This window comes from Phoenix dactylifera, chromosome 1, assembly GCF_009389715.1.
Source record: "Phoenix dactylifera cultivar Barhee BC4 chromosome 1, palm_55x_up_171113_PBpolish2nd_filt_p, whole genome shotgun sequence".
Classification (NCBI taxonomy): Eukaryota; Viridiplantae; Streptophyta; class Magnoliopsida; order Arecales; family Arecaceae; genus Phoenix; species Phoenix dactylifera.
Genome location: NC_052392.1, coordinates 20,220,487 through 20,341,164, shown reverse-complemented (window position 1 = coordinate 20,341,164; position 120,678 = coordinate 20,220,487). Strand labels below are relative to the sequence as shown.

At 40.3% G+C, this 120,678-nt stretch overlaps 6 protein-coding genes across 16 annotated transcripts; 2 read left to right on the top strand and 4 right to left on the bottom strand.

Moving 5' to 3' along the window:
• Positions 1-3,140: 3,140 nt before the first annotated feature.
• Positions 3,141-4,490, bottom strand: LOC103701593. The gene has a single exon (XM_008783715.4). The coding sequence runs from the start codon at positions 3,910-3,912 to the stop codon at positions 3,403-3,405; it is 510 nt and encodes a 169-aa protein (XP_008781937.1). The 5' UTR covers positions 3,913-4,490; the 3' UTR covers positions 3,141-3,402.
• A 3,951-nt stretch (positions 4,491-8,441) lies between these two features.
• Positions 8,442-46,474, bottom strand: LOC103701594 (AP-1 complex subunit gamma-2-like). Of its 2 annotated transcripts, XM_008783716.3 has the most exons (19): positions 46,154-46,474; positions 42,541-42,843; positions 42,254-42,395; positions 40,190-40,363; positions 37,749-37,928; positions 31,118-31,272; positions 27,584-27,674; positions 25,743-25,906; positions 21,815-21,869; positions 19,835-19,957; positions 19,650-19,745; positions 16,784-16,911; positions 16,045-16,149; positions 15,656-15,939; positions 14,572-14,682; positions 14,400-14,480; positions 14,147-14,322; positions 10,884-10,988; positions 8,442-8,887 (listed from the first exon to the last, which is right to left on the bottom strand). In XM_008783716.3, the coding sequence occupies exons 1-19, from the start codon at positions 46,183-46,185 to the stop codon at positions 8,792-8,794; spliced, it is 2,601 nt and encodes an 866-aa protein (XP_008781938.1). In that variant the 5' UTR covers positions 46,186-46,474; the 3' UTR covers positions 8,442-8,791. The 2 variants fall into 2 exon arrangements, with proteins under 2 accessions (XP_008781938.1, XP_017696961.1); XM_017841472.3 differs by lacking the exons at positions 42,541-42,843; positions 46,154-46,474 and having other exon boundaries at positions 41,784-42,315.
• A 2,907-nt stretch (positions 46,475-49,381) lies between these two features.
• On the top strand, positions 49,382-54,045 carry LOC103701628. Of its 6 annotated transcripts, none has more exons than XM_039129232.1 (7): positions 49,382-49,486; positions 49,594-49,800; positions 49,904-50,068; positions 52,459-52,527; positions 52,916-52,979; positions 53,271-53,301; positions 53,384-54,045. In XM_039129232.1, exons 1-7 carry the CDS (start codon positions 49,420-49,422, stop codon positions 53,903-53,905), a joined length of 1,125 nt encoding a protein of 374 aa, XP_038985160.1. In that variant the 5' UTR covers positions 49,382-49,419; the 3' UTR covers positions 53,906-54,045. The 6 variants fall into 6 exon arrangements, with proteins under 6 accessions (XP_038985160.1, XP_017696971.2, XP_038985163.1 ...); XM_017841482.3 differs by having other exon boundaries at positions 52,327-52,527; XM_039129235.1 differs by lacking the exon at positions 52,916-52,979 and having other exon boundaries at positions 53,207-53,301.
• LOC103701627 lies at positions 52,187-61,539 on the bottom strand. Of its 2 annotated transcripts, XM_026802438.2 has the most exons (8): positions 60,898-61,539; positions 60,721-60,801; positions 60,453-60,629; positions 59,219-59,389; positions 56,512-56,721; positions 56,220-56,308; positions 54,703-55,412; positions 52,187-52,598 (listed from the first exon to the last, which is right to left on the bottom strand). In XM_026802438.2, the coding sequence occupies exons 1-7, from the start codon at positions 60,986-60,988 to the stop codon at positions 54,729-54,731; spliced, it is 1,503 nt and encodes a 500-aa protein (XP_026658239.1). In that variant the 5' UTR covers positions 60,989-61,539; the 3' UTR covers positions 52,187-52,598; positions 54,703-54,728. The 2 variants fall into 2 exon arrangements, with proteins under 2 accessions (XP_026658239.1, XP_008781987.1); XM_008783765.2 differs by lacking the exon at positions 52,187-52,598 and having other exon boundaries at positions 54,550-55,412.
• A 28,066-nt stretch (positions 61,540-89,605) lies between these two features.
• On the bottom strand, positions 89,606-98,490 carry LOC103701630 (probable alpha,alpha-trehalose-phosphate synthase [UDP-forming] 9). Of its 4 annotated transcripts, none has more exons than XR_603191.4 (5): positions 98,238-98,490; positions 91,522-93,554; positions 91,151-91,424; positions 90,464-91,046; positions 89,606-90,168 (listed from the first exon to the last, which is right to left on the bottom strand). XR_603191.4 is itself a non-coding variant. In XM_008783769.4 (4 exons), the coding sequence occupies exons 2-4, from the start codon at positions 93,504-93,506 to the stop codon at positions 90,714-90,716; spliced, it is 2,592 nt and encodes an 863-aa protein (XP_008781991.1). In that variant the 5' UTR covers positions 93,507-93,554; positions 98,238-98,490; the 3' UTR covers positions 90,348-90,713. The 4 variants fall into 4 exon arrangements, 2 of the variants coding, with proteins under 2 accessions (XP_008781991.1, XP_008781992.1); XR_005512986.1 differs by lacking the exon at positions 89,606-90,168 and adding an exon at positions 90,180-90,243; XM_008783769.4 differs by lacking the exon at positions 89,606-90,168 and having other exon boundaries at positions 90,348-91,046.
• A 16,109-nt stretch (positions 98,491-114,599) lies between these two features.
• Positions 114,600-119,649, top strand: LOC103701631. The gene is made up of 4 exons (XM_008783771.4): positions 114,600-115,030; positions 115,257-115,337; positions 115,935-116,074; positions 119,057-119,649. The coding sequence occupies exons 1-4, from the start codon at positions 114,713-114,715 to the stop codon at positions 119,310-119,312; spliced, it is 795 nt and encodes a 264-aa protein (XP_008781993.1). The 5' UTR covers positions 114,600-114,712; the 3' UTR covers positions 119,313-119,649.
• The last annotated feature ends 1,029 nt before the right edge of the window (positions 119,650-120,678 follow it).

Genomic DNA, 120,678 nt, shown 5'->3' with positions numbered 1-120,678 from the left:
GGAAGGTATTTTTCTTTTAATTTTTCTTTCATTTCTACCCAATCGGTAATAGCAGGTTGATGTCTCCTGGCTAACAGTTGTTCGGTGTTTTGCCAAAACAACTTAGCTCGACCAAGAAGTTTCATTCTAGCGAATCGGACCTTTTTTTCCTCCGACAGATTGTACCACTCAAAGAAGTGATCCATTTCGTGTAGCCAATCGGAGAAGACCTTCGGATCAAGACGACCATCAAAAGTGGGGGCTTCAATCCTAATGCCTCGCATTACATCTTCATCAGGGTCACGAGGCTCTCTAGGTTCTACGGTATGTCGGTGACCTCTATCAACATGAGGAATGGGACCAGGTCCTCTAGGGCGAGGGAAGGCATAATGGTGACCTGGAATAGACCTATTATCAAGGTTCCCTTGTCGAACCGAACCTTGTTGTTCTAGGATTTGTTCTAGGGTGTCGTCCTCATCAAGACCCGGTAAATGGGGAGTACTAACTTTTTGGGATTCAGTAACCCGTTGAAGTGAAGCTTCTATTGAGTCAAGTCGGGCATTTACCTGGGTGGACATTGTGGTTAGGTCATGAATTTGGGCATTGTTTGCTTGGACTTGAGCATTAGTATCGTGGATGGCTTTTAAAAGAGCTTCGATTTTGGAATCCATGTCTAGGTGAGACTCAGAATGAGATGCGACACGACCACTACGTAGATGCATAAAATGAATGACAAAATGTATGAGCCGACCAACTATAAAGGTTCCTAAGTAGACCTAATGCATGAAATGAATTCACAATTGCAAAGTAGATGCTCAATATAAACTAAAACTACTCCCTAGCAAATAGTTATTGCAAACTGAAAATTAATATAAGACGCAGGCTAATAAGTAGCTGCAAACAAGTAGTACCAAGTTCTCGGACTATGCAAGGTGTCACGGAGCCACATATGTCTCTCCGATTTGATCTAGCTCCACAGTTAATATTAAGGAAATGTGACTACTAGGGTTTCTGGTTGTCTTGTGGATGTATGTGTTGGAATATATGGAACTTAATCACCAAGCACAAAATTTGATAATTAATGCCAACTTAAATGAACAAATTTAACCTGCGGGGGGGGGGGGGGGGGGGGGGACAGAGTTGACCCAAACCGGATTGAGGCCTGTGCTTGCCGAAGATGTTCAAGCTGAGATGATGCTGGGAAGATGGTCACGGCGTTGCGGGGTCCGGTGGTGGTGGTCGGAGCAACTGTTGGCAGGGACGGTTGGAGCGGTCTGCGGTGAAGGCTGTCAGAGCTGACAGTGGTGGTGCAGCAGTCGACGGCGGCGACGGCAACGCGGCGGCGCGGCGGTGAGAGCAACCCGGCGGCGCGGCGGTGCGGCAGTAACTAGCAGCGGCAAGCGGCGGTACGGAGGAGGCGTGAGCGGCGCGCGGCGCGGTGGTGCAAGCAGCGGAGATGGCAGCGGCGGTGGGACAAGGGCGGTGGCGCAGAGAGCAGTGGAAGGCCGCGGGAAATGTTGGTGGTGGGACGGTGTGGGAGCTGGTGTGGGGCGGAGGGAGGCGGTGATCGGAGACGAAGAAGAAGATCGGGAGAATAAAGAAGAGGAGGAAAAGAGAAATAAAACCGCGGCACGTGCGTGACTTACGTGTCACGTGCAGCGCTTTTTTTTTATTATTTTTTTTTTTGATAACCCAAATGGACTCGGGTTATCGGGTTAACAGACCCAACCCGTTAAGATAGTCCGATCCGCAATATTGAAATTTGAATTTTGAAAAATCTTTTTTTTTTTGAATTGGTTCGGGCTAAATGGTTATGGGTTAACGGGTCTAGATCTTACCCGTACTGTGGATCGTCTTCCACCTTCGACCGTTTGTCCGCTTCCGCCGGATCTCGCCTGATTTTGCGGCGGTGGATGCGGGGAGACGTTGCGCCGGTGGAGCGGGGTGCTGGTGCGGCAGTGAACGGGGCGGCGACGTCCTTCACTTGGATCCGGCCACGATCGGTGGCAGCAAGATGCTGCCGAGACCTCCGGGAAGCACGGCGGCGACCGAAGGCGAATCGGCGGCGATCGAAGGTGAATCGGCGGCGCGGCGAAATGGTGGCGGTGGATGATGCTTGCACAGTGACAGGAGGCCGACTTATTTGCCTCCCGGGCTGCCTTGGGGGTTTCCGGCGATCGAGCCTTCCTTCTCTGCGTGAGATCCGACAGAGGAGGACGGGCAAGAAAGGGAGAGAGCGTCGGAGGCAGCGGCGGAGGGAAATGAAGGCGGCGACGGCGTCTTGCGAAGGAGCTCTGTGGATTGACGCCGGGTAGCAGTCGACCGACGGGAGGGTTTTATTTCTTTTTTCTTCACAGCGGGTGAGGCGATGAATAGGGAAGAGAATAAGGAAGAAAGGGAGTGACCCTTCTTCTTCGGGGTGCGTGCCGTGCGACGACCTTCCGTGCGTTCCGGCGTTTGCGGTGCAAATGATCTAGCAAAATACAGGTGAGGAAAAGGCTGAAAAGGAATCGGCGGGGGTCCGTCCATAAACTGGATCCTTCGACTTCAGCAACAGAGGCAAAGTCAGCCCTGCTCTGATACCAAAGCTGATGCAGGACGGATGTAAAAGATGGTAGGCAGCGTGAAAGAGGAGAAGAAGAGGGGAAGAAGAAGAAAGAGGAGAGGAGGAGGAAGAAGAAGAAGGCTAATTTTTCTGGAATTCATTCATTAAAAAATTAAGCAAATGCATGCCCTATATATGTAGGGCCACCAAATAACAAATAAGTCCCTATGAAGAAAACAATTCGAAAGAGGCCCTCAAAAGATAATATGCAAACTAATCCTACCCACATAAAATAAATAATAAAAATGACATCAATCAATCCAGCCACAACGAAAGTGGCTGGACCGTCTTCCTGCGACAACCATGATCCTGCAAAATAATCAGTCCAGTACTCGTGTCCGCACCATTAATAATATAAATATGAATAAAAATATTAATTGAATGCTTAAATTTTATCTATTTTAGAAGAGATATTAATATATAAAAAAATTGGAACAAATATTAGTCAATCCACTTCTGCTCCTGTTTAAAAGTTAGAATGATGGTTATATATGTTATATTAAAAGAAATTGACCACATTTTGAGAAAATCAGGATGTTAAGATTTAGAGAGAATGAAAAAAAAAAAAAGCCATCTGCCCTTGCTTCCATTTATTATATTTCCGCATTCAAGTATCATACACGTCGTATACAGCAAATTTCCCCAACCCAGCCAACGCACGCTCGGCATCAAAGAAAAGTGACAGCATTTTTTAATATCTATTATAATATTTTTTTAAAGGAACAAACCGAAGCAATGAAAGAATCCAGCCACCTGCACCCGTCAAATCCTCCCATCCCGTCGCCTCTCGAAACTCCTCCGGCGCACTCTCTCTGACCTCAACGACCGGCCGGGGCGGCGGAGAAGACCGGAGAGGCACGCCGGCCGGCGAGGTCCACGGATGACTTGGAGGGCGCCGGTGGGTCGGAGAAGTCGCGGTAGCCGGTGTAGTCTCCATCCGGGCTGCCGCCGGGGCCCTCGTCGAAGTTGAGGGCGTAGCTCAAGGGGTCGTACTGGAACCTCGACGGCCCCATCCGCACGACGCCGCCACCACCGTGTCTGGCGTTCCGATTGAACCGCCGGATGAAGGTCTTCCACCGGGGCCCGGCCGCGAGCTCCGACCACTCCCGCACCTTCATCACGGCTCTCCACCACCCGCCCTCCGCCGACGGCCTCCGCTCGTCGCCCCTCTCCGACGCCCGTATCCGCTGCCACCGCTCGACGGAAGACGGTGCCGACGAAGAGCGCCCGCCGGACCAGGGGATCCAGAAGCAGCAGCATCTCCGCGCGAAAACGGCATCGGCCGTCGACGCCTCATCATGCGGCACTGAGTGGATCTTCGCCTCCATCGCTCCAGTTGGAATTGGGGGAAGAAGACGGACCAAGAGAATTCCTGGAAAGAAACCCGAAACCCTAACCCTAACTCCGGCGCTAAATCTTCTCCCTTTGGTGGTCGTCCTCCTCCTCCTCCTCCTCTCTCTCTCTCTCTCTGTCTCCCCCCTTGAGAGAACGAGGAGAGAGGAGAGAGAAACGGAAGAAATGGGGAAGAACGGGGTAGTGGGACCAGAGAACGTTGGAGATGGGACCCATCTGGCCGTCCGTTCCCTAATCAAATCAATCACTTCTGCTTTTAGTTAGAGCAGAAGAGTGAAAGATACGGGGGGCAAAAAGAACATGAAAAAAAAAAATCAGAATCTCACCTGGTAATGGAAGAACGAAAGAAATCATTACGGCCGAGATGGGAGGAGCTTCACACAAACCCGACTATTGACTGGTGAAATATCTCCGGTTCTTACGTGAACCGGAATGAGAAAGGATCTGAACTCCCTACAATTACTCAATGCTAAAGGCCGGTGCCCTATTAGAGGAATTATTAGATGGATCACGCTAAAATAAAACCTCGCATAAAAAAAATAATGAAGTGTTTTTAAATCTATGGTGATCGAAAATATTTGAAAAATTTGGACCCAAGCGCGAGCCCAGCTTAAACCCAATTAGGCCTGTCCAAATTACCTGTTTAGGCCAAAATTGAGCTGTCCGAACCAAACAAAAAACAAGCTTTTGAATGACCCCCAAAATAATTAGTTATAATTTAATATTTAACTGTCAAATTAAAGCTAATGTATAAAATAAATAAAACATCCAACTAATCAAACATACTCTCAAGCCCATTAGCCCAAAAAACCCATTGGAGACTTAGAGTATTGAGCAGGCCTATTTTGGAATGAGCCTAGATAATTGAACCGGGCTAGGTTCGGGCTTGGGCCGGGCAAATGATCTATCCGAGGCCTGTTCCACAAAAAATGGGCTCTATAATTAAACTGAACCAGCCTGAAATTTTTCGGGCCTAGCCCGTATCCCGGCCCGAAGTCAGGCCAGCCAAAACCCATTTTCAGCCCTAGCTATGTCAGGAAAATTTCAATAGTGCAGCATTAAATTAAGTACGTCCTCCAAGTCTCATCTATCACCACAATAACAAAACACACTGTGAGTCCTGTAAAGTAGTTCGAGCCGAGAGAATTTTACATGTCCAAATAGAAGATTTGCTCCATGGAACTTAAACTTAGGACAGTCAAATCCGGTGCAAAAGACAGTTTCGATTGCACAGCAATGAGATTCAGCTAACGAGCAAAACTTAGATAGGCAAAGTGTTGGGAGTGTTGTGGCTTGTGCATCTGATTGGGTTGGACAGAAACAGAGAGTCCCAAACCAAATTATATGAGGAACCAGCTCAAAAATGATCCGAGGAACCAGCTCAAATTGGAAACAGGTTGGAGACAGTTTAAATTGGAAACAGGTTGGGGACAGTTTAGGGACTTTGATGGGGCCAGGTCTAGACATATTTATCTGCCCCCAGAGAGCGGGGTCTGCCGTTCAGGTGTGATTTTTAAATATTTAATAGCAAGATTTGTTCAATTTTTGTAGCCTTAAATACAGGCTGGTCTGATTGAGCTGAGAAGAGAGCTTTTCTATTAAAAATTAGAAGCTGGGACGACTGGTTTAATTCCAGCGTCCATTGAGTTCGTTTCTGAAAATCGGTTTGGGAAGGTATTCAAGTTGATCCTTCTATAGGATTAGCTTTCGTCAACTTTGGTGTGCAAGTCGTATACCTTCTGCAGAGGCGTCAAAAGTTATTACTGGGGCGGAGTATTTTTCTTAAATTTTATAAGTAACTTGTAGATAGATAATCAGCTCTTTTTTTAATTTATTTATTTATTTATTTTTAGTGGGTTCATCATACAATGCGTGTATGAATACACCCAATAAAATCAGAAAAGACAAGTTTACGGAGTACCCAAAACAACTCCACCCAGTCGGCAGCTCCGTTGGCCTCTCTAAATACATGCTTGGCCTGAAAGGCTCCCCATTCCTTGTCATCATCCGGATGTTCCGGAGCAAAGGGTGGTCCGAGCTTATATCCTTCGGACTTCCTTCAATGCAACTGATCACCGTGACCGAATCGCCCTCCAAGATGACCGAACTAGCCTGCAACACCCGCCTCGCATGTCGTAGGCCCGCCCAGGCAGCCCTCAACTCCACCCTAAAGATCAAAGTGTCGAATAGTTGGCAGCCGTCCGCTGCTACCATCCTGGAGTACGAATCTCGTATGACAAAATTCGTACCTCCCCTCGTGCCGCCATGCAAAACAAACCTGTCAAAGTTGACCTTGAGGAAGCTCGAGGATGGGATGGCAGCTTTCTACAGTTCCTTTCAAGCAATCTATAAGGGCAAAAGCCAATCTTGTACAGATTTAGGTTTGGGAGGGTTGATGTTGTTGTTTCTTTCTTTTAACTCCAGCAGGATTCCAAACACCTTCACATATCCGCGCAAGAAAGGAAATGCAGCAGGTTAGTGGATAAACAGTACAAAGGAAAGAATGCTTCGGGGTGCTAGCCAGTTGCAAAGAAAATCCTCGAGCTTACGAGATGATAGCATGTTAACACGTGATTCAAACAGCGTACCTTTAGGTGGCGTTTGGTAGGGGGATAAGTGGAGGATTATGCTCTCGAATAGGGGGTTATCCAGCCAAAGGACATGACATGGACTTAAGTGAAAAAGGTCATTCATTCGGATAATTATACTCCGGCGAAACAGAGAGAGTAGAATTATTTAATGGAGTAAGAGGACCTTATCCCTCTTATTTTGCCCCTATTCACCCTTCACATATACCAAAAAATGAAGGTTATTCTATCCTTGCAATAAAATCTAAATAATCGTTAAAACTAATGCACCTGCAATTTCTCCACTTATCTCTCTAACCAAATACCAAAAAGTAGCTTACTCCGTGGAGTATACCATCCACGGTAAAGGGGATAACCCTCTAAAAGTTGTTCCTTCTACCAAAAACAACCTTAAGTATTATTGGTAGAAATTGCCTTCCTCGATATTCCACTTGTTCCATTAGTCTCAAAAGTTCATTCTAACGTATAGCCTCTATACCTCATATTTGCACATCTTTCCCTTGATTGAAAGCCTATATTTTGTTCTATTCTCCCTTCTTTTCGGCTATGAATTAGTTTATGCCCCGTGTAGGTTTACTATTGCTAGTCTCATTAAAAGCATAAATCATGACAAAAATATATATTCGGCCCATGCATGCGCACTCATTCAATGGCTATGTTGACCGAGTCTCCATATAACCATCATAGTTTCTTATACGTGCAAAAATTAGAGATGTAATTTGAATTGGGCTCAACACCAACCTGGCAGCCCAACCTCCATGTTACGTAGGGTTGAGTTGAGCTTTTATATGGGCCTGGACTCAAAAATCCAACCGAGCCTCAATTAGGTTTGGACGAGGGTTGACCTTTAATCCAACCTGAAATCCGACCCTAACCTAACTCAAATTCAACCTAACTCAACTCAACCCAATCCGACAAACCTAACTCATTCCCATATATAAATAATAAATAATTCATATTTGTATTTCATATAGGTTACTTACATGTTTAAATATTGTATCTTTAATCTAATTAAATTATGTGTCATTGTATTATTAAAATTTATGAATATTTAAAATCTCAAGTTAACAAATATTAATTCAAAATATCCCATACTTTTTATCTTAAATTTTCTATTCAACCTAATTTAACTCAGTTAGCATTAGCACAACCCAACTCAACCTGACTCCACCCATCTAACACAACGAACCTAACCCAACCCAAATTTAGCTTATAAAAGATTTGGGTTGATCCCAACTCGAGACCAGATTGCGTCGGATTGGAAATGAGGGATTGGGTTAGAGTTTACAATCAACCAGACCCAACCCAACCACTCAAGTAGTCTGATGATGAATCTAACAAGTCCTCACAAGATTCGGCCAAACAATTTGAGATAATTAATGAACAGAATTTTCCAAAAATTTTGTATTAAAGTAGGAGGATCTCGTGCCGGCTTAATATTCACCTCCTTAATGACCCTCTCCTAAACAGAACGAACAAAAACAAAAACTCGATAGAAGCGACAACATAAGCCCCACGAAAATGCTATTTTGCGGGAAAACCGTCGACACCTAACACTTCACGGAAATGGAACAATAAGCTTTCCCCGTCCAATATCGTCGCGCCAATCACGGGACCACCGTGATTGCAAGACAAGAAGTCCAAACTCGGTGGGTTCGCAGTTTTGCCTCGTACAAAGTTCTATACATACCGTTGATTTATAGAGTTAAAGAGATGGATCGATCTGGTCTCACAATTAACAAGAACATGCACAAGTATGCGCGACACGTGATTGAGACTGAACGCAGTGGATTTCTTTCTCTCTCTCTCTTTTTGATTATAAGTCAGTTACACAGCAGTAAAGATAATTTGACTCACCGCGCCCAAATCTCTCATAGAGAAAAGGACTTACGGCGCCTAAATTTCTGAGAGAAAAGGAGGTGAAAAAATTCAGGTACATATCCAAGTATAAATTGAACATTTCATCCGTACAACCACTTCTTCCCTCCCCAGGAAAATGAATCAGAATCAGTTCTGCGACCCTATAAAGGAACCGCAAGGTGTACACTAACCGGAATCGTAGTTCGTACCAGAACTTGCCAATGCTGTATTAATGCCAATTTCTATACATTATATGTGAACAATCAAAAATGCCTGGATTGTCTAAAGATACTCTAAAGCAAGAAAAAAAAAATGGAAAAAAAGAAGAAGAAAACCCTCCATGAAATAGAAAATAAAAGAAAAAAATCTAGCACAACTCTTAGGCACCAAACGGCAGGCTCATAAGTCATAAACCAGGAGGAAAATTGTTGATCTGTCCTTGTTCCGTCTTATCCTCGTTGTTCACTCTGTAGACCATCCTTATACGCATGGCAAGGGGTTTCTGAAACAGCAGAAAATGCACCAATAACTCTCAAGTGACTGTTGCTTATTACATATATATGAAGGCAAAAACTAAACAAGGATATATTCAGGTTAACAGTCGAGTAATAACAAAAAATGCTTTGCGAACAAAATTCTATCTAAAATGTTCCAGGTAATAACTGTTATAGCAGAAGAGACAAACGTAATAAGTTGAGATAAATTTTGAAGAGGTCCAACCGTCCAACACAATAGTCTACAGTGACTTGTAAACCCAAAACAAGCGCCTTACAGAAATATCCACCATGAATTAATTATATTGTAGTAAAGTGCTCAAAAGGTTTTTTTTTTGCAACTTCATCGCAAGGTGCAAAATGAAAATGTTTTGATAGTTAAATTACTCAAAGCAGAGTCCCACTGCTCCCTGAATTCCTAGCCAATCCGCTGCTTGATGCCTTAACAAAATGCTGAACTAAAGCAGTACGATGCCTCTACAATGACGCTGGCATCCAGGATAAGCCACACCTGCTGCACAGCCAGCAGATTGGCTGGCCGAAAGGACTCTGCCCATGAATGAGTTAAAAATTGATTTATCTCTTTCTATGACAGCTAAAGGAGTGGATTGTACTTTCTTTATAGTTTAATCTGCAGTGTTCACCTCCCCTCTACCAAAAACTGAAAAAAGCCTAGGCTGCCTCTTGAGCACGGTGTGGAGTCAGCCCACATTTATTAGAATCCAGTTACCCATCATGTACCAGTTAACTGTGTAACGCAACAAGCTGCATCACCTTTACCCCAATATTGACAAGGTTAATTCATCTGCTTACCTGATAGCCTCCTAATCTGCAAGAAATTCAGGAGCTTTGCTATCAACACCACCTAGATTCCAGGATACTCAAACAGCATAGCTAACAAAGCCCTAACCATCACTCCCCTGCTACTACCGTCAGTCCAGTAAAGTCACCATCAGAATTGCTTTTGTATGTGTAGGGGTTCCAACCAAATCCAGATCAACACTGATATCGATACATGAATGCATGTACACGAACACTAATGGATGCATCCACCCACATCCACATGCACAAAAGCCCACATTCATGCACACTATGGTTGTGAATAAGGCCTCAGCAGCCAGTCCAGCTCTGATCAGTACTTGGTGCCCTGATGTAGTCCATGCTCTCAAATTCCTATAATTCCTTAGCTATCAGATATCACCATGTACTCAAGTGCCAAGAGTTGGACAGAATTTTGCATTGTTCATATCCATAATTGAAAATAATACCATCTTTTAATGAATTCACTTCTGAGAGCAGACAAAATGGCCTCCCGGCAATTTCCAACAGCCAGGCAATGCTTCAATTCATCAAGTAATAAAAAGTGAATATACAGGCGTTCCATCTATTTTGAATGACAGAGGAATACATAAATGTACAGATCTCCAGCAATCCCACATATTAAGCATGCACAGCAGATAAATGCTGCACCACAAGGCATCCAGTTCTCCAAAATTACCGATAATCTAATAGTGTTGGTGAAGTCAACTTGACAATAATATCACACATTTCATATATAATCACTTGATTTTAAACTTGACTGATGCATTTAACTACAAACTCACGTGAAATTTTAAGTTTGAATAAACTTAACAATTCACAAACTTTGGGATTTTGATTTTATTCCATTTACAATAGAATGGGGAAAAGACATTTATTAGCATATGGAGAATTTGTTTAATTATTAACGTTCTCAAGTTTGTTATTCCTTGAATTTTTCTACATGTAGCTCACATCTCTTCTTTCCTATTTTTCTCTAGGTCCAATTACCAAATCATCTGATGCCCCTTCCCTTGTCCTTATTATGGTCCTAATGCTGACTTTGAAGCTAAACTTGACTGTTTAAGGATGATCAAGCATATAAATAAACTGTATATGTAAGCAAACAAAAATGTTGGAATATCCTGGAGATAACAGTGTCCCAACAAACATATGAAAGATGTATGGAAATTTCAACTTATATACCTGCCCCTGCTGGCTATTAGTGACACTAAGCGTTTGCATAATTGTCCCATTGCCACTGGCTGGAAGAGTACTGCTGCTAGCTGGGTCTAAATGCAACTGGATGAACTGTGAAAAACAGATATTTTAAGCATCATAAGTGAAATGTGTTATTCTCTCCAAGTAAAACTTGTAAACTACAATAGAAAAAAATTGAGAACTTGAATATCTTATCCTACAGGCCCATCCACATCCAAGAATCTGTTAGCACATTTTTTGTTGGGAGCTTAAACAAAAAAGTCCAACTGGAACTTAAATTAATATCCATGAAAGAAATGCAATTTATATACATTAATAACACACCATTCACAGGCATATACAAAAGTAACAAAACATATGACCAAATGTTGTTAGTTCTGTTGGGTAATGCATGACAATCACAGAATTCAAATGGTCATCCATATTCATACGAAAACATGAAAACATAGCTAAATCTTCAGGAACATTATGCAATTGGTAATCCTCAATGCATTTTAAAACTGCAGCTTCAGATGTTAGTACCAATAACTTTTTATATTCCACAAAGGGCATTACTTGCTATACAATAATCTACTGCAATCATCATCATCATCACCCAACCCTTTTCCTGTCAAATAGTAGTTGACTATAGAACGGAACTCAAAATTTAAAACGCTCTATGGAAGGATTCAGCAGATATTACAACTGGATATCAACCTGACATTAGCCCTCTAAAACTGATGCTGAAATCATGGGAAGGCATATATGGGCAAGAGGGGAACTGCCAGGAAATCTATATGGCCAGTTGGCGAGCAAAGAAATTTCCATTTCACAGTTTAACCTCATTCAAACAAGAAGCAACCATATACTGGTCCCATTATTCATAAAGATCTTCTGTTACACGTAAAGATGAGGGCAACAATAAGGTTGAGGACCTTGAGGTCATTCAAATACTTGAACAGTATCTGCACATGATCATGATGGAAATAAAGAACTAACGACTTAGGAAGCAAGCATAACCAAGCACCCTTGGCCTCAAACAATATAGACACCAAAGAGGGTTACATGAGATTTTTTACAGTTATTCTGCTTGCACCACAACACCATATGGAATGCATGGATAAATTCAAAAAAATTTATAGATGAAGTTAACCTTGTATTATTTATGTTTGACTTTAAACTCAAAATGAATATGAAGATATACAAAGTGATAACTAGGATCTTCTTAAAACAGTTTTATATAGTGATGTATATCTATTTCATGTAAAGTTTGCAATCTCAATACCAGGCCACATACTAATACCATGTTGGTATAGTGTTGGTACACCCGGTATGGGTTGTTTCGGTGTGCCGACACTCAATATGTCCCCCGTACTGAGTACTGCTTTGGTATCGATACAGCGTCAATATACCCGATACAGGGTGGTACACAATGATACTACAAACCTTTATTTCATATATATGTTTGCCTGTCCGTCTACCATATATGACTGAGAAACCTGAATTGATGCTTCCAACTGAGATGAGAAAAGAAGCCAAAGAAAAGGCAAAGTAGGAGGGATGGAGGTTGCTCATCTCCCCATCCAAATATTTACTACCTTATAAGCAGATTACATGTCCTTCACATGAAGGTAACTCAAGACTCCAACTAACCCACCAACATAACATTCCAATAGCATATACCTTCCATATATGGGATATGTCACAGATATCATGGTTATGCATCCACAAACCCTTTAGTGGTTATTAACCAGTTAATCAGAGATCGTATGAAGGTGGTGCCAATTAAAACTTGAAGGATTAATGACATTATAATTTATAAACATAATAACAATCAAAAGCATGAGAAAGAAGATAGGCATAACAAGCCCATATAGGTGATTTTCGCCTACATGTAGTGTGAACTATACACCTCTCTGTGCATCCCACTAACAGAACCATGTAGAACTCACTATAATTGGGAACATGTGCAGTTCATGATTGTAGATGAATATGCATATATTTATCATAGATCAAAATCAAAAATTCACTATTACAACGACCATATCATCGATCATCCCTCTATCCAAGTTCAGCCATTGGGCAGGCATGGGAGAACAACAAAGTGAAAATTTCTGCCCTATGTCAATATGGAATAAAGATGAAGGCTTGATCGTATTCATCATAGTGATCTCAATTCAACAAAAGGTAGGGAAAAACAGAATCAAATAATACTTGCCCATAATTTGAATATCTCATAGATCAAGGCGATGGATGATCGTAGCAAAAGGTTAAGGTTATGATTTTTCAACATCAAGGAAGCCATTTTTTATGGTCAAAGTGACAAGGAAACTGCCTCAGCATCTCATAATCCAAATGATTAACCTTGTCTTAGAAATTAGAACAGTTATCTGGAGAATGGAGAAAGAAAGAGACACCCTCTGGTTGTGCAACATTAGTCTTTACTTGTCCATCAGTCTTCAACCAATGCTGTCCCTATAAAGAAAATTACTTGCTAAACAAAAAACATAATAAGATTATCAATCCATTAAAGTAAGTTGCATGCTTCTAATAAGTAGACAAGACTTTTCACGACATGTTTGGAATAAAGTACTTGCATCAAGGTTCTTTCACAAAGTATATGACCAATAATTCTCTAGAAGGGTTTCAAGAACAGTAATTCTCTAGATGGGTTTCAGGAACGGTAATCCTCTAGATGGGTTTCCCTAGGCTTGGACAGCATGTACTTGCATCAAGATTCTTTCACAAAGTATATGACCAGTAATTCTTTAGAACCGCATAGATTGTAAGAAGAAAAAGAAGAAGAAGAAGAAGCCTCCCAGACAAACTTGACATAACAAGCACAACATGAATAACCATTACCTGCTTGCCTTATACAAGGAAAGAAATCAGCACATAGAAAACAGTAACCTACATGTGCACTGGGGTTACCACATATGTCAGAATAAGCAAACAACAGTAGTTGCACATGAGGAACTAATTTGATTTTTTTTTTCCATAATAGTGCTATTGTAACACAATTTGCATTCTTCAGCCTACCATCCATGGAGTATCATGTATACTAACGGCATAGAAACTCCACAGTACAGTAGATAACTTGTTTTTATAGCAAAAACCAGTTAAGTATATAATATGCCTAAAATATAACTAGCATATCATCTCATGACAAGATATAGCTTTTTTTTTGTGGGGGGTGGGTGGGGGTGGGGCGCTAATAAGAAACTAATGATGCTTTGGGAAAAAGGTTCAGCTAGTACACATTACAATACCTTTGGAACAGCTGCTTGAAAAATGAAATCTGTGTAAGTATTAGATGACAAATTTGTAAATGTAGCCTGGATCACTGTATCTTGTGGTTTTCCAGGCTGCTTTGTGAAGCTGAATGAAATCTTCAAGGTGCTACTCTCAAAAGCTGTGATAGATGGATAAATTGGATCCTTGTCACCTGTTTATAGCAAAATAATGTAACTATACTGTTTATTACTCTGCCATGTTAAAAACATTAGCACCAAAAGACCTTACCTGGAAGAGATGAATTTGATGGTAAGCCATCCAAAAAATCCATTACTGAAGCAGGAGCAGTTTCAAGCTCTCCTGCATTCCCTACAATAATGTCCAGGAATGATATTTGAGAATTTAAGAATAAGATGTAGATCAAAGAGACAACAATCTCCTCAGTACAACTAGTAGTTACCTTGGTTGGAGGAAATAATGTTAGGTACTGATACATCAGTTGGTGCAGAAGGTGATCCAATTGATAAAAGATCCATCAGAATATCTGTACCTGCACCCCCCCCTGATGGAGCTACACCGTGACATACAACAGAAAACAAGCATATTGATATGGCTCCAATTTGATAATATTCCAATTATCAAGATCAAATTCAAAAGTTAGCAGACAACGATTAAAGAGCACAAGATTCTACATGTATAGGTGAAATAATGACATGCAGTTTAAATTGACATATACAACAGCAGTTTGTTCTTTCTACCTCTGTTTATAGATACTATAGATGAAATATTGACCTCAAGTTTAAAATTTCAAGAAATATGTGTGTATAATGTTATTTTAAACTGCAGGTCATTACTTCACCTCTATTATCTCTAAACAAAAGGAGAAAGAACAAACTGCTGTCTGGCTTCATCATAGGTTACCATGCAGGACCAACATGGAAGAAAAATCTTTAGGCAAAGATTTTCAAAAGCCACTATTGTAAACATCCATTTCATGATGATGGATTTATAAACCTTCACTCTGAAGACTTTTTTATCGTATCATCAAATAACAATTACTTCCATGCCTCCAATAGCAACTTAGCAAGCAAGGGTCATTCATCTCCATCATCACTCAATCCATAAGATACTGTCATTTCAACACAATCTTGATAATAAAATGAAAGCTTCTTTACCACTTCCTTCATTAGGTAATTCAGACAATGAGGACAAAAATAAGATTGGCTTTAAAGGGTGTTCTCTGTGTCCTAGAAGTTCATCCTTGGGGTAGAGGCAGTTCTGCACAAGTGACAGTATCAAAACCCTGGTCCAAGCCCATGTTCAGCTTCTCAAATCACTCATGTAGCTATTTAGCATTCAAACTAGAATTCCAGAATATAGCGGAAACTTTAGCCTAGACATTAATTACTACGCATCACAATGCAACATAGGTGTAATAGAAGAACAGTTGAGTAAATGCACAGAGAAAAATCAAATGACCACATACATCAGTTAAATCAATTGGCAGGAAAAAAGATTATCAAAAAGGAAAAAAGTAATAAAACCTGATGATGATGGACTCATCAAATCACCACCCAACAGGTCATGCAGAAAATCAGTAGTAGATGAAGTAGAAGCTGGCACATCATCTGAACTTAAATCAAGTAGATCCACCAGGGGAGCTGGTGGTGGTTTGGCTACACCGTTTGGAAGCTTCAGTGAGGCCCCTGGAGATCCAGAGGTTGGTCGGCTAGATTTATCTGCTGAAAGGGTTGCTTGTGAAGAGCCCACTCTCTTTCCAATAAAAGCTGACTCATCCAGAACAGGCATCCTTTCAACTAAAGAAGATCTACATATGCCCATGACACTCAAAAGTAAATATTATAAACCCAAACACAACTTTCAAGAATTATAGTTATTCTAAACTGACAGCAACTATGAACCAGTTACTCACTTAATATTCCGATGTCTTTGGATGATCGAGTTGAATTCAATTGATCTTTGCTGTAACTCTAGTTCAACATTTCCTTTATGCTGCATAACTATCTCTCTTATCCTCCTGATCAGATAAAAACAGTAATGAATCAACAGCAACAACGACGATGACGATGATGATATTATGTAAGCACAGCATATAAAAGTAGAAAATATCCTGATTCAAGCAAAAAACTAATGTTCAGATAAAGAAGATAAATCATAACCATAACATTCCAACCTTTTACCACCTACTTGGTGTGCATTATTTCCCAAAAAGCAGCATAAGCGAATTATTTTTTAGAACAACACTAAGACATGTCAAGACTGGAAAAAATTCGGATAAGCCAACAAAGAAGATTCGCCAACCTAAAATGACGCAGATCTTAGATTTAAAACTAATTGCAGCCCTAGCACATATGCATCCATATTCATAAACATATATACAAATTAGAAGGTTGAAAAAGAAGAAGCAAAAGACAAGAATAACTGCGTTGAAGTTTTTGTTATGAAACACCCTATCAAGGACAATGCAAGTTTAGATGTGAACAGTAATTAACATGTAGCTTTCAGAACATTCTGTTAAACTAATCAGATACATTAGAATGGTGCTAATTAAAGACGATCAAGTGCACAGAAATGCAGGTCAAACTTATGAAAGTGAAACTGATAAAAAGCACCAAAGCAATTTTATGTAATTAAACAAGTTAAAAACATACTCCGAGGTGGGAGGAAAACGTGAGGAGAGCTTCAAAAGAGCAACCAAGGACATTGCTCGAGTTGTGATGTCTGAAGAATTACATTTTAAGGCAACCTCTACAGCATCCACAGCATCAGATTCTGTTACCTGCAACAGAGATTTCTGCCTGTCATGCAAGTGTCAGCACTTAACAGAGCAAAGGCATGTCTCAAAAGGGATATAACATTCAACCGCTTTTAGGAGTGCAAGATGTCATAAGTAGAATATTTAAATGATCATGATATCTCAGCACGGAAAGACTGAAGATGATGACAGGAAAAATTCTGATTAATAGGTTTGAAATTATGGACACAAACTAGAACCAAGAAGAGAACAAAAAGGAGACCATGTCCAAGAATAATGTGTCTGAGTTTAACGTGGGATAGAATAAAATCATGAGAGAAAGTATCGAATGGAGCGCATTAGAACTTCAAAACTAACTTAGCTAATATAACATCAGAATGTTCCACAGTCTTGGAGAAAATAAAGGTAAGCAAAAAGAAAAAAGACTTTGTCTGAAAGGTAAGGTCCAAACCATTAAGAAAAAGGCTATAGCATCAAAGACTTTGAAAGAACATTATAAGAGAAAAAAAGTAATAGCAAGGATGCAAAAAAGCATGTCAAATCACATATTCATCTTGTTATGGTCGATATATGGATTGGCTCAGAAACAAGTTAAACAATAACAATCAAATATTAGCTAAATGCAGGAGAGAGAAGATATAAATAAACTCAGATGCATGAATATGATGATAAGTACACATACATCTACATAAAAGCATACGTGCGTGCCTATATGCATTTATGCATGCATATAAGGTTCTTATTAAGCCTCTCAATTGTAAGGCACAAATTCATAACCTTATTCCACATCCTAATACAAATCTCCATCAAGCATAACTGAAAAGAGCCAACCAACACAAAGACGACCAATAAAACAGACAATCATTCCCCAAGTGCATTAGAATGATAATATTTTAGAAAAAGATGGTGATATTGAAAAAAAGTCAATATTTTTCTTAGAGAACCAAACTATTAGATGATAATGTCATTCTAAAAAAAATTAAATCAGTAAATGTAAGAGCAGGGATTAAACCCAAATTATATTTCAATAACAATATTAGAGAATAAGCAGCCAGATCAATCAGCCCAACATATATCTAAAAGATCAAAAGGTAATTGATCAGGCCAGAAAATTTTTCTACATCTCATGTACCACTTTGTGCTCTCCATGAAAGTTTTAAGTTATCCTTGATTCCACGTTCATCCTTCTTCAAATTGAGATGATTTGACATATCTTGTTATATCAGTGAATGCAATTCAGGGCAAACGGGTTCAAAATCCCTAGTGAATGAATTATGCATCCTTTAGGTTTAAGGACATACATGTAAACAACATCAATTTGTTTTCACTCATGATGTTGAGTATTCTATGGTATTAGACTGATACTGGTTGATACAATGATGTCAAAAATCAAAATATATAAATCTTGAAAAATATGATAGCGATGACTCCATGATACAACATGTGGTATGTAATGCTGTACAAGTAATACAACAGTGAACTTAATGGGGGATGGTGACTAAACGAGATGCTGTGATTCTTAAAAATTTTAAGGAGTCAACAAATTTGGATGGAGATAGTCAAACTGTTTGGCTGCGAATCCAACCTGTAGACAAAATCTAGATTTCGCAAGTTTTAAGATCACAACAACAACAACCAAGGTTTAAAATCCCAAGAAAAGGGGCCATGGAATGGGGCATGCTGCCCTCCCGTCCTGTCCCAACACTTCCAATGGGGGATGTCCCAGGGCATGCCAATTGGGATGCTGAAATCCTGGTGGAGTGTCTTGCGAGATGCCAGGAATGGGTATCATTCCAAGGGTTGGGACGGACGATTTGAAACCGCGACAACAATAAAAACAATGATGCAATATGATGTGACAAATTCAATTGATTGATTGAGAAAGAAGGGGAAAAAAGAAAACAAATTAATGTGAATTAGTGAAGATGGAACCTAACAAATCAAGCAGATTAAAGAATGAAAAAAGGTCTATAAGTAAGCAAAGTTGAACAGAATTGTTCACAAGGCTCGCTTTTTTAATTTGGACAAAACGCTAATTAATATTAGATCTCATGGAGATAAAGGGGCAATACTACATGGAAAATCCTAATTAAAGGATAATTCCTTGTTATTCATAGAAATACCCTTGATTCTCCAAATCATTTAGCAAAGTGAGTCGATTTGACAAAATATTTGAACTCAAAAATCAATTTTACATTTGCTCACTTCCATGAGAAGATCAACAAACTAAAAGCGCTTCTTCCCGCTATTGTGATCATCACAGCATCAAAACTTAGATCAAGACAGGGACTATGTTTTCTAATAATTGACTTGGCACAGGTACATATAATCACCATTCCAACAATGCATCAAATTTAAGACATGGCAGATTTTTTAAGTTAGGTTGCAAATTGAAAGGTTAAAACAATATGTTAGGACTAACAAAAAATTAGTTTATATTTCCAAAAAAATTACTTGAACTTTCAAAAGACAGCCTAGGTTAACAATGCATACCTTAAAAATCACACACAAACACACACATATCCCTTTGAAGCTGCCAGTTTAACTTGTAACACCAGCATAGCCAAATAATGGTTCTAGAACACAAAGCATTATTGACAGCCTTACTTTTAACAATATTATGTCTTTTCTTATTAGAAAATGTATTATGTTAAATTAATATAAGAAAAGCTAGGTTAGAAAATAAATCTAATAGTGTAAGAGCACACTCACTGTCATTGGTAGGTTAGAAAATAAATCTAATAGTGTAAGAGTGCACTCACTGTCATTGGTTCCTCCATTTCCAGCACTCCAACATTATTGACCAGCATCTCGCCATATTCACCAATGCACCATACTGTTACTCGCACTAAAGTCTCCTGCACAATGAAGTTAGGCGACTAGTAAGCAAGGCAAACACAACATAGCAAGTACCCTTAGCATCAGCACTGAAAGTAGCCTTTTGTACCTGTTCGTTTGAAGTTTGGAATGCCTTGTATAATGACCTTACAGAGTATCCTTGAAGGTCAGGTGCATTGCTTATCATGACTATTAGGGCATGCCACACATCATCTTTTACATAGTTCCCAGCCTGAAAAAAAGTAATCAGACATATTATATTTTATAAAAACGGAAAAGAGAAGAGAGTTAGGATCTCCAGAATTAGATGAACTAGTCGCTAAATGAGATCTTAAGATCTTTTGACATTTATCAACTAAGTAACCAGTGGTGGCAGCACGTACTAGCAGAATTCCATTGGTGAGTAAATGATGCCAGAGTGGCCAACAATGAAACAGAAATTCCTGAATACAAGTTGTAGACATTTAAAAAGTTGCACCTGTGGAGAAACTTACATACCAAACTTGATGATGGATATAGGGTTGTCAAATTAATGCCCCAAAATTGTGACTGCAATTCCGCATGCATTAGCAGCAAGCGTCCTTAGCAATATGGGAGAATCCGTAAAGTAGAACACATGAATCCGTAATTGCAAATACACAAACTTCTAGGATAGGTACACTTAGTTGCACGAGACATGAGCTAAGAAACATGACCGATAAGGCCATCTCAAGGATCCTACATCTACAAGGAATAATAACCACTGAGAACAGAATGTAATTCCAGGGATCTATGTTATCCAGTCAGGGCTGGAACCATATTCAAAATCAATATTCATATACAAGTCAAGAAATCAATTTTTGTTAATAAAGAACTGTAAATTCAGATGCGACAAAAACAACAGGGAAGAAGAAAGTAGGTAAACTCCATAAATGGTAACTTGCAATAAAGGTGTTTAGTTTCAAAAATGTATCCACAAATATAGAACCAAGATATGCCGTACCGGACCAAACCGAGTGGTACGGGATGTACCATACCATACCGGTACGGATGGCATACCGACACTCGGTACGCCAAAAAAATTCGTACTATGCTGTACTGACACTATGTTAATGTGGCACCGGTACGGGGTCCAGTACCAAGACGGCGAACTTTGTATGGAACAATCTACTGCCCATGAGTTTGGGATGCATCTTTTGTCATCTGAAAACGGATAATAGTGCTCCATCTACTGGCATGTTTTTTAGACAATTGACAATGAATGCTATAATTAGTGCAGCTAGTAAGTGGTGAGATCCACTAAGTAAACAAAAAATAACAATATATTAGTTGCACCCTGCAATATGACACGGCTAATATTTCATAGCATAACAATTCAAATTAGCAACAAAGACATTGCTTGATAATTCAAAGCAACCACCTCCTCTCAAATGCATAAAAAAGAGTTAATTGTGCGTTAATATTTCATTATGTTATTACTTTCGGGTCAATCTGTTTACTACATTGAAAATCTATATAACTGCATATATGCAACATCTTGCATGGATGAATGCATGGGTTATGAAGTCCCAAATCTTAAGCAGGTTATTGACAACAACTGAATGAAGATTAGGCTTGCTTGCCATCAACAACAAGCATTTGCATGTATAGCTTGGTTTAAGGGCAAACTCAAGCTGGTAGAAAACATAATTCTACCTGTGCCATTCTTTAGTAATCATATGAACATGCCAAGGATGAAAGCAAAAATTTTAGTGTTGGCACAAAGTATGCTGACTCAAATGGCACGGCATGTGATAGTGGCCGTAACAATTAAAAACCAACACAGTTGAGCAAATACTTGGTACTGAGGCAAAGCGATATTTTGGCTTAGATGAAAACCATGTAACCATATGACACATGCCATTTTGGTTTCAAAATTTCGAGACCAGCAAAGATCATATGAAGATGTGGAAACAGTTAGTGTACTTCTTTCGGAATAATGCAGTAGGAAGAACCATCAAACTATGTATTATTTGCAATAATTTTAATGCAATAAATAAGAAATCAATAATCAGTATGTCAATATCTTGTGTCTTTAAAACATGAAACACCCTCCAGCTACTCAACCTACCAGAGATAAAACCTTGAACATCTGATCAATATACCATAGCTTCTCTTGAGAAAACCTGGCAAAAAAAAAAACAAAAAAGACAGTATTTTTAATTTGTAGTAACCAGCTTTACTTTATAAGCTGTTCGCAAATATATACAGACATAGGTCAGCATTGCAGTGGAACAATTATGCCAACTGTCATTCTCATCCAGTAAGCATAATCACGAGCTTTCTCCATGCGCAAAATATGTAAACAGCAACCACACAAAGATTTCACCAAAAGAAGTCTTATCATTGCATAGCAGAACATAAGAGAGAATGTGCAGTTGGTCCTTGATCAGAAGAATTTCAATTCACTAAAAGTTGCTGAAGTGTTAACAATGTAAACTTAGCCTTTGTTCCCTTTGATATATGCCAATATCAAGTTTCAGATGAAAAGGAAACTGTTCTAAAGATTTATTGGAAGCAAAAATACTTCAGATGCTTCTGCATTGCATAGCATTAAGCCTTCTTTATACTGCAAAAATATATTTAATTTACAACAGTTGTAACTGTAGAAACTCACTTGACTGGGTCATAAGTTGCATACTTTAATTACACACAATCTATAATATTGAAAATATCACGTTTACTATATATAATGGAAACTCTAGGAGTTCTACATGAAAGCTGGCCTCCAGGAGTGAAGCCCCTAGAATCCCAGGTAACAATTACATGGAAGAAAGGAAAAAAAGAAAGTACTCTTGCAGGCTCACATCATTATGAGAAGTACAAAATAACTTAACTCTCCCGTTACTCTTGCCTAGCATGTCCCCTGCAGCACTCCATTTTTTTAATAAAACACAAGCAGAGCATGTGCAGAGTACTAGAATTTTAGTGGCTTGTGAAAATTTGTTAGATGGTCCAGTCAGCCATTATACCACAGATGTTTTTATCGCTGAATATTTGATTACAGAATCCTCCACAGCAAGAAGGATTCAAGACCCACCAGAACGATATGGTACCTTCAGTTTCATACCATTCTGACAGGAAACTGAGATCTAAGACACGAGACACCTACGGGGCACCAGTTCTCTTGAACTGGGATGACTCGGTCCATCCCATGCAGGTGTCAGGAATCAGGATGAACCAAGATTGCATTTTTTTTTAAATTTTTCTTCTTATTGTTCTTGGTTGTTTCAATATGTCCTGGTGCATACTGTCCCATCCCAGTACCATATCGCCCCAAAACCAAAACGTGACAAGGCCTGATACTGTGATTTAACACCCTTGCTCCATAAGATCAGAGAAATGCACAAGTTCAACTTCTGGCTTTATTGCCAATATTGCTATAGTGAATTATTTGTGTTGGTGCATTTACAATATTCTGGTAACTTGTGATAATGAATTCATCTGTATCTGTTGTATATTCCTATGTAACAGCATTCCATTGACATACAATAAGTGTATCATTCTTGTGCATCCTCAGTATTTGGCCTTCTTACCACTGTGATTATTGATACACAATTGCACATACTCACACATTAACTTGGTTTTCTAAAGAGTGATTGCTAGAAGATTTCAAGCATCCCCTTTGAGGATGATAACTAAGTCATTCACAGTTTGCAGTGCATATTGAGAGGATGAGGCTTGCCATGCCCATCAGAGTGATCATAATTAAACTCTAAAAATTTCCCTTCAAAAACTGTTCTTTAGCAGTAGATATAAAGGAGCAAATAGTAAAATAAGTGAAAAGGAAAAAAACAAAAAGGAAGCCATTTAGATATGTTAAATAAATATATATTGTAAGAAGACAAGATGTGCAGAAACCTTCACATTGACCCTCATCAAAGCTTTGGTCTAGGTCCATGTTTCAGATCAAAACAAAAAAGAAGAAAAGTCTAGATTTATATATTTCTGGGCTCATGGTTGAAATTCAACAAAACAGAACAAACTGCTGGTTACTGATGCGAAATCAGCTAATAATCAATCAAAATCATAGAAAATTAAGAAAAAATAGAAGGGCAAAAAAGGAAAGGCGAATGAATTTTCATTATCACTAAGCATGCCTTTACCTTGTGCTTTCCTCCATTTAAACACTGCAAGGCTCAAAAACTGAACCCCAAAGGTAGTATTCACCCTCGCTTCAGCAAACAAACATGATAAAATGAATGGAAAGGTTTAGGAGCTTCCAGCTAAAAGGGGGAAAGATGGCTGGATGGGTCATTGGCTAGCTGGTTACTTCTTTTCTTCCTTCTCTTTCCTTTTTCTTCTTTTTTTTCCATCTCTCTTTCATCATTTCCAATATTTTCCAATCCACCTAGTTTTGCTGCACTACTTTTTCTTTATTGCGGCCTTCTTAGGTGCATCATAAGGTTGGGAATATCCATATCAAGGTCTGCCGTACCGCCATGTACGGTCTGTTACGGGGCATACCATATTGTACAAATACGAAACACCCCTTCAAGTCGGTACAAATCCCGTACCGCCTCAAACCAAGGCATACCGCCCCGTGCCGAGGCAATCGACCTGTATCAAGGCATACCAAGATACGTACCAGTCCGTACTGAGGCATACCTAAATGAAAATTATAAAAATGGGTAAAAAAGCTATTTTAGCATAGAGGTATACTGTACCGAACCGAACTAAAGCGATAAGGTACCAATGCAGTACCCGATACTGAGATTGCATACCTTGATCCATATGCTTCTTCTTCTTCTTCGATCCTAACATGGGACCGACATATGGCTGCTAAGTTAGATGGGCAAAAAGAACTAAACCTTCTGATGCATAACATAGCTTATCCTCTAAAAGAAAATAAAATAGGGCAAAGATTAGAAAACGACAAATTGCTATCATGGTATTCATGTCTCTTCCACATCCAAAGGAAGAAAGGTATTAGAAAATTTGACTTTCCAATTTTATCCTACTCAATTATCCCTTACGTCTAGTCAGCATAGACTCTAGCAGTTCTGATGAAAGTTGCGGATTTAGTCAGTTGATGTGAGAATGTTAGTCACAGATCCTCAACAACAAGATCTGAATGTCCTCGCCTTTTGCTTGCTCATTATGGAACTAAAGAAAGATGTTAGTTTTTGAAGAAATGTGATCAAGGCTCTCAAACCCAGCCAATTTCTACATCGAATTCATAAATTCCAATCCACATCAATAGACAAGCCCGACACCGGCATTCAGAACTGTTCCAACATGGATCTCAATCTATATGGCGTGTGATTTTCCCAAAAGATGGTTGCATTAAATTTATCCATGTATAGACATCAAAAAGTGCCTTTTTGCTTCTCAAAGTGGAATGAACAAATATTCCCTCTGCAAAAATCTGTTACTTGCATATACGCCCCTTGAAGAATCAGAAGTTTGCATACATGTCCCTCCAGAATCTGAAACTTGCATATATGCCCCAGGATTAGATGGCATCTCCTGCCATAACTATATTAACCTACTATTCTATTTTTGGAGGATTTTGGCATATAAACTCTACAAAAGGTGCTTAATTGTTTATTTGTCCAATAAAAAAAAGAAGTGCATGTAAACTATTAACAGAATTTCAAAATGCCTCTTAAAATTTTCAAACATTTTATATTAAAGGATAAAACAGTAAATGTCAATTTTAGTCACCTTTTAAGTTTTAACTTGCTCTAAAACTCTGAATGATGAAAGTTAATGTAACAGGGTAGGGAGAGTACACAAGCAAATTTTAAAAATTAGGAAAAGGACATGTGCTATTTTGACTTTTTGAAGGTTAGATCTGCAAAACAGGAATTTCCAAGCCATACAAATAAAATCTATCACTATTTTAGCCAATAAAATGAATCAGAAAAAATTAAATCACTTGTCCTAAAAGAAATTGTCAGTAGCTGCATTTACATGACATACTTACATCGTATAAGAAACATTTTGATTGATATTTAACTACACATAAGTTGAAATTAGCGAACATTTTCACTTACTTCTCAACAATTGAGCAAATTTTGGCAGTCAGATCTCCCTTGAATTCTTGATCACTTACTTCTAGGTAATCAATAAGTTCTTTTGTCAAAGACTTCACATTGGTGTCATTGACTAAGAGAAAAACAAGTTCAAGGGCTCTTTTCCGGATGGAGGCATCAGAATCCTGAAAATTACATATGCATATCCATAAGCCTTTATTGCAAGTACAGCAGAGGTGACGAATATCAAGAGGCAGGAAAACATAGTCACCACTAAAGGCAAATACCGACAATAAGCATAGCCGAAGAGCTTTGGCAGAAGCAAATGGAAGCATAATTTTTTTTTCGGAACGAAAAAAAAACAGAGCATAACTATACCACATTGATGGCTTTCAACTACCACATGATTAAAGAATTTATCATTTCTTTAACTTGATAAGTATACTCCCACTTTGCATGGTGTACTTCTTTAGTTTCTCTCCCTCTTAGAAATTGAAAATTAGATTAATAAAAAAATTTGCATTTACAAAAATTCAATATTAAAAAATTCGAGTATGTATAGAATAACAGAAAGATTATAGCGAGGAAAACAATGGGAGAAGCAGTTTAGCACTTTAAGCATGAAGCGGGACTCATGGCTATTTTCGATGAGGCTTTAAACCATTATGCCTGGACATCTATGCTTATCACAAAATAGCAATTTGTTGGCAATGACATCATTAATGACACATCTTTGAGAATTGAGGCATTGGGAAGTGAGCTTCTTCCTCACAAATCCCCTTAAACCCTTCTCAAGGTTGCATTACATGGCCAGGCCTAATTTTATAGATGAGAAAACCAACATTTTTACATCAATCACTCGTCGTGTTCCTTTTGTAGTGTTTCATGTGTCCACCTATCGCACCAGCATAACCTCTCATATTTTTCGCCTACGCAAGTTATCAACTGCATTAATATGTGTTAACAAATTGTCCTGTGCATCCAGAAGTGGCTAAATAGTCAATAAGCATGGACATGTTAAGCTACCTCAAGCAGCAACTTTTTTCTTGTTTGAGCTACGGTCACAAAGTGACCCTTCTAGTCACTCTTACATGGTCATCTCATGCAGTTGGATTCTTATTAAGAACCAAAATGCATAATGTTAGAAACCTTTTTCTCACAAGCTTCAAAAACTCATCCACAAGTGCAGATGCAGGCAACAAAGCACAGCACTCAACTCCTGAAATTACAGCTTAAAAATAAATGAATTTAATATGTCTCAGATATATCATTTAAGTAATAAATTGTAACAATGCTAAAATATCATATTAGCCAACTTTATGTCTGCCTCTTAAACACACTACTATATGTACAAGCAAATCTAAAACTACAGTTTGAACACTATGTTCTCTATTAGAAAATTATAAGATAGCCTTGCATTGAGTTTACTTTTCATTTAGTACATAAAGTTAGGAAACTATTATATCGAGGATCGAACTCTCATGGATTGATATATTTACTTTTATTCTCTTTTAATATAAAATATACGAAAAGAATAAAAAATAAATGAATCCTGTATCTTCATAGTATAAATAAAACCTCCCATGGGTCTAGTTTAAAACAAGATCTAAAAAGGTGCAGCTGGCAGTATGAATTTAAAAATGAAGAAAAAGGACAAGAAGGCATCTCTCAATATCATTTCAATTTGAACTGGAAAAAAGTGTAGTAAAATCAAAGAAAGCAAGAAATCGTATTCAAATTATTCAATATCCCTGTAGGCAGACATTTCAGCAGGTGAAAATACCACTTATATATACTTATTATTCTCTACTATGCACAGTACATCTTCCCTTCTTACTAACAAAAACATGAAAATACAGTACCTTGACGCACTCCAGAATCGTTGTTCTGTGCCTTTGCACTGCTTGAAAATCAACTGTAACAGCCTTCATGAGCATATGAAGGGCAACATATCTGACAAAAAAAAATAAGACTAAATAAAAAAATGCCAAATTATTCAGAATAGAGATTCTGTTCTGAAACTTTTTCATTTCATTAGTGCAAGGACCATATAGAGATATAAATCCAACGACAATCATGTCCATAAAGGATCAGGCATACATACAGAGAGAAAGAGAGGCATAGAGAGAAAGAGAGGCATAGAGAGAGAGAGAGAGAGATTGCATTGAGATGTTGATAGGAAACTTAAGATTACCAGAATAGAAAGAACAAGAACACTGCTTATCAGAAATCATGACTTTTGAGACATGCAAAATCTGATATGCGATGATGATACCATACAAATCAGCACTGATAATCGAAAAACAACAAAAGAGTGACATACCAATCATTCATTATTTTAATATACATAAGCATAAATAAATAGACTTATATTAACTATTTGATATTAGATATATGCAGTCCTTCGTCGGGTAAACATACGGACATGCAGAAAGGGAGAGGTACTGTGCGCACGCGAGAGAGAGAGAGAGAGAGCACTAAAGAAACAATAGGAAGCTCAATATTAACCCAATGGTAAAGCAAGTGTTGCCCAATGGAAAGAATAAATAGTTAAAGGGTATTTTAAAATCTAAGATGCAATGACATGGAAATCAGCATTAATCATCTGAAAACTAAATCTTTTACATATTCAAATAAATATTAACATAGTACAAAGCCTTGTTCCAAATCTCCAACTTCTTGATATTAGTCCTTCGCCACTGTTATCTATACGAGACCAGGACTTAAATATGAATCTGAAAGGACATCCTTTGGGTTGTACATGAACTATGACATGGATGTCCAAAGTAATACAAGTAATTTTTCCTCACTTTAACATGTAATAATGTCACTCATTATTTTCTTCAAAAGAATATTTCCAATTAATTAATTCCTAATTCAACCACTCATCCACCTGGACATCTAAATCTTGCCTCATGCCATGAAGGTCCACTTTAATGCCTAAAATTTGTTCATGCGGTAAAATTAGTCATAGGGAAGTATTAAATATTGTCCGACCATTCTCTATTTAAATCTCCATAGAATTTGATGATAGCGTAACAACCCAAAGGTCCATCTCTACATCATCCCTCAATTTAGCAGTACTTCAGACATCTCAATCTACCTCTGCATCTTTCTGGAAGACAGAAACGATGTAAACAGAGTGGCCTTCTGAGATCTCATCATCAAATTGAAGCATATCCTCAGCCCTATCCTTATTCGCGCTAAAGACACACTCCCATGTAAACATGAATTACTTTTACGCCTACTCCTCGTAATTCCAATATTATGTGCATCACTTTCCTAGTCTTGTTCATTAACAGTGTATCATGAAGAAATAATCCAATTGTATGTGCATCATTTATAGTCACATCATGAATAGCACTTGCACCAACTTACCACTTCATGATTAGCAGTAACTGACGCATACATGTACATGATCCATTGGACTACTAGCTTTAAAATTAAACAAGGATCTGCATTCCCTTTACTAGGCTTAGATTTATAAGGCATTTGTTTGTAACCAAAGCCAGCACCTCCTAGAGGAAAAACCTGCGCCTACTTCAACTGAACTAAACTCTAGTTCTCCCTGTACTTTTCTAATCCTCAAACTAGACCAAATGTCCCCTCATCGCTATCTTCTGAAAATTTCTTTTTTTACTCTCAATGGTACTCAGCAAATGCATTATACTTGTGAGTTGCATTTCCAATTCATGCGTGCAACTTATCAGGTGTTGATAATTCTTTATCCTTCTGTCCTTTCTTTGGTAACAAAAGAATGCATATAGCCTTTCTGATGCATCCACGTAATGTAATGAAATAAAACCTCGATGAACTTGTTCATCGCCTCTTTTCATCTTCATTTCTTTTGTCTTTATTTCTTTCTCTGGCATATCATATCACTGACATTAAATATTGGTTTTTGAAGTTTAGCTTTGAGTATATTTCCAATCATTTAATGAATCTCATACATCATGATCATCATCGCTGAAGCCCCAAGGTTGAGATTGGGCAATTGGTCCCTACTTCCTCAGAAATGTGGACCATAAAATGCTCCAATGTTATGTTCCTCTTGTAGTTACCATGGAGTAAATCCAGTCCTTTCCCACTAATTATTATCTTTGGTAAGCATTATATAGGATCCATACTAGTAATATGTACTTTAGTACTATCATATAGTATTATAATATAAAAGATAATAAATTTGAATATGTAATCAAAATGTATTCCAACTAATGTTTTAAGTCTTGGTACCGGGACCCATATCATTACCTTAATAGTATCGTATTATACAATAGACCCCCTAATCAACACACAGCATATTTTTGAAGTCAGCATAGCACCTGTCCCATATAACCATACAAAGGCGTACCGAGCCCCCATAATGTACCAATACCATAGCAGGTCAGTAGTGTTCACCTCATACTGCTTAGTTCCATTAGGTAATTAAAACCATGATTTTAGCTGATTTTTTAACAAGGATAGACTGAGACTTCTTCAGAAAACAGTTCAGTCATTTTGGTAACAAATTAGATAATGTCATGGATCTGGAAGATTCTATATGTTTTCCTCTTTAACAAGGGTATTTAGGATGGGCAAAATCACGGCTGAAAAAAGGAAATTACTGTGTAGCCAATAGTTTTCCGAATAGGTAAGATCCATCGCAAGTTCTTCCACACAATACACAAATGACAGACCATTAAAAGATTAAATACTCATTAAACGAAACATCTGGAGGAATAGTGATTGTGGGTGGAGGGGAGATTGTAGGTTATGTTTTATGGTGCATGTGCCAAACCTGTTTTGCAGAATTGCAGATTGGTCAGCCTAGTTCATGAAACTATTATCCATATCATATAGCTAAAAGGTTGTAATTATGGCATAGGCCCTCTTTGTAAAACAAAATAAAAAGGGATTACTGCAAGATTACATAAGTATATAGGTCTCTCTAAAAGTCCTCTCCAGACTAAAGTTAACCTTTGAGAAATTTTGCCTACTTACAATACTATGGAATTTGCTTTAAAGTTGTTCTCAAGCTGTATGATGGTGCTTAAGTGGATCTAAAATCTCCATATATCAGATAAGACTTGTTTGTTCAGATTAAGCAGTCCAAACAGAAGCTCTAAAAGCAAGGTCATTGCATATCATCCTTCATAATGATAATATACCAAGCCTACACTAAATTGCATATAGCATTGATTCTTTTTTTTCACTTTACAAAGAAAATGCATGAATGAAAAAAGATCCTGTACACGAACTTCAGAATTAACTAACGCTAATAATCCAGTCTGCCACACATTGCAGCATATATGACTACATTTCAGCAAAAAGAATAAGCAAAATATTTTGTCAATGATAATTATAAAATGGAGATTTCTCACAATCAGTCCTTGGAAATTACTGAAAAAAATAATAACCTGATATTGTTGTCACGATTTGACAAGAATCTTCCCAAAATATTGATAGCAAGCACACGAAGACCACTACTAGCTTCAATACCCATGATAGTTTCAACACATTCATACAGAATAGCATTTCCAGCATTTTTGTTTGACTCAGTTTTTGTCGCAACCTACAAAAAATATATATATATATATATAGCCAGTAAAGAGCTGCTTAGACTAAATATTCCTGAACAGTTGTTTAAAAACAAAAAAAATCCATCACTTCTTTAAAAGAAACATTTGCTCCTTCTCAAATTTGAGGCCTAATCAGAATACATACGAACTCCAAGGAGCATAAAGCAATTATAATAGCATCAAGAAGCAGCAAGCAAACATTTGATTCAACAAAGTGCAGATGTAGGTGAAAGCACAGGGTCCAGATGGCAGTGGCTTAATGTGCCCTTCAAGATACAAGCATGGCCAGTAGCATGAGGTCAAAACCTTATGGGGAAGTTTCTTGTCTCATGGTCTAGTACTGCATCAACCAACAGGCTCCTTGCTACCTACAAGTACAAAAGGAGATCTATAATAAAGATTATATTTGAAGGCATCGAGGATGTATAGTTCATTGACTGGGTGACTGCTAAAGTTTTTTATATGTAATCATAGTCCCCTCAACATATTTGAAATTGTTGAAATCATGAATCCTTCCATGATTAGTGGGATCAGATTTGATCTGATTCAATCTCAGTTTAAAACAGAATCTGTTGAAGAGATAATTTTCAGATTTGATCGGTTGTGATTGCTCATTTTTAGCTGGTTTAAATTTATTTGTTTCTATCTTTTATTCCTTTAATTTAGCTTGTAGTTTCCAAGAATAAAGGGATCTGTTTTATGATCAGATTCTATAAATATTTGTATTATCAAAAAGGACTAATAGAACAAGTATTCTGACCTTTATTCATCCGATTGTAGTGTTTCTATCGTCTCCTCCCCGGTTTCATGGTATCAGAGCCGAGGGTTGTTTGAGACGGAAGAATGGCTAAAACAGCCATGACCGGTGCGCGCAGGGATGAGGAGTCCGGAGGCTCTACGGAGACTTCTGGACCCAACCCTACAAGCGCACCCACTACAACCACCGTCAATATGCCGTCTGCAAACATCTCAGAAAACTCGTCTCTACAAATCACCACAACCCGTCTCAATAACACCAATTTTCTCCAATGGTTCCGTTCCGCTTTGATGGTTATCCGAGGACGTGGACGGCTTGGCTACATTACGGAGCAACAAAACAACCAGCTGAAGGAGATGCAGCCTAAGCAACCTGGGATGCTCAAAAATTCATGGTAATGGCATGGATTGGTAATTCTATGGAGGAGAACATTAAAGAATCCTATCTATACTATACTACAGCCAAGGAGCTTTGGGATGCCCTAACTATGACATTCTCTGATCTTGAGAATTCGGCTCAATTGTTTGAGCTTCGGAATAGAGCACGTGATTTACAACAAGAAGAACAAGATGTTACCCAGTATTACAATGCTCTTACAAGGTTGTGGAAGGAAATTGATTTGTTTGTTCAAATTGATTGGGAAACTCCTGAAGATGTTGAGAAATACAGAAAACAAATCGAGAAGGAGAGGATTTATGACTTCTTGGCTGGGTTGAATCCGGAGTTAGATGAGGTACGAGGTTGCCTGCTTGGTATAAAGCCCCCATCATTGATTGCTGAGATCTTTGCTGAAGTTCGTAGGGAGGCCAGCCGAAAACGAGTCATGCTCGGGGGATCAAAGAACCTGCTGACTGAAACTTCAGCACTTGCTGCTCGTGGACAGGAGACATTTCAACCGAATAGGAGAAGCAATGTTTGGTGTGATTATTGTAAGAAACCAAATCATACCAAAGACAAGTGCTGGAAACTACATGGACGGCCTGCAAGGCAGGATAACCGAGAAGACAACAGACAGGGGTATCGAGAGCACACAAGACCGAATCCTCGAGACACTGCTAGCTATCAGAGTTCAGCCGAGGGTTCACTGCCTAGACCTCCTGTTGAAAACATGCAACTTTCCCTTACCAAGGATCAATTAGAGCAGTTGTACAAACTGCTCACTCTTGCCCCTGCAGTAGCCACTTCTTCGGGTTCTTCACTTGCTCAACGAGGTAATTTTATTTCAGCATGTAAGAGCAGCAAAACTGAACCTTGGATTATTGACTCAGGGGCCACGGATCACATGACTGGGTGTGAAAGATTGTTTTGTTCCTATTCACCAAGTTCAGAAAATTTCAAAGTAAAAATTGCAGATGGATCTCTTTCAACTATTGCCGGAGTTGGGACTATTAAGATTAGTCTATCTATTGATCTGCACTCTGTTTTACATGTCCCTAATTTAACTTGCAATCTTCTTTCCATTAGTAAATTGACTAGAGATTTAAAGTGTCGTGTTCATTTTACTGAGTCTGTGTGCATTTTTCAGGACCTGATTTCGGGGAAGAGGATTGGCAATGCTAAAGAACGTGAGGGACTATACTATTTCGAAGAAGAAGCCATCTTGAATAAACAAGCTCAAACCACGAGTTGTGAGTCTATTCCTAGAGAAAACAAATAATGTTACGGCATCGTAGACTAGATCATCCAAATTTTTCGTATTTAAAGAATTTGTTTCCAACTTTGTTTCGTAATACAGATTTATTTCCGTGTGACATTTGTCAAATTGCTAAACATTCACGTTCTTCATTTCCATCTCATAACTATAAGGCATCTTCTCCTTTTTCCTTGATTCATAGTGACATTTGGGGTCCATCTAAGATTAAACACGCAACGGAAAAAAAGGTGGTTTGTAACATTTACTGATGATCATACAAGGTTATGTTGGGTTTATCTTTTAAAAGAAAAGTCAGAAGCTGAGAATGTTTCTAAAAACTTTCACTCCATGATAAAAACCCAATATGATACGAGAATAAAAATCCTTCGAACAGACAATGGGCGTGAGTATTTTAATCTTATCTTAGAGAAATTTCTTCTAGAACATGGGATTATTTATCAAAGTTTATGTATTATAACCACAACAAAATGGGATTGCCGAAAGAAAAAATTGCCACCTTCTTGAAATAGCTAGAGCCCTTATGTTTACAAGCGAAGTTCCAAAATATTTTTGGGGGATGTAGTACTTACTGCTTGTTACCTAATAAACAGGATGCCAACTAGAGTTCATAATTACAAAACTCCTCTAAATGTCTTCCTAAACACTTACCCAAAAAATAGAGCAGTCGTGTCATTACCTTTAAAAGTGTTTGGATGTACTTCATTTACTCACATTCATGATCATGAAAAAACCAAATTAGATCCTAAAGCTAGAAAGTGTATTTTCTTAGGCTATTCACCTACTCAGAAGGGCTACAAGTGTTACTCTCCAGAAACTCATAAGTATTATACCTCAAAGGTTGTCATATTTTTCGAAAATCAACCTTTTTTTCACAAAATTCCCCTCAGAGGGAGCATCATAGTGATGGGAAGTTTTGGGAAACAACCGCCTCCTCTCCTCTTCTCCCCATTGCTAAATTCGAGTCTAGAACTCTAGTTACTCCTACTCAACCTTCAACAAATTAGGAAAGTTCAATGATAGGGAGAGATGAGCAACTCCAAGCACCACCAGAGCTCCGTGTTTATTCAAAGAGGAAGAATCCTCAGATAGTAGAACACCTCACGGACAAACTACAAAGTCATGAATCTAAACCGATATCAAGTAATGATAATCACTCTACTCCACACTTTGATTCTACTAGTAATGATTTGGATGTTCCTAAAGCTCTTAGAAAAGGTGTTCGGTCTCGCACACAATATCCGATCTCCAATTTCATTGCCAACCGCTACTTATCCAAACCGGTCAGGACTCTTATTGCAAATTTATCATCCTCAGATATACCTAAGTCTATGCAGGAGGCCTTGTCAATTCCAAAGTGGAAAAAGCCAGTTGAGGAAGAGATGGTAGCACTTAAAAAAAAGGGGACTTGACAAGTTGTGCAAAAATCAAAAGAAAAATCACTAGTTGGCTGCAAATGGGTGTTTATCATCAAATACAAGTCAGATGGTTCGGTTGAGCGCTACAAAGCAAGATTAGTGGCAAAAGATTTTTCTCAAACCTATGGTGTAGATTATCAGGAGATCTTTGCACCAGTAGCAAAGTTAAACACTGTAAGGGTTCTCCTATCACTTGCTGCAAATCTAGATAGGAAGCTTCAACAACTTGATGTCAAGAATGCTTTCCTAAATGGAGACTTAGAGGAAGAAGTGTATATGGAATTGCCACCAGGTTTTGATGAAATTAGAGTTTAGGAAAAAGTTTGCAGACTCAAAAAATCTTTATATGGATTGAAGCAATCCCCGCGGGCATGGTTTGGTAGGTTTATGAAAACTATATGTCAACAGGGATACAAACAAACTCAATCTGATCATACTATGTTCTACAGGTATATAGGGGATAAGATCACTGTTTTGATTGTTTATGTGGATGATATAATCTTAACAGGTGATGACTGTGAAGAAATGGAAAGGTTAAAGAGAACTCTTGCAACCAAGTTTGAAATAAAGGATCTGGGTTCTTTACGATATTTTCTTGGAATGGAGATAGCTAGAAACAGAAGTGGCATCTCAGTATCACAGAGAAAATATGTGTTGGATCTTTTAGGACAGACAGGCATGCTTGAAAGTAAACCTGTTGATACTCCTATAAATCCAAATCAGAAGTTGTGTGACTGCCTAGGTAGCACACCTGTTGATAAAGGAAGGTATCACCATCTAGTAGGGAAGCTCATTTATCTTTCTCATACTAGACCTGACATTGCCTTCGCTGTAAGTGTGGTAAGTCAATTTATGCATGCACCTTTTGTAGAACATATGGATGTTGTCTACCAGATTTTGAGATGCTTGAAAAGAACTCCAGGACGTGGTCTATTTTTCAGAAAGAATGAGGAAAGGACTGTTGAAACATTTACAGATGCTGACTGGGCAGGTTCAGTAAAAGATAGACGATCAACCACTGCATATTGTACCTTTATATGGGGCAACCTAGTGACCTGGAGGAGTAAGAAGCAAGCAGTTGTAGCAAGAAGCAGTGCGAAGGCAGAATTTAGGGTTGTAGCCCATGAGATTTGTGAAATAATGTGGCTGAAACTATTGTTAAAGGAACTCAGAATTAAGAAGAATGAACCCATGAAAGTCTACTGTGATAACAAGGCAGCAATTGCAATTTCACACAATCTAGTTCATCATGATAGGACAAAACATGTTAAGGTGGATCGTCACTTTATCAAAGAAAAGATAGAAGAAGGAACGATTTGTATGGTTTATATACCTTCGTCTGAACAAGCTGCAGATTTACTAACGAAGGGACTCTTTAAACCTGCATTCAAGAAATTGGTTGACAAGCTGGGTTTGTTCGATGTATATAGCCCAGCTTGAGGGGGAGTGTTGAAATCACGAATCCTTCCATGATTAGTGGGATCAGATTTGATCTGATTCAATCTCAGTTTAAAACAGAATCTATTGAAGAGATAATTTTCAGATTTGATCGGTTGTGATTGCTGATTTTTAGCTGGTTTAAATTTATTTGTTTCTATCTTTTATTCCTTTAATTTAGCTTGTAGTTTCCAAGAATAAAGGAATCTGTTTTATGATCAGATTCTATAAATATTTGTATTATCAAAGAGGAATAATAGAACAAGTATTCTGACCTTTGTTCATCCGATTGTAGTGTTTCTATCGTCTCCTCCCCGATTTCAGAAATCAAAATAGCATAACTGATGCCCCTAAAGAGACGAGCCTACCAGTACTGTCGTCAAGTAATTACAAGGATTTGCAATATCCATCTTGATCTTGAGGTGAGGGAGACAACAAAGTACAATGAAAGGTTTGGATTCCAAATTATGGTGATTAGGCTATGAATCAAGTGTTATATCATCGATTTCTTGGTTACATTCCCCACAGCACAATGTTTCTTGAGTATGGAAAAAGTCATATGTTACAATGGAAGTGGGGATGCATAATTTTCATTTCATGCAGTTGGTGATGCGGGAGAATGACGGGCACAAAGTGGTAGATAAAATGACAGATAACATTGCTAACTACAAAATACACTGGAGAGATGTTGATGACAGCCAGATTTCAGCACTTAATTGCAAACATAATGCTCTCACATTTTTTGCTTCTTGATCTAGCTCCTTGATTCATTCAATAATTCCTACTTCTTGCTCCTTCGTATTCTAATTCAGGGTCATCATTATCCTTATGCTTTTGTCATTTAGTATGCAATTTTAGTATCAAGACAATATATACATTAGTATATGTTAAACTACCACCAACTACATATAATTATCATCAAACGGTATACCATACGGTAACAAACTTGGATGAAGTTTCTTAATTTTTTCCGAGTTTTTATTACTAATACTTTTTTTAATTTTTTTTAATCATTGAATCCTTTTATTTCAGATAAAAACAACCAACTAGAACATTTTCCAACAGAAACCACTAAAACTACCAAAGATGCATTTGGGTTAGGCCAGACACTGAATTTCTTCATTGAGAAACTCAAAACATGATTACTGTACCCTACAAGGCCAGCAAAAGAACCAAATTCAAAATATAAAAGCAAAGGAAATTTACCTGAGCAAGAATGTCATTCATATACTCACTGGAATCTGCATCTCCTTGGCCCAGCATACGCATAAGCCTAAGCACTCGGATGTGCAGAAACGGGTCTGTAATCCCAGCAACGTCATACTCAGGTGCATATGGACTATTTGATACATCTCTCAGTATTCGAACCAGTCCTTCTGTGCAGTTCTATAATCAGGATGAAAACTAATCTATGTCATGAAATGTTAAAAGCACAACCACTTAAATAGGAAGTATACAACAGAAGTTTCAAGACATAAAGCAACCTAACACAACTACTGACACCCAAGACAAGAAATTACACAATCTTCATGCAGAAAAAAAAATGAAAATCAGAATGCCTAACACTACACTATACTGTCCAACCAACTTAAATACCTGGACTTAAGAATAAAAAGATTGCTAAACATATTAGATGGTAAAAAATGGTCCAATTACTTGACAAAAGCATATTTGGCAGGGAATTGCAGTCACAAGACTACTGGAACTGTGTGCATGTGAGTGCAAGTGCATGTGTGCGTGTTAGAGAGAGAGAGAGAGAGAATCTACAAGATGTTCAAACTCAAATACTAGTCAAAGGCACTTATCTTCCACGCAGGACAAAAAGCTATTGGACTCCATGATAGGCAATAAGAGTTCAAGAGTTGAAAAACTTTAATCATCCCCTTCATGTAGACTACGAAACTATGAGGAAATAATAATCATCCACAGAGACTTCCAAAAAGAAAACATGGATAAGCCAACAAATGTAACTGATTTATATTTTTCCGTTGCTACATATAAATCACTGACTGATCTGGCGCAGAAAAGAACAGCATGGATGAAAAACAATGTGATTACATATTACTTCAAAAAGGCAGCAGGACAAGTCTCGCCATGGTAAGGAGATAAATAAAGTCTGAAAATGTTAGAAATACTAAAACACATGGCTCCTGGAAACTGTTAAGATGTCATATTATGCCCAAAAAATATAAGAAGTTTTGTCGTTTGGTGATACTAGCCCCAGTTTTAATAGTTCATGTAGCTCCAACTAAGTTCACAAACCCTGGTAGCACCTGAAAGCCACCACAATAGGCCCCATCCATGCCCTTAGCCTCTGTGGCGCTTTTATTCACCAGTTTTTTCCCTTTTGGCCCATTTGCAACCCAAATGCCACTAGTCATGCCCTCCATCTTGCACAATTATGCCATAATATGATGCACAATTATGCCACAATTGAGGAAAAAATACTAATTTTATAAATGAAAAATTGGCAAAATTAGAGTCTTTCGGACCAGCAATACACGCCAAATTAAGGGTTTCTATAAATCTAATTTCAGTATACATAAAGCAAAAGTTGCCCCTGACCAATATCTCAGTAATAAGAGTCCAAACCAAGCATATTCCTTTTCCAATCCCAAGCAACACTCATCAAGGCTACCTACCAAACCAGCTTCAGTCATGAAATTCCATTTGGTGCTTCAAGGTGAACCCAAAAAGAACATATCTTATTGCACTTCTTTTACAGCAAAAAAACTCTCCTCGCTGTTGTTGCATGGCAAAGATTAGCTCAGAGACCAGTACTGCTACCAAATTTTCAACCTTAATCGCGCTCTGAACCAAATCTAGAACACACAAAAAGCTCAATAATCTCAAATGTTTAAACAGAACATCATCCCGAATCTCTCACTTTCTCTAGACTCTCTGAAAGGAATTTCATGCTATCAGAGAAACCACTTGGAGATGGGAAAATTTCCTCACACATTGCTAGTCCCAAGTACTATGATTACCAGGAGGGGTCAAACTTAAGCCACCCCAATCCCTTGCATCGATTCTTTCCTTGATGTCCTAGCTAGGTTTTCTGTCATTTCATTGGTCTAGACACAAAGCAAGCCAGCTCCAGCATAGAGATCCGAGGGTTCTTACCCTCCTCATTATTTCCACACCCATTCTCATTACAAACACAAATTAAGGGAACTCTTGAAAGAGTTTCTCACAATTTCTAATATCACAATGTTGTGCTTAATTGACTTACACATCAATTTGGACACTAATCATATGATCATAACGAACAGTGGAAGAAAGGTAGTAAAACAAAATAAATAAAAAAAGAATTAAAAGAAACCAATGGCATATAAGAAAGATATATAATTGAAAGAATGAAAGACTATATAAAGAATCCACATAATGAAAGTATGAAAGAAATTCAAGCATCAGGAAAAGTTAACTTAAAGTTTTTTAGAGTTCCTGAACTGCAATTACAGTTATGTTCCACTTGCATAGTTTCCTTTACAAAATTGAAAGAGATGTAGGATTGAAAGACTCACCTAATATAAGAAACAAGAAAGTAACAGAAGAGTTTGATCAAGGTCAAAATTAGATAAAATATCATTTGTATAATCAACATGGCAAAGAGTTTGAAACAGATACAGTCACGATATGAACCATACCTTTCTCAAATATTCTAGGGCGTCGGTACTAGCTTTGCATAGATCTGTACAGAGCTGAACTCCAGCTATTAAAACTCCATGATGTTTTTCCTTCAGCGAAGAAGAAGCAGGGCCCATAAAGTTTTCTGCTAAGTCCGGAACTTTTCTTATTATCCTTATAGAGCACAAAGCAGCCTGAAAAACAAGAAATCACCTTCAGTCACTGAACAATGAAGGCTATTCAAATCTAACAAAGCATTAGGTAAGTGATATTGTATCAGTCAAAAGCACGACTACACAGCCTAAACTCATTCAAAAGTGAAGGCGACTATATCAGATTTTATAAACTTACAGTATTTTTCAGGGCTAAAAGAAACAATGTAGTGATTTCAAAAAGAAACAGCATAGTGATCAACAAATTTTGAGGCAATGGCATTTTTTGTCTGACATAGCATGATCAAATTTGTTTGAATAAAGACAAAATAATCATAAGTTGAAAGAGATATACTACAGAGAAACCCTATATCTATACAAGATACTAATTTACTTTCGGTTTGCTAACTACAACAGAAAATTTACATTCAAGCTTCATTAATTTGAGATGGAATCTCAGTCGGGAAAAAATAAGAAAAAGCAAGAATATTCAAGAGATTTGATTTTTGATGTCATCAATTTACTAATTAGCTTCGAATATTAACTTCTATCCAACCTGGGTGGGTTGTCAATCAGGTTTAACATGCTCTCCCTTTCTCCATCCCATGCATCAGTGTTTACACATGCAAGCATACATGCATGTGCACAAACAGTAAAAGAATAAAAGGTAAACATGTGTTGTCTCAAGAAAGGTTTGAAGTACTGCAGTATGGGAGTACCAGTCACAACTGGCTCAGTATGGTACAGCCCTGTATCTACTCATGGTTTGCCACCAGGGGATAGTACAGTATTCAGTACATGCTATGGTAGTCATTTTTTTATATATCTTGGTCTAACACTTAGTACTGGTAATAAGATATTATTTAAAAAAATAGATCAAAAAAATAAAAAGAATGTTGCACATACAATCAAATAATTAACAATATCTCAAAACATATTCAGCATCCTCAATTTGCTTTTCAATTTCCAAATTTAACTTCAACCCACTATGAGTAGCCAATTGCAACCACTTTGCTTTCCTTTTCTCGATATCATCTAACCAATCCCCAAAAGATTTTTGAACAAAGACATAAGTCTTCGTGGTTGACCAAGTATTGCATGAGGAAGCACTCTACAGCTTTAGTGTCCAACTTTACCACAAACTACATAGGAACGCAAGCACGACAGGCCATATTCCATAAACAGATCATGGAACAGATTTAGAGAATATAAGTCAAGACGCATGCAGCAGTGCACATGCATCTTCACAAATGATAAAGATTGGCAAAGAACATCATCAAACTTTCCATGTTTGAAAGGGTGCAAAGGCATCTCTTTATATCATGAAAAGTCTCTTTATATTGTACCTATCAAAGCATAAGAGTAATTGAATGATCATAAGCGGAAAAAAAATGGATTGTGATATGCATATAAAAGATATTTTTACGAACTCATTGATCAAAGTCAAGTAAGGCCCACACACAAGTTCATGAGAGGAACAGAGGAACTGCTTTAACCGATACGAAGCTTCCTTGGACCTTTTATAGAACTTTTAGGACCAGTTTTTCTTGTTGGCTAAACACCTACATCTGACATAGACCAACAAAAAGCAAATAGCATGTAATTTTCTGCAACTTGTAAGAAGATTAAGGATACTTACCTGTAAAAAACAACTGGCTGCTTCAGAATATATCTAAACAAGGAGTTCGCATCAGACACTAGAAAATAAGCAACCAACTGGAATTCACATTCTATGCAGCATAGTTTGTCACCAAAAAGGTTTTTCCATATATTGAATAAAGATAATAACACAAATAACAGACTGCCGTTTGGTGTTGCAAATCCAAGAACATAACAAGGACTCTTCATTCTTACAATCGTATTGAAAAAATTCATTTCAAGAAGCTACTTATAATAGTCAAAAAACACATTTTTAATAGATAAAAGATCTACCTTTTTTTTAATGTTTGGGTCTCTAATTTGTAGTAACCTTTCTACTTCTGGTGCAAGATCCCGCGCCATTTCTGCAGAACATATATTCCCTAGAGCACAAAGTGCGAGACCCACAATATACTGATTTGAATGATTGAGATCTCTGCTTGTGTCAAGGATACCAAATAGTAAAATTGTACCATTCCAATGTATAAATTATTATACCAGTTCAGAATACAAATGTATAATTCAATCAAATACTAGTTATATGAAGTAGGCTAAAGTTATATCATAAGCTTAATGGATACTGTTTCAAGGAATTTGTAACAAGCATAAGAACTTCCTGCCTTTCATCAAGAAGAAGCATTAAACCAAGATAGCCAATTCTCTTTTCAGGAAAACCAGCAGAAGCTATCAGTTTGAGACATTCCATTTGACCAAAATGAGTAGGATAACCAAGCATGTGAATAAACATGAGCTTCGCAAGATTACGATGCCTATAATCCTGATCATTTTCACTAATGGCAGCACGTATAGCAGCACATTCTTTTCTCACAACAGCACGCTCTTCTGCAGCAGTTTTGCAAGCACGTATAGCTCGAATCATGTCTCTGCAATGTGTTAGAAGTATGGAATTAAGACATTGATAAAACTCAGCTGAGAATCAATATGCTTGTCTGGCTATACTAAATAAATCAGGGATAAATACAAAGTACGTTCAAGTTTCATTCCTAAATATATCACCAAGGGCGAAGAAATCGAGAAATATAAAAGATCTTCAACTATAAAGAACTAAGGAAAATTATTGAGAAACAATAAGGTTTAATTTATTGTACCATGTAGAGCGAATGAAATGCAAATGAGAATAAGCATGTAAGCTATGACCCCCCCATAAATAAAGACATTTTTATTAATTATGTAATTTGATAACTAGAGGGCAAACCTTAGTGCAACAGTAAGGTTGCTCCATCATGACCTAGGTGCCACGAGTTCAAAATACAAAAACCTCTCTACACATGAGGGTAAGACTGCGTACCCTCTCCAAACCCTACAATGATGGGAGCCCCATGCACCGGATGCCCCTTTATGTAATTTGATAACCATATTCCATTTTTCCCACTATTGGTTGGTGTAGTTCTTTTGTTTCTCTCCCTCTATGAGAGCAAGAAAAGAGACTAAGAGGTCTAATTATCAAACATTCAAATATTTATAAATCATGGAGAATGTAAATGTGTGGAAACATTGGGAATTGCCAAGTTAGTCATCCATGCCAAGGAGTCTACATTATGATAGCCCCAAAAATTGGCAAATGTGATGCACATTATTGACCTAAGAAGGAAAACTAGATGAGCGGTCATGATCATATGAATCTGAGTGATAGATGACAAGGAGTCTACATTATGATAGCCCCAAAAATTGGCAAATGTGATGCACATTATTGACCTAAGAAGGAAAACTAGATGAGCGGTCATGATCATATGAATCTGAGTGATAGATGACTATAATCTTATCTAAATTAGGATTCTTTTTTCCATAATGTGAATTAATAAAACACTCTCCCACTTAGCGCACATTCCTCTGCATGTGTGTGCAAATTTCTACATGCAAGAAGAATAACAAATGGTTGTAAGGAGGTAGAAAACCAAAAATAAGAGGGCAGGGGAGATCAAAGGGTTATATAGATCACTTTTACTAGAATACATTAATAAGTGTGTAGTAGGAAAATATTTATACAGCATATGTTATCAGCAAAAAATCTAGTAAGACTTCTATTCACCCTTAGTAACATATTTTGGTACATCTCTAGAATAGCAGACTTATAAAACTTAAATTTGTCAAATGGCTTCAAGTAACAATTTCTTTTAACAAACCCTATGGTAAATAAAGATGAAACCCAGCTGCAAAAGATCGAAATGGTGATGATTTGATCATGTTAAATGATCCAATAGTCAAAGCAATCTTTGTGTGATCTTCCGAATAATATTGTGTTCATTCAATAATGTAGCATAGGTTAGAAATGTCAGGTTTGAACTTCAGAATCTAATCTTCATCAATCACCCTGCCAACATGTGCATCTTGGTTCCCAAATATATTTCATATTTTGAATTTAAGGAATATCATTCAGAACTAAGAGTGTGTGATGATTAGTAGTGTCAAACAGAAACTTGACTCATTTTATTTGAAAAACTGATCTGAATTTTCAAAACAGGTTTGACAGAAAAAGAAAGAAAAAGTTTTAAAAGAGTCCATAATCAAAAAACAATGAACATATCCAACCATCACGTTTAAAATCTAAATCTTAAAAGTACAGTGAAAAATGGCCTTTATCTGATCATCTTACAAAAGGCACCAAAGCAAATTAAGATGATTAGCGTAAAGATCGTATCTGCTCATTTTACAAAAGAGAAACCTAACTGGAATCGAATTAATGTTTGGATCATCCTTCAGTAAACAAAAGGCCAGAAGAAAATCGGAGATAATTTCCTTAGAAGATAGACTTGCAAGTTTTCATTTCAGCCCCGGGCAACCTGCTGGGTGCTTCCAAGAGTTTGTATACAAACATCCTTAGAAATAAATAAAAAAGAAAAGATAAAGAAATATTCATGCCTAGCCCCTCTTAGTATCCTAGTTACGTCAACACGAAAGTTGAGATAACCTAACTTGCAAACATTTAACGTAAAATGTTCTTTGTTTTTTCATACTTTCATTTGGAATTGGTTGACATCCTTCAAATAATGTACAATAGGATGATCCTCAAGATTGCAGGAAACTATATACAGCAAACAGAATATTGATTTAAATGTTTTAACGAAAAAGACAATTTTTATTATAATACATGCTGGTAATCACTTTTCCTTAATATTTTATAGTCAAGTCCTAAAATGTCTTCCAACATCAGTCCTTAAATTTTGGTTAAGAGCAATCCATGGATTACTACCTCCTTCTTTATTCAAAGGACAAATTTAACCTACCATTAAAAAGTTACCTTGCAAGCTTACCAGAAACAAAAAGGAAACATTGTACTAATGTGGCAGCAAGAATCAGATCAAACCGTCCCAAATCCATATGCTAACAAGTCTTCTCAATATGTTGCAGACCCCTCTTCTTAACAAAATATACTGAAATCAGTCCTTAAATTGTATGTAAGTGCAGTTCATGGATTTATACCTCGTTCTTGATTCAGAGAACAAATCTAACCTAAAGTTAAAAAGCTACTTCCCAAGATCATCAGTTAAAAAAACCAAGATGAAAAAGAAAAAAGAAAGGTTCTTCTAATGTAGCAGCAAGAACTAGATCAAACTATCAGTATTACGTACAGTAACGAATTTCCTTAATATCCATAATTATACATTGGAATTGGTCCTTAAATTGTAGACGGAAGCAATTCTTGGATCAATACCTCATTCTTGATTCAAAGACCAAATCTAAGCTAATCATAGAAAGCTACTTTGCAAGGTCACCAGCTGCAAGAAGAAAAATTGCACTAATGTAGCAGTAAGAACCCGATCAAACGGACGCAATTCCATGCACTAATGATTTTTTTGCAGTCTCCACCTAAAATATACACTAAAGTCGGTTACTGAATCGCAGCCACGGGCACCTGCACTAATACCTCGTTCTTGGTTCAAAGAACAAATCTAACCTAACCTCCAAAAACCGACTCCACAGGCACCAACCACAAAGAACAAAGATTGCAGTAATGTGGCAGCAATAGCCAGATCACATGGTCACAATCATATAACCTAACGGCTTTATTGATTCCCCGTTTAAACAAATAGAATTGAGCTGAGTGGAATAAAGACCGGTGCGATCTGAGAGGAAGCAATTGCTTTCAAACGAAGCATAAGCAAGAAATCAAGTAATCAAGAAAAAGAACCTTTTGAAGAGTTCGATCGAAGCGGAGGGAAAGATTGGAACTACCTGAGGCGGGTCCCGGAAGAGAAGGGATTCATGGCGAGGTCCGTGCTGATGTCTTCTGCGAGTCCCCTCGGCTCTCGATCGGAAGGGGAGCAGAACACCTAGGTCTCGTGAGGGGGCGCGAGGCGAGGGATCGAGATCCAAGCGAGGGAGTCCGAGGGATCTGAGACGAGAGACCGGAAGGAGGAGAGAGATGCAGCGATGTATTGGATCTGGGCGAGAGCGCGGTGCTAACCCGTGGGTCCTCTCTCTCCCACCCTCTCTCTCTAGAGACCGTGCAGGGAAGAGAAATACTTTAATACGCCAGTTCTTGGGACGGCTAAAACGCACACATTCGCCTACACGAAGGCAAAAGCCCACGAATCGAGAGAGGGGGTCGATGCGGGTGATTTCGGACAGAGCTTCCATACCGCTCCTCGCGTGGAATTTTATATGCGAACCAGGCCGTCAACTTGGACCAGGCCGAAGCCTTTGCCTAGAGGCTTGGATGGGCTTCGGCCTAGCTCATAAGGCATCGATCCAGGTTTGTACTGAGGCCCACTCCCCAGCAAAACCCGGCATCGAGTCATGGAGAATGACGAATTCTTGCACCTATTTTTTCCCCAGCTAGAAGCCCGTGTAAGAGATAAAAAAGAAACAAAAAGAGAAGAAAAATGTATAGGCTTGAATCATCTCTATGCGACACCACACCCATAGACAAAAGATAATACCTTCTTTTTCCCCCTGTTTTATGAAAAGAGAACTATTATGAAGCTCTAGATAAAAACAATGCAGATCAATCAACAATAGCAAGGTTTATGAGTTCATTTATGAAGTTACATGATGCCAATTAGGCTAATACGTGTTTAAAACCCTCTCCAGCAAAGAAACCATCACATTGATTGCTTTCTTGATAAATTTGAGTATCGAATTGACCACCGAATCAAACATTCAACGCAGGAAGTTAATATTTTGGAACCATGGATGCAGCACACCTAGCCCTACCGCCAACTTTTGTTTCAGCGAAATAATTAATCTTAGAGAATTCCCTTCAAATCAAAGTGAAAGACTTTTGACTCATATTCCCCACTTGATCTTCCTTGCCATGCAATTTATGATCTTATCTAGAATGTTGCTTTACTTAAAACCCCTCTTAACTTTTACATTCAGTTAGCATGGCTCGACAGTCTCTTCCAGGATCAAAATACATTGGCATGAAAAGAAGATACTGTTTTTCGGTCGAGAAATCAAAAAATAAAAAAGTATAAATCCTAAACCCTAATTACCAATCTTGTTTCCACAATTCGATTCTTTATCATAGAAATCAAAAAATATAAGCAATAATACTTTCTATCTAAGGTGTTTCCATGCTCTTCTTACCCTTTGTGATGCCAATGTGCCATTTTTATTTAGCTATTGTTTTCTAATAACCTATGTTGTAGGGTAGCAGTCTCATAGACAATAATTGATTAATTAATTATAAAATAATAGTGATGGCATCGAGCTACCTCCAAAGTGAAAATTGATGACCCATAATCAATTTTTTTTCCTTTTGCAACATAAAGAACATGAAGCTTTTATTCGTGTTCTTTCAAACCTCGTTGACTCCAAAGAGTATGATACCAATATATATGAAAAAGAGTGCCATGCTGGATTTTATGCTCCACAGCATAGGTTAGGTGATTTATTTAAGACTTTAGCATACATTTTATCCACGGTAGCTCACTAAAAACCGAATCAGACGTGCCACCACTAGAAAGCATAATTTTTTTTATTTCGATATGCCACCATTAGAAATCTTTCTAAATAAAAGAACAAAATTAATGTCAGAATTGGAGTCACAACAGCAACGAGTGCTTTCTCTTTTATATATGTAAGGTTTTTCCATACAAACCTTCTTAAATATTAAAATTTACATAAATATTCTTTCAAATTTGATATTTACATACATACTTTTATAAAATACTTGTTTTGCATGTATACCTTTCTTTTTTTTTTTTTGCATATATGCCCACACCATCTAACGTTGTCTCCAAATTAACAGTTTAAATAAAAAAGGCCGAACTACTTTTAATAGGTAAATATATAAAAGAAATATTTATAAGAGTATATATGCAAATAATACTTTGCGAGGGTATTCATGCAATTTTACATATTGAGGAGGGTTTACATGCAAAAAAGTTCTAATTTTATTTTTTTCTATTTTAACATGTTTTAACATTTGGATTTATCTAGTACCACCTACTCAATGTTTTTCGTAAAAATATTGCTTAAGAAAAAATTTGATTTGACAATTAAAATAACAAAAAAAGATATTAATTTTCAGTAAGACCTATTAACCTATTACCTCTTTAAAAATAATAGAATACTTTCACAATTTAATTATTTTTTAATTTAAATAAATATAATTTTGGCTAATCATCTTAACCGAATCACTATGTCAAAAATATTCATATAAAAAATAGTATTTTGTGAGGGTTTGTGCATAAATATTAATTTGGAGGGCATTCATGCAAATTTCAATATTTAAAAAAATATTTATGCAAAAATTTGAGAATTTTTTTATGTGTATACCCTCCTTAATATATGAAAATAAATGAATACTTTCTAAAATTGCTATTTGTATGTATATCCTTATACACATTTTTTTTGTGGTAAATTTACCTGTTACAAGTATTTTCGTCATTTGGCGTTAGATAGCATGGGTACATATGAAAAAAATATATACATGCAAGTATTTGATAAGAGTATACATACAAATATTAATTTTTAAAAAATATTTAAATAAAATTTAATATTTAAGAGGGTACTTGTGTCAAACAGAACGAAAGCTTAAGCGGCTTGGAGAAAGGGCAAGAAGAGAGCTCGGACCTTCCTCTGCTACAAGACATTCGGATGATGAGAAGGGATAGAGTGGTCTTTTAAGCGAAGCATATATTTAGAGAGATCAACAGGGTTGCTGACTGGGTGTCTGCTTACATGGCTAATCATTCGGGATATTTCTTGTGATCAGAAGAGGAGAAGTTGCTTCGAGCACTTTTTGAGCTTGTATCCTCTGATTTTATTGGGTATATTCGTTTATACATTCTACGGCTAATCATCAATAATAATAATAATAATAATAATAATAATAATAATAATAATAATAATAATAATAATAATAATAATAATAATATCATCGGGGAAAAGGAGCTGACAGGTGGGGCCCCCCACGAGCATAAGAAGGCGGAGTCTGGCATTAAAAGCAAACCACCGACGCTTCCTCCTTGCCGGCGAAGCCTCCTCCCAAAATGCCAGCGATTCTTCCCTCTCCTCTCCTCCAACTCCTATTCCTCCTCGCATTCTCTTCAAGCCCAGGTCCGTCGACCCATTTATCTTTGCCGTTTTAACTCGTCACCACACCATAATAAAGAAAAGTAAAAAAGAAGAAAACAAATTAATTAATTTTGTCTTTATCCTTCTAGCGATCTCGGACTCGGAGATCGTGCTGGAGTCCGGCTACACTGTGTCCACCGTGCTGGACTGCAACAAACCCCTCGCCGTCGCCGGTCTTCCCTCTTCCGCCGCCGTCAACCCCTTCTCCATCCTCCCCCGGCCCCGATCTCGCGACCTCCTCCTCCTCGACTCCTCCGGCTCCGCCTTCTACTCCCTCGCCATCCCCCTCTCTCAAGGTACTCCCTCTTCTCTTCCCGTTGTACTGTCTTCTTGTTTTTGGTTATTCTTTAGTAAAAAGGGCTTCTAGGGTTTATTTCTCCTCTGTTCTCTTGGATGCAGACGGTGATGTCAGGCTGTTCTCTGGCAAGGGTTTCCCCGGCTTTGCCGATGGGGATCCGACGGACGCGATGTTCAAGAACCCCAGGAGTTTCGCGATTGATTCCAAGGAGAATATCTACGTGGCGGATCGGAGCAATTATGCCATTCGGAAGATCAGCAGATCAGGTAATACCCTATGATCTTCGATTTGTTCGATAGACTTTCCCATCGAATGCCATGGATTTATGTTAATATTTGAGTAATTTATGCCGTAATCTGAAAAATGTGGAAATTCTTAGGGCTGTTTCAGTGAGAACACCCAAATTATACATCCAAAGGGTTCTGAAGCGATGCTGCATGCTTTCCGGAAGATTTCTAAATTATTTTCTTGAATTGATGCTTTTCCTCTTTTTTTTGTATGATTCTACCTAATTCTTATTAACAGTTTATGAAATTCTTTTCGATAACTTCAACTGAGACTACAGAAGCTGCAGCCAAGACCACCCAAACTGCTACAATTGAGTCATGTGATCCACCTGAAACCAAAACCAAGTTTTTACACATCGACAGGAAGCAGTTTATGCAATTCGAAAACTATGTTGATTAAGGAATCTGCTTTTGGTCACATGCTACTGCCAAGCCTTCGTGTGAAAACATGTATTCCTTTTTTTTCGAAAAAAAAAAAAAAGTGAAGAACATTGCATGAAATCATGCATAGTTATAGACCTGCTCTACGTGTCATGTGGGATACGATTTATTACACAGAAAATGAAAAATGGGTGCATAACATCATCCATGCCTGTGGTGGTGCCTTCTATTTGCACTCCAGATATCATGGTATATTATGCAGAAAATGCCCTATCCACTCCCAAGTTTATGCACTCATTTTTTACATGCCAACAAAATAACACATGATTGGAAGCATAATTTGAAGTTTCCTGAGAACTCTGCAAGCAACGCATTAACATTTGGATTTTGTTATAATTGATCCAAAAGTATGGTTGGTTTTGAAGGTCCAGCTGAAACCAGCTCATGGGACCAAATTGGGTATGTGTGAGTTATTTTCTGATTATTTTCTTATCGTTTCTTTCTTTGTTCAAATGTTAGGAAGCATTTTATCTTCTTCAGATTAGATAACATGAGTTTCAAGGAGCACCTTAACGGGAAATTCCAATGACGTTTAATTAGAAAATAACTTTTTTAATGGAAGATTGGCTGCCCCATGATTCAAATCTGAAATGTGGTTAGACTGTCATATGTTATATAATCATCATAAATTAAAACTGTAAATTGCTGCCCCGTGACTTGAGGCTCGTATGTAGTTAGCCTGTCATATGCTATATCACCATCACAAGACCACCAAAATAGTAAATGAGAATGTTCCAAAACACTATAATGTACCTGAATGATGTCTAATTATCCTGTTGTTTTTTTATTTATCATCAATTGTTTGATTTCTCACCTGATTTTACGAACAAATTTTGGATTTTTATATTTTTAAAACTAAAATATGGAAAGCGAAGCCAGAACCACCAAAACCTCTGAAATAATCACTCACTCGTTCAGGCAAAACCAAACCAAAATCAACCTTTTGCAGTATGATTGGACGTGGTTTTCAAAATTCAGAAAGCCATATTGAATTGTGAAAAAGACTTAAGTCACATTTTGCCGCATGGGTGCTTAGACGAGAGTGTGTTGCGGATATATCCACAACATCACTATTTGTCACAGTCCAGGTGTCCTATCGACAAGTGTGGTATGCTTGAATTATGGGTTGGGATGCATTATTACTTGCTATATCATGATATCCTGTAATAGATTGACATGCTGAAAGGAAAAGATGGAACATTATATTTTTAGAAGGGCACGATCTTTTAGTAGACAGTAATGTATTATTTTTAAACACAGCTTTTTCCCATAAAATATAGCTAATCATAATAGGCATACAACATGTACTTAAGATTTGATTCGATATTTAATAAATTAGTCTTGCATTCTTCATGTTCTAGTTTCATTAACGAATATTAGAGAATCCATAAACTGCATATGCCAAATAACCTCTTATGGAAGTTCCTTACAATGATGCCAGCTTTATAAATAGATCTGTAGAAAAAATGCCATGCTTATTAAAAGTAACACATTGTTGTCCACATAAATATTGTGCTCCTTTTTATAATATGATCTTCCAATTTTCCTCTTTGGTTTTGTTAATATAGTAACTCTATACTAAATACAGATTCCAGTTGCGGCTGACACTATGATTTGGAAGGGTTATTAATCTTGGGAAGACAGATAAAGACAATATGAAAAAAAAAAATCTTTTGCTGCAAATAAAACAGAGAATCTGCTTGACATTAAAAGAACATATATCCAGTTTTTATCGTTGCCTATTTTTCTCTATTATGCTACTTGATACAGACCTCCTTTTAATTGGTACTATTTAGGCATGACCACCACAATTGCTGGAGGTTACTCAAAGAAAACAGGGCATATTGATGGGCCTGCTCAGAATGCATCTTTTTCAAATGATTTTGAGCTGGTGTATGTCCCCAATATATGTGCCTTGATGATTTCAGATCGTGGAACTAGGCTGATTCGCCAGATGGATTTAAAACCGGAAGATTGTGCACATGAATCCCAAACAGGTAACAGTCTTCTTAAGCTTCGGCTTTAATCTTTGTTACTCCAGTAATGATGCTCACCAGTCAAGCTTTGCCTGTTACCACCAAAAGAAGATATGCTTATTTAGTATGAAGTCTCAAATGTACTGCATCTGAATGCTTCTTTGACCATCCACTACTTTTAAGAAGTGAGACTATACGGTGCTAATATGTCCGTAATACTAGAGTGAGAAGTCATGATAATGCTACTTAATTAAGGAATGCATATGATCACATGCTTCTCTGATGATTAGTTATTGCCTATCCATCAGAAGCCCTGGAATAATTGAATAGTTACTGATTCTAGATTTATGTAATTTGCCTGTTAATTCCTAACTGAAATAGTTAATTACTATAATCCTTTAATTTCTAGGGCTCGGAGTGACCTCTGTATCTGTGATTGCAATCTTATGTGCGCTCTGTGGGATAGTTCTTGGGTTTATAGCTTGCCCGTTTGCGCTAATATGTCTGTAATACTAGAGCGAGAAGTCATGATAATGCTACTTAATTAAGGAATGCATATGATCACATGCTTCTCTGATTAGTTATTGCCTATCCATCAGAAGCCCTGGAATAATTGAATAGTTACCGATTCTAGATTTATGTAATTTGCCTTTTAATTCCTAACTGAAATAGTTAATTACTATAATCCTTTAATTTGTAGGGCTCGGAGTGACCTCTGTATCTGTGATTGCAATCTTATGTGCGCTCTGTGGGATAGTTCTTGGGTTTATAGCTCGCCCGTTTTTCACCCGCAATGTAAGTCCCACACTTTGTATCGAATGTTAAATTATAATCGCTATAAATGCCTAAGACGTTGCTACATGGTGTTTCTAGACAGGAAGTCTCCGGCAGCCACTGTACCAGCAAGACATGGAAACATTACCAAACCAATCTGAGGACACAAGCTCTGATGGCCTGCTCCGGCATAAAAAACGCAGTTGCTAACTCCACACTCCATGTCCTCTTGATTAAACTTGTAAATTTGAGTCTATGCTATCTGTCTACTGTATTTCGTAATATTACTCTAGGAATTCGAGTTTGGTTTAGGGGAAGTGTTCCATCGCTTGAATCAGATGTAGGGAGCTATAGTGGTATTGCAGAGTCACCGGTTCTTGCTGATCAGTTGAAGGATATGATCACTTTTGATGGGGTTATGGATGTTTTGGAGGTGACTAGTTGCTCTAGGAAGGAAGATGAGATGAAAGATGCTTCAAAATGGAACCATGGGAAAATAGAAGACATGATAAGAGCCAACTTAACAGATTTTGCTTGTGGAACCAACCAAGGCCAGATGGATGGGCACATGCTCTCCAGTTCTTGTCTGGTTAGAAGGAGGCCAAGGGAACTTGATGGGCTGTAACCGTGTACTCAATAGTTGTTAAAAAAAACTGTTCCTTGCTGTTTTAACTGTTGTCTATGGTTAACGTTGTGATGTACTAAAATCTGAATTCTGCTGTATACTTACCTTTAAGTTAATGAACTGTGGTGCTTTTATCACTACACGTGTAATACTGCTCTAGGAGCGATGCTACGGTAACATCCCACCGATGCTACGTGTAATCTGATGTTTTTTATTTTTCTCCTTAGTTGCTATGGATTTGTCAAACATCAAATGCTGTAGCTACACCTGATTTTTGATGGCAATGTTATTAGTAAAACATCAGGAGTATTCATGTTTCCTTGTGGTTTAACTTGTTAACTTTATGCCATCTTTTTCCTTGGAGTCGAAATCTTTGTATGCTACATCTCTAGAGTCATTTGTGAATTGTGATCTTAGACCTAGTTAGCTAATTGACTGTTCCAGCAGCCAGATATGCACTATGGGACGTAATGAAAAACAGCCTCCTAAGCAAACCCTACTCCCGGAAAATGGAACTCATTTTTTCAGTGAGCTTCATCAAGTGTTATTGTTATGAAGCCAGGGCGCCATTTAATTACATGATTTCATGGGATTGGAGATTATGAATATTAAGGACTATTGAACAATGAATATAAACAAGGACATATTAAGGACTTAAAAGTTCCCTTGACAAAACTCTGAAGCTCTTCCAGACATCCATTTTACCATTCATTTCATGAGTTCTAGTCCTGTGCATTTTTATAGACATAAAATACAATAGGCAAGGCTAACTGATAATACAGATAGAGAAGATTTACCATGTAAAGAAGAAAGGAGAAGAAATCTAACTCATGTAATAGTTATTGTTGTAACCCATGTAATTATTACGGAAGCGCGTGCCAAACTGATCATAGATAGAATCCCCATAATTCACAGCCTTAATCTCCACCGTTCTGCGCTTGCTATCTGACTCTTGGACAGCTCCAAACACAATCTCATTGGTTGTTTCACAGCTCTGCTCATAGTAAGTCTGCGGGCCCAAGGAGTAATGCCTGTGCTGTTTCAGGTGCTGCTGCTGCATTTGCTGCTGTTGTTGTGGTTCCCCATTCCAGCCACTAAAATAAGCTCTTCCCTGCCGGAGATGGTGGATTTTTTCTGGTTCTTTTGACATGAAGGCATAGGTCTTATGTGGGGTGGGTGTTCTGGTCTCCACTGGTGGGGGTGGCTCATCTTCGTCCCGGATCACAAAGCTCTCCTGCACTGGGCAACTGTTTGACCTCCACTGCTGCTGGTGGTGTTGGTTAGCTGGTTTTTTTCTCCTGAAACTCAAAAACACCGTGCCAAAGATCGACATTATAGATGACCTGGCTCCAGAAAGAAGCCTTCCTAGTGAGCTGAAGAGGCCTTCTTCTTCATCTTGTTGCTTCTCTGGTTCATCCTCAGGTGGGATCAGTGGTGGCCTGACTGATGCTTTGAAAGGCTTCTGGTATGGAGGCATCATTGCTTTCTTGAAAGGAGTTTGAGGTTCCTGGAAGAGAATCATACTTTCAGTCGGACAAAATCTGTTGCAGGAATAGCAAAAAGATAACAGATAATAAGCACTGATAAGTAAGGTGCTTTAGCCTACTTTATTGAACCAGCATGAGTCATCTGCTACCTCAATAGAAATTTGAAATGAACATTTAAAAAAAATAAGACATAAGATTGTTAAAGTTTCAGGACTAGCTCGCCCAGAAGGACATTAAATGAATCACCTTCTTTGGTTTAGGCAACCTATGATGCCCCCAAGCTATCTACGATTATATTCTATCAGTTAATCTCAATGGTAAATTACATGAGTATTCAACACACAAGTATAGCTCTTCACAATGTCTTACATTTCATTTTCAATACGATGATTCAAATGTTGATAATTTCCGAGACATGGACATATAATAGATAATTTCAGCAAAACAGACAACGGGAACAAACACAAATAAAAATGAACTAGTAATAAGAAGGACACAACAAAAAAGCCCCAAAATAGAAATTTCTACCAGTTGCATGTTACAAATTCTTTTTTATTCCAATGAGTTATTTGATTAGCTTCGTATTTGAAGACATCAAGAAACATCACTAACATGGATAAGATATGTCACGTCGTTCAATATGTAGATTTTGCTTTGATCAAGATTGGGCTGTTATCAAGACGAAGCATGCTTGCTGCAAGGAAGGTAGCAGCTTTGGCTTTACATAAGTATGTAGTTTTTTCAGAAAGAATGTATGTACATTGATGGACTCTTAGTTTTGTATACCCAACTAGTCAACATAAGGCAAATCATTATCATGCACTCACATCTTTGGAAGAGATAATAGCTCCCACTTGACGTTGAAGCAACGCAAGCATGTAACCAAAGAAACCAGCAGCAAGAAGCACTGCAATTCCTGCAAAGAAAATTCAGACCAAATATTAAGAGAGCCAGCTTTTTATCAAAAGACAATAAGTTAAAGGCTCAGAAGTCTGCATGCCAGAGGTCAAAGTATCAAGGCCCCATGCATGTGGCATCTATTACACTCACTGAACTTTCTATACTTTGAAGGAAGAAAAACAAAAATAAAGCAATTGACAATATTATCATATCACATACCTAGAGGAAAGCCAGTTTCATATTGGTAGGCGCAGTCGTCAAAATGGAGCTGTATCTCCCGAATTGCCTGGTTCCCCCTGTCTATAACCAGAAGAGAGCAGCTACTACCAACATAAACTACTTCAAAATCAGTGGAAAATTTTGCATTTTCACTTGGGCCATCCATATGCCCTCCTCTATTCCTCTTTCCCCCAGCAATAGTTGTAACACCTAATAATAACAAAAACAGATCGTATACTAAGCCCATGATTTTTTGATTTCTAGAAACATGCACCAAGTAATATTTCCTTTCAGGAAACAGTTTTAATAAAGTGAATGTAAGAATATAGCACCATGTACCTACAAAATTACAGTAACATAGAAAAATCAATAGAAAAAAGGACTAGGTAAATAATATGGACACCTCAGACAGCCTTGAAGATGAAGGGAACGATACATTCACCAGGACTTGATCATATGAATACCAGTTACAGCAAAATACAAACAGTAAACTTCATTCTAATTATGAAGCTTCCCGTGGTTTTTATATGACCTGTGGAAAACTCAAGTAGTCTTGCAAATAGAATTGATAACAAGCTAAAAAATATAGTCCCTGGCCATATTTACAATTAAAATCAGCCCTACCGACCCTGCAGGAGTCCTAACTTTAAAGAAACATTCATGATTTTCTTTACTGGTAAAAATAAACATGTCCTGATCCCACATATTTCAAAAATAGAGCAAAAGAAGTCAAGTTTGAAATGGAACAGCTGTAAACACCCTAAAGATACAAAATCTGTGACATATAACCAAAGATAGCAATACCAGTGTTAATGAAAAAACATACCAAAAGATGTCTGCTTTGTTTTGCATCTCCAATAGAACACCACCTCATGAATGCCTCTTCCAAGGTTGTCCAATGATCCAAGAATTCTTATAAAAGATCTATTCAGTTCTGAGACTAATTTCATAACTAAGAGAACCACTCAATACAAAATTACAAATACATTTTCAGCGATCACATTGTAATTGTAAACCGTATGTGCTTATGATAAACATAAAATATACTTATCTCCCTAATTTAGTTCAGTGTTACATGCCTATGATAAATTAAATCCACCATAATCTTTCATGAGATCATAGGAATATTTTGCATATGGCTAAACCACTATAAGATTTTTTTGTTCCCTCAATAGTCACTGTTTTTAAGTTTCTTCGACTGCACTAATTCAAACTTTGAACTTCCCCTTTTACCGCACATCTAATGCGAACATTGTCACCACTGTTACACTTTCGTCAGTTAATTTGCCCTCTTTATTTTTCAGAATTTGATTTAAAACTTAAAGCCACTCCCTGTAACTCTCTTAAAATTTCCTGTACATCTTAATTTTACTTGAGGATGCTAAATGCTCCATGAGTTGTTTTCCCTTATGGTTACTATGCTTGGTTCTATTTGTGTCTTTCTCAAGAATGTCTCCATCCAATAATGCATTAAGCTTTTACTAATATATCAAGCTAGAACCTTAGTTGTCCTAGAAATGTATTGAGGACAAACATCTACTTGTACGCCTGACACGGTAAACCAATCATATTCTCCAATACAAGTCAGTAGCATTTGCAACTCCACAATAAGAGACAACAACAAAGAATCATGAGATAAGACTAGTCCTATGTTTTATCCAACCCTATGCATCACGTGATTGATCGGTCAATGCTCCATGTTTACTTTTCAAATTAGTCTCCCAACCCTTTTGGGGAACTTCATGAGACAAGGCTGATCACGAAAGAGCCTGATTTTGAAAGGATTAAGGTTCTTACGCGCAAGTTTTACTTGGTGCATCTAATCAGGTTATCTTATTTGGATTATTCTGGACCCTTCAAGACAAGCTCCCTCTAATAAATCATTTCCATAACCATTTATTTTTGTAGCAAAGGATGCCTCCAGGTGAGTGTCTTTTCAACTTTATCCCTGACATATGAAGAGAAAATAGGGTCAGTATAGCTTGATTCTCTAATGGTACATTTTCTCAGCATAAGATATGACATATTGCATGCCTATGCATTCTCCCAGTATTGGCATGGTGTGTACCACATCATACCTTCCCACTGCTCGTCACACTTGGTATGCACTGGAATGGCTGCATCCCGTTATCACAGAGCCAATCCCATGCTAGCAAGTGTGCTGGTAAGGCACAGCAGTGTACACACATGCCATGTTGCACCAGACATTTTTACTAATCTTGACTGTCTTCTTGAAAAATGCTAAAAATATCTTCTCGAAAACAGCACTCCTTATGGGATTAAGACAAGCCACTGGACAGGTAGCAGAGTTGCAACCAAGTAAAGTAATACACTTCCTCAAAAGGGGTTTCCTGTTGGTAATATGTATGTGCATGCATGTCCTATCTCTGTTATATTAGTGCCTTTGTTAGTTTTAGCACACAGTGAGATGTATCTGCACAACTATCTTATCCTAATATATGGTGAACACCCCACAGACAGAAACATTATAATGGTAAAGCAATGGATAAGGTGTTAACTTATTTAAATCTTCAACTAGAGTGTTTTTTCTCTTAAAAAAGAATAGAAGAAGCAACTGAAAACATATTTACCGATATTGGTAATTAATAACTAAACATACAATCAGATTTCAGGGGGAAAAAGAGCTTGTAAAAACGAAAAACAGCACTAATGCAACATAATTTAAATTTCAAGCGCTTCAACCTACCTGTATCACTAATTTTCCTGACTGCCATGTTCATGGTATCCGCAACATATATGTTCCCTCTATCATCCACCGTAAATCCCTTTGGATGGTTCATCTTTGCTTCTCGTGGCTTTCCATCAACATGACCAGCATACCCTTCTAGTGAACCAGCAACAAGCTTAGGTCTGCTGTCTGCAGTTCTCCAAATTATTATAGAGGAAATTAATAGGGTCCATACAGAAACTTGTGGATGAGAAAACAAAAAATTCAGAAACTTCAGAAAAAAAATTGGAGTCAGACAGGAATGTCAAGTTGAGAGGGGCTTCTTTCCAGCATAAAACTTTAACACAAGAAAATTATTTTCATGGAAGGTTATATAACATTTATTTGAAGATGTTTAATTTGTCCAAGGTTCCATCCCATAACTCAGAAGGTAGACAATGTTCTTTGCAACACCATGTATTATTAGATGCCATCCAATTTGAGCATTGAAACAGGCAAAAGAATTAAATACAATAAAATGCTAAACAGAAAGGGCAAATCCACATTATAAGCTGCAGTAGGTGACATAAAAAAAAAATCCCGAATTGCTGTGAAAGAATTTTCTTTTAAATAAAAAAAAAGAAAACATAAACTATAAGATGATATACTTAAAATTTTATAGACAACGGATGATATACTTAAAAGCTGCAGTAGGTGGAAACATATAAAAAAAATCCAGAAGTGCTGTGAAAGAATTTTCTTTTAAATAAAAAAAAGAAAACATAAGCAATAAGATGATATACTTAAAATTTTATAGACAACGGATGATATACTTAAAATCTCGACCATTTAGCAGATGAAAGGATAGATCATTTAAAAAATGAACAACGGAAGAAAATGCAACCATCTACAGAACTTTTGAATTTCTAAGAACAAACGTAACTAGAATTAAAACCAAAGCGGGACTGAAACAATTATTAGGTCATTTTGTGCATGAAATTTGAATTAAGATCCAAAGCATAAGACAAACGAGAAAACCATTTGAAAAAGAAAATCTCAGCCAAAATTCAATTGGCTTTCCTCAAAAACATATGACATCCCACCATAAGACAGAATGACGTAAGGTTGACTCCGATACTCACCAACCAATCAACATCACTACATTAAGCTCAAAAGATTTAAATTTCTTCCATAAAACCCACCAAATCACAAACGCTACAACAAAAATTACACTGATCAGCATAGGATTCAAGACGATTTAAGACCCACTCACATCTAGACAATGGCAGCGAAATCCTGTAGATATTACTGTTCGCAGAATCCAGAACCAGAAGCTCCCCACTCTGAGTCACCTCCACAGAGTAGGGCTCGATCCCGAGCTTGCTCCCGTCGAACACCGTCTCCACGGTGTACCCGCTCTCGAATTTCATAATCGGACGACCAGAAATCGCTGACGAAAATCCGATCAAATCAAACCTCAAAGTCGCACAGCATCAAAGAAACCAAAACCCCGAAAAACCCCAGAAATCAAACAACTGTACCAGTCTTTGTGGTGGATTTCAGCGACCACAGCCGCTTCAAGACAGCAGACGCCGCATTGGAGAAAACCCCACTCACCACCTCTACATAAGAAGCAAACAAAGATATCGGGCAAAATACGCGGCCAAGAACAAAGCGAAAACAGGGTAAAGAAACCAAGCCAAGAATGGGATACTCACTTGCTGGAGAAGCAGCAGAAACAGAGCAAACCCCACTGAGAAAAACCATCCACAGAAGGAGCGCAGCAATGCCTTTCTTCTCCTCCTCCATTCCCTCCTCTCCAAAGGACTAATGACTCCAAAAAAGAACAGTAGAGAGAGAGAGAGAGAGAGAGAGAGAGAGGGTCTACAAGGTACAAGCCATCTCTATAGGGCCCGTGAGATGATCGGAAGCAAGAAGAAGACCGAGCCCATCAAATCTTTCACTTTTTGCTCCCTTATGATTTCCTTTTTTCCTTCTTATTTTACGGCACTTGCAGGGAAAAACAGAGCATCTCTCTCTCTCCCTCTATTTTTTTGGATTCAGAAATAGAAGAGAAGAGAAGTAGGAGCGTGGGTAGAGTGTGAGAAGAGGGGTGGATGCATCACGTGATCTGGGGTAATTTAGTTTAATTATATCTACCTGAAATTTAAGCTTTTAAGACTCTCTTGCTAAACTCGGGAACCTTTGGTTACTAGAGTTAGCAGTCGAAAAGCAGCTTGTGCTGGAGAAAGCCTGGAAATTCTTCTTTACTTTTTATTTATTTATATTGTCCGCCATTCGATCACAAGTTTCAAGGTGAGGAGGGGCTCTATTACCTTTTCTTCTTTTTTTTGGCTTCCTTCTCTTGGTTCCTCTCTCCTCCACCAGTAATATCCACCATCCTTTTCTTAGCTGTGGGCTCCTTGGGATATATTCCTCCACAACCTTCTCTCTCTCTTTCTCTTTCTTCTCCTTTTCATAATTGCATGTGAATTTTGTTTTGGCGTGGGTAATGGAGGGAACCCTTGCCTCCACCTGCTTTTCTTCTGCCCGCTCCATTCCTTCCACTAGCACTGGATGCTTGGAGATAAATGCTTTGTAGTGTGTCAATCCTCTTAACCTCAAGCCCAAGGCACACTTATTATGACTATTTAATTCTCAAGTTGGCCTTTAGTGATTTATATGTACAGCCTTTAATAAACTCTAACCATGCCTGGCTTTGTCTCCCCTAACGACATCTATTGTTAAACAAACTTCCTTATTATAATTACTATTATTAGCATAATTTTAAAAATTACATAATAACATGCCACGTCCATAATATTTTTCTATTATAATAATTCTGTATCAATTTATATTATTCTTTTTACTACCATAATCTTATTATAATAATTTTAAAAATTACATAACAAATTATATCAGTCAGTAATATTTTTTATTATTAATATGATGCTATATCAATCTATATATATATATATTTTTATAGGGTCTGTACACCGAATATAACAGAATAAATATATATATATATATATATATATATATTTTACAAATATTTTAACAGTTATAGTATCTGGGTTAAGTACAGCTGAACATTTGGTTGGTTGGTCGTCGTGGTAAAGAGTTTAGTGGGCAGGCAGCGTGGCGATGAATGGTCCACGGCCCGGCAGAGGCCTACAAAGCGGAGATGGTCTCAAAGCGGATGAGATGGAGGACCAGGAGGAGAGCATCGGGTTCCGTGCCCCCGCGGTGAGTGACCCGAGGTCGGATGAGATGCTGCCGCTGCTGCTGGGTCCTCTCTGGTGCCGTGGGAGGTTGGATCGGTCCGGTCTCAGTTTCTGAGGGCCGGCCAATGTCTTGTACCGGGACATGAGCTCATGGATGATCGTGTGCATCACTCTGAACATGTCCACTGGATTAGACCAATTGGCAATGATTGTGTTAGGGTTTTGATAGCACAATAATACTGTGGTAAACTTATAATGGCCTTTTATTCAAATCATTACTGACTGTTATGATGATTGTAATGACTGCTATTTGTCTACATGTTTTTTTTTGGATCAAGATAATTCAAAAATAAAACAACTGCTTTCGGAATCAAGTTTGGGATTGAATAAAATTTAATTTCTCTAACTAATACAGATATCTGATTTTTTTAAAAAAGATAATTTTATTCAACTAAACATTGCATGATTAAATAACAATTGTCATCTTTATTAATTGCAAATAGTTCTTATTTCAAGCCTTGCTTTTAAGTAAATAACTACTTGTTTTTTTGGAATAAATTACAAAAATTTCTTGAGGTTTATATTTATTACACATATCTCATATAAAAAATCAAAATTAATCAAAAATGATCAGAAAGAATATTCGTTGCCGAATGCTAGTGAAGACTTAAGGATGCTCGTTGCCTAATGCCGATTAGGAAGAAAGCTTGTTGTTGGTCGCTCATTGGAAAGGAACACTTATAGTGGAATGGCGAAGTGAGAAAAAAACCTTAGCTACTTAATCTCGAAAAGAAGAAGAATCTTAAAAGCGGAAGACTTCAAAGAGATCGATAAATCAAAAAAAAAAAGTAAAGAGGAGCCTTATTTTCTTATAGAGGTATTTTTGATATTTTACAATAGATAAATGGTTTCACTAATGCTGTCAATTTAGCTAGGTGTAATAGTAGATTTTATAAAATATTGGGCATAAATGTAATAAATATAAACATTGGAAGGTTTTGTAAAGTTATTTTGGTCAATTTTTTTTTTATGTGACATTTGGGTCTGTTGCTGGTGGTCCAAACCGAGAACGATTGACACGACGGTGTGAACGGGGTTCCGCCTGAGTTGTCTTGGTTGGTGCTGGTTGCGCTCCACCTTCCGCCAAGGAACCTGCAAACAAGCCTTGCACCACCACCAGGGTGGTGATGGCCCTCCGACGGTCAAGTCAGAGGAGATTGGAGGAGGAGAGATGATAATCACAAGTGGGAGAGAGTGCTCTGGGAGGTATTGCTTACCCCCCCTTCTCCCCCCAGCCGCATATATACCTGGCTGGGAGGTCTCTCAGGGGGGTTTGTCGTCGTGGGGCACGATAGAATGGCCACTGACATGGCCGTTACGGGGCGTCGTGGAGCAGCGCTGGGTACGGTCATGGCAGGGCGTAGTGGAGCTCCGCTTTGTACGGTTCATACAGGAGATCGTGGGCAGCATCGGGTACAGCCGTTGCAGGGAGTAGTGGAGCAGGAGGCCGCGGTGTGCCTCTGGAGAATAGCCTGTCGTTATCAAAAGATCTCCGACTCGGGGTCGGAATGCTGGATCATAGGGCAGCCGACCCGGGGTCGGGCTGCGAAGCCGAGGAGGTCCGACTCGGGGTCGGAGTGCTGGATCATAGGGCAGCCGACCCGGGGTCGGGCTGCGGAGCCGAGGAGGTCCGACTCGGGGTCGGAGTGCTGGATCATAGGGCAGCCGACCCGGGGTCGGGCTGCGGAGCCGAGGAGGTCCGACTCGGGGTCGGAGTGCTGGATCATAGGGCAGCCGACCCGGGGTCGGGCTGCGGAGCCGAGGAGGTCCGACTCGGGGTCGGAGTGCTGGATCATAGGGCAGCTGTAGCTTTCCTGGATACGCGTGCCGATCACGTGGGGCATGGCGGCTCAATTCCCCCATAACAGTAGCCCCCCACTTCCGAGCCTGGAACCAGAAGGGGAACAGATGAAGGGAGTGATGTTTCGAGATTGCCGCCATCCTTCGGAGAGGCGCGCGCGCTTCAAGCTTCCCGCCTTCTTTATGGCGTATGGCGGTTGCTGCTGACCTGGCAACCTGAGGATTTCGGCGGACATCCTTCCTTAATGGTGTCGATTCGCCTTTGGGGTGCGAGCGACCCTTCGGCGGCCAGGCGTCTTCTGGCGTCATCGAGGTGTCACTTGCCCTTTCGCCTATTTAATCGGGGGCCCTCCCCCGTCCGTCTTCTTCTTTACGGACATTTTCGAGTTTCTCCTTTGCGCTACCATTGTTGCCGCCGAAACGTTCGCTTGCTTTTCCTTTGACGCTCTCGGAGCCGTTCTTCCTCCTCTTCAAGTGAGTTTCCCACTCTCCTACTTTGAGCTCTTCATACTTTTTCTTTTTGTACTAGTGCACCCCAGTCGTTCCGGCCTTTCCCTCCTTCTTGACCCCGTCCTGACCGTAGATTGGCCATTAGGGATGGGCGAAGTGGGAGCAGATAGCATCAAGTCAAAACTGGTCGCCGAGGACTTAGACGGATTTGTGGCTCGGTACCACCTTCCCGAGGCCTGCAATGTCACGCTCCCAGGGCCTGAGGAGAGGATGTCTCATCCTCCTCGAGGGAAGATCGCCATCAATGAGGGCATCCTCCAGGCCGGGTTCCGCTTTCCCCCTTCAGACCTAGTCTTACAGGTGCTCCGGGGTTTAGGAATGGCACCAACGCAACTGGTGCCGAACTCGTGGCGTGCTCTGACGGTCTTCCAGGTTCTCTGTCGCTTGCATGCGATTCCCGCCACCTTGAACGTTTTCTGGGAGCTCTACGGCCTGAGCGGCCACCCCCAGGACAAAGGGTGGTGGTGCTTCGCAGCGCGGCGAGGGTGCGGCCTTGTCAAGGAGGGTCCTACCTCCATTCACCACTGGAAGGAGCGCTTCTTTTTCGTTGATGCAGACCCCTCCTGGGAAATCAGGGCAATCTGGGGGACGCCGGTGAAGTCCCCAATTGGCCTGTCGAAGTTGTCGAGGGAGGAATCCGAGGGCGTCGCCGCCTTGAAGGGGTTGGTCGCCGAGGGCCAGCTTCCCCCGGTGGGCCGCCTTATTTCTGAGGATACCTTGGTGAACGTCGGTTTGAGCTCGGTCCCCACCGACCGTGAGTCCGCCATCGTTTCTTTAGCTCTTTTCTTCTCTTTCGTTCCTTCTTCCTTTCGGTTTCTCAGTCCCTGACCATCCCGTCCTTCTTGCAGAGGTCGACGACGTCATGCGGTCGGTGAAGTCGAAGGCTGTTGGTAGGGCGTCCCTGCTGGAAGCAGTCCGGAGGAGGAAACGAGCTCTTCCGAGCGGGGCCCCACCGGCGAAGAAGTCCCGTAAGGAGATACCTCCGATGCCGACCGACGAGTCCGGGCCCACCGGTCAGGGAGATGTCGTGGGTACCGACCGGCAGCTGACGCTGTATCAGCCCTCCGGTGGTAAGGTTGCCGCTACTCCGGAGGTGCCACCTGAGCCTGCTCAAGACGGACGGGTCGGACGTGATCGGTCCCCGACCCGGCCTTCGACTCGGTCGGCTCCTGATGACTCGAGGAGGGACGCGCCGAGGCCCCGGCCGAGCGGGACCCTATCAATTCCTGGGGCGACCCCCGCCCCGAGCGCGATCAGCCGGACTCTTCCCCAGGCGATGGATAAGGGTAAGGCTGCAGAACCACCATCCGGCTCCGGGGAGAAATCGGGGTCTGCCTTCACTACCGATGGCGCCCGAAATCTCATCGAAACAGTGTTGCTGGAGAAGGACCGTCGGCGGGTCCGGGAGTTGGATGTCTCTGACGTTGGGGCCGCCAGCTGCGTCTGTCTCATGTCGGTGAGTGTTCTTCTGGCCGTCTTTCACCATTTATTGGCTCTGTTGTTCTCCGCCTGACTCCCTTATTTTTCCTATTTCTTAGCTCGCCCAGTACATGATCCGTCTGGAGGAGTGCTACAAGGAACAGGCGGGGCTTTTGGCGAAGGCCGAGGACCGGCTGAAAGCAATGGAAGAGGGAGGCCGGGCTGCGGCAGGCAGGACGACCGGGGACCTCGAGGCGAGGCTCCGGGAGGCCGAAGAGCGGGCACTCGGCTTCGCCGCCCTGGAGGAGCAACTGTCAGAGGCTCGGGAGCAACTCAAAGCCGCCTCGGGCCTCGAAAGCAGGGTCAAGAAGGCGGAGGAACGGGCTGAAAAGCAGTCCCGGAAGATCGCGGACTATCGAGAGCGGTGGGAGAAGGCCCAGCGGTCTGCCGACAACGCCTGCGACCGAATCCGCTCTTTTGAAGCCAAACTAGGCGAACTGGAGTCGGCCCTGGAGAAGTCATGCACGGACGTCCAAGAGCTCCGTTCGCGCCTGAAGGAAGCCGAGGCCGCTCGGGTTGCTACCGAGGCGAAGCATAAAGAGGCTCAGGCTGATCTGCTGAGGGTCTCCTCTGAGGCCGAAGGCCGGATTGTGGCGAAGGTCTTGGAGGCCAAGGCTCAGATTATGGAGCGAGCTGAGGCGGAGCTGGCCGAGAAGAGGGCGGAAATCGGGCGTCAGGCGGTAGAGGCTTATCGCCAGTCCGCCGAGTTCGCCCATGATATGTCGGAGGCAGTGCGGACCTATCGCCAGTCTGACGAGTTTGTCCATGACGCGTCGGACGCGGGGGCCGAAGCCTTCACCTTGGGCTTCGAGGAGGGCCTGGCAAGGGTGTCGGCTAAGTATCCCGAAGTTGACCTGAGCGAGATCTCCCTCCTGGACTCCTCTCCGGCGCCATCGCCTGCTGGTTCTCCTGCTGCTTCCCTACCTCCCGCGGACGAGCCCGGCGTTCCCGACCCGGGAGTTCCTCCAAGCTGACCTCTTGTACCTTTCATTGTCTTTTTTATTTTTGTATGTCGGCGTTTTGCCCAATTGTATGGGCCTCGGCCCTGAAAATTAATGCACGTTGAATATTTCTTCATCTCGCCCTCGTCCTCTTTTTTTTTTTTTTTTTTTTTTTTTTTTTAGCTCTTGGTTGCTTCTTGCTGACTTTTGATTCCCGAAGTTCTTCCGGCGCTAGGCCAGGCATCCGAGGGTTAAACCTCAGGAAACTCTTCCGGCGCTAAGCCAGGCATCCGAGGGTTAGGCCTCAGGAAATTCTTCCGGCGCTAAGCCAGGCATCCGAGGGTTAGGCCTCAGGAAATTCTTCCGGCGCTAAGCCAGGCATCCGAGGGTTAGGCCTCAGGAAACTCTTCCGGCGCTGAGCCAGGCATCCGAGGGTTAGGCCTCAGGAAACTCTTCCGGCGCTAGGCCAGGCATCCGAGGGTTAGGCCTCAGGAAACTCTTCCGGCGCTAAGCCAGGCATCCGAGGGTTAGGCCTCAGGAAATTCTTCCGGCGCTAAGCCAGGCATCCGAGGGTTAGGCCTCAGGAAACTCTTCCGGCGCTGAGCCAGGCATCCGAGGGTTAGTCCTCAGGAAACTCTTCCGGCGCTAGGCCAGGCATCCGAGGGTTAGTCCTCAGGAAATTCTTCCGGCGCTAAGCCAGGCATCCGAGGGTTAGGCCTCAGGAAATTCTTCCGGCGCTAAGCCAGGCATCCGAGGGTTAGGCCTCAGGAAATTCTTCCGGCGCTAAGCCAGGCATCCGAGGGTTAGGCCTCAGGGAATTCTTCCGCTCGCTGGTCGGCCAAGGCTGGCGCAAGCCGAAGCGACCGGTCGGGGCTTCCGGCTAGTCTGCTCCCGGGATGATCATCGGGTTAGCCAGGCATCTGAGGGTTGTCAAGCCTCAGGGAAATTCCGCTCGTTGGTCGGCCAAGGCTGGCGCAAGCCGAGGCGACCGGTCGGGGCTTCCGGCTAGTCTGCTCCCGGGATGATCATCGGGTTAGCCAGGCATCCGAGGGCCGAGCCTCGGGAGATTCCACTCGTTGGTCGGCCTAGGCTGGCGCAAGCCGAGGCGACCGGTCGGGGCTTCCGGCTAGTCTGCTCCCGGGATGATCATCGGGTTAGCCAGGCATCTGAGGGTTGTCAAGCCTCAGGGAAATTCCGCTCGTTGGTCGGCCAAGGCTGGCGCAAGCCGAGGCGACCGGTCGGGGCTTCCGGCTAGTCTGCTCCCGGGATGATCATCGGGTTAGCCAGGCATCTGAGGGTTGTCAAGCCTCAGGGAAATTCCGCTCGTTGGTCGGCCAAGGCTGGCGCAAGCCGAGGCGACCGGTCGGGGCTTCCGGCTAGTCTGCTCCCGGGATGATCATCGGGTTAGCCAGGCATCCGAGGGCCGAGCCTCGGGAGATTCCACTCGTTGGTCGGCCTAGGCTGGCGCAAGCCGAGGCGACCGGTCGGGGCTTCCGGCTAGTCTGCTCCCGGGATGATCATCGGGTTAGCCAGGCATCTGAGGGTTGTCAAGCCTCAGGGAAATTCCACTCGTTGGTCGGCCTAGGCTGGCGCAAGCCGAGGCGACCGGTCGGGGCTTCCGGCTAGTCTGCTCCCGGGATGATCATCGGGTTAGCCAGGCATCTGAGGGTTGTCAAGCCTCAGGAAAATTCCGCTCGTTGGTCGGCCAAGGCTGGCGCAAGCCGAGGCGACCGGTCGGGGCTTCCGGCTAGTCTGCTCCCGGGATGATCATCGGGTTAGCCAGGCATCTGAGGGTTGTCAAGCCTCAGGGAAATTCCGCTCGTTGGTCGGCCAAGGCTGGCGCAAGCCGAGGCGACCGGTCGGGGCTTCCGGCTAGTCTGCTCCCGGGATGATCATCGGGTTAGCCAGGCATCCGAGGGCCGAGCCTCGGGAGATTCCACTCGTTGGTCGGCCTAGGCTGGCGCAAGCCGAGGCGACCGGTCGGGGCTTCCGGCTAGTCTGCTCCCGGGATGATCATCGGGTTAGCCAGGCATCCGAGGGCCGAGCCTCGGGACATTCCACTCGTTGGTCGGCCACTTGTCGCTCGCCGCCCATCGGGGTTTCTCTGTGCCCAGCCGCGACCGTGTTTCTCCTCTCCTCCAAGCGTTGCCTGGGGGGAACACGAGAAGGGTATTAAACGCTAATTAATGCGTTACCTGGGAAATCGGATCGCCAGTTGCTGCTGGTGAGGAGTGTTAGTTGAGCGGCCGCGATACGCGGGTTCTTCGAGGAGGATGCGGCCTGGGCGCGAGCGGAGACACGTGGACCTAGGGGTATACGTCACCCGGATCGTCCTGCACAAAGAATGCGATTTAAGGAGAATGACGCTTAGGAAATCGCGGGGAGATACGCCTCGGGAGCCGGAACGGCTCCGGATTCAGTGCGCCTGCATTTATTGGAGCCACCCGTATCGGAACTACCAGGGGGCCGCAGCTTGGCTATAAATACAGGTGCAGGTACGATGGAATTTGCCAAGCCGGAGCTGCAGGTTGCCATGGATCGCGGACCTCCTCCTTGGCATATGACTGAGAGACTCCTGTCGAAGGAAAGGGGAGGCGCTCCCCTTACAACTTCAGCCAACTAGCCGTTTCATCTGGGATCAACAAGGAGGGTCTCCCCGGCGGAACTCCGCTCTAGGCGTTTCATCCGGGATCACATCTCCCCTCCTTGAAGTTCAGCCTCCCGGTTGAGCTCTGCGCCGGACGCTCAATCCGGGACCGCGCCTCCATATACTCTTCCCCCTTGAATCCCTTCTCTTCCCTACCACTGGGGAAGATGGGAATATCCTTTGGAGGCGGCGTTCCCCTGGGGGCAGCGGGAGCTTCTTCTGCGGCGGCTCCTCCTCTTTTTGGTGAGGTGCTGGATGGCGCCTCCGGTTAGAAGCACCCACTTCTGGTGGGACTGCAGCCGCCCTGGGTTGAGGGTTTGGGTCCCCACCTCTTCTTTACTTTCTTTACTCCCTAATTCCCCTCTGGGAATTCCTTGTAATCACACGAGCACGCCACTGTAACCAGAAATTATTGAAATGAAAAGTATTGCACCTTTTTAAATTGTCTTTCTGGCCTTGTTGTTCTACTGGTAATACATCCGCAGGTTAGCGGAATTCCAGCCCCTTGGAATTCCTCGGCCATCTAGGGCTTCCAACTGGTAGGAGCCAGGTCGGTTTACCCAACGAACTTTATACGGGCCTTCCCAATTTGGCGCTAGCTTCCCACCTTCCGTAGGTTGAGATGCCTTAGCTCGCCTCAGCACCAGATCTCCAATTCTGAAAAGCTTCGGTCGGACTTTGGAGTTGTAATATCGGGCCACCCTCTGCTGATACATTGCCATCCGTACCTGAGCCATTTCCCTTGCCTCTTCCAAGAGATCCAAGTTCCCTCGGAGTTGCTCTGAATTGGCCTCGGGTCGGTGCGCGGCCACCCGAGGCGAGGGGAGTCCGAGCTCCACGGGGGCAACGGCTTCCGTGCCATAGGTTAGGCTGAAAGGCGTCTCTCCAGTAGGAGTCCGTTGTGTGGTCCGATACGCCCAAAGGACATTCTCGAGTTCCTCGACCCAAGCTTGCCCCGTCCGGCCGATCCGCGCTTTGATACCTTGGAGGATTGTCCGATTTGTGACCTCGGCCTCGCCGTTGGTTTGGGGATGCGACACGGATGTGAACCGATGCTCGATCCCGAATTCCTCGCAGAAGTCCCGGAAGTGCTTGTTATCAAACTGTCGACCGTTATCCGAGATGAGGACCCGAGGTACTCCAAATCGGACAATGATGTTCTTCTTCACGAACTTCCGGACTTGTGCCTCCGTGATGGTGGCCAGTGGCTCTGCCTCCACCCACTTGGTGAAGTAGTCGATGGCGACAATCAAAAATTTCCGCTGGGCCGAAGCGACGGGGAATGGTCCGAGGATATCCATTCCCCACTGTGCGAAGGGCCAGGGCGCGGTGATTGGCGCCAAGGGGACAGAGGGGACTCTCTGGACGTTGGCGTGGCGCTGGCAGGCGTCGCATTTCCGCACGTGGTCCTTCGAGTCCTCCAACAAGGTCGGCCAATAGTAGCCTTGCCTCATGATCTTATGCGCCAAGGACCTAGCCCCCAAGTGCGATCCGCAGATGCCTTCGTGGACTTCGCCGAGGGCGTAGGCCGCTTCCGTGGGGCGGAGGCACCTTAAGAGGGGGGCGGTAAACGAGGTCCGATACAGCCTCCCTTCATAAAGTACGTAGTGGGCGGACTTCTTTACAAGCCGCCGGGCCTGATCTTCGTCTTCAGGAAGGATTCCTTCGGCGAGGTAGGCGACAAGCGGGTCCATCCAAGACGGCTCCGGATCAATTGCCATCACCGCTCCAGCCCCGTCAATGCTCGGGGCATCCAGGGTCTCCAGGTAGGTTGCCCTCGACAAGTTGTGCGCGTCTGCGTCCACTAGGCGGGACAACCTGTCGGCCCTGGCATTTTCGCTCCTCGGGACCTGCTGAATGTCAACACTGCCGAGGTCGGGAATGAGTGTTTGTACCTTCCGGACGTAGCTCTGCATGGTCGGGCTCCGCGCCTCGAACTCCCCTCGAACCTGCCCGACCACCAGCTGGGAGTCGGTGAAGACTTTCAGACGCCGGATGCCGAGCTCCTTGGCGAGTTTGAGTCCCGCGACTAGGGCCTCGTACTCCGCCTCATTGTTGGTCACTGGAAATCCGAACCTCAAGGCATACTCGGCTATCACTCCATCGGGATTGGTGAGGACCAGCCCAGCCCCTCCACCTTCAGGGTTCGACGACCCGTCAATGTGGAGCGTCCAGATCGGGAGATCGAGGCTGGGTGTCTCCGGCGGCTTAGGTTCCGCCTCCTGCACAGTGCACTCAGCGAGAAAGTCCGCGAGCACCTGGGCCTTGATGGCTGGTCGGGGCTGGTAGCGGATGTCGAACTCACCAAGTTCTACTGCCCACTTCACCAGCCGTCCCGCATTCTCTGGATTGCTGAGAATCTGCCGCAGTGGTTGATCGGTCAAAAGGGTGACAGAATGAGCCTGGAAATAGGGGCGAAGCCTCCTGGTCGCAGTCAGCAGCGCGAAGGCGATCTTCTCAGCCTTCGTGTACCGCGTCTCGGCATCCCGGAGGACTCGGCTGATGTAGTATACAGGCTTCTGAAGTCTTGCCTCTTCCCGAACCAGTACTGCGCTGACTGCGGTTGGGGAGACCGCCAGGTAAAGGTAGAGCATCTCCCCCTCTTGCGGCTTGGACAGCAGGGGAGGAGACGCCATGTACTCCTTGAGCTGGTCGAACGCCGCATGACATTCGGCCGTCCAGAGGAAGTCTTTTGGGCGCTTCAACACCTTGAAGAATGGTTGGCAGCGTTCGGCCGACTTTGCCACAAATCGTCCGAGCGCGGCGACCCTTCCAGCGAGCTCCTGAACCTCCTTCACTTTGGTCGGAGGGGACATATCTTGGATGGCTTTGATCTTGTCCGGGTTGGCCTCGATCCCGCGCTGGTTGACAATGAAACCGAGGAACCTCCCGGCCGAAGCACCAAAAGCGCACTTCGCTGGGTTTAGCTTCATGCGAAACTTTCGCAAGGTGGTGAAAGTCTCCTCCAGATCTGCAATGTGCTGGTCTGCATGGCGGCTTTTTACCAGCATATCGTCCACGTACACCTCCATATTCCGGCCGATCTGCTCCTTGAAGATTTTATTGACGAGGCGCTGGTAAGTGGCGCCAGCGTTCTTCAGACCGAAGGGCATTACCTTGTAACAGTACAGCCCCCGGTCTGTTATGAAGGCAGTTTTCTCCTCGTCCTGTGGAGCCATCATTATTTGGTTGTAGCCGGAGAAGGCGTCCATAAAAGACAGTAGCTGATATCCGGAAGTCGCGTCGACCAGTTGGTCTATCCGTGGAAGCGGAAAGCTATCCTTGGGGCACGCCTTGTTCAGGTCGGTGTAGTCGACGCACATCCTCCACTTCCCGCTCGCCTTCCGGACAAGTACGACGTTTGCCAGCCACTCGGGGTAGCTCACCTCTCTTATGAAACCTGCCTCCAAGAGTTTGTCTACCTCCTGGTCGACCACCCAGATCCGATCCGGGGCACAGTGTCTCTTCTTTTGCTTTACTGGTCGGTGGGTCGGGTCGACGTTGAGGGCGTGAGAAACGACCTCCGGGTCGATCCCAGGTACATCGGCCGCCGACCAGGCAAACACATCTGCATTGGCTCGGAGGAATTCCACTAACCGAAGCCGAGCTTCCAAGTCGAGGTTGGCACCGACCCGGACCGTGCGGTCCGGGCGGCCTTCTTCGAGGGAAACTTCGATTACGCCCTCGGCCGGCTCCCCGTGCCGCAAGGCCACTTCGTCTCTGGCGTCAAGTGACTCGACGCTTAGGGCCTCCATGGGCTTCTTCCCTTTGAGAGTTGCTAGGAAACACTGCCGTGCGGTCGGCTGGTCACCTCGGACCTCTCCAATCCCGGCCGCTGTGGGGAACCGCATGAGCAAATGGTAGGTAGAAACCACCGCGCGAAGGGCGTTCAGTCCGGGTCGTCCGAGGATAGCGTTGTAGGCCGAGGGGACACGGACGACCAAGAACCCGAGCCGCACCGTGGCTTCTGCGGGTGCAATGCCCGCAGTCACAGGCAGCTCGATGACACCTTCGGCCGAGATAGCGTCTCCAGTGAATCCTATGAGGGGGGTGGATGTTTTGTGCAACAATTGTCGGGAAAAGCCCATCTTTTGGAAGGCCTCGTAATACAAAATATCAGCTGAGCTTCCACTATCCACAAGAACACGCCTTACATCATAGTCCGCCATAGTGAGAGAGATCACCATGGCGTCATCGTGGGGAGTCTGAACCCCCTTTACATCTTCATCACAAAAAGTGATTACATTTCCGACCCGCTGCCTCTTCGCGACGGCCACTCCTGATACTTCCGCCGAGCCCCCTGCGTTCCTCACGGGCCGAGAGCAGCCCCCAGTGATGGTGTGGATCACTCCCGCAACGGGTCGATTCTGCTCCCGAGGCTCCTGAGGGGCCGGGTCGGCTGGACGCGGGTCTGCGGGGGGACGTCGGTCGTTTACATATCGACCGAGACGCCCTCGGCGAATGAGAGCCTCGATCTCGTCCCGAAGCTGGAAGCAGTCTTCGGTATCGTGGCCGTGGTCTCGGTGGTACTCACAGTACGCCCGAGAAGGCTTCCTCCCAGGGATCTTCTTCATCTGCCTCGGGACCGGGAGGTCCTCCCGCCCCTTGACCTCCATGAGGATCTGGGCCCGGGGGGCCAGGAGTGGGGTGTACCGGTTGAAGCGTCGGTGCGGAGAACGAGGGCGTGTGGCGCCGTGGTTCCTTGCTGGTGACGGGCTTCTGCGCCGGCGTTGAGGCGTCGGGCTCCTCCTCTGGGGTGCCACTTTTCGCCTTTTCTTCCCGGGCTTTAGAGGGGCCTCGGCGGCCTCCTTGTTCCGGTGGGAGGCTGCCTCCTCGGCGTCTGCATACTGGTTTGCCCGAGACAACAGCTCCGGGAAGCTCCGCGGCAGGCGTTTGTCCAGGGAGAAGGTGAGTCTGCCCTTCCGGAAGCCTCGCTTCAGGGCTGAGAGAGCCACCTCCTGGCTCAAATTCCGGACCTCCAGTGTTGCCTTGTTGAAGCGGGTGAGATAATCCCGCAGGCTCTCTCCCTCGTTCTGCCGGACATCGAAGAGGGAGTCGGAGACCAGTCTTCGCCGGCTACTGACGGCGAAATGGCTGATGAAGAGACGGGTGAACTGGTGGAAGGACTGGATGGAATTAGCCTCCAGGCCGGCGAACCACGCCCTTGCCGGGCCGCGGAGGGTCGCCGGGAAGGCCTTGCAAAGGAGAGGATCCGATGCTCCATGGAGGAGCATAAGAGTCCTGAAACTCTCCACGTGGTCCCGTGGGTCCGCCGCCCCGTCGTAGGGTTCGATCGCCGGCATTTTGAACCCCGGCGGGTTTAGGGTTCGCAGGATCCTTGAGGCAAGCGCCGGCTGGGAGGAGATTTCCAAGTCGGCGAAGGGATCTTTGGAGTGGCCCTTCAGGACCTGGAGCTGTCTGTGGAGATCGTCCACCCGCCGGTCCAGGGAGCGCGACCGGTGGGTGGGAGACAAGGAGCGGCGCGAGGGGGACCGACTGGAGTGCGGGCCCCTCGAGGACTGGGGTGTCTGAGAACGCGCCCGGGTCCGCCTCTCGTACCCCGCGCAGCTCCGATGAGAAGGTCCTGGCAGAATGGACCGCACTCGAGAATCCTCCCCGCGCCGGCGCTCCTCTCCATGGGAGAGGAAGGAGCGCGGGTTGTGAGGAAGAGGTGAGTGCTCGGGGAGCAGCGGCTCCTGAGCCCGCTGCGGCACCCGAGAGATCACACCCTGCAGATTCTGCACTGCCTCCGCGAGGGTGCGAACCTGCTGGGCTAGCTGGTCGAACTGAGCAGGTTCGACCGTCTGAATGGGAGGAGAAGCGGTGGAATGCTGCTGAGAGTGTGTTGGGGACGCAGCAGCCTCCCGGCCAGAGGCGCGAGAGGCTCCGCGACCGGAAGCATTGGAAGCTCTGCGACCACCTCGCCGTGCCATTACGATCGTTCTGAGATTCGTGCCCTCCTTCTAGCGCCAACTGTTGCTGGTGGTCCAAACCGAGAACGATTGACACGACGGTGTGAACGGGGTTCCGCCTGAGTTGTCTTGGTTGGTGCTGGTTGCGCTCCACCTTCCGCCAAGGAACCTGCAAACAAGCCTTGCACCACCACCAGGGTGGTGATGGCCCTCCGACGGTCAAGTCAGAGGAGATTGGAGGAGGAGAGATGATAATCACAAGTGGGAGAGAGTGCTCTGGGAGGTATTGCTTACCCCCCCCTTCTCCCCCCAGCCGCATATATACCTGGCTGGGAGGTCTCTCAGGGGGGTTTGTCGTCGTGGGGCACGATAGAATGGCCACTGACATGGCCGTTACGGGGCGTCGTGGAGCAGCGCTGGGTACGGTCATGGCAGGGCGTAGTGGAGCTCCGCTTTGTACGGTTGATACAGGAGATCGTGGGCAGCATCGGGTACAGCCGTTGCAGGGAGTAGTGGAGCAGGAGGCCGCGGCGTGCCTCTGGAGAATAGCCTGTCGTTATCAAAAGATCTCCGACTCGGGGTCGGAATGCTGGATCATAGGGCAGCCGACCCGGGGTCGGGCTGCGAAGCCGAGGAGGTCCGACTCGGGGTCGGAGTGCTGGATCATAGGGCAGCCGACCCGGGGTCGGGCTGCGGAGCCGAGGAGGTCCGACTCGGGGTCGGAGTGCTGGATCATAGGGCAGCCGACCCGGGGTCGGGCTGCGGAGCCGAGGAGGTCCGACTCGGGGTCGGAGTGCTGGATCATAGGGCAGCCGACCCGGGGTCGGGCTGCGGAGCCGAGGAGGTCCGACTCGGGGTCGGAGTGCTGGATCATAGGGCAGCTGTAGCTTTCCTGGATACGCGTGCCGATCACGTGGGGCATGGCGGCTCAATTCCCCCATAACAGGGTCCATTAAAAGTTAACAGTTTGACTAATGTTCTGTTAATTTATGGGATAGTATTGAATAAAAATAAACCTACAAAGGCTAGTGTAGATTTTTCATATTATTGAGGGTAAATAATTTACTTCTGATCTTAGAGAAGTTTTTGTAATTTACTTTTTTTTCATTTTTTTGACATATTTTCTGTCAATTGACGTACAAGAGAGTGTTAGCTACTTATCAACAAACCTAATGCATCTTAGATTATGAAAATTTGTAAAAAAATATTCACTATGAAAAGAGTAATTTTAAAAATAGTCAACAGACAATGCACGTATGTATGTACGTATATTCATAGACCAACCAAATGATGGTCCGATAAAATCTAAAACATATGAAACGTTTTCATGACAATAAAAATCAAGTGAAATTTTCTTTCAGTATTTTCTTCATTTATTTGAAATGATGCTTTTTTTTTTGGTACATGAAATGATGCTTCATTGATTGTTTGTTTATTGCAAGAGCAAATTTACATTTGCTACAGCTTTAGATCTTTCAAACAAAAAAAAAGAAAAAAGCCTATAGGATGCAACCCAACTTGGTGCCATACTAACCTAGCCTTTGCATGGTTACATCCAACTAGATTTAGCTTGATTAAGAGTGGCATACACTGTAGAATTAGATGCTGCTTCCCATTTCAGTACATTGCACTTTGTGGAGTGTGGATGGTAGAACTCGGCGACATTCGCACTTGATAAAATGTAAGTATGTAACAATCCTAGAATGACAGAAATACAGTAGAAGGTAGCTACGGCTTCAAGTGGCTCATTACTTTTAGCGGCCCGGCCAGGCCAGGCCTCGGTACGGCTATTTTAAGTGGTCCAGCGGCAGCGCGTGCCGGGGGGTGTCGGGCAGCGGGTTACCGCCGCGGCAGACTGACTCTTCCAGCGCCGGGACGTGTTCTCGCAGGGGGGCAAAAACTGGTCTTCGACTGCGACAGAACTGGATTCACATTGATTCATACTGTGTGGATTTCTTCTGGGGTTCGCTAGATCTGTATCATTATTAATAATTTATTTTCTTCCCCCATAACTGAACTCTGTGTCATGTCTATATACAGTGTGAATCTTTCTTTTTCATCTTTTTTATCACATTGCGACAAAATGCAAGCTGCTGCTGTCTCTTCCCCTCTCTCTCTCTCTCTCTCTCTGTGTGTCCTTTTTTTTCTGCAAGCTAAGTTTGTTAACCATGTCTAGAAATAAAGCTTACATAAAGATGAAGTTATCGATGCCTTGATCTTGAAACCAGCCTAATACAATCACGAGAAGATTCGGTTGTCTTTCTCACCGCCCACAGTAGGACCTTAATTTTCTAAACCCAATTCCAGATATTTCTGATGGGAAAACCCTTACAAGCATTCCTGAATTAGTTGGAAACCAAATTAGTAAAGTATTTTTATAACGTATCTATATGGTTATGTAGAATCTAATTTGAGAGGCTTATCTTGAATTAGAGTCCCAATCGAATTACAATAACTCAAATAAATTAGAACAAAGTTAACTTGGATGCCACAAATAGATTTTTTTCCCGCCTGCTTCACAAAAAACCTAAAAGGTTGGTAGGCAAAGGGACATGGCTGAGGCAGTGTTCAGCTCATTATACGTTGGCTATACTTAGCCTGGATTAATTAGCGCTAAATTGTGCTAAGAATATCTCAATTTGAGTTGAATTGGGTCGATCTTATCTTCATTTATGTCCCATCGAACCTTGCTAACCGGTCTGCCGGGAATTGGTGGAAGAAGTTGTTTACTTTACATGTCTGCAGCCTCTCAAATACAGGAGAGAAGAAAGAAAAAAAAAAAAGAAAAAGGAAGGAAGCCGGACCAAGCTTCTGCTGGAGTATCAGTTGTTCAATTAATCTAGAACTTAATCATGAGATTCTTGGAATTATAGGAGGGGTCCTTGAGATCGACAGGCACGCCTTTTTTTGAATAGGTTTGGATCTCTTTTGCATTGATTGTGTCGGGTTCAAGTGGCACTCATATACACAAGCGGCTAATGTTGAATGGACTCGCCATATGGACACCGACACCGCCACCTTTGGTGGTTTTTTTTTTTTATTTACGTGCGTTTTGTAATGTCCGGGCCTAGAACCTACTAGGCCCAATAAGAAATGGGCCCAGTTAAGGGTTGGGCCCAAATTCCACTGTGGGCAGTGCTGTATAAGGATTGAAATAAAAAAATAATAAAAACGAAGGGATAAGACCGACAGGGAGGGGTGACCCTCACCCCTGCTGACAGCCGCTGCCGGCGCGCCGGAGACAAGGGGGGCGGCGGCCAGTCCCGAGGTATGGAGGAATGGAGAGGGAAGGGACCTCTCAGAGGGGGTCTCATCCTTAAACAGTCCTTTAAGCCTATGCCGGCAACCCCAAAATGACAGACCCCCTAAACACCGAACGAGAGAAAGAGAGAGAGCCCGGAAGCTCCAAGAGGAAGGAGGAACCCCTAAATCGGCAGAGGTGTTGGAGAGGAGGCACCGCAGGTCATCCCCGGAAATGGTAAGCTCCTGTTACCAAAATAAAAATAGAGGAGGGACTCCATGGACCTCAGTTGCAGTCACTGCCGGCTCTCGGTAGGGGGCTGCAGTCGGCCGGAGTCCATTCCCCTTCTTCCTCTTCAGTGGGATAGGGGGTCTCAGTGAAGAAGAAGAAGGGAGGAAAGAAAAGAAAATGAAAGAAAGAAGAAAAAGGAGAGAGGGAAGAGGGGACTCACCCGTGTGTGGCCGCGGGCATCGGCCGCAGGCGCGGCCGTGGGCTCAGCCGCAGGCGCGGCTGTGGACGCCGCGAGCTCGGCCGTGGCACTGCCGACTGTGGCTCGGCCCTCCCAAAACCCCCTTCTTCCTTCACAGGGGAAGAATGGAGAGAGGAAGAGAGAGGGTTTGGGAGTGAGAGAGAGAGAATAGGGGGTGGTGCCGGAGGGAAGGACCAAAGAAAAGAAAGAAAGAAAGAAAGAGAGAGTAGGAAGAGGCTGTAGATCCGGCCGGAGGAGAAGAAGAAGACCGGAGGACCGGCCGAAATGGCTAGGGCTTCCGATCGGAACCAAGGAGAGAGAGAGAAAGGAGAGGAGGAGGGGACTTGCCGTGTACGGCCGTGAGCGTCGCCGGTGCGGGCTCGGCCGGGGAAGCCGAGAGCTCGGCCGCGGGCTCGGCCGGGGAAGCCGAGAGCTCGGCCGCGGGCTCGGCCGGGGATGCCGCGGGGCTTGGCCGCGGACGCCGCCGGTCGTGGGCCGTCTCCCTCCGCTCGCCATCCTCCCCTCCGCTCGCCGTCCTGCCATCGTCGGAGAAGAGAGGAAGGGGGAGATCGGGAGAGAAGGAAGGAAAGAGAGGAGGAGGGGAGGAAGCTTCGGGAAGGAGAAGAAAAGAAACAGTGAAGAAAAAGAAAGAAAAAGAAAAAGAAAAAGAAAAGAAAAGAAAAAAAAAATAAAAAGAAAGAAAAGAAAAAGAAAAGAAAAGAAAAAAAAAATAAAAAGAAAGAAAAGAAAAAGAAAAGATCCTATCGGGTTAGATCTGGGTTCGGGTCCGAAACCCGTTAAGCCTAATTGACCTATATGAACCCCATCTGGTTTTAAATCGAGCCCAAAGGTTCCAAATTGGGTAAATTGGACTTGGGCTAAATCCTTGGATGGGATCCAAGCAAGTAAATTCATAATATGATGAACTAAGAGATTTTATAATAAATAAATAGGGAATAATGTAATCCCTATTATGTTGTTTTAGGTGATTAAGGATTTGTCACCTGGACTTGAGCAATTTGGAAAGCGAATTGAAGTAAGTAATCTGTCTTAATCCTATCGTAGATCTTGTAATACGTTTTATAAGATGAACCAGTGTTTTTTTTATACAATTTGAATTGTATGCATGATTAGTGAAGAATGTAAGTAACCTGTTCTAATCCTATTATGGATCATGTCATGTTATTAATGTTTTCCTAAGCATTTATTTTAAGTACATATGTTTCATGCATGATATGTTACAATGCATAAGTAACTTGCATGATCCCAGAAGCTATGGCTATGTATGCAACCTGATGATATTGATATTTTAATCATGCATGTAAGTTTATAAAGTCTTAGCTAGCCCCAGAGGCACTATAATGGGCTCAAAGATGCTACTGAGAATGACTGAGCCGCCAGTGGCTGAATAGTAACTGAGCTGCCCCGCCAGTGGCTGAATAGTAACTGAGCTGCCCCGCCAGTGGCTGAATAGTAACTGAGCCTGCCCCGCCAGTGGCTGAATTGGAATTGGGCCTGCCCCGCCAGTGGCTGAATAGTAACTGAGCTGGCCCCGCCAGTGGTCGAGTCTGACTTCGCAGTAGCATCCGAGAGAATGGACCACGGCATGCCGGGGCACGGTTTCATATGCATATTTATGAAAATGATATTTGAAGCATGGTCATGAGGCTCGTTTCAGAGATTGGGTATATGAGGCGGGAGCTTCCAAATCCTGCAGATGTGTTTTTGGGGAGAAGCAAAATCGGTGAGGGGTGAAGGACGCTTGCGTGAAGCCCCGGAACCGGCCAACATCTGGCAGGGGAGCCCCGTGTTTTCTCCTCATGTGGGCCCGATAGTCACGTGCCCTGCGCAGGCGGGCCGTGACATTTATGAACGTGCCTGACCAAAGCATACATTGTTTTACAACGGGTTTTGAATATATCGTTATGAAATGTTGTATTTTGCTATAACCGATATCTCCTTTAAATCGCATACTTATTATGCCATGATGATTATTAGATAAACATGCATGTCAGCTTCTCAAAACCCTGATTTACATGTTTAGTCTACTGGTTGATCCGGTAGGATTATGCAGGATTACTTACTGAGCCGTGTAGCTCATATCCGTTTATTTACTTTTTTTCTTTCAGATCCTCACCACTGATAGCTGCCAGAGACACGTTAATTTGGTATTAGCGCTTCTTTCTTTTGGGGTAAAGCAAGTATATATTTTTGTGTATATAAACTACGTAGAAGCTCTGTATTTGGGTACTGACCAGCATGTTGTACTAGATGAATACACATGAAAAGACTTGGTTGGTTTGACTACCCTATTTCCCAGGTATGAGGCCGCGTGCTATTGTGGGCGGAAGTCGGCAATAGCACGGCCGTGTCACGGATCCGGATCCGGGGCGTGACATTCTAGTGGTATCAGAGCAATAGGTTAATCATGAGTAAAAAAAAAAAAAAAAAAAAAAATTCAAATTTTAATAAGGGAATGGGTAGTTAAGTCTCATTCGGTAAGATTCTGCATACTTGGAAAGAGAAAAAAAAAAAGATTTTATTGGTCGTATCATCGGTCAGTCACGAAAATTGCTTGACACAAATATTTTGATAGGTGACAATGAGCAACAAAAAGAAAGAAGTTAGGACTAATACAAAATCATTCGAGGGGCATGATTATGACAGGGATGGTATCAGAATTCAAGATTCAAGACTACAAAAATTTTTTGATGTTTTCAAACAGAATGGTAGCGAGCCATGCCAAAATAAGAATAAGCTAGTTTGGAGATTTCTCGATGGAGTAATTTGTATTTTGGATTATGATTAAAGTATATTTTGACTGATATTAAGTGGAGTACTAGCTATGGAATATTAAAGTACATGGTGATTATTTGTGTATTAGTATATAGGTGATTTTGGAAGTTTAACTTGATACCGGATACTGTGGATAATACTTCTAGTTTGAAGTTAATTATTTTGATGGCAAGATAGGGTTCATTCATAAGTTGTTTAAGGCTTGGACAAGGAAAGCTTTTATATTCTTCGAGGTTAAAATCGGTATGACAATTATGCATGAAACTATTGTATAGAAAGAAAATATATCTGAGAATGACATTTAAGAGTTTCTCCTTTGTTTACTTGGAATGTGACATATTAGATCTTTTCAAATTACAATGTAAGATTGGTATTTTGATTGGAAGTCATTTAGTAAATTCTGGAATAATTTCCAATCTTGAAGAATATTTTTGGCTCATTTTATATGAATGAAGTTGCTGAAAATGATCGGATTTTTTTTGGGATATGTTGACAGCGGTCTAGTCAGTCCCTCTCGCTCTTTGATAGACATCTTTCGGTTCTCGGTGCTGTGCTACCTTTGATTCTCCAGTTTTATGACATGCTAAGAAATTCTTAGCATCTTGAGACTAGAATTAATAGATCATTGATTTTGATCTCAGATCTGGAATATGCTGATATAAACCTCCGTCCTCCTAAACTTGAAGCTTGAGTTTCTTTAATTAATATCAACCCTCCATCTGATTGAAAGAAATTAAGGTTGTCAATTGACTTTGATGAATAACTATCAAGGGTGGATTGAAGTTGTTTATGATCTAATCTTGTGATAGATCGGGTAATCGAGAGCAGTTGATACTTTGACAAAGAAACTTGATCTTCTTATTCAGAATTAAGATGTTGATTCTATGAATAATCTGGAGAGAGAGCTGTATAATCTTCACCCATGAGTTTTTCTATTATTGGTAACTCCCGGGAGAATCTTGGCATCTTAAATTTAGTATTAACGGATGGATGGTGCCTTGGTTGGGCTTAGACCTGAAATGTTCCCTACTCCTAGCTATGACATCTTCGATCTACCTATCTAAAAGGGGTTTGAAGTTTTGCTAGGATAAAAGTTGATCATAAAATTGTAGGCAGGGTTAAGAGAAGAAAGAAGATTATAGATTATGAAAAGTATGTGATGCTAATGCTCTCACCTATTTCTATTAACCCGATTACGACCGTTGTGTGGACTTAATCGAGAGCAATTAATTTCTTGGGCCAAGAATCATAGCATTTAAAATCTAAGGCAGGAAGATTAGTCCTCTTTTGAAAGAGATCAAAGAACTCCTACGTGTCATAGATGGAAAGGTTCAAGTTTTGAGGTGCCATGATTTTGCCAAAATCTTATCAGCAAGCATTTTAAGAGAGACTAACTGAGATCTCGAGGATGACTCAATGGTTGACTACTTTTGAAAACCAGAACCTAAGGTATGTTTAATTTCGAGGACGAAATTTATTTTAAGGGGGGTAGGATGTAATGTCCGGGCCCAGAACCTACTAGGCCCAATAAGAAATGGGCCCAGTTAAGGGTTGGGCCCAAATTCCACTGTGGGCAGTGCTGTATAAGGATTGAAATAAAAAAATAATAAAAATGAAGGGATAAGACCGACAGGGAGGGGTGACCCTCACCCCTGCTGACAGCCGCTGCCGGCGCGCCGGAGACAAGGGGGGCGGCGGCCAGTCCCGAGGTATGGAGGAATGGAGAGGGAAGGGACCTCTCAGAGGGGGTCTCATCCTTAAACAGTCCTTTAAGCCTATGCCGGCAACCCCAAAATGACAGACCCCCTAAACACCGAACGAGAGAAAGAGAGAGAGCCCGGAAGCTCCAAGAGGAAGGAGGAACCCCTAAATCGGCAGAGGTGTTGGAGAGGAGGCACCGCAGGTCATCCCCGGAAATGGTAAGCTCCTGTTACCAAAATAAAAATAGAGGAGGGACTCCATGGACCTCAGTTGCAGTCACTGCCGGCTCTCGGTAGGGGGCTGCAGTCGGCCGGAGTCCATTCCCCTTCTTCCTCTTCAGTGGGATAGGGGGTCTCAGTGAAGAAGAAGAAGGGAGGAAAGAAAAGAAAATGAAAGAAAGAAGAAAAAGGAGAGAGGGAAGAGGGGACTCACCCGTGTGTGGCCGCGGGCATCGGCCGCAGGCGCGGCCGTGGGCTCAGCCGCAGGCGCGGCTGTGGACGCCGCGAGCTCGGCCGTGGCACTGCCGACTGTGGCTCGGCCCTCCCAAAACCCCCTTCTTCCTTCACAGGGGAAGAATGGAGAGAGGAAGAGAGAGGGTTTGGGAGTGAGAGAGAGAGAGAATAGGGGGTGGTGCCGGAGGGAAGGACCAAAGAAAAGAAAGAAAGAAAGAAAGAGAGAGTAGGAAGAGGCCGTAGATCCGGCCGGAGGAGAAGAAGAAGACCGGAGGACCGGCCGAAATGGCTAGGGCTTCCGATCGGAACCAAGGAGAGAGAGAGAAAGGAGAGGAGGAGGGGACTTGCCGTGTACGGCCGTGAGCGTCGCCGGTGCGGGCTCGGCCGGGGAAGCCGAGAGCTCGGCCGCGGGCTCGGCCGGGGAAGCCGAGAGCTCGGCCGCGGGCTCGGCCGGGGATGCCGCGGGGCTTGGCCGCAGACGCCGCCGGTCGTGGGCCGTCTCCCTCCGCTCGCCATCCTCCCCTCCGCTCGCCGTCCTGCCATCGTCGGAGAAGAGAGGAAGGGGGAGATCGGGAGAGAAGGAAGGAAAGAGAGGAGGAGGGGAGGAAGCTTCGGGAAGGAGAAGAAAAGAAACAGTGAAGAAAAAGAAAGAAAAAGAAAAAGAAAAAGAAAAGAAAAGAAAAAAAAATAAAAAGAAAGAAAAGAAAAAGAAAAGATCCTATCGGGTTAGATCTGGGTTCGGGTCCGAAACCCGTTAAGCCTAATTGACCTATATGAACCCCATCTGGTTTTAAATCGAGCCCAAAGGTTCCAAATTGGGTAAATTGGACTTGGGCTAAATCCTTGGATGGGATCCAAGCAAGTAAATTCATAATATGATGAACTAAGAGATTTTATAATAAATAAATAGGGAATAATGTAATCCCTATTATGTTGTTTTAGGTGATTAAGGATTTGTCACCTGGACTTGAGCAATTTGGAAAGCGAATTGAAGTAAGTAATCTGTCTTAATCCTATCGTAGATCTTGTAATACGTTTTATAAGATGAACCAGTGTTTTTTTTATACAATTTGAATTGTATGCATGATTAGTGAAGAATGTAAGTAACCTGTTCTAATCCTATTATGGATCATGTCATGTTATTAATGTTTTCCTAAGCATTTATTTTAAGTACATATGTTTCATGCATGATATGTTACAATGCATAAGTAACTTGCATGATCCCAGAAGCTATGGCTATGTATGCAACCTGATGATATTGATATTTTAATCATGCATGTAAGTTTATAAAGTCTTAGCTAGCCCCAGAGGCACTATAATGGGCTCAAAGATGCTACTGTGAATGACTGAGCCGCCAGTGGCTGAATAGTAACTGAGCTGCCCCGCCAGTGGCTGAATAGTAACTGAGCTGCCCCGCCAGTGGCTGAATAGTAACTGAGCCTGCCCCGCCAGTGGCTGAATTGGAATTGGGCCTGCCCCGCCAGTGGCTGAATAGTAACTGAGCTGCCCCGCCAGTGGCTGAATAGTAACTGAGCTGGCCCCGCCAGTGGTCGAGTCTGACTTCGCAGTAGCATCCGAGAGAATGGACCACGGCATGCCGGGGCACGGTTTCATATGCATATTTATGAAAATGATATTTGAAGCATGGTCATGAGGCTCGTTTCAGAGATTGGGTATATGAGGCGGGAGCTTCCAAATCCTGCAGATGTGTTTTTGGGGAGAAGCAAAATCGGTGAGGGGTGAAGGACGCTTGCGTGAAGCTCCGGAACCGGCCAACATCTGGCAGGGGAGCCCCGTGTTTTCTCCTCATGTGGGCCCGATAGTCACGTGCCCTGCGCAGGCGGGCCGTGACATTTATGAACGTGCCTGACCAAAGCATACATTGTTTTACAACGGGTTTTGAATATATCGTTATGAAATGTTGTATTTTGCTATAACCGATATCTCCTTTAAATCGCATACTTATTATGCCATGATGATTATTAGATAAACATGCATGTCAGCTTCTCAAAACCCTGATTTACATGTTTAGTCTACTGGTTGATCCGGTAGGATTATGCAGGATTACTTACTGAGCCGTGTAGCTCATATCCGTTTATTTACTTTTTTTCTTTCAGATCCTCACCACTGATAGCTGCCAGAGACACGTTAATTTGGTATTAGCGCTTCTTTCTTTTGGGGTAAAGCAAGTATATATTTTTGTGTATATAAACTACGTAGAAGCTCTGTATTTGGGTACTGACCAGCATGTTGTACTAGATGAATACACATGAAAAGACTTGGTTGGTTTGACTACCCTATTTCCCAGGTATGAGGCTGCGTGCTATTGTGGGCGGAAGTCGGCAATAGCACGGCCGTGTCACGGATCCGGATCCGGGGCGTGACACGTTTAGAGCAGAAGATCATATATCCGATGAGTACGGATGCATCCAATAAAATTAAAAAATAAAATATCTCAGAGTACTGGAGCAATTCTTCATTTTTAGCTTCCAAGGTACTATTGAAGTGATATGCTACATAAGCGGCTACTTTTGGTATTGGAAAACAGGAAAAGACAACCATTCAGACATCTGCAAAAGAACCGTTGCAGATCTTGGGATCATCTAGATGATTCTAATCCAAGTATGATGCAAACAAAGCCAAGGGTGGTAATCCATTATCTAATTCGACAATCCAACCCATAACAATTTGAAATAAGCAGTTCCAAGTTTGACATACTCGGATTTGTGTGGTGTACAAGTGGAATTGACAAATCTATTGATTAAGAGATTTACTTCACCTCTTGAAAATAAGTGTTATATGAGGACAAGGACCATTTTAGAGGCTCATGTCTCTGTGGTCCTTCATTTGTGAGATGGTAATCTTTCTAATTTGTTTCAGGTTCCCCTCCCCTCCCTTGAAATAAAAAAAAAACATAGAGCCGCTTAGAATTTTATCAATCGATAAGATCTGCTAGCATCTAAATGGGTCCTAAATAAATCAGAGATTTGATCCAACTTGATTTGATGAAAATCTATTCAATACATTGATCAATTTAAATTGTGTTTTACATTCTTTGATTTATAAATCATAGACTCGGTCAGATGTCATCTACTTACTAAATGAGCTATATATGCCCGATCATTTTACCTGTTTAATATAAATGTTGCATTTAGTTTTTACTTATTCAATAAACAAGTTGGATTTAGGTTGACAAGCCTTTTTAGTAGCTACAACTACGTGAAACCAACTTGAAACATTCCTATCTTAACCATCCCCATTGAGAAGCCTATGCAAGATAGAAATTACAGGCTTGGTTACTGGAGTTGTAATTAGATCAGAACCCGAATCCAGATCCACTTTTTTAACTTCAGATTATTTTTTTTCGCTTCCTAGCGCACACGTGCATGCATGGCTGGAAATAATTGTTAACGTCCTGATGCATATGCATCATCTTAAACTTTAGTAGAATAATTGTCATTTTTCAAGAATCTTGCCTCAGAGGATGAGATCTAGCCGCTAAGGATAAGCCAGTAAATCAACTAGTAACCTAACAACCGTCAAAAAATCACCCTTGAGCGTGATATGAAAAGCCTTCAATCTCTATTTTGTAGGATAAATTTATTTTTCAAGTAAATTTTATTATTTTAAAACAAGAAGATTAGTTCTTACTGGATCCCCAAATTTTACTGTCATACATTTCATTGTCCACTCTACCAAAAGACCTATCAGCCGATAAAATTTTCTGGTATCTAGATTAGATGTAACTGTTATATGTTATATAGAGGGACAGATGATTCTTTACATCACAGGTATCTCATTTTTTGGAGCTCCTTAAAAGATTTTGCTTGATACTTTAGGGATTGTTTGGCACTGCTTATTTTTGTTAATAAATTCTCCTGAAAAATGCATTCTCAAAAATAAATTCTTCTCAAAAGGAGAAGATGGCAAGTAGTTTTCTAGTTTCTTCTAAAAATAATAATTTAACTTATTTTTGTAAAAGCATTTTTTTCAAATACTTATTTTTTTTTGTAAAAGCATTTTCTAAGCAGCAATTTTTTCTTTACCATAGAAGTTAAAAATCATCTAGTATCTAGACTAAATGTAGCAACATCCATCATGTTATATAGAGAGACAGATGATTCTCTGAATCACAAATATTCAATTTTCTGGAGTTCCTTATAATAATTTTGAATAATACTTTTAGGGATCATTTGGTATTGCTTCTCCTTTTTAATAAATTCTCCTCACAAAAGTATTCTCAAAATAAATTCTCAAAAAAAAGTCAAGAAGTAGGTTTTCTAAATTCTTCTGATACTATTATTATCTTCTTTTCTTTTTTTTTCGTAAAAGCACTTTTTCAGATATTATTATCAAATACTTATTTTTTCTGAGAAGTTTTTTTTTTGCTTGCCTTAGAAGTTAAGAAAATACTTCTTTTGAGCATCACGGATGGGATGCTGTTTGTTGTGAGACAAAAGAATATCTCCCGGACCTTAACCAACCGGAACCAAAAACGACTGAAGAAATAAGACTGACCGACCGCTGAATAAATTAGCTCGCCATACCCTTGATCAAGCTTCAATGCCAAATGGTTTCTATGCCAACAACCTACTGAATAGAGAGAAGAGAACAAATTAAAGAGAAACCAATAGGAGACCTTAATGATGGTGAATTAGGGTTGTATCTTCCGCACGAAAAACCGATTTGTCTTCTTTCACACGAATCTACCAATCATACAAACATCGCTTCGAGATCTATGCAGATTGATGAATAAAGAGTTCGAAATATTGTGAGAGCTGTAAGGCACGACCAATGAACGACATCGCAAAAAAAGATCAATTATTCTTCATTTCTTCTGCACCAAAAATACAACCCCAACCCAATGATGCTACAGAGCCTATAAATCCTCACTACCACATGGAAGCAGTGGAAGGAGGCACAAAGGTTACAACCGGCCAGCCAGACCCAATGGTCCACCAGGCATTACCTCTTGTATTACAGTAAAGAGCGGGGTGGGGGCCAAGTCATATTGCCATGCAGACCCTGCAGGACGCTAAGGTTGACCTCCATTATTGTGGGGAGAAGAGAGATGGCGATGGACCCAGCGTGGACATTCTAAGCTGCAAGAAGAACAAATAGCAGCGCCCAAATCGGCATTAGGGCTGAAGCATCAGCCCTGAAAAAAAAAATTTTTTTCACAGATAGCAAGTAATGGCATTAAAAATCCAAGAATGGTTGTCTGAAAAACCAAAGGTATACAAAATCAAAAGCACAGAGACATAGCAACATCCTGTATTCGTCAATAAGAAAGGACCCATTCACAGCCTGGCAAAGAAGATTCAAGGACTGATGCTATACAAAGCACGAAGAATGACTTGCTCAAGGGCCAGGTGTGCAGACTTTTAACATTACGCTGGAGACTAACATTCTAAAATCAGTGTGAAGCCATTCATTTTACTTCCAGCAAACAGCATGGCAAAACCTGAACCCACCCGAAACAAATGGTTTCGGGTTGACCATTACTGAACTTGGATTAGGAAATGGTGAACCTGACCCACTGTCACCCCTCCAGTTAAAACCAGAGATCACACCTCTTTTAACACCCCGCTGCACTGAGAGAGAGAAATTCTGTTGCACTACATATCCAGCTTGTATGCACCATTTTTATTGAAGTCGAGTGTGTCCTTACAAAGATAAGCTGTACCATTTTTCTTGCAACAAATCTACTTCCATCTCACAAGACACTAGGGCCACGGCAACTACGATCCGGACAATCTGCACCATCACACAGAATGACAACACGAGCATCATCCATTCTCAACAATCCAAAATGTTGCAGGATTTTTAGATCTTCAGATTAAAAAGGTCGAGCACCAGAGGATGAAAACACAATGAGAATACTTTTTTTAAAAAAAATATATACACATTGCATCAAAAAAACAAATTCAAGCAAGTCAACAAAAGCTCTGAAGTTAGAACTGTATTCATTCAAACGTTTGGCTAATTGGTTATATATGCCAGTGCCTATACAAATTAACAGGAAACTTCGAGCAATGTCACAAAAGAATACCTCAAAGATTCCTTGCACTTTCAAAACTGCCTACAATGTCGGCACCTTCAATCATATCCAAGTCAGTCATTACCTCTGCTGTTCAAAAGCATATGCATATGAATGTGATGACAGGTAAGGACGAAAGTATCAGAGTCAGTATCCTGAATATCAACTCCAAACATTAGAATATGCTAAGATATATGAATTTCAGAAGATGTAGACCATCAGAATGTACAGGCTGTCACCAGTAGCTAAAGGAGAAATGAGCTTAATCATCCGCTTCATGTGGCCTCACAAAGGAAACTTGATTGTGGGTGATCTTATTTTGTTTCGTTGAAATGGCAGCAATGCCCTGCAGTAATCTTATCACTTCACCAGTATCTTCGAGATAATACTTGGCCTTGCTCGGCTTTTGTCCAACCGTGCATGCAAACACTTCTGGAACTGCAGGAAACAGATTACTAGAAGATGCACTATTGATGCTTTCAAACATGTCCTCATCAGATCGATCATCCCCAATACACATCACAAAATCTGGTGGCTTCCCACTATTGACCAATGTTCTGATGAGCTTCTCCACAACCACCCCTTTGCTAACTCCCTGCATGTAATCATGTCTCATTAATTCTTACCAGCAGCAAACAGCAATAGACAAGATCAGGAAACGAAAAACATGGTAAAGGTTCTAAAGCAGAAAATATCTACCTGCGGTTTAACTTCCACAATATGCTGACCTCTTTTGACAACCACTGGCTCATTTGCTAGCACATTCTCAAGATGGTCCAGTAGTTCCTTCGCTTGGCAAGAACCAAAGTCAGGATCTGCATACTGATGGTGCCATACCAATGCGCTCTCCTTTGGTTCTATATAGGAACCATCCGTTGTCTCAGTATATAATCTCATAACAGGTTCTGCAATCTTCTTCCAGTCAGAGTCGACAACATTTGAACTAGATTCCCAATCAGTGGCTTTCATCCATCTATAGAAGGAAAAAAGGTACATAACAGCTCATGTAGCAGCTCAGATGATATCATAAAATGGTCGGCCAGAAAAAATAAGAGGTTTAATTGACATACCTAATGAAATAGCCATGTTCAGCAGCAATACCAAGGTCATCACAAGATGCAAACCATTCATCGAGAGAAGTCTGTCCTCTTCCACTGACAATAAACACAGTATTTTTTGGATCGCTGCACAAGTTGTTCAGCATAGATATGATATCTGCACTTGGAGTGTTATCAATAGATGCTTCTGGCACAAGGGTACCATCATAATCCAAAAATATTGCTCTCCCATGGGTTTTCTTGTATGAAGAAATAATGTGATTAAAGGACAACTTTCTGAAACTAGGAGAAAGGGCAACAACTCTGAAACCTAAGCCAAATCCAATGGCCCAGCACCTTCGGTTGTAGTGATCTTTACATGCTCTCTCCAGATCCTGGGCAAAGCTGCGGGCCCAATAAGCAACATGATGGGAGCTGACATAACGGTAATGTTTTTCATGGCGCAACTGCTTCTCAGATACTGACAAGTCAGTTGCTTGATATAAAGCATCAGCCACATCCTCAACACTCCAAGGGTTGACCCTGAAAGCCCCACTAAGAGAAGGAGAGCAACCAACGAACTCAGAAACAATAAGCGTGCTCGTGTGAGGTAACTCCAAACCAACACCCCTACATTTATCCATCTCCTCAGTCCCCTGTCTGCAGACTATGTACTCATACGGGACTAAGTTCATGCCATCTCTAACAGCATTTACAATGCAACATTCTGCTGCCACATAGAAAGCAATTTTTTCATAAAAAGGTATAGGGCTGTCAATAAGGAGCACCGGTTCGTAGCCAGGAGCACCATAGCAAAGGTTGACCCTTTTAGCTATAGATATTGCTTCCTCTCTTGCTTCGTTCACATCTTTTCCCATGCTTCTTGCCGGATTGACAATTTGTACAAGGACTATCTCTCCTCTTAGTTTGGGATGCCTCTCCAGTAAAAGCTCCAATCCTAGCAATTTCAGACTGATGCCTTTAAAGATATCCATGTCATCTACACCTAATAACAATTTTTTTCCCTTGAATCTCTGCTCAATCTCTTGAACCTTGGTAAATGTATCAGGAAAATTCAACAACGATTGGAGCCGACCTATGTGAACACCCACTGAGAGAATCTTGACGTTAACTGTACGACCAAAGTATTCCAATCCAATATAACCACGCTTAGATTCATAGTTCAGGCCTAACATCCTGCTACAGCAAGAAAGGAAATGCCGAGCATAATCAAATGTCTGAAAACCAATAAGATCAGCATTAAGCAATGCCCTGAGGATTTCATCTCTAACTGGCAGTGTCCTGTAGATCTCTGAGGAGGGAAATGGGCTGTGGAGAAAGAAACCAAGCCTCACTCGGTTCAGCCGTCTCCTTAAGAAAGTGGGGAGAAGCATAAGGTGATAGTCATGAACCCATACATAGTCCTCATCTGAATTGATAACCTCCACAACCTTGTCTGCAAATATTTTATTGGCAGAAACATAAGCCTGAAACAGAGAACGGTCGAAAAGGTCACCCTTGTCAAGGCAGATGGGAAGCATGTAATGGAAAAGAGGCCATAGTTGCTGTTTACAGAAGCCATGATAGAACTTCTTTTGGAGGTCTGGAGAGAGGAAAGTGGGTATGCACCTGTAGTCCTCAAGGAGCTTTTGGGCAACCTCTTCTTGCTCGCTAGCATCTACATCAACCTTTAAACTACCTATGTAGAGAACTTCAGTATCAGCAGAAAAGCCATCTTTTAGTTGCAGCAGAAGTGAGTCCTCATCCCATGCGAAACACCATTTTCCATTGGTTTGATCCTTTGAAGTATGAAGTGGAAGAAAATTCGCTACTATAATTTTCCGATCCCAAGTCGTTGAAGTATTAGAATCCTCATCACTGCTTGTAACCCCATCTATATCCGTAATAATACCAGGAGCAGTCATCACTCTAGGAAGTGATTTGATAGCCTGATTGAAGTCAAAAGCATCATTAGATCCCATATCAAAAAGGTTTGCACATGATTTTGAAACCATCATCGCCCAAAAGTTTGAGGTTCTCAATAACAAGCCGTAGAAGTAAGCTTCCTATTCAGAAAAAAAAAGGAATTTGGATGTCAAGTCCTGAAGCTCATATATGCAGAGAAAATAACTCAATTTCCTCCCTATTCGTGAATTTTCTCACCTCTGAAAGCAGAAATAACAGATATATGAGAAAACTAATAATCAACCTTTTTTTGCAATTAAAAATTTGAGACATCCAACCTCAAGCTTATAAACCTATCCAAGAATTACATCGGCATGACATAAGATAGAGTCTAGTATAGAGTCAACTTATAGCATCCACATCAATATCATAGTACATATGTCAATGAATGTTTAACTAGCAATCTGTTCACATGCTGACATGCAGTTACTGATATTTATGTAATTGCTGTGAACCAATCATATTAATAACTAAACAATGTTCAATCACACAGAATGTGAACAATGCAAAATAAAAATGATCAGGGCTTTCATATGTAGAGAACAAATTGTACAAAAATTTATACATCATCAAATATTTAACTATGGCACACCAGTCTGCATCCAAGATTTCATTATGTGTTCAAGAGAAGAAAGTCCCACAAGGTCAAGACTGTGCTATAAATAGTACAGCATACGCATTGCTATCAGTGTCTGTTTGGTTAAATTCTTAAATGGAAAATACCGACTGTACCCCAAAATGTACCTGAATGGATGAAAATGGAGCCCCTGTGTTCCAAGTGGACTGCTGAGGGCAATAGGCAATCTGGACCCAAAAACACACACCACTGTTGTAAATTACACGTATAACCTGGTCTAACCTTTCTCAGATAAAATTTGAGGTATTCAGAGCCAGGACTGTCTCACGGACTTTCTTTCTTTTCTTTTATTCATCTATTTATTTTGGGGGGAGGGAACAAGCTATTTATCTAAATTTTACCTTGAAAATAAAAAAAAAAACTTTAATTTGGTGATATATGTACGGCTGAAATTCAAGTTGAAGATGATTTAGCCCAGTTGCACTGGTTCATTCATATAGTTGGAAATTCAAGTATAAGATGGTAGTTTAGATGCACAGCAAATTTATATTGGGATTAAAAGTTAAACCTAAAAGGCTATTAAACATGATGCAAAAGTCCCATATCAGCCTGTCTATGAGATTGAGACATAAAATAACCTATTCACCACTATTTGTTGATGGACTCTGAAACCATCCAATCTCCATTGTTAAAATCAATTGAATTAGCAGGCATTGAAGTCCTCAATAGTAGTAAAACAAAGAGAAACAAAAATATGTAATAGATAATTGAATCGAGCAGTGAAAAATTATTGACCCATCGCAGTCACCCATTACTCTGATCTGATCTTATTAAGAGAATTGCTGCAAACAGCTCTCCAGCTAATTTAGTTGCTTTTATGAAGTAATGTGTGCTAAATATAAGAAGGCATGGATAGGAAACAGGTTACATAAAAATCAGGTGCTGCTGCCCTTGTAAAATGCTGCCAAATAGGTACATGTTGGCATCAACTGTCATCACTAGACCCCCAAAATTTAAGGGATTAAATAGTTGGCATCCTGATTTGGGGGACACATATCAGCAATCAGAAACTTCTTGCTTTTTAACAAATGCAATTTACAGTGGACAGGCAATATCGGCAACCACTCCCACCTCCTCCTCTACACCGTCATCAATATCAGCAGACCCCCATCTCCTACCAGGCCAATGGCAGTGCAGTTGCTGCCCCCACCACGCAGCCTGGAAAAGTCACTCAATGGTCTTCAGCCTGGATCTATGTCGCCATCAATGTCAACTGACCTCTTCTCCTCCTCTTCTTCATCTTATCCTCCTCTTTGAGCCGCCCCTCTCCCTTCAGTTCACACCTCAGGTATTCCCGAATTACGTGTGGATCTATACTTAAAAGCTTATGGATTGGTTGGGTCATTAGCATGAAAAAAAACTGGAGCATTCTTTGCAGCTTCAGCCACACCAGCATTCACCTCAGCAGGTGCATTTTGAACAGGGGGGTGGAGCCCCCTGACCCTTAGGCGTATTGGCAAAAATAAATATCCTAATCCCCCCCGAGGGGGGAGGGTTAATTTGGTTGTATTATTGTTTTTTTTACCCTTAGGCGTATTGGCAAAAATAAATATCCTAATCCCCCCCCGAGGGGGGAGGGTTAATTTGGTTGTATTATTGTTTTTTTTTTATTCTGGTAACTTGATCTTATTTGGTTGGCTCTGATTTGTTTCTATTGATTCATGTGGGTTTTCTGTTGACGGAACAAGTGGGTTTATGTACTATGAGGTGGATCACCTTATTGGAATTCAAATTTATAAGAAATGCATATGGAAGCGTGTGATCTTGGAAGCGTGGACCTAGACATTGTTGAGGCACTCATCCAGGGTCTTGTTCTACTCCAAGGAGGGGTGCTAATGGTACATCCACTACCATGGCCATTTGGTTTATAGTGATATGCAATTTTCTATCATGGAGTTACTTTGGTTCTATTCTTATATATCTGGTTTTATATAGGCCATGATGAACATCTAAAACCAGGGATTGCAGGCGAACTGTGGGTATATCACAAGAGGTCAAAACTTTATCAGGACATTCAAAGATTACAAGAAGATGCTGAAATCTTCTAAAATTTAATCGGTCTTATCCTACCCTGCCCAAGGCATGCATACACAGCACATACTAAAATTCCATGAAAGTGCAAATTTGTAGAACATAATCAAATGCAATGCAGGTATGACATTTTTATCTCCTGTTCCTTTTTGTATTCGATATTGAGCCCTCAAACCCTTGATTTTGGATCTAAGGTCCCATGTTTACTATTAAATATTCTTTGAGATCACTTGCTCCACACATGTATTCACAAAACAATATCACAAAAAATGCTAAATTCATATTTAGCATTTTTAAGCACTTCTAAGCATTCTTTAGCATTTTTTAAAGTATTTTTAAGTATTCTATTATTTTTAAAAAAATAAAAAAAGGGGTTCAAGCGTAAGGCTCAAATCAAAGCCTGAAGCATGAGAAAGGGCTAGGCTTGGGCCTGGAAAATAGGTCCCAGGGTACGGCCAAGCCAAGCTTAGGCCTAACTAAATTGGGTTACCCTTTGGGCGCAGCCCGGCTCAACATGGCCCGTGAATATATCTACTTGGCAACTCAGCATTCAATCACCCCTATGTAATGCACTAATTCCAACACGTTACACTAATCACCTCATGCCACATGGCATAGTGAACTACGTATGCACAAAACGGGCAGCCTATAGCATTACTCTAGGACAAAATTCTATGTTTTGATTTTTTTAGAAAAATCTTATCTTAGAACATTTAAACATATATGGTATTTAAATTATTTCATAAAAGCAATAGAAACTTACTGCTTACATCTCCATCATATATCGAACAAAAGCCTTCATAGTTTAAGAGCCATGAGCTTCTGAATGAAGAACTATTGGTAGCATGCGAAGATAAGGTGATCAATCATCTTTTTCTTCTAAAGGCAATATTTAAATTATATATGGGCATGGGTCATTAATGACTGACATAAGAAAAAGGCAGATGCAGGAGATCCTGCATCCATACACATGACCTGTTTGGATAAAGTAACTACTACTGATCTCAAGACCGAATACAAACCTACCAGGCTACCACCCCAACCAACCTCACCCCCTCCCAAACCCAATCCTTTCCTTCTTCCTCTTGTATGATTACACCAGCCACAAGAGTCCCTAGCCCCCTCCAACTCTTGATAAACTCATAGCTACATAGTAGACCCTTCTCTCTTATGTATTGTGACTTCCCTCTTCTAGATCAGTTAAGCTATAATCCTCTATCACATTACCTCCTCTCCAAATCAAGGCACACGCATAGAAGCCATCAGTGACAGCAAGACACGCATTTACTGCTACAGCAAACTTGAAGGAAAAGTTCAGCTACGAAACCAAACACCTATAGGATCAACACAACGCATACCTGTACAATCCTAAAAGTCATGGGCCCTAAACCAGCCAATATCCATGACCAAAACCCCAAGATTTCTCACAGACACCACGTAGAAACTGGAGAGGAAAATGCAAAATATTGTTTTTTTCAGCTTTTTTTTCTCTCTCTTTTATCTGATATGGAGGACTTACGCTGACATCATCTTTGCAGTCAGTTTTGTATTCTGTAGGAACTAAAAAAATCCGTGCTGAAAATAGGAATCACAGGAAATTTACTTCGAGAAAGAACAATAAAAATAAAGATCTTACGAACTATAGGTAATTTATCTTTTCCGATTGCGAGTTGTCCCAAAAACGCCGAAGGAACCCTTTTTTTCATAGTCGGATCAACCCTACTCTTCCTATATATAGAGAAACAAAAAGGCCCAGATTTTCCAGAAACAGAAATAAAAAATCATCAAGTTTTCCAAAACAGTTCGACGAATTCGTCCTATATAATACCAGAAAATGAAAAAAAAATAAAGGAAAAAGCTTCAAACGGTCCCAGAAATAGAGAAACAAACGAACGAAATCACAGCATAATCCCCCAGATTTCCATAACCGATCGGCTTCCAGAAAAGCCTTTGCACACAGGGAAGCAAATCGGACACCACCCAACATCCAATCAGGAAATGGCGGCATATTTACGAATCTAGAAAAAAAAGGAGGGCAAAAACAGCAAGAAGAAGCCATGGAATCCATCACAGGAGTCGAAGAAAAGCAGTAGAGGCTCGTTCGAAGAGCACGTACCTGATAGCGCGGCGATCACCGCGGCCTGAGAACAGAGGAGGGAGAAGAGAAGCTGGTCGACGAGATTTCGAAGGGTTCTCTGGAGGAATCGGGGAAGATACCGAGCTCTCTATCTTGTTGGAAAAATCACCTTTTGGTCTTGGGTTCGAATTCTTTCGTTCCTTCTTTCTTGCATTTAAGATACAGGAGAAACGTCAGTTGGAGAGAGAGAGAGAGAGAGAGGAGGATAAACAAGAAGGTGAATTGTTTCCGCTTTGCTGGGGTTGGATTTTAACCACCGTCTCGATTTACTTGGGTTAAAATTTGGGCTCGCCTGCTGCGAGAAAGGGCTTGACGTTCTTTCTATTGACGTAAATGCCATTTCAAATCTAACTATGTTCGCCGCGTTGAAGGGGCGTGTTTTTTTTCCCTTTGAAACGAGCGGATATATATAAAACGTAACAGGATGAGTTATATTTTGGAAAGCTAAGTTCTGTAATTTTTTTTGTTTTGTTTTATATTAGCAAATAAAATGGGATTATATATAGGCCCAAAACAAATAGTCTAAATGTCATGCTAGAACATAAGGCTTCAGCTTGTCCAATGTAGTTACTAAGTTTACTTTGATTTGGAGATTGAGTTTGATTTAATATTCTAAAAACTTATTTTTTGCCGACTCGTTTTGAAATGATGTGTTTACATTTATTAGACTAAAGTCACTATGACTAGAATAAAAAGATGATAGTTTCTTGACAATATTATTAGTTAGCTTGTAAAGAAAGAATGTGCAAGAAAGATAGAGTTGCTTTTTGGTTGGTTAAAGAGTTCCGTAGGATCCAATCCATCTCAAAGGCTCTTAGAGAAAGTAGATTCCCAAAAGAACAACAAGGTAGCATATATGCATCCATTTGAACTTTTGTCTGATGTAAGTGATTTTTTCTTTCTAATAATGTTTTCATGGAAATGTACATAGATTTTATAGAGATATTTGATTTTTTTTTCTTTTATTTTTTCATTACCAAGAACAACCAATCATTTCCTTTATTAGATGTTCTGATAGAAAGAATATCCATTTTTTCCCCTGTGATTATTTTTAGATAGTTATGGAGTATCGAACTTCTTAATTTGATTGGTTGAAACCTAATTATATATTTTTATAAGATTGAATATGGCAAAAGGTTTTGCCAATACATCTCGAGAGCCCCATATATATTTTATTCATGTCACAATACAAGCATTGATCAATAGTAATAATGTATGCCAAGTATAAACTAAACAAGAGATCTACTTCTTGAGTGTGAAATTATGATTCGAACTATTTTTTTCAGTAGAGATATTATGCTTGCGTGTAAATATGTCTAGTTGTATAACCGTTTGTTTTTTATTTGTCATCTTAAAGTTTAGAAATGAAAAATACTACATATATATTAGGTTAATAAAGCTCATGTCTGTTCCAGGTTTGATATTTTCTTTTTCTAAAATTGTCAAGTTTTTTTTATTTCCCTACCCAACTAGTGAAACTATTACTAGAACTAGTTTTACCAAAACTTCTCACGACACAGTGCCATGGTCTAGTAAATTAAGAGTTGAGCTAAATGAATGAGATCTTGGTGCTACTAGGCTAATAGCATCATGCTACTCTCCTAATAATTTGTATCTAGTTGTCTTTGTATGTGTTGATGATATGTCCCTTAAGATTTAAAGAACCGAATGCTAGACTTCTCTGAAATTATAAGATACACATGTTGATAATTGAAGCCGAAAAATGTATGGTTGGTTGTAACTGATACATAACCTTCTATGCTTAATGTTTGCTTTAACCTTTTATGCTTAATCTTTGTTTCTTTTATTTGGCACTAGAATCATTGAAGCACTAGTTGTCTTTGATTTTTATATGATACGATGTAGCCGATTTAGTGCTCGCGTAGGACTGTCCTTATGAGGGATAGGGACTAAATAAATTATAATCAAAATAAAATTTTTATCTGACTTAATAAGTTGATTGAAAGTGCAAATATAATCAAATAGAGTGCATGTTTTAATTCAAATTATTTTGTCTTGGTAATAAATGGTTTTTGTCCGGTTTTTACATTAATGCTATTGACTTTGGTTTGAAAGGGAAGGAGTTTGTTGAACCATCAAGAAAGAGGACTGTGAAAGGAGAAAGCCATGGAGTAGGCAAAAAATGAAGGAGGCCAAGGATTTCGGGATAGATGAACCAATATCCAAGGGTTTTGACGTTGAGAACAAAGAGAAGAATTCAGATAAAAATTGCAGATACTAGATCCTTAGAGAGAGAGAGAGAGGTTACGGGGAAATCAATCTAATTATCAACATGTATATTAGTGTAATAAATTATATATTTCACAAGTTCAATTTATAAGTTGTTAACAACAAGTAATGAAATTATTTGTACACGCATAGATATACGGATATAATATGCATACATGCACACATACATATATAGCATAAGGATCAAGTTGTACCTGTACTTTTATAGGTTATACCTTTTTTTCTCAATTGGATAATAAGAATCGCACATTGATGATCAAGCCATCAAATACGATCTAATCACATATTTTTTGGTGTGTAAATAGTCTAGAGATAGTAGAACATATCGAATGACTCAGATTATTAATGTAGGCCTTTCTCATCCAATTCAAAAATTTGAATCTAACCAATATATTCACCTAAAAAAACTTTGACCCATATATATATATATATATATATATATATAAAGAAAGAGAGAGAGAGAGAGAGAGAGAGAGAGAGAGAGAGAGAGAGAGAGAGATGGAGTGGGCTACACTCGAGTATAGCCATGCCCCATGTCACTTCGGGCATATTAGTGGTTATTTTCAAACACTTTAGACTTTATTTTTATTCTCCTCTACGTTGCTTACTATTAGACAAACTGAAGATGGCCATAATTTTCTATTTATTCTACAATATTTGTATTTATTCTTATAGATTTGGTGTTTATCATTTTAAGGTTAGGGTTTATTCTAGACATGTTGTTATTTATCCTGGACACTATAGTATTTATTTCAGCAAAACAAGAGAGAGAGAGAGAGAGAGAGAGAGAGAGACGTCGCAAGGGATGGGCACATGCATGGGCAGCACATCCTATCTTTTTCTTGATACTGCAAATCTGGTAATGATAGTTTGGTGGCTTCAAGATGTGTGCCGAATGATAGAAGAAGCCATCAGATTTGAGCATGGAGCATGGCTATACTCAAGTATAACCCAATCTCTCTCTCTCTCTCTCTCTCTCTCTCTCTCTATATATATATATATATATATATGGTTAAATGTTAATTTGTTAGATATGGTTAAATGTTAATTTGTTAGATTACTCAAATCATTAGCTCATTTTACCAATCCACAAAAGGAGCAGCAGTCGGTTGTTACTAGAAATGGGGTTCACCGAGTACGTACACGGTTCACAAAATACCACTGGATTTTTCCAAACACTTCCGTAAATAAGGCAAGCGACAGGGGCAGATGGTAGGCATGGAAGTGGATAGACATGGGTTACTACGAGGCGGTAAGTTACTTGCTTCATCTGCCGCTTTTCCCTTTCCCTCGATAGTAATTTTTGGGTTTCCGTTAAGCCAGCTGGAACACGCTGCCCTCCTGCCCTTTTTTAACCCCGACGACTTGACCTGGCGAGCTTCCGCTCGATCAACTGCACGCCGCTGCCCGACCCCGCGCGCTTCGCCGCCGTGGCATCAACATGACATCCTTCTCCCTTGCGCTCTTTTCAAACCGGAGACTACGAACCAATAGCTGGAAATTTGCAACGTCGTTGGATTAAATAAAGGATAGGGGGACCGATGGTGGAGCCAATAAAAAGGAGAACAGTATTTTGAGGGGGGGAAAAAAAAAGACAAGGGTCCCATGGGGTGCTTATCCATAAAAAGACGATGAGATAAGGACGCTTTATCCGCCACTTTTCACGAACGAAGGGCGTCGGGAGACCATCGGGCTTTCCCTTTCACATCTTAATACCACCAAGACGATTAGGCACCCACAGGATTTGGTGTGGGGCCCGCGGAGAGATCCATATCGCCCGCCCACCGCACCGCAAGTCATTCAAGGCCTTCTTAGAGCAAAGTCTTCACGGATGCTGCACCTTCGTGGAAAACCACAACGATAGCTATTAGCTAGGAAGAAACTATTTCGACGTGTCATGTTGTTCATAAATAAAATTTAATGGCACGCAAGTTGAACATTGTTAAAATGATTTTGGTTAGCAAGTTGGGCATGAGAAGGAGAATAATAAAAAATGAAAATTAATGGCATCAAGTTGATAGCCTACGGAAAATTCTATAGTAGTGTTGTGACCACTTCGCTCCCTATTTGTTGAGCATGAGATATAAAACATTCAAATAGTTTAAGAATCACGAAACCTATTATGGAATGACTTTGTGGAAAATATTCCAAGAGAATATAATTTTTTTTGAGTTTTTTATATGAATACCCTTTTGGATATCGAATTTTATACGAATATTCTTCCAAAATTGATATTTGCATGTATACTTTCGTAAACCACTTGTTTTACTATTTTATTCTTTTTTATTCTTGTTTTTACATACGTACTTACATCATCTAATGTCGTTAAAAAATTTTAATGGTTAAATATATTAAAAAATATTTATAAGGCCATCGCGATGAAAATAAAAAAAAATAATTTCAAAATTTTATTTATTTTTGATTAAAATAAATATGATTTTTATTAATGGTGTTAGAAGAACTGTTATATCAGGAGCATTTGTGCAAAAATATATTTTATAAAGGTACAAAAATAAATATAAATTTTAAGAAAATATTCATGCAAATTTAAATTTTAAAAATATATTTATGCAAAAAAAAAAAATTTAATGGCTAAGTCCATGAAGTTCATAGCCTCATGACAGGGCAAAAAAAATTATAATGGGAGTATGTGATTTCCAGCATGGATATGCGATCTTTTTCACCTCTGCCACCCAGAACTCCCTCTTTTTAACTATACTTCTCCCTGATTGTGCGACAATTTGATTTGACGGTCGATGTATTGGAGCATTCAACCCCGCAAATTTCTTCAGAAAATTCTATTTAGCTTGACGTTGTATCTTCTACGGTCAATTAGATTAGATTTATTGTTGCAAGCAAGCCGAGGAAAGCTACATTGGACCATAATTCCATTGGATCCGGTTTTGGATGTTGGTAATATTGTCAAATCATCATCCTCAGCGGCCATAAAATATATTATCCTCCACTCCAAATGGGCCGAAAGCAGCTCAATAATTCTATGAAAACAATATCTGATTTCCTACCCAGATATTTCACTGTTTAGTATATTATGAGGTAGGTACCTTTGGATGTGGGTTTAGCATCAACAGTAAATAATTTAGGTGTAGCTATATTTGCTCTTGACCTAAATCAATCCACTGCCATCCTTATTTAATTGTTGTTCCTTCATGTATGCTGAATATTCAATCTACTTCTAAATTTGCATCTTTCAAGCCTGAGATCCTGCTGGCTCATCACTTGTGAGCATATTCAGTAGTGCTTATAAATGTGCATAAATCACTATGCTTATTCAATTTGGAGGGATTTTAAGCTCTTACACATGATGTTTTAGTGATTTAATTTCCAAGACTTGCATGTCTCTTTTTTATTATGATATCTCATTTCACATTGTTCTACATGCAAGTCTTGATTGCTAAAAAACATAAGCGACCCAGCTCAACTATCTATAGACTGCTCAAGCTGGATTTGTTACACGAAACGAGCAATCGAGCTTCAGCCAAGCTTATATATGATTTATTCATCATTCGAACCTTGCCAAGCTTTTGTTTAATTGCACAAACTTAAGATGTTATATCTAGTTTGTTTATAGATGAAGTTTAAAAAATGTATATGCTTGATTGTTTTTTAGCTAAACCCAGCTTAGATGATGACCCACTGCCAACCTAAGCCCGGGTTTATCCACGTCTCTATCTATATTAATATGAGAGGGGGAAAAAAAAGGCCAGTGAAAAGTTGAAATCCAGAATGATAGCTTGGCTCTCTTTTAGTAAAGATAAAAAACAATCCCACATTATAGCAAACTTTCTAAATCTGCAGACTGAATTGCTTTCTTTGCTGTTTCACACTTCAAAAATTTTTTTTGGACATATCATGTAGCTGCTTCTTTCCTTCTACACCATTTTTTTTTCTCTGGTGAGCCACCGTTGTACCAAAAAAATTAAATAAAATCTGATAGGTACATAAATGATTAAGAATGAAAAAAAGAGAAAACAATAAGATTTTTTTTTTTTTTTCATACCATGCATTTTAGGAGAAAGGCAAAAAGGGGTCAGTTATGGCCGCTTGTCGCTGAATGGCCAACATGGGAAAGCTTTTCCCATATCCCGTTGCTTTCTCCTCCCAATCAGCACTTGGATAAATCCTCTGCGGTAACCAGAAAAAGAAGAATCGGGGTATCTTCGTAATTAAGGAGATCAAGAAGGGCATCTTCACGGATACGCTGTCAAACGTGGCTGGATGACGGGGATAAGTTCTTTTTTACGACAATGGAGGTAACGGTTTTTTTTTTTTTAAATGACGGGGATAAATGAAGTTTAGAGATTTTAGTACAATTATCCATCATATATAGCACGACACGTGTCCTTAAAAAATTAGAAATATAATTATTATTAATTATTTTTTGGATTTTGATAAATATGTGGTAATAATCGAAGCGAGATGCGCACGGCGGGGCAATCGACGGCTGGGGATTGGGCGGTGCGAGGTGGGACCCGCTTTGTCCGAGTCGCCGCGTTTCTCGCCATCTCGGTCGGTGCGTGGAAAGCGCTTGGTGGGCTCGTCTCCATCGACAGGCCGAACTAAGTGGGGCCCACTTCCAAACCTAGAAGCGCAAGGCTGGAAAAATGCAACCCACGCCCCGCGCTTATCACGTTTCATGCCCCCTCTTATCAACTTAGAACTAGTTTGGTTTGGAGGATCAATTTTATTTTTTTTCCCATAAAAAAAATAATATTTAAATATATAATACTTGAAAAAATAATTTTTATATATTTTGTTGATTATAAAAAAAAGATACATTCAAGAATAATTTATGTTTGGTTGAGTATAAAGTTGTGTAAAATATATATTATATTCTTATTAAAGAAAAAAAAACTAAGCTTAAGGATATATTTCAAAAAAAGATTACCTTAATTTCTAATAAGTTAATTTATATTTGGTTAAGCATATATTTTCTTGAAAAAATTGTATAAAATATATATTATGCTTTTAATATAGAAAAAGATTTTACCCTAATATATCTAAAAGCTTAAGGGTAGATTCCAAAAAAATATATCTAAATTTCTAGTCGGTGAAATTGAATTTTTTAATGTCTCACATAGATTTTTTTCTCTCATGAAATTGATAGCTTATTTATATATCATTTTATGTTGTATGGCTCAAAGTGCTTGTCAATAAAGAAAGTATAGTAAAACAAGTTGATTGTGGCAAAAATAAAAATGTTAAGATATATGTATAGTAAAACTAGAAATGATAGATTACGAAATAAACATAATAGAGATGTTGTAAGAACTACACAAGCTAAAGATAAAATGATGGAGAATCAATTGAGATAATATGGAAATGAATATAGATGAAGATAATGAGGAAGGATATAAAAAAATTTGGAATAACATTGGAGGTTGCTCTACATAAGAATACTTGGCGAATAATGAAGATCAATAAAATCGAGCACAAATAGTTGAAAAAAAGTTAGATGACTATAAAATATTACTATTGTTGTCGTTATTATTATTTTGAGACAAAATCTTTCAAGCTTAAAAATATCACTGCAGTAAACAAAAGTATATGAAAAAATGCACATTTTGCATGAATCATGCGCCATATCGACCAACTCACAAATCACATCACCTAACTATTGTTAAGCTACAGTATACAAAAGTTTTGAGGAATCTTGTACTAAAAGTTATGAACATAACTTTAACTTCTTGAGACCCATGCATAGTGCCAATGCTTGTCCGAAAAGCCAAGCCACTAGTGACCCACATGATTTTCTATGGCTGAATGCAAAGCTCTTGAGGTCTATTAATTCTTCCCATGCTTACAATGTACCATGTAGCGGTTGTTTGGATGTTACCATGCAATCCACAATGTTATAACAAATATGACAAATGATTTATTACCTAATTAACACTAATAGAGTATGCAAAAGTAGAGCCACATACATGAACCAAGGTGAGTGTTGATCCATCATATGCCTTAAACTTTAGGAGTGAGATTTATTAACCTCATGGGAACATATAACGGAATGTCCACAATCCATTATTTTTATGGCCTGCTGGTTTTTCCTCTGGGAAGAACGTAAGCCATGTACTATGGAAAATCCTCCACATATAACACACACCATCTTCTCGTCACCTACTCATCTACTTCTTATCAATCAAAGAGAATAATCTAAACCGGATTCAATAAAAATTAGGGATAAATTTTTGAAAAGGGATAAGTACAATAGGATTCAAGATTAAAAATAAATTGGTAATAAAATATGGATGGCTAAAAATATTATCCATTTTTTTAGATCAAATTTATATCCCCAATTTAAATTCGGGTGTCGCCTAAAAGACTTGAAATTTCTTATTCTGCTAATCTAATTCGACAAATTCTTGCGAAGCAAAGTCAAACGACTAGGCCTATCGATACTTGATTTTTAGAATCCATAATGCAATAAAGAAAAAATTGTCATTTTTTTTTCTCAAAATAATGCAGGAATGCAATCCTTTTCCTTCTTTGTGGGACAAAATATCTTGTAGGTTCGAACTGTATCCAGCAAGGAAAACAATGGCTGGGATTCCATTCATTGGATCTCCTAAAGATAACAATAGCAAATAAATGAAAGATAAAAGCGTGGACCGGGTAGCAGTTGTTCTTTGGAAGCTTCCCACGGCCTCGTTGGTCAATTAGAAAACCTAAAGGGAGTAAGATAAGGGAGATAGGTCGCCCACCTACATAAAACGAAAATAAGTGACATAGGTGAACTGGTAAAAGGCAAATGGTGCAGTAGGGAAAAGTTGCAGCTGGTATCAATAATGTCATGTTAACTCGGTAGCATGCATATTTAATAAGGTGGGTAGGGAGGTGGATGGATAAGAGGAGGATAATGTTGTCAGAGAAGTGGTTTGAAGCTTTGAATATAATGAGAAGGGATTTTTCCGAATCACTGACGTCCAATCTTTATCCTAAGCTTCATGGGCACGGCAGCTCCAAATGTGTATGTGTTTCAAGTTCAACAGGGGTGAGTTAGTATGCAAGCATCTTGGACTTTAATTGCCGTAAAGATTTCGAGACCATATATATTAATGAATAGCTCTCTTTGAGACACACCTCTCAATTAATTATGACCATTTTAAATTCATTGAGATCTTTGGTAGAAGAGAGCTGCCGATCTGAGCTTGGGAATGTTTGGTTGTTTAGTTGGTTTGGCGGTTTTAATTCTTAGAAGATCAAATTAGTATTGCTTGACCAAGCCATGGATCTTCTTTAATCAATTTGCAAGTCTGGGTTTCAAAGAAGTTGCTCAAAAGGTTGAAGGCTATAGAAGATCAGCGCTATAGCCGCCATCCAATGCTTCTTTTCTTGACAGGGAGAGAATATGGTTGTAAGGTTGGTTGTCATAGCCCTATTTTTAATACTCAAAAGTCTGAAAGAAAATTCCACGACAAGCATCAGTCAAAATAACAAGAATTGTCATTGTAGGGCATGTTTGGAAATCTAGAAAGATTGTTTAGATTAAGGGAGCGGTGGAGAAGGAAGAGACAACAAAGGTGAGCCGGAGAGGGCGATCATAGAGGTTGTAAGGCTCGATCCCCATGCGATAAGATAAAATCTCTCTAGCTCTCCGAGTGCCATCCCTTCTCCGATGCTTTCCTTTCTCGACCGATCTTGTTGCTACCAATCGGGGGTTTTCAAACACGCCCTCCGAACTTGTAGAGTTTATATTCTTGCAATATTTTCTTTAATAGAACATATGAATTAGAAAACAAAATATTAATAATTGAATCAGAGAATTTGTCGAAGAATCCCATAATGTACATCCAGTGTGGTTGGCAATATAAGACGCCATCTAATCAACTGCACTATTAGCTTTTCTATAGATATGTAACACTTCAATAGAAAGCAATGTGTGTATCATTTATTAGCAATCTTATAAAAGTGAATGGAGTTTCGCATCAACAAATGGTGGATCTAAAAGCCATCTGATAATTGTCAAGGAGTCTCCCTCTAAAAAAATATAGAAAGCCCTCAATATCTGAGTGGTATAAGTCAACCCGTCTCAAGCCACCCACTGTTCCGCTATTGGAATTGTAGTATCACAGTTTCCAGTACTATTTGTAGCTAATAGAGCACCACTAGCACTCCTGATAATAAAATCTACTCTACCAAAAGCACAGCCCTCATATGCACAACCATCAAAGTTGACATCAAAGTTGACCTCGAGAAAGTAGAACCCCCCCCCCCCCCCCCCCCCCCCCAAAAAAAAAAAGGTTACTTATAAAGATGCAAAAATTATAAGGAAAAAACCATAGGTTGCCTCTACTATCAGCGGTCCCTCTGAAATGGGTACTTGGAGAAACTCATGAGCTTAAGTGGAAGTTTTAACATAATCAATCTAGCACTCTATCTCCTATCTTGAAAAGTATGGCCATTTCTGACTAGTCAGATATAATAAGCTATGCAACAATTCGAAATTGCTTTAGTTTTTCTATCATTTTTAGAAGATCTCTCCCTAATAGTCTAGGGAAACTCATCAAGGGAGGAAGTTGGGAAAGTATGAAATGAAGAATAGACTCTACATCCTTACATAAATCATAGTAGCTCGCTACATGAAATTGATGTTGTCAGACTATCATCACATACTATGAAAACTATCTATTAGATGCAGGCACAAAAAATTTTATGCAGAGATCAAATTTGCTATCAAGGGGACTCTACCATGCACTCATTTGTTTAGCATGACGCTTGACATATCCTCTACTGGATATATGCATAATTGCATACACAAGCATATACAATAGATTCCATGAGCAATACAGATGACAAATTTGATGCTTGCATTGAAGTTTCTACATTCATGTCCATGACACTTGCTGTGTATCCATGGTAAGCCGAGATTCATGCACCCTCGGCTATCGCTGGTTTAAAATGGGCCTTCTACTAAGAAGAAAAGCTAAAAGATAAATGCATTCTTCATAACATCCGGAGAGAGCCCAAGCCAAAGTTAACAAAGAGAGATCTTGCAATGTCCTGAGATATGTTATTGCTGGATTGTGTCAAACTCTTCACTCAAAAATCGACTGCATACAAAAGAGATCCCTCCTAAAAAAGGATGGTAGATTAGTGATGGATGTATGCTATATGGAAGAAGAACTGAAACGATCTCTCATCTATTAATTAGGTGCCCATTTGCCTATAGTTTATGAACAACCATTAAAGTGCAGCTAAATTTGAGAGAATGGCCTACAAGCATTAGTGTTTCATGAACCAAATAAAAAAATAGAAAATTTCAACAACCAATGAGAAGAATTGCAGAAGGAAAATATGGAAGAAGTGAAATGCTTGGATTTTTTTAAAGAAATCAAGTTCTATTTATTGTATTTTGCAAAAAATCTTATCAAACTTTGTCAATTAGAAGCATATGTGTTCGGAAGATCCTCATCTTAAACTTTGGAATAACCTTGCAACATTGGCACTATACGGTGAGATACATTGATTTATCTTATTTTGAAAAAAGCTAACTCACATCAGGATACAGAGCTCTTGTAGTAGTACATTAAAAATATAAAGATTTTTCAAATTACTTATGAAATTGTTCAATTTATTGAATAGTTTAACAGGCCTACTCAGACCATTACCTTTTGTAAAAGACTTCTATTGCTATTTTGTATTTTCCTTTCTTGCAATTTTTTTGTAAATAATTTTTGTAAACTTTTTTTTTTAATAAATGCCCAAGCCTCCCTCTTTATCCAAAAAAAAAAAAAAAAACAAGTGGCAGAAATCACCATATTGGTTAGGCATTATCTGGGGTTTATGGAGGTAAGAAACCAACAACAGAGAACACAAAGTTACATCTTGAGCTCGAATGAGTATTGATGCTCAGAGGATTCGTTGCCCTAACGTCCTCTAAGACTCAAAAGGATCATACATTAGCTTTGGCCTGAGACATGGAATACTTACGTAATTCTGTTTTTGGGTGCTGGATCCGATGCCTCTTGAGTCTTAGCATAGTGGAAACCCAGGGGGCAAAGCTTTGGCGAGAACTTTAACATGCATTATTTTTTCTTCCTTCGTTCTTCTCTTCTTTCTCATGCAATTAATTTTTGACCAATGAGCTATTTCTTTGGAGTAAATACTTTGGGTTAGGTCGAATCATTGATTGGGCTCAGGATGGAGTCGAAGGAGACATGCTTGATTAATTTACTTTTCTTAAAATAAGTTTTACAGCAAAATAATGGCAAGCAATCTCACATTTTATTGATAAATGAAATGAGACAAAAGCGGCACAAAGGAAAGCAAATGAAAGATCAAAGAAAGAGAAAGATCAAGGTACCTTCATTATATTATTGAGATACATAAAATTCTATATTTATTGGTTGATATAGATTTTTGTAATTATTGAAGACCGCTATTTTATAGAATTGGTGGTCATGCACGGACTTCATACATAGTAACAGATGTATTGATATTTTTAATATTGATATGCATATTACCTCGACGGAAAATTCACATTAATTTATAGGTACCTTGCAGTTTTTGTGAACCTACACATAAGCAATCTTAATTTTGCATTTTTCTTTTTTCAAGTTTCTTAGGTTAATAACAGGTTGTTGTATGATCTTAATGATGTCCATTAAAATCATGGTCCTCACTGTTGATAATTGAAAATGATGTGATGAGTTGATAGAAGCTGAGATGACATCCATGATGGGCCATAATATGGTCCCTAGGCCTTAGACATGGCAAATCATATATTAATGATGACATTATTAATAGAAATGTTTATTTTGGTTAATAGTTATGGCTCTTATTTAATGTGGTCTTTTATCAAAATATAATAATATAATATTGTTAATAGAAGGTTATTAGCTTATTAAATTGCATTAAATAAAGATTTCATTCATACTACTAAATTTATACAGGAAAATATCTATACGAAAATAGTGGATAAGCTCCCCATTCGCCATGTGGATGTCTATATTAATGATTTATTAATAATAGGTAGGCCTCTTATTTAATGCAGTTCTTTATCAAATATACTAATATATAATATTAATAAAAGATTAATAGTTTACTTAATTATATTAAATAAAAATTTTATTAGTACTACTAAATTAGTATATATTTATTAAACAAAGAGCTCATTATTATGACTGAATTAATATAGAAGTTAATGATATTATTAGTAATTATATTTGTTTAGTATATGCCAATATTAATGCAAAATACTTTTCATTATTATTAGATTACACTGATAATTTGCTATTTTTTAATATATTTTTTAGGCTATTATCTTACTTAAAAGTGAAAGGAGAACAGCTAATGACCTCTCTATATTGTATTTAAATATTCATAGATCCAATACTTTTTTATTTCTTATTATACATAGGTTGGATCATGATCTTATTATAAATATATTATTTTACTATATCAATAAATATATATACATTATTAAAATATCAAAAATTTATTTTAAAAAATAATTATACTCTTATATTTATTATATTCTATTCTATTTTTGCTATCTATTTTTTGTTACATTTCAAGAATAGCTAGAAAAAGAGAAAAAACTGCATTCGATGCACCATGCTGGTTATATGCTAGTATATCTACTAAAATAGAAGCTTCACTTGAGCTGAGATCTTTACTGGCCACATCCCACATGGACAGTAATACTAATAACGGGTTTAAATCCTTCCCACATTCTACATTATGATTGATAAAGTGAAAGCCATGTATTTATTAAATCAATATGTAAATTAAAGTCATATATTAATTCTTTTCCATATATCATAGTATCATTAATAAGGTTAAAGCATCTAGTGTAGAATATAATTTTCTGTCGTTTGTCATATATTTCTAAGCTAAAATTATTTTCCCAAGGCAGCATTTGGTTTAAGAATAAATCTTTATTAGTTAAATAGTATTTTAAGAACATGAATAAAAAATAGTAATGTGGTCAAACTTGTTTGTACAAACATTTTTTTCTTTTAAATAGTGCATCCTGAACTATTTCTCTCGCAGAAGCAATCATTTAGGCGTGCATCTGGGCTTTTGAAAAATTCGAATCTCTGTTTCAGACGTTAACGAGGCGGGACCTCAGGCCTATTTCACAGGCCCAAGGGCAGTGCTTACCAGGCTTCGGGCTTTGGTCGGCTCTCAGGTCCTAAACCTTTTTTTTTAAAAATATATATATTAAAAATACTAAACAATGCTAAAAAATACTTAAAAAATACTAAATTTGAATACTAAATATTTTTAAAAGCACTTTTAATACTTAATAATCACTGCAGAATTCTAGATCATCCCCCAAAAAATTGCATGTCAACGAAACATATAATGTAATCATAAAAACCTGGAATTAAAAATATTTCTGGCCAGGCCAATCTAAGACCGCGCTTCAATCTCCAAGCCCAAGTAGGCCCATTTATAAACAGGTTTATGTTTAAGGCCCAGTATGGCTGGGGATCTAAAACATGGGCTTAAGCCCATCCAAAAAGCTTCAGGCTTGAGCATGCGGGGTAGGCCATCAGGTCCATATGCAGGTATTTGCCACTGCAATATTTACTTATATATTTTTTCTTTTTATATTTTTACCAATTCCTGACTTCATTCCACCTACCAGGAATTAGGAAACTGACAACTGTCTCGATTTACCTACTAGGTATTTTGCTTGTTAAACACCTGACAGAGTATTTTGAAATGAAGTCACCCTGAATTTTTACCATATTTTTCTTATCAATTTTTACATAGTTCCAAATGAATTTGCCCTGAACTCATGAGGTACTTGATTTGTGTTACAGGCATCCCTAAGTTTTTATCCTCATGGATTCATTTTACTGCAACGGTCACCTTAATTTAAAGTCTTCTTTGTCAGAAGGCAGGAAAAGAGTCTGAGAATTTTTTTTTCGCCCTTTTGTTTTGTTTAGATTATCACTCTAATCCTTAACTTTAGAATGAAATACTGATGTCTAACAAGGTCCTCGCAACCTTGGACAGCTTTTTTTTTTCTTTCTTTTTTTAATTTTCCGCCGCGGGGGGGGGGGGGGGGGGGGGGCATCAGAAAATAAAATATTCAAAAATTAAGATACTAATAGATAGGTTTTGTATGATTGGCTGCATAGAAACTTGATGCATTCTTAAGTGATCTTTGCATGGATGCATGTAAACATCAAATCTTTCCATTCTTTAAAGAATTGCTGGTCCATGTCTAGATATTTACGCAAGTTGTCATCAAGCATTTCTCAATTATTTTTTTCCCAAGCCACCAACTATAGAAAGAGACGAACCAAACACCAACCTATTTCTTGAAATTCTATCAAAAAATAGAGTTCTTAACATATAAGTTCTTGAAAATTTCTCAATTTTTGTATTTCTGTTAATCAGCTAAAGTTGCATATGAGTTCCATAATTATATTTGTTGACCGAGGTTAAAGTTCTTCCACTTGCCCTACCATAACTATAGTTTACTAAGTTGTAAAGTGGCTAGATATGCATGAACTTAGATATTTAAAAAAAATTAATTCATGAAAAAAACTATCAATACCTTTCATCGTTGATTATTTAATATCAGTAAGTGAACATCCATTGCTAGGTTACGAGGTATAGATGTAACTTTTATATTTCCAATAATAAGGGAGGAGATCTACCAATATTGTAATTGCCGATTCAAAGATGTAATCACAAAATCATAATTCCTATTTACTAAACAGAGGGTAATGACTATCAAGATAAACTATTGCGTCTTTAGATATTAATGTTGATTCATATTTATAAGATATTACTATAGTTTGATGATGCTCGCTAACCTATTGCGACCATCCTTCTTTATCTAGATTTGGGATTAACTATCTATAAAACAGAGGTGAAGTTACATGTAGTTTATTCCAATTAATTAGGAATTAAGATTTAGTTGGATTGAATTGAATTGAGCTGAGAGACTAATATATAAATTTTTAAAATTAAATAATTAAAGTCGAAGTAGATTTAGCGATTAATAATACGCAAAGAGTCCAGTGATGTTAATATTTTAGCGGTCAAGATGTCCGTACTAGGTAAATGACTAAATTACCCATCCGCGTCTATTATGTGCGCCCTTCGTTCACACGGACACGGTGGTTGACTGAGCCCCGATCCCGCCGCTCTCGCTCGACGGTCGGGGAAGGGAACGCCGCGGCGCTTATCCCGGTGTACGGCGCCGCCGGCCAGCGAAAGCGATGCCGGGCCCGGGGCCGCACACGATGTATACGCTGGGGGCCGGGGTGGGGCTGATGCGCCTCTCCCGCGGCCGATTCGGGCCGCACCACTGCCTCTTCTACGCCGCCAACGCCTTTCTCGGCCCCGACCTCGGCTCCTTCGCCGAGTGGCTTACCTCTTCCGTCCTCGGCTTTGGACGCTCCTTCGGTTCCTTCGCCATGGACGTCGTCCATCATCCCTTCTATTACGTCCTCGTCCTCGGCCTCCCCCTCTCCTTCTTCTATGCCTGGCTCTCCGGGTTCCTCCTCCGCCGGAACCTCCTCGATACCGTCTCAGGGGTGAGTGGGTTCAGTTGTCTGGTGAGGGCTGCAGCTCGTTTTTGGTTGGATTCTTCACTGGGATGATGAGCCTAAGTTTGAACAAGTCTATGATTATTTGGCCCAGATTGAGTACATGAGGTTTCTAAAATTTTGATTTAAGATAAGATCGAGTAGATGTGTGGTGGCTAAGAGCTAGACTTGTTTGTTTTTTTTTCGCTAATTGATATCTTTTGAATGAATTTAGGTTCCCTTGAGCAGAAGGCAATGCTTCTTGTTGCTGTCGGCAGGTTCATTGTCACATTTTTTCTTAGATCACTTGTTTGAGGTGAGGGTTCCCTTTCTCTCGAATGCTATTTTCTATAACTATTTTTGTTGCTTGAGAATGCTGGAATAATGAATTGGTTTGCGTCTTATTTTTTTTTCTCATGATGAGATTTCAGTTGTGGCACCTTATTTTTTTTAATTAGATATTTTGTTGCAATTCAAAAAAACCTACTAAATAAATGATTTTTATTAAGAATAATGGTATATACAGATATGTTCGTATATGAAGCTACTACTTTTTATTTAGAATTGGGTATCTAGACTTCCATGTGTAGGATTACAGATAGTTAGATGGATCTGAGAACCATGGATGTGGAGGGCCATTTAAGATAGAGTTCTTAAAGCCCTTTTTAAAAAGTAAATATGAGAATATAATGCACAAAAAAGCAATACTTTAAAAAGAAAACGCGAGAATATATGTACATTGTATTCGAAATAACATCAAAGTCTACCACTGTAAACCCCTTTTGGATCTGAACTAGACCATTCCTCTTGCACAAGTGGTTAGCTTTTCCCTTTTGCTATTGTTTATTACCATATAGACTGCAAAATCTTCTATACTATGCCTACTTGACCATTTCACTAATTAACTTCACAGGAAAATGGCCATTCTTCAATGTATTCTTGGGTACTGAGCACAGGATGGTGGAAAGGCAGAGCTCCTATCAACCCAGAAGCAGTTGTTGTCATTGGAATTTTATGCACTTGTCTAATTGGGGGCTTTATTTACATCAACAGGTGATATTGAAGAGTTATCTTATGTACACTTTGGGGATTTTGGAATGAATGAATGACTGCATTGCATGTCAGCTAACTGATTGTATGATAGCTGGATGATCATCCTTAATTCATTTTTCTCTCTGCTAAGATAAATCAAACCTCGGTATAATTTTTTTTTACCATTAAATTCAGGATCACTCATCTAGTTGGGAAATTTTGCAATAGCACCAGGCCGTAATAGGAATTATTGGTGAATGAGGATTCATAAACCAACCCCATATAGTGGGACAAGACTTAATCGTTTTATGGTTAGTGTACATGTAAGATGACTCAGCAAGTATATTTGGCACCGAACACTAATATAAGAAATTAATGCTTGTTGAAATGAGTCCATATCATCTAAATTTGAAGAAAGACAAAATTTATATACATCACATAACTGCAATAAAAACTAATTTAAAAATTTATTTTTCAATAATTCTTGTGTTTTCTTTGTCTAGTGGAGTCTCAAACTTCATCTGCCCTTGTGTGCTGAGCATATGTTTTGATGTTTATTTCTGGTCAACATTGCATTGCTTCATGCTTTTAAAATACATAATCATGGAGGACTCCAATTAGGCACAATATTCTTGGAGCATAAACTAAAGTAAGTAAGTTATAGCTATGGCTCAAGAATTGAAAATAAAAAGTGAAATGGTATTTATGCATACATACAAATATACACACATGCAATCATCGAAGCACACCTCTTTGTTCTATAAGAAGCCTGCCTAGAATGTTTCTAAGTTGAGCTTCAGTTTAATGTGCAATGGGCAAGAAATTTTGTAAAATTGCATGTTTGGACAATATTGAATCACTCTATATTGCAAGAAACTGTGTGGCATTGGATATTGGGTGCAACAAAGTTAGTCACAAAAAAAGGGTTATTTTTGCTATCATGAAGTGTAATTATTCATGAAATGCTGGAGTAGAGCTGGACTTTAGGAACTTGGTCAGATTAGGCTAACTGAGCATAAGAAATAGGTAATATGTCCTAATTCTAAAGTTATCTACCATGTCTTTTAGCAAGGGGAAGACTAAAAATTAACATAGCATTATATTCGTACAACATTAAGGCTTGAGGAGGCTCGTGAATCTTGACAAGCATTCTATTTGCCTTTCTCATTTACAGAAAAGGTGCAGACATGCCAGCATAGAATTCTTCAGTCATCCAGCTGAAATGGGAATTAAGAATGAATATAATGCCCTACAATTTCAGAATGTCTATGAAATTTTTTCACCATCTCTAAGAAGTCACTTCTTGGTATCTTGTAAGCATGCTTTGATAGGTGATAAGTTGTGCTTGCGAAGTGGAGATTAGGAATTTGGCATCATGCTTTTGATGGGTGAAATTTCTGTGCAACAAAAAGTATGGATCTCTCAAAAAAGTTAAATTCTGCACTTTATGGAGGGTAAGGGAAGCAAGATTAAAAAGAAGATATCAGATTTAGTAGATCATTGTATTGAAATATGGAAACCAGTAAGAAATTTTAAAGACCCAAAGAGTAAAATAAGGAAGAAGAATGGTCAGAACATTGGGGAACAAAACTAGAAAAGGAAGGGCAAGGGGGGGGGGAAGCAATTTTTTGTTTCTGAAGTTGACCTTGAATTTACTCATTTTGTGACTGAAGGGTTCAATTTGAAGACAATTTGCATGTACGAAACCTAAAGTTCAGGATCTGAAATGAAATTGAGAAGGTTGAATGTGCATGAGGGCAGGAAAGAAGGTCATATTGAGTAAGACAGGGAAGAAGGGTATATTGGTTGATGAGACTAAAGAAAGAAGTTAGAAGAAGATGAGGAAGATGTTGCCGCTCCTGCCTTTGGGGAGTCCAACTTGTTGGAAAAGTGAAGTTCAAAGAAAGAATTAAAATCTTAGTTTTTAATAGAAATTTATAAGAATGTTACTTATAGTAGGAATGCAATTTTGTATAAGAATCATATAATTACATGAAATAAAACAAAATATCTAAGCTACCACTAGATATACCATTTAAAGTAAACAGGAAAGCCCAATGCAAGCCAAAAATATAGCTCCCCTATGAGGTGATGGCTGATGATTTATAGTGCTGTTTGTTACGATAAATCACATTTGGTTTGAAATAACTGAAATATTCTGCAAATCGAGATAAAATAACAGCTATTTAAGGCTGTTTACAGAAACAGATGTAACAAAAGTCCAAATATATGTGAAATTTGATATTATCCAACAAAATATATAATAAATAAATGTGCGATAAACTGCATGAGTATGAAATTGTTAGTGTCTTGAGGAAGTTGAATTGTTCAAGCATCTGCGATGACTTCATTTTGGTTCAGTTGTATCTGTATTTGTAAACTAAACTTTAGTTTCGATAAATGAGAGGACTGGTGATTTACTGATTACACATCCTTGCAATTCATTGTTATGTAAATTTTGTATGATTTGTTAGTTTAAATTAAAGGTAGGTTGCACTTGTCCTGGTTATTCTTGCACACTGTTTGTTGTGAGTGGAACATAAATTTTGAAGCAGGAAAGAACCTGTATATTTCTTTTGATGGGATATTCATCGCAATTAGATACTTTAGGTTATTTTATATTTTATACATCTTTATTTTGATCAGTTTGATGACAACATTAATGCAATCAAACCTTCAACTTTTGAAGATTATTTTTTGTCTTTCCACATTCAACCCCATGGCCCTTGGGCATACTATCAGTTAGCATTGAGATGATTGATATGTGAAGCTGGGATATATTAGTGATACTTATAAGATGGTCATCTAAAATTCAGGGCCTTTCCTGTGGATTTAGTGCTGTTTTGAAAGTGGTTCCCAGTCATTAATATCCTTTATTAGTATACACTGCTCTGCTTGTTCCTCAGGACCGTATTATAATGAACAACCCTGACTAAGTGGTGCCCTAATTAACTACCTACCGTATTATAATGAACAACCCTGACTAAGTGTTTTTTTCTGCAGAGTGAAGCAGGGAAAATCAGTTCTTGCTAAATCGAATCAGTCATTTAGACTTGTGCTGGCAATAGCAGCACTGTACTGTATGTGGTGTGCTAGTCAGATATATTGGAGAAATCCTCCTCAGCCAGCGGTGGGGGAAGAGGCAGATCTTGGCGTTCTCATATTTCTCGGCACCTATTTTTTTCTCCCACACAGCTTGTGTATATTGTCAATGAATCAGAAGGAGTACCTGGATACATTGGATCAGCTCCCATTGTAACTATATAACTTGCACTCATGCACAGACTTCACGAGCATTGGGCTCAAGAATTCATACTTCTGGGGTTTCATAAGGGAACATGGTCTCATGATTTGCTGTTGATTGAAAATTTGAACTTATGCTAGGGGACAAATCAAGTTAATACTGGAGTAAGATTGCAGCAGGTGCTAGCCTCTCGGCACTAATGTCAAATGGAATCGGGTGCCCGTATTTTGCGATGAAATTTGTGTAAATGTTCTGCGAAAATGAAAAAAAAAAATTCTCACCCATTCAAGGGTATCAGCAGCTATATGTGATGTATACTGCATGTGAATCAGACAAAGTTAATTGCTGCAAAGGTTTGTAGCTTGGATCTTTGTTCTTATTGCTTGCTGAGAAACTCTTTCTGAATTGCCCTCACTAGGTGAGTATGCGTAACTGAGAAGAGATCGAGAGAACAGGTAGAAGGAACCTACCGAGTTCCGGTCGTATCGTCCAACCCTATTGAGTGACAACTTTGAAATCTTTGTTCATCTAATTGCAGGAGAAAGAAGAGCAAGGGAAGAGTGATTTCATTGTTGCGCATAAGTCATATCCAATTGCATCTAATTATCAAACAAAAATTCTAATATGCATCTTATAAATAATTTAGGATTAACTCCTGCTGGCAAGAGAGGATTTATATAACCCTGGAAATTGGTGTGATATATTGGGGTGGGTCGAATGATAAGAGTTGCCACACCAGTATTAGTGGACCCAAAGGACTTTTCATGCTCAGAAACATAGGCACTCCAAGGTACTTTGCTTAATCTTGACGTGACTAATTGTCCAACCCAACCCAACTTGGCATCAGCCTCTATTTTATCTATTTATTTACTTTTAAATCCCAAACTCTGTCCAGAGTCCATTCTGTTTCTTTTAATTTATATGTTTCCCAACCTGACCCTACGAACAGGTTAGGCTAGCCGGATTCAGGTTTAGCCCAACCCAAATTGCACCACAAAAGAAATGTGCTCGCTGCCAAGCTGTTCCACGGCACACAGCTTTTCCATCTTAATCTTGGTGCAATCTTGTTTCCTCCGTTCTCGATCAATTAGCGTGGCGTTTTTCAAAAGGGATTTGGAGAGTTATATTTTCTAGGTTTTTTGTTGCATTAAATGGCGCCCAACAGCAACCACCTACTCGCATAGTCTGTGACATATCTAATTCATTGCTTGGAGATCACAACCATCCATCTTTTTCCTACACTACGTGATAGCTTCACAAAATATGTCATACTAGCCCAAACCAAACGGTATAGAGCGTACTATACCATATCGATTCGGTACCGGTATCTAATATAGTAAAAAAAATTTGTATCATATCATATCATACTGATACTGTGCTA

Bases quoted from the DNA above. Each gene is read 5' to 3' on its own strand.
- LOC103701631 (XM_008783771.4), top strand. From the start codon at position 114,713: ATGCCGGGCCCGGGGCCGCACACGATGTATACGCTGGGGGCCGGGGTG. The intron at 115,031-115,256 runs GTGAGTGGGTTC...GAATGAATTTAG, and splicing joins TCCTCGATACCGTCTCAGGG to GTTCCCTTGAGCAGAAGGCA. The intron at 115,338-115,934 runs GTGAGGGTTCCC...TTAACTTCACAG, and splicing joins TCTTAGATCACTTGTTTGAG to GAAAATGGCCATTCTTCAAT.
- LOC103701627 (XM_026802438.2), bottom strand. From the start codon at position 60,988: ATGGAGGAGGAGAAGAAAGGCATTGCTGCGCTCCTTCTGTGGATGGTT. The intron at 60,802-60,897 runs GTGAGTATCCCA...CTTCTTATGTAG, and splicing joins TTCTGCTGCTTCTCCAGCAA to AGGTGGTGAGTGGGGTTTTC. The intron at 56,309-56,511 runs GTATGTGATATG...TTTTCTTTGCAG, and splicing joins TGAAACTGGCTTTCCTCTAG to GAATTGCAGTGCTTCTTGCT.
- LOC103701628 (XM_008783767.4), top strand. From the start codon at position 49,420: ATGCCAGCGATTCTTCCCTCTCCTCTCCTCCAACTCCTATTCCTCCTC. The intron at 50,069-52,326 runs GTAATACCCTAT...GGTACTATTTAG, and splicing joins TCGGAAGATCAGCAGATCAG to GCATGACCACCACAATTGCT. The intron at 52,528-53,206 runs GTAACAGTCTTC...TTTAATTTGTAG, and splicing joins TGCACATGAATCCCAAACAG to GGCTCGGAGTGACCTCTGTA.
- LOC103701593 (XM_008783715.4), bottom strand. From the start codon at position 3,912: ATGGAGGCGAAGATCCACTCAGTGCCGCATGATGAGGCGTCGACGGCC.
- LOC103701594 (XM_008783716.3), bottom strand. From the start codon at position 46,185: ATGAATCCCTTCTCTTCCGGGACCCGCCTCAG. The intron at 14,481-14,571 runs GTAACTACTAGT...ACATTATTGTAG, and splicing joins CATTATTTCCTCCAACCAAG to GGAATGCAGGAGAGCTTGAA. The intron at 14,323-14,399 runs GTAAGGTCTTTT...TGCTATAAACAG, and splicing joins ATCAAATTCATCTCTTCCAG to GTGACAAGGATCCAATTTAT.
- LOC103701630 (XM_008783769.4), bottom strand. From the start codon at position 93,506: ATGATGGTTTCAAAATCATGTGCAAACCTTTTTGATATGGGATCTAAT. The intron at 91,425-91,521 runs GTATGTCAATTA...TTCCTTCTATAG, and splicing joins GAACATGGCTATTTCATTAG to ATGGATGAAAGCCACTGATT. The intron at 91,047-91,150 runs GTAGATATTTTC...GATTACATGCAG, and splicing joins TTGTGGAAGTTAAACCGCAG to GGAGTTAGCAAAGGGGTGGT.